Consider the following 144179-nt stretch of genomic DNA (forward strand, 5'->3'; position numbering starts at 1 on the left):
CGCCTGCCCATTGAAGTCTATGGCAGTTCGCGAACATTTGCGGAAGTTCGCGTTCGCCGTTCGCGAACCGAAAATTTTATGTTCACGACATCACTACTCACAAGTCGCCATCTTGCGGTTTACCTGTGTCTTCATAGTTCTGGCTCAGTCAGTCTGGTTCTGTTTACCTGACCACTCACGACCACTTCCTCCTCCAGCTTGCTCGGAGACTAACCCGGAAGTACTCATTTGAACCGTAAGTTAGGCCCAAACCGGCGTGCCTCAGTTGCTTTCGTTTGGCGTTGACACTAATTTGTATGGTTTCACACGTGTTCGCCAGTTTTCGTATAGAAACACATGTACGCATTACTCAGTTTGTCTGGTAGGGGCTTTCGGTTCGTTCAAACCCTCGAACAGGGACCCTCATTTGGCTCCATTTGCAAAGGCTAGCTGATGCATACTTGTGTTAAGCGTTCGTATGAAATTCATACAAACTGACTATTTGATATGTACTGGAAACGCACGGACACCTGTTTAAAGCATGGGATGTTCGCACAATTCCTCCCGATTATCTAAATCCAGCAACTACAGATACAAATTGAATGTATATTTGACTAATTTTAGGTTAAGGTGCCCTCTACTGGTTATGGACGATATTACAGTTTTAATTTAAAGTTTGCATATTGTAATTCGTGGATAAGAGGGGAAGTTTATTTTAAAATTTATACTAAAACCTGCTATTTGGTTAACATCTAGATGTCTTGTTAATGTTCTACCCGCAGGTTCGGTTCAGAACTGTTATTCAGGGGAATTGTTCCTGTTTGGCAAACACTTCGAGATTATCATTATAAGATGGCCATATCTGGCCAGCCTGTTTCAAATCACGAGGTGTTCATCAATGTGTGGCAGCATTTGCCATATTGCACTTTGTCTAGCAATCTGGGTAGGTTACTCCACAACTGACTGGTGTTATAAACTATGATGTTTATTACTAATTATGTGTTATCTAACCATTATGGCAATATTGCCCCGACCACAAATTTAAGGCTGGACCTGTAGTTGTGGGAGGGGCTTGGGTCCCCTTTTTAAGGGACTTCAATTCTCACATACCGTTATTGGTCTGGCGAGTTACCCCTCCCATCACTCCCTCTTTTCATATCACTCTCTAAAATGGGCCCTCTTTATTACAGGCCTACTTCAGTGTCTGTTCCAGCACACCACAACCGACTGGTGTTTTTAACTATGATGTTTATTCAGAGCCGGCGCTTCCTCTAGGCGACTTAGGCAGTTGACTGGGGCATGGATTTTAGAGCGTCTCTGGGGGACCAGCGGGGCGGTCTTCTTTTGGCGTTGGATGCAGAAAAGGCCTTTCACCACCTCAGCTGGTCCTGCCTGAGACAAGTATTGCAGGCCTACGGGTTCCCCCCCAGTTGATTACACACATTTTTGCCTTATATTTCTGCCCGTCTGCTCAAGTCATGCAAGCAGGTTTTTTGTCCAGCCCTTTCACTATCACCAACGGGACAAGACAAGGCTGCCTGCTGTCCCCTTTATTGCATGTCCTCACCTTGGAGCCCCTACTATGTGCCATTAGACAACAACCATCTATCCATGGTATAACAGTGAAAGGTACATAATATAACATTAGTGCATTTGCAGATGATATTCTGCTTTGTTATGGATCCCCTAGAAATCTTCCTTCCCTTATGGTTCAAATTAAGGAGTGTGGCCTACACTCGTATTACTCTCTAAAAACCATAAAGACACAGGCTTTAGGACCGGGGATCCCCTCCCCGGTGACAGCGACTTTGTGTTTTATATATGACTTTGAATGGATCAAAGACAATATAAAATAATTATGGTTACTATTCATGAAGAAAGCCACTGATCTATATACGGGCAACTATATTAGAGTTTTGGAGTGTATGTCAAACTATTTTGGAAAAAAAAAAAAGGGCTCCTTTTTCCTGACATGGACTTTGACTGACAGACGCTCACTCACTTTCAGACTCACACTCTCACTGACAGACACACTCACTGATTTGACACACTGATAGACAGACATACACTATTACTCGGACACACACACACTCAATGAAACACACACACTCACATTCACTGACACACACTCACTCACATTCACTGACACACACACATTTCACCCACTCACAATTATTATTTTTTTATTTAATTGAAATCCACCCAGCCTCCCTACTTTTGGGATAGCTGGGTGGATTTTTCACTTGGGGTCCAGTGGGGCTACTGGGCAGGGAGGCGGCCGGACGTGCAGGCGGGCAGTTGTTTCCCGGGTGGGCGGCCACACTAAGCTGTCAGCGAGGGAGCAGTTTCCCCTGAGCTCTCTGCTCAGCTCCCTCGCGTAACCCGTAGTGATGCCGGGAGCCGGAATATGACATCATATTCCGGCTCCCGGCATCACTAAGGGTTACGCAAGGGATCTGAGCAGAGAGCTCAGGGGAAAGTGCTCCCTCGCTGACAGCTTAGTGTGGCCGCCCGGTGGCCAGCCGGCCAGCTCTTGGGCTCTCATAAAACGAGGCAAACAAGGTATTTGCCTGGGCATTTAGGGGCTGTGTTTTTTGCCGACCCCTGGAAATTGCCACCCAAGGCAAATGCCTTGTTTGCCTCGCGGTAGACACATCCCTGGTTCTGGTGTCTATAACCTGTCCCTGTAGACTTCAGAGAAAAGACACCATGTGCAGCACTGGCGTTGGCTGATATGGCAGGTCATATGGGGGGGGGGCAAATATCCTTGCACCAGCCCTGTGTTTACTACGAATTATGTCTTATCTAACCATTACGGCAATTTTGCCCGACCACAACTTGCATATATGCACATTTGTACGGTAAAAGATTATCTTTTGTTTTTTTCCAGTGACCTGGTCCCCCCACCCCTTTTTTTACCCCCAGACTATGTAAAACATTGTCACTTCTAGAGAAATTGACTTTTCTCCCAAGACTTGGCTTTATTTGCTGCCAGTTTGGCAACCAAAAGCAGTGCTTCCTCATTGAATATTTTCTGAGGATGTTCTGTCCCATCACACACGATACTGTATTCAGCTAATGCTTTTCATAAAGCGGCATTGAACTGGCACATGATGACAATTGCTGCGCACGTGTTGGAGGCCCTCAATGCTTCTCAATCATTAAATTGGCCCAAAAATTAGAATTACTGATGATCTCAGAGGCAGAGTGGCTTCTGTGATGAGTCTGTTCTGTTACAGGTATATTTTTAAAAGCTTTTACATTTGTATAAAAAAATAAACACTGAAACTTGGATACCCTAACTATCCAAGAAAGTGAAACTAATGAAGGAGGAAAAACAGGTTGCGCCAAATAATAAATTACGTTGTAACCAACAGATATGCAAAACTAACAGCAAAAAAGTCTTGGTTGGCAGCAAGAGATCTTGATAAGGAAGGTAAATACAGGAGGTAGTGAAGTAGATTTCCCAATTTAGACCAGTTTCATGATATGCAATGACGGTAAACAACAAAAAGAACAAGATGGTGTGGTATTGTATGCAACAGAGACAAAGAATTGTTTGAAAATACACTCACAAAAACAAGGCGCAATCTATTAGCTCACCTGCATCAGTGTCATAGGAAAGCATTGGGAGACTCTTACGCATGCAAGGTAAAACGCCACACTGTGCCAATTTGCATATCCCTAAAGAATTGCATCTATGGGAAACATTAATTAACTCCATGCTGAATGCCCTGCACTGACCCACATCTGAATGACTGTCACTAGAAGTGTTCCTAGGCAGCAATAAAAATACTGCATTCTCTAAAGAAAGCATTTGCAATGCTCATCCTGTCTGGACAGGCTTCCCACTTTAATAACCAGGTCAGTGTTGCAAGTGACTTTGTATCTTTTGGATATTAAAATGGTATGAGATGGGGCAAGAATATCTCAGGTTTGATTCTGATATCTTTCCCAATGCAGTGGTAACCCCATGTATTTCCTGCCAGCATTTTATATATTTTCATGCGCCCCTGCCATAAATGTATCACTATTCTAAGCACTTCTTCACATCTCCAGCATTTCTCAAAATAGTTTTTAGAGATTTTATATAAGACTTAAGGTAAGGGATACCAGTAAGTTGTAAAGTTATAATTAAAATACTTGAAATTTGGAGCCCCAGGGGCATTGACAAAAACAAAATCTTAGTTAATTCAGTGTTTGTAAAAGATGGTTCAAATACCAAAGGTGTGACAAATCCAGTAGGCACTTTGCCAAGGGGTAACGGGAAGAAGGCAAAAATACTCCAGGTTAGTACATACGCCACCTTCAGCACAATCTTTAGGACATATTCTTGACTGAGGTACCCATTCCACTTTCCAGAGAAAGTTGAATTTCATCTGTTCCTGTATTCTAAGATGTCTGGATTACCCAGCAGTGCGGTTAATGGTCCGGGGCACAAGTGGGTTGAGTCTAAACAAGTAACAACTTAAGGTGGCTCTTAGGGGGATGATTGAGAAGATTAATTAAGGTCCTTCCTCCCTTATTTGCTTTCTTAATACACCGAAGGCTTCATTGTGCCAGTAGTTTGCCACTCTATAAATTGGAAGTGTTGTATAGCCTCGTAGTTTAACAATACATTGCAGCCAAATTTAAACAAGTGTTTAAATTGCAATCTTGTGCTGCCATCATTGTAAAGAAAGTTCCAGTAAAGATGTAACCATTCCTGGTTGTCGCGTTAATATAATGAAAAGGGGTGACCGTTCCATTTTAAACTTTTTTTTTTTTCATCCCAAAAATAAATAGTTTTGAATTCATTCTTTTTGTAACCCAATTATTCTTGCCTGTATCTAGCAGAAGCCTCAACACTGAAATATTCTGCTTAACCACTCTAGCTCTGCCTATACAAAGATGTAGCTTCCAATGCTTCTACAAAACATGAATAACCAAATAAGAGAATTAGCTCTGTGTTATAATGTTGCCCTTTACCATTAACTTGTTATCTGTGTGTGACTTAGTAAGTTATTTCCAAAATGAGGTAAATTAAATGGCCATATATAGACATGAAGATATGTTGATGCAATTAAAAATTGTCCTCAAGTAAGAAATAAAGTCCCAAGCAAAGAAGTGTTCTACATTATAAGCATGGTTGAGCACGGTTACAAAATTCCACTGAAAAATTAACACACTTTTTTGGCAAGTACAACATTTATTTTTCAAAATGCACACATACAGTTTGAACTATGACAAGGCATTTTACAAGGAAATGTATAGGATTTTGTATTATACATTTGTGTTTCTTCTGAAGATGTTGAGGAATCTTCATACTCCCTTATAATATTTGGGTAATTTCTTTTATCGTATATATACCCACTTGTGTTTATCCACTGGTACATTGTGTATAAGGTGTATACTTTTTTTGCTTATTTTACAAGGAAACTGTTTTATTATGTCATTTCCAAGTCAGGTTGCCAGGATTATATAACACAGTGCTAGTAAAGTGTCCCACGGGACTAAATTATGGATTTTGCATCCCGATTTTCAGTAAAATAGAAGGATATTCTTGGCAGTGTGCTTTTGGTCTGTTTCTGCATGCGGTTTCTCCAACAAAGTCTGAGGAAGGAGTAGTTCAGGCCAGAGCGGTCAGTTGCAGTCCGAGAAGCTGGTTAGCCGCTGTCACACGCACAGTGGCATTCAGGTAGCAGCGCAATGTGCGTTAGTCAGTGGCTCACCTACATCTGGAGATGATCTGGTCTTTTAACTGCATAAATACCATTGTATACTTACACATACGGATGACATGATGATTGATAAATCCACAGCAAATGAGTAACATGAACTGAATCATCCAAAAAAGAGTGTTTGCACAAGAGGACTCTGCAAAAAAAAAAAAAAAAAAAAAAAAAATCACCCTCTAATAAGGTTAAATCTTTAAGCAAACAATTGCAGGCCCATAAAATATTAAACTTTATTTATTGTTATTAACTCCGTTCAAAGAGGCTCAATCACCCCCTCTAAAAAAACAAGTATTTCATAAAGAAAATCTTTCACCGAAATTCCAAATCAGTCGAAAGATGCATGCAAGACAGTCAGTTTCCGCCACTTCACAAAAAGTTATAGTCAAGCCCACAGCTGAGGGGGAGAGGGAACAAAGGCTACTTATCTAATCCAAGACTGTTAAAGTAACAGAGGTAATGTGGTTTGCAAACTCATGTCTTTTACAAGCATTGGGCCACTTTGAGCCGGTTCCAGGAGCAGATCGAGCCATTGTTTATATAACTCAATACCAGGAATAAAGAAGAAGAATATATGATGGCCACTCCCATGAAGCAAAAGTAAGCCAGGAAATGCACAGAGCAGATGTGTTTCGGTATGTTTGTGCATTGGAAAAATAAAAACATTGTGTGTGTATATTATATTTTAGCTTTAAGGTTTTCCTTTACAAACTGCCAAATATGACTTGATGGAGCCAAACATTGCTTGGTACCCATTAGGAACTAGACCATACTAGAACTGGGAAGGGTCCCTCCTCTTCCTGGTGGTAACCCAAAGTGGATCGCTCTCACCCACCACTCCCTTAATTAACCCCTTAAGGACACATGACATGTGTGACATGTCATGATTCCCTTTTATTCCAGAAGTTTGGTCCTTAAGGGGTTAAGCTACAGACCATGTCTTAACATATGTTTCTATAAGACAGGAAAAATATAAAAGATTTGAACATCTACACAGTTCAAGAACCAAAAAAATAAATAAAAAAAAATTCCCAAACATCACAGGCTGCTCAAAAAATTAGACAGGATAAATAATACTTTTAGGATATATGGCTCACTGGCTGCTATCAACGGTCGAGTACAGTTCTAGATATGTGTGTGGAAATAATGTTATGCAAACCGTTGTCTTAAAATGGTATTTGGAAAATTGGGCTATCATTTAAACTGCTAGGAGAGGTTTTTATATTATGCATGTTTGATTACACCAAAGATGTATTTACATTTTCCTGTATATCATGATTAGTTTTCTATTTTTATCATACGCTGCACTGGAAAGCAAAGAGTGATGGCAGCAGTCCGGCAATCTATAAAGATGCACAAGAATAGAATTTTAAAATAAGCTCTAGATTATGCACTTCAATGTGGGTCACACCATGTAAGAATAAATATATATTATATATACACACACACACACACACACACACGATAAATTTAGAAATTACAGATGAGAGAAGAGCATAGATCATGATCAGTTCCTTACTTAGAGGCCTGGTAACTCATCTGATCTCTTATAGGCACAGGAAAACCGAAACTACCACTGCCCAGACCACCTGCCTCTTTTCCAGCCATTATTCAAACCTCTTATCGCATTAGGTCAATTTGTTTTCTCGATAAGAAAGAGGGCTCTACACACTGCCCAATTTACCAGGGTTTCACAACATTTTAGTGAATTCAAATTTTGCTTTACCCTAAAGATGACATGCCCATTAGTCTCCGGATACCTCCGATCCCCTATGAATTTAGTCAGATGTAAAACTGGAGTCAAACTCAAGGTTTCATTTGACGTGAAAAGATGGTTTATCCGTATAGTTATGTAGACACTGTGTACCATTACTTCTTGTATTGGCTCTTCTGAGTTTTAAAAATCACAGGCTGCTCATACTGTGTAATCGAAAACTGAGGTTAGCAAAGTTATACATTCAAAACCAAAGATCGATCTAAAACCAGATTTGAAAAAGCAATTAGCAAACATGGAAGGAGTCTCTGTGAGTACCATTACAAATACATTGAAAAGGAAAATCCCAAAAGCACTGCAACCTCTTTACCTGGGGTCTACTGATCGCAGCTCCTCCGCCTCGCTGTAGCCACCTGCTCTCTCTGAACCAAGCCCAGCTGTGCAGAGCTTACCTCAAGTGGACTAACAAAAGCTCCTATAGCAAGCCTTAGTCGTTATGGTGCTCAGATTGTACCTTTAAAGTGTGCCAGTCACAGTTAGACTGACGATCTATTGTATAAAAGAAAATTTACACTTAAAAATATAGTCCTTCCCCAAGTATCCAATCAGATTGTGGCATAGAGGTCTGCACTCAGGAATATGTGGCAACAGAGAGCAGGAGGACCGTCCTACAGGAGGTTCTCCTGCTCTCTCTTATAGATGGTAACTCCAAGCAAGCACTTGCCAGGAAGTTATAGGAACCATACTGTTGTTGCCAATATAGGAATGGAGAGACACTTATGGAAATTTGGTATTACAGAGGAGGATTAAACCGCTTGGAGATGCAACGGGAGATTGGACGGGGAGGGTTACAAGAGTGCAACACCCATGGATCTCCTTCTAGCGGTTAAATGTTATTATGGAACATATCCTAAGCCAAAATATATCATTGATCTTTATGGTTAATGCTAAACCTGTCGCAACATGTTAAAGTGTTTTTTTTTTTTCTTTTTCACAAGAAACTTGTAAATTCTTGAATGTGAAATAAAACTTTAGTGCAAAAAAAAAAAAAGTAATCTTTTCTCAAAAGACCCAACTCGGCCTTTTATCTTTTTTAAGGTCAAAAAGAAGATCTACGACTGAAATGAGTAATAAACATCTATATTCTATGAACTGTGTGGAAATGAGAGAGCATTTAAAATGCATCCTTCCTGGCAAAGGAAACCTCAATTGAAACCCAGAATAAACCAAGAGGTTAACCACCACACTGACTTTTGCTCGGTGTATTTGGGCAACAATTAGAGCATCTCTTTCCCCTCAATCTATATTTATTTTAAAAAGACAGAAAAATCTGCAGAAACTATGTTAAAGCAGCCCAGTCACAGTCTTGAGGATTCAGCTCCCAGTAGCCAATGTTAACACTGTAGTCTCATGGATGGGATCCTCCTTTGAAACAGCTTAAAGGGACACCATAGTCACGGGAACAACTACAGCGTCATGTAGTTGTTCTGGTGAGTATAATCATTCCCTGCAGGCATTGTCATGTAAACATTGCCTTTCCTGTGGCCACTGGAGGCGCTTCCTGGGGCAGTGCTGCACAGTGTGCAGCACTGCCGTTCAGCGTCTTCACGCGCTGCATGGAGATGCCGAGTTTTCCTCATAGAGATGCATTGATTCCGCCTCTGACCCCTTGACGATTTTAACCAATCCAGTGCTTTGTGTGTGGGAAAGCATTGAATTGGCTTTAAAAAAAAAAATTAAAAAATAATTATATATATATATATATATATATATATATTCATAAATTCTGATGTCAGCAAGGAGGCGTATCAGGGGCAGGGTCGGCCCGACGTTGGAAATAAGGGAGTTTTTTTTTTTTAATAGGGCTAAGGAGGGCAAACCTCCTAAATGGTGGTTTTAACACTATTGGGTAAAGAATATATGTTTGTGTGCCTTAAAATGTCTCTACAAAGGTCACTGGAGACGGCTGGGTAAACAAAATAAAAAATTGACAAGTTTGACAGTGGTAGCTCTGCCTTTTTGTTAAGCGTAGGAAAAAAAAATACTAAGATACAAGTAGTCCCTACTTTGTCTCAGTATTTCTTTTGAGTGGGTTGGAATTTTAGTAAAATTCCAACACAGCCAATCGGAGCATTTCATAAAGATTCAACCTCTATGAAATACTCATTGTGGAGGAGGGGTTACAAGAGCAGCTTTTAAAGGACCAAACTACACACAAAGCAATTCAGCTTGCTGACGTGCTTTCTGAGCGAGGAGCTTTATAGAAGTTCAAGTTAATTACTATGACAAATCTGCACTTTTATATAATTTTATTATTAAATAACACCCCCCCTTCCACAGAACTAACGGAAAACTGAAGTGGAGGGGTGCTGGAGCAAGGCTGCCTTCTCTAACAGAGGCCAGTGAGCGCGCATCCACATGGCTCCAAGATCTTACTTGTCCTTCTTGCTCCTACTTCCTCATCCGCAGCCACCTCCCTGGTCCTCTGTCAGATGTGCACTCGCGGAGTAGAATCAGACGCTTCTTAATGAGTCTATGCTGGGAGAAAAGAAAAGAAAAAAGACTGTATGTATAAGAATTGCAGCTTTGCAAGCTCTTTTTAGATATGCCCTCAATTAAATATGCATCACTAAATACACGCTTGCAATGGGGTTATATCTACTAAATATTTTATTTTAACAATTTTCCTGTGGAGTGCACCTTTAAAAGGATACTCTGATCACCAAAACTTCCCTTTTTTTTTTTTGCATAGATGCTGTCCCTTAAGTCTCTACTGACGGTCAGACTGAGAGCTACTTTGAAAGTCTTCACATTCAGCGTCATCCCCTCCAACATGAGGACGTTGAACACAGGTGATGCTTCCCACAGAGAAGCACTGCATTGGCAGAATTTAGCAATTGCTCTTTCTTCCCAGTGCATCCATATGTGAAGCACTGGACAGAGATAAATCAACCAATCATGATCTCACAGAAGGCAGAGGAGTCACGGGCCATGTTGAACATGCAACCTGCAGACTGGGGGACTCTTTACTGGACACAGTAAGGAATAAAGTGTGGGTGGCTACAAAGAACCCAAAGCTATTTTGCGCTCACAGACAAGTTTGAGACAGTGGTGTATCCTGGTTTTGTGCTGCCCTAGGCAGGACAAAACTCAGGCGCCCCCCCTCCCCCCGCGCCACCCCCACCCAACCTTTCCCCCCGCCCTGCATTCTAAATACACACACACACACACACATTCACTGACAGATACGCATACACTAGCTAACAGAAATACACACTCGCTAATAGACACAATCACACACTCACTCACTAGCCGACACAAACTAGCAGACACACACACTCACTAACAGACACAGACAGAAACACTAACAGACACAGACACAGACACACACTCGCCCACCCACATTAACACATTTTTTTTAATTTTTTTTTTTACAAAATTTTTTTTTTATTTAACACCCCCCCCCCCCCCACCCCAGCCTCCTTACCTTTGGGAATGCTGGGGAGGGGAGGGTGTCTCTTCCTCCCTGGTGGTCCAGTGGCTGCTGGGCGATCGGGCGGCACTGCCTGGCGGGCGGGCGGCGAGGGAGCACTTCCCCTGAGCTGTCTGCTCAGCTCCCTCGCCAGCCGCAGAGTGAGGCTGGGAGCCGGAATATGACGCCCCCCCTCCCCCCGCGCCACCCCCACCCAACCTTTCCCTCGCCCTGCATTCTAAATACACACACACACACACACACACATTCACTGACAGATACGCATACACTAGCTAACAGAAATACACACTCGCTAATAGACACAATCACACACTCACTCACTAGCCGACACAAACTAGCAGACACACACACTCACTAACAGACACAGACAGAAACACTAACAGACACAGACACAGACACACACTCGCCCACCCACATTAACACATTTTTTTTAATTTTTTTTTTTACAAAATTTTTTTTTATTTAACACCCCCCCCCCCCCCACCCCAGCCTCCTTACCTTTGGGAATGCTGGGGAGGGGAGGGTGTCTCTTCCTCCCTGGTGGTCCAGTGGCTGCTGGGCGATCGGGCGGCACTGCCTGGCGGGCGGCGAGGGAGCACTTCCCCTGAGCTGTCTGCTCAGCTCCCTCGCCAGCCGCAGAGTGAGGCTGGGAGCCGGAATATGACGTCATATTCCGGCTCCGCCTCCCAGCCTCACTCTGCAGCTGGCGAGGGAGCTGAGCAGACAGCTCAGGGGAAGTGCTCCCTCGCCGGCCGCCCGCCCGGCAGCGCCGCCCGATCGCCCAGCAGCCCGCCGGCATGTCTGTTAGCCGCAAGGCTAACAAGACATTTGCCTTGGGCATTTGGGGGCGGCTTTTTTTGCCGCCCCCTGGAAAATGCCGCCCAAGGCAAATGCCTTGTTTGCCTCGCGGCTAATACGCCCCTGGTTTGAGACACCCATTCACACGAAGTATGGATATCACTGGTTGCGTGTACATATGCAGACCCCAAATCCAGGTCCCCGCTAGTAATGTACAAGTAAGTAGTCCTCAGTATAGTGCTTCCCACTATATTAAACAAAAGCAGGTGTATGGTGCATGTGCACACATAAATGGCTCACATTGGAGATATTTCCTCAATAAGAACAGTTGAAAAAGCACTTAGCATACACATGTTACATCATATATACAAACACATCAGGGTAGTCTTTAAAGGAACACTATAGTCACCTAAATTACTTTAGCCAAATAAAGCAGTTTTAGTGTATAGATCATTAACCTGCAATTTCACTGCTCAATTCACTGTCATTTAGGAGTTAAATCACTTTGGTTCTGTTTATGCAGCCTTAGCCACACCTCCCCTGGCTATGATTGGCAGAGCCTGCATGAAAAAAAAACATGGTTTCACTTTCAAACAGATGTAATTTACCTTAAATAATTGTATCTCAATCTCTAAATTGAACTTTAATCACACACAGGAGGCTCTTGTAGGGTCTAGCAAGCTATTAACATAGGAGGGGATTAGAAAATCTTAATTAAACAGAACGTGCAATAAAGAAAGCCTAAATAGGGCTCTCTTTACAGGAAGCGTTTATGGAAGGCTGTGCAAGTCACATGCAGGGAGGTGTGACTAGGGTTCATAAACAAAGGGATTTAACTCCTAAATGGTAGAGGATTGAGCAGTGAGGCTCCAGGGGCATGTTCTATACACCACAACTGCTTCATTAAGCTAAAGTTGTTCAGGTGACTATAGTGTCCCTTTAATATTGATTGGACTCTGGGCAAGAATTTACTTGGGCCCCTGGATCCTGCCCTCCCACTCCCAGGCATGGCATCTCAACCTCAATCCAAACACACACTCAGTGACCCACAGATACACAACCTGGTACTGACACACACACACACACACTCAGTGACATTTTTTTATATTTGCAGTCACCCTTCTATTAGCATATATGTTGTCTTCAGGTGGGTGACTTTGCAAGAGCACACTAGAAAAGGCTTGGAGAATATTTCCTATTCAGCCTGCATTCGCAATTCCTTGATGAATTCTCAATTTAGCAAAAAACCAAAACTCACTGGTTTCAATTTCAATTCAGCTTACCAACTCCGACATCTGTTTTACCATGCGGCAGAAATCAAGCCATAAATCTAAAACTTGTTTTAACAGAATAATAACTTAAGACAGCTTACGTGACCATTTATAATGCAAGCCTATATAGAGGAGAATTGGAACTAAACAAGACATTTTTATGGCACTAAAGTACCCTTCTGGAGTTCAGCAGTAAACCAGGAATCTCTGAAAATCAAGGTAATGACACACTTTAGACAAGAAAGGAGTTGGCTATTTGGTTGTTTGTTTCCAGCTTACCTATTGTCAGTTCTACATAATGTCTGGATTAGTGAATAGTGAAATTTACGCAGTATCAGAAGGCACTACTACTCAAAAATTAAGTTTATACTATCCCTGAGGAAGTCATACCCTGACGAAACGCGTTGGATTCATATAGAGACTATTTTACTTCCAGGTTTGTGTTTTATTATTATTATTGTTTTTATATACCACTTTGCTGGATCCAACTACCACTCCACTTTGCACAGATGAACACACCACCTTGTTCCACTTGCTAGTGGAGATATGATAGCTGATTACAGCATTGATGTAAGTGTAATCAGTGTAAAAAATGTTGTTACCTTTTAACAGTACTACCCTGTCTGTCTTTTTTTTTTTTCTTATTTCCCCTCGAGGATTTATCTTACAAGAAGGATTCTAATCACCTCCTACGTACCCCAGAGGGGAGATAGGCGCAGAACATTTAGTCACCCTACTTTGCATACTTCACTATTTGTGATTTTATATTTCTAGATCTCCGATAGATCACCTCGTGTTGTACAGGTTGTATCCTCTATATCTTGTGTGCTACCCCATTCCTAGTTTATATTTCACTTCGGGGCTGTAAGTGAGGTACACTTTGGTGATAGCATTGTCTGTTTTGGTGTTACAATATAGTACATACTCTGTGTAAGTTTATACTATTGTCACCACCAATTCTATTCTAGCCATCGTTGGGAAAAAAAAATATCCCCCCAAAAAAATAAAAAAAATCAATTTGTTGATTTTTGGAAAACCTGAGAGTGCAAATCCTTTTCTTTGAGGAGATTATATATATATATATATATATATATATAGTAATCCATCATACAGATGGCTATGTACATGCAATGAGATCCCATGATAGAATATGAGAAGTCTTATTAGGGGAGTGTTCACAGCAAGATTGCAGATCTGGTCTGACACTGGATACTCACTGTAAGTGCTTTCGTTTCAATGCGCTCATCTGGAAGAGTATGCATTCCTCTGCATGGAGCTGGGCACGCACACCATGGATGGGCTGCTCAACATCTTCAGGATGAAAATCTATGTTTATCCAGCTTAAGGGGCCATGTCACATGGGAATTAAATTCCTTTCCCTATGTAGAATAATAGCTAGCTTTATAAGTACAGTATGTCACAACATGCATTTACATCTATTTATAAATAAGAGACATTATACAGAACCCCACCCTACAAACAAACAAACAAACAATTTCTACATATATCCCCACTACTCCAATATTTCACTGCTGACACCATATTAAAACCCACATGAAAACTGTGCATGCTGATTTTATCTTATAGGTGTATTGTCAATTTATCGATCAGATGTAATTCTAGCCTTGGGGTTCATATGGAAAAAGTAATACACATAATGATTTGCTAAAATGTGAAATTATCAGGGAATCATGGTACTTAAAGTGTCTGGTCAAAATTTAAAAAAAATTAATAGGGATCAAAAACACTGTGCCAGTTGAGTTATTTTACACTTTAATGTACAATTCCCTGGTGAATTCCTAAATATTAAAAAAAATCTAAAAATCTAAGCAATCCTTTGTGATTTTAGTAAAAAATTATTATATATTTTTCCCCATAAGCAAAAGCACATTAAAATAGTCTACAATCACAATATAAAAAAAAATATGTATATGATCCCCCATACATAAAGACACATATTTATTAAAAAAAATTCTAAAATCACAATATAAAAAAATATGTATATTATTGCCCCCCATACATAAAGATACATATTTATTAAAAATGTTCTAAAATCACAATATCTAAAATAAATACATATGTATATATTATTAATTTTTTTGCATGCACCCATAGAACACATACATACATTCTGACTTGCTACTCTTTCTATGTAGTTAATCTTTACAAATACATTGAATCACTCACCTCTTGGTCAGTATGCATTTGATTGATCCCTTGAAATAATTCAGTAGTTTTATACTGCATTGCATTAAACCAGAAAGTTTCCAAATAAAACGGACTGTATTAAAAAGACTGTAAGTTGCAGCTGGAGCAGCCCTGCCCACAACACCTGCCACCCTGAGCAACTTCATCCGCCCTCTTGACTCTCCACCTTAGAAACCAATCAAAACGTGCCATCCAGCAGAACGTTCCCGCCTCCAGGAAGTAACTCTCCAATTAAATCACGACCGGGCGTTTGACACCCACAAACGCCACGCCCACTCTGATGGTTGGGGTGCGGCGCGTTCATTTCTGCACGTCTTACTTTACAGATCATACCAAGTGTCACCCACACCGCAGGAGACATCTTATTAACTTCAAATGTAGTAAAAGTCACATATCAGCTCTTTCAAACACACAATTTACAAGCAGAGATTATTTTAACAGATGCATCAATTATATAGGTTAATCTAGAACGTGTAGGACTGCAGGGCGGGTAATGAGTGTAAATAGGAAAGTTGTACCCCCCCACGCGATCAGTGGTAGAGTCGGAGCCTGTGGTGAGAAATGTTTTGCCATGAGTCCTGTGTCAATGCGCACGTACCCCAGGAGCTGAGTGACGTAGGGGGGCGGGGATTTAAAGTTAAAGGCGTGGCTATAGAGCGCGCGAAAATGAGAAGGGAATTAAAAAAATAAATCATAGAATCCTCTCAGAGGGTAGATAGCATTTAAAGGGACACTACACTGCCCAAATACTAAATAAATAAAAATCACGGTGATACCGGAGAAACTGACGGAAGCCAAGTACAGAGAGATGGACACAGGTTTCTTCAGGAAGGAAGAGATTCTTTATTGGATCACCGATCGGGACTCAGAGGGACTAGCGTCACCAAAATACCACAAGTTCTGAGCCCCGGACAATAGTGCAGGCTCCTTATATAGGCATATAACTCCTCCCATATTAAGCTCCACCCGCACATTCTCTTAACCAATCAACACAATAAGAATTAACTTCCTGTTTGACCGCATGGCTTGTCCAGCACAATGGAGGAGGGGGAATACTATATCCTGTATTCTTGCACATGCTCCGTACACTACTGATCGTATCTTGCCTCGTGCAACCAACTGATCGATACGTCAGCATATGCACGTACACATGCCACGTGGTAATCTCGGCCTACTAAATTTATTTTTACCGAGATTCCACCACATTCCCCCCTTTGATGCCTCTTGATATTTTACAATTACTTGAGGCATCACATAACCTTAGTTTTGCTTACACCGCAAGTTACCTTGAACCAGACCAGACTTATCTTATGATGTGAATCTTCAACATTCATCTTCCTGCATTGGTTCTCCCTGATCTAGAGCCCTATATTTATATATCGCCATTATCTGTGCAGCAGCCTTCCTCTCTGCTATACTTCCTATCAGGCTTTGCACAGACCTAACTACTAAGGGGATAAGACACGGTAGGAGTAGACACAACAATAAGATCAATAGGACTCCACCTACCACTGCCTTAAGCCCTCCAAACCACTCATACCAGCTACCAAACCAACTACTTGGATTATACCCTTTCCATACCTGAGTAGGCACATGCGCTAGTTTAACCATATGGCTAGTAAGCTCAGCTATTGCTTGCCCTTCGTCGTCTATTTGAAGACAGCAATTGCTTAGGTTAAACTTCCCACATACACCTCCCTCTACTGCCAAAAGGTAATCCAAGGCTAATCTATTCTGGTATACTGCTGTCCTCATCCTGGTATTATGTTTCACTAGGAGATTGAGTGCTTGTGATGTTTCATTGGTGATAATCTCAACCACCGCCTGTAACCTTATAATGCGGTTGAGCATATAAATAGGGGTTCTATAACCAAAGGTACCATCTTCTGCCCACGTGGCTGGCCCATAATAATCTATGATACGCTGGGGAGGCCATTCATTATCTTCCCAGGTACCTATCTCTAGGGGTCCCCTTTTCTTCCTATGATTCACATCATACACTTTAACACCTAAAGTCTCACCTGTTTCAATCGGTAACAAGAAGAAGGATGGTTTGAGCATACCCAACACACATGCCCCTTCCCAGTCCTGTGGCAACTCCGAATAGGCTTTCTTACCACAGATCCAGTACAAATTTGCTGGGGCTCTCCAGGTAGATGTGATGGATAAATCAAACCACACATCCTTTAAATTGGCATATCTAGCAAACGGGTTAGATGGTTCTGAGACATTTGAAGCCGACCACCAAGTTGTATTTTTAGTATCATCATCATAAGCTTTTTGCCCTAGACAAGTTAATTCTCCTACAGAAGTATTATACATTATTCCTTTCCTTGCTATGCAAACATAACCTATGATGGAGGTCTTTAATCTCCACTCAGATTTACCTCTAACACTCAAATGATAATCGGCTTGTGCAGATATTAGTTGGTCAACTGCCTCAGAACCGGACATTACCTCCTTTGCTTCCCAAGGCCATTGGTCTCCCATGTTAGTACCTCCACACACATAGCAGTTGGTAACATTAAGACTACCGGCAATACTTTCGGCTAAATCTATGAACAGGTTCTTAGCGCTATGGGGGATCTTATTATCTATACTCATCTCTTCATAAAAGGAATGGTATACTTGATGAGTCTGGGAGGATACCGTATCAGTCTCTATTCCTATAAACAATAATGTCCCAGGATCTAAACCCGTCCCGTATATCTGAAACCCAAATAAATTTCCATACTTATCTAGGAACTTGTCGGGGTTATTTATAAGTATATGGACTGGGTTGCATTCCATAGACTTACAATATGGGCTAGTCGGCAACTTAGTCACTATCATGTCTTTATCTACTGTCTGTCCCCAAGTCGCCCACCCCACACAAGACCAATATGGGCAAAAGTTATAGTCTTTATTTGGGCATCTAGGACTCACATATTTATTTTTACTACTGGGACAAATATATTTATCGTTAGATCCATACGTCCTCTCCCATCTAAGATCCCCACATACATTCCACGGCTTTCTACCACTTGATATCGCCTTACATGCATCAAATAGCAGAACACCCGAAGAATATACGGATTCTAACACCGTCTTATTAATTAGGGTCCCCTGAGGATCTCCATTCCTGAGAGTCAACCAAATTGTACGAGGTTGATACTCCGGACTGAAGCACTTAGGTTCTCCTACTCCTAAATGGCACACACTATAGTCTATATTTAGGTATCTACATCTTGATACCTCTCCTTTACACTCGTATTGTGAATGCCAAATTAGGGTTTGGGAAATATGGTTACCTGTTCTCGTAGTCTTAATGCATACCTCACAGCTAGGAGTGTCGGTACCTCTACCTTCCTGAATATAAAAACACATGTAAATAAACACAATCAAAAGCACATCTTTCGCCGTCATCCTCAGTCTTCGTCCGTGCGATGGAACCTCAGCTTCCAGGATGTGAGGGCTGCAGGGAATGGAGTTCTGCTCGTCTTCACAGGTGTCTCTTCGAGACTTTCCTGGCTTATACACTATGTGATGGTAAGCGGACAGGCTTTATTATGGCCTTCTCACTCACACCTGTAACAATAAAATTTGTAATCCACAATAATTCCTCGTTACTCCGACTGAGTAGTGCGTTTCAACCGGATCTTGCAGGGATTCTCTGGATCTGCTGTAACTTGCCAAGAATCGACTGCTGCTGGTTTAACCCTGGAGTGATGTATCCACGGAGTCACTTCTGCTACTTTTATCGCTGTAGGGGTAGACAAAAGAACAACATAAGGACCTCTCCACTTGGGCCCTAACGGTACATTATTCCACTCTTTAATCCACACTTGGTCTCCTGGATGATAACTATGAACAGGGGGATAAATATTCACAGGTAATCTATCTTGTACCCATTTCTGTACCTCCTCCATAGTCTTACCCAACTCTACAACCTGCTGCCGGGTAATTCCTTCTCCCAACTGACTCAAATCCCCCCTTAAGTTACCAAGTACGGGAGGTGGTCGCCCATACATAATTTCAAAAGGAGAGAGGCCCATCCTTCTGGTAGGGGTACTGCGGATTCGCAATAGAGCTATGGGTAAGAGAACGTTCCACTTAAGTTGGGTTTCCTGACACATTTTAGCCAACTGGTTCTTAATAGTTCTATTCATTCTCTCTACCTTACCAGAACTCTGGGGTCGATATGCAGTATGAAGCCTCCACTTTATACCAAGCATATGAGTCAGTTGTTGTAGGCACTGGTGAACAAAAGCTGGACCATTGTCCGATCCTATAGAACAGGGTAGTCCATATCGGGGTATTATTTCTCGTAGCAGGAATCTCACAACTTCTCCTGCTTTCTCTGTACGAGTAGGATATGCTTCTACCCAGCCTGAATAGGTGCACACAATTACCAGCAGGTAACGATGTCCACCCGATTTAGGCATCACTGTAAAGTCTATTTGTAGATCGGACATGGGGAGTCCCCCCATAAACTGGACTCCTGGTGGCTTTACTGGTCCTTGTCTTGCATTATTTTTAGCACACGTTACACATCTACGTACAATGGCCTGAGTCAAGTTGGACAGTCTTGGTATGTAGAAATGTTTCCTGAGAGATTCTTCTGTACTGTCTCTCCCAGAATGTGTCCCGTTATGATAGTTCTGGACAATTTCTACTGCTAGTGATGCTGGTATAACTATTCTTCCATCTTCTAGCTGATACCACTTGTTCTCCAAATACTTTCCCGGTTCAGTCTTTAACCACTCCTCTTCTTGAGCTGTATAAACTGGAGTCCATTGAGACAGTGGGGTTGGTATTAGAGCAGCTATATGCCCCACATACTCCTGTCTTCCTGATTCGGCAGCACGCTTAGCTGCACTATCTGCCATCCGATTTCCCTTGGTTACATCACCATCTCCTCTCAGATGCGCTCGACAGTGAATAATACCGACTTCTTTCGGCTCCCACACTGCTTCCAATAGTTGTAGGATTTCAGCTGCGTACTTGATTTCTTTGCCTTCTGAATTCAGTAGTCCTCTTTCTTTATACAAAGCTCCGTGGGCATGAGTGGTTAAAAACGCATACTTAGAGTCCGTATAGATATTTACTCTTAAACCTTCAGCCAATTGTAACGCTCGTGTTAGTGCTATTAATTCTGCCTTTTGTGCTGATGTTCCTTTTGCCAGTGGCCGAGCTTCTATCACCTTGTCTATTGTTGTTACTGCATATCCTGCATAGCGGATCCCTTCTTTCACATAACTACTGCCGTCGGTGTAATATTGAACATCGGGGTTCTGGATGGGAAAATCACGAAGATCTGGTCTACTTGAGAATACTTCATCCATTACTTCCAAACAATCATGTTGACTTTCAGTAGGTTGTGGCAAAAGGGTAGCCGGATTTAAAGTGTTTACAGTCTCTAAATGCACTCTTGGGTTTTCGCACAACATTGCTTGATACTTGGTCATACGGCTATTACTAAACCAATGATTTCCTTTGTAATCCAACAACGTCTGTACTGCATGTGGAACTCGTACATAAAGTTCTTGACCCAGAGTGAGTTTATCGGCTTCAGCTACTAGCAGGGCGGCTGCAGCTACGGCTCTTAGACAAGGTGGAAGTCCGCTGGCCACTGCATCCAATTGCTTAGACATGTAGGCAACAGGTCTTTGCCATGATCCCAAGTACTGTGTCAATACTCCCACAGCCATTCTTCTTTGCTCATGTACGTATAAGTAGAATGGTCGTGTGTGATCAGGTAGACCTAATGCTGGGGCACTCATCAAAGCCTTCTTCACATCTTCAAATGCCGTTTGCTGTTCTTGGGTCCATAAGAAGGGGTCGTGCTCTGTACCTTTGATGGCTGCGTACAGAGGTTTTGCTAGTATCGCATAGCTGGGAATCCATATCCTACAGAAGCCTGCTGCCCCCAAGAATTCTCGCACTTGTCTTCTATTCTTGGGTATTGGTATTTGGCAGACAGCTTCTTTTCTCTCTGGCCCCATAATCCTTTGACCTTCAGAGATATGGAATCCCAGATACTTGACAGTTGGCAAACACAACTGAGCCTTCTTTCTAGACACCTTGTATCCTGCCTTCCAGAGAATGTGTAGTAGATCGTGCGTTGCTTGCTGACATTTTTCTTTGGTAACTGCTGCTATCAACAAGTCATCTACATACTGTAACAATACACACTCTCCTGGGATGGACTCGAAATCCAATAGATCTTGACTTAGGGCTGAACCAAATAGGGTAGGTGAATTTTTAAACCCTTGAGGCAGTCTTGTCCAAGTCATTTGGCGTTTTGAGCCCGTTACAGCATTCTCCCATTGGAAAGCGAAAATACATTGACTTTCTGCGGCAATTCGGAGGCAAAAGAAGGCATCTTTGAGATCTAAGACTGTGAAGTAAGTAGCCCCGCCCGGAATTAAAGCAAGCAGGTTATATGGATTGGGTACAACTGGATGTATGCTAACAACCGCATCATTGACTGCTCTTAAGTCCTGCACAGGTCGATACTCATCTGTACCGGGCTTCTGAACAGGCAGCAATGGGGTGTTCCAGGGGGAAGTACAGAATTTTAGGATACCATACCGTATGAATTTATCCAGATAGGATTGAATGTTCTTCTTAGCCTTCTGTGGGATGTGGTATTGTCGTAGGCTTACTGGATAAACCCCAAGTTTTAGTTCAATTTTTATGGGTGGAATATTGCGGGCCAGTCCTGGTGGGTTGAATAATGTCTCATCACTCCTAGGGTTTTGGCTAGTCAACACTGTATAAAGTCGCCACTCTTCTTCCTTTGGTACGGATAAAGTCATAATACCTGAAGGTCCATTAAACTTTAAGGATGTTGTTCCATTTGGTAGGAACGTAATCTGCGCTTGTAATTTTGATAGCATATCACGTCCCAGCAATTGGACTGGACATTCAGGCATATAAAGGAATTGGTGTTTCACTACGTGGCCTCCCAATGTACAGAGTCGACTTTTAAGAACCGGTTTTTCAGCACTTCTTCCAGTTGCTCCTATCACAGTAATAGTCCTTCTAGATGGAGGAGCAACTAGATTAGTCACCACTGAATGTTCAGCACCAGTGTCGATCATGAACGCACTCCTTTTCCCCCCTATTGATACATCGACCATAGGCTCCGCTCGACCAAGGGGGATGGAGCCCGGTCGGTATCAATAGTCCTCCATGACCGTGTCAGCCAATCCTACAAAGTCCCTACCTTCTCTATCGCGGGACCTCTGCGCTGCTGGAATATATCTATCTTCCCTAACACTTCCTCTGTTCCCATTACTCCCTCTATAACCATTACTCCCTCCGGGGCTTCCTCTACCTCTCGCTCTGCCTCTAAAGTTTCCGTAACCTGACCTAGGTCTGTCTCTCTCAGACTGTTCTCTTCGCGGACACTCATTTCTCCAATGCCCTTCTTCCCTACAGTAAGCGCACTGATTCCTACTTAGAGGTTCCTCATTCCACTTACTATCGCCTCTATCTGGGCCCCGTCTATCTACGCCTGCGATCGCTACCGCTAGCATATCAGCCTTTTTACGCATCTTGCGCTCTTCCTCTTTCTTATTTTCTGTATCCCTGTTCATATAGACCTTATTTGCTACCTCCATTAGTTGGGTGATTGACATACCTGCAAACCCTTCTAACTTTTGTAGCTTGCGCTTAATATCTCCGTATGCTTGGCTGACAAAGGCGGAGTTAACCATTCGGGAATTGTCTGCGTCTTCCGGATTAAAGGGGGTATACAAGCGGTATGCCTCCAATAATCGGTCATAAAAGACACTGGGCGCTTCATCGCTTTTCTGGATCACCTCAACTGTCTTCGACATGTTAATGGCTTTCTTTCCTCCTGCTTTCATGCCAGCAATTATAGCGTCTCTATAGGCTCTGAGTTGAACCATGTCAGCACCATTTACGTTCCAATCGGGATCGGTATTGGGATAGTGTGTTGCGGCCCATGCTGCTGGATTAGCTTGGTTCAAAGCACGGGCTCTATCCTCTAATGCTTTAATGGCTGCTTGATTTATTCTCGTTCTTTCCTCATTATTAAATAAAGTCATTAATAACTGCTGGCAATCAGCCCATGTCGGATTATGCGTCTGTACTATTGAGGTGAACAGATCAGTCATGGCTTGTGGTTTCTCAGTATACGAGGAATTATGGGTCTTCCAGTTTAAAAGGTCGGTTGTGGTAAATGGGACATATACGAAGACTGGGTCAGCGTGTGCCATTTGACCTGCGGCATCGATATAAGCTGACCCGGGATTTAGGCGAAGAGGCATCTGATAGTGCTTTAATTGTTGGGCACCAGTTAACTGTCGGGTTTGGATGGGGCTACGTAGAGAGGCGTCAGTCATGGGTTCCGGTCGGGGAGAGGTAGGGTATGGGGATGTGGGAGGTTGGTTTTGGGAAAAGGTCGTGAATAAAACACTTCGAGCCGAGCTAGATGAAGCTTGACCGGAAGTCTGAAGTGGCGCCAAATCAGGATATTCGTTTCTAATGGGGGTGGGTTCTGGTTCCGGAAGGGGAGATTTAGTACGAGGGGGGGTGGATCCTGTACTGGAGGAGGAAGCGGAAGTGGATGGGGGTAATGAGGGGAGGGGTGCAGGGCTTCCTGCGTTTGCGTCACTTCTTCTTAACGGAAAATAAGGGGGCGGCAAAGGGATCTCGGACTCAGGGGGCGTGTCCAAAATGGGCCTAACACCAGTCCTAGTGGACGAACAAGTCCTAGCTACCATGAGGCGACACTGCTCCTCGTGGCATGTCTGGAGCCATTTTGGCGAGTCATTTACGGCCTGTCTCCAACAGTCAATATAAGGAAACTGGCCGTAAAGTTCAGGCCTACCTGATACAGCCACGTGTAAGCGCTGTACCAGAGTTAGATCCAAACTGCCACGTGGCGGCCATGCCGCAACCAAAGTAGGCCACTCCCTAGTGCACAAAGTAACCAAACGTACAGGAGACATCTTAACCCCAAAATCACAAGTTTTAAATCCCTTTTTAAAATTCTTTACCATGCAACCTAAGGGATCCGGAATCGTTGACTGCGACGCACCCATACTTAACAATGGAACGTCGTCGACAACAAATACTATACACGCGTACTATTCAACAGTCACACCCGTTTCCTCTGGCAACAGCACCACGTGGTACGGTTACCAAGTGAAACGTACACAATAACAATAAACACTCAGGGAATTCCCGTACACACACAGCTGTTACACCAGTCACTAGATAATCAATATTATGCCCTTTGGCGTAACTATACAGTCACCCACGCTATAATTCTCTATATACGAATTACCCGTCTATAACACACCCCAGTAACATCGTCTTTTACAAATAGCGGTTACAGTACGGTTAGCATAGGTCAAAGTACAAGTTAAGGTCACAATACAATTATTAGTGGTTATGGTGTTAAACATGCAATGGACGACAATGATTAGTACTTATTATACAATGTCAGTAAATATACAGGGTTATGGTACCGTGCATTATAATACAGCAACACACTATTAACACTCTCGCTAGACGGCTGAGCTCGCGCTATCTAACAAGATATACACTTTACTAAACAATCGCTAACACATTTACAATTCCCAACTAAACTATTGGCCAGTACCTTGAATGGACTACCTAAAAACAATCTACATACGTTTTGGTTAGCCACACTGCCCAATCACCACATATATAGCGAGCTAGAGAACCGAATTTACACAGACGCCTCTTAGTCGCACTATACAACGAACTAGAGGACCGAATTTACACAGACGCCTCTTAGTCGTACTATCAAAAGTCTAGTGGGTTCCAAATTTACACGCCTTCCCACTTAGCCCAGATAGGATGAGAACTAGCGAACCGGATTTACACAGACGCCGCTTAGTCTCCCGGTCCCTCCGACCTAGCGAACAAAATATACACCCTAGAACGCTAGTCTAGACAAGACACCGGTGTCCGGCTAGGGCTATTTTACACCAGAGCGCCCCGCCTGACTAACCAAATCAAACGGTCTGACTAAAGAGCGTTCGATCGAGCGGTGCGCCTTCGCTCCTTCCCTCCGACAGAGGGGGCAGATACACAGATTCAAAACCCCTTTGGGCCTACCGCACAATCGGTATACCCCTAGTGGGTCCTGCCGTCTAAAACAGCAGTTGTCTTACCTCCTCGTTCCTGAACCTGAGTTCACACTCATCGACGGGGACACCCCAGCACTTCTCACGTAGAGGCCGATGATCTCCTGGACAACGGCCCAGTGGCGCCGAGACGAAGGGAGGTCCACGCAGAAGTTCAGGGGTGCAGCCGTAGAGAACGTGGGCAAAGATAGACCGTCTCACGCCTCTGCCTCTCAGCTACCGTTGAACGATGAGCTTCCCGGCCAATGCACCAAATGATACCGGAGAAACTGACGGAAGCCAAGTACAGAGAGATGGACACAGGTTTCTTCAGGAAGGAAGAGATTCTTTATTGGATCACCGATCGGGACTCAGAGGGACTAGCGTCACCAAAATACCACAAGTTCTGAGCCCCGGACAATAGTGCAGGCTCCTTATATAGGCATATAACTCCTCCCATATTAAGCTCCACCCGCACATTCTCTTAACCAATCAACACAATAAGAATTAACTTCCTGTTTGACCGCATGGCTTGTCCAGCACAATGGAGGAGGGGGAATACTATATCCTGTATTCTTGCACATGCTCCGTACACTACTGATCGTATCTTGCCTCGTGCAACCAACTGATCGATACGTCAGCATATGCACGTACACATGCCACGTGGTAATCTCGGCCTACTAAATTTATTTTTACCGAGATTCCACCACAACGGTTTAGTAGATATACTCCAAATGACTATCCATGAATTTAAATTATGCATGTTTTATTGGAGTTATATTTAAAAACAGCTTGTAAAAACGGCAGATCTCTTGTCTGTTGCCTTTGCATGCCCTCCCCTTCTAACTCCGCCCAGACTTTCTGTGACTGTCCAATCACAGACTTACCAATGCAACTCAATGAGAAGTCTTTGTAAGGCAGGTGATCTTGCTGCCTCTTGAGTTTAGCTCCACTGAGCTAACCAAACCAGGAAGTAATTGGACCTTTTGTTTTCTTAAGAGGGGGGGGGGGGGGTGCTTCACAGTCTTCACACGTAAAGCTTTCTTTTAGCAAGCTTTAGGGGTCTGGAGTGTTTTGTACCCTAATGCATGCACGAGAGTACAGCACTGACCTGGGCTCCTGGCAGATAGAAGAGGAGTCCAAAGATGACATGGCAGTGGCCGCTTTAAGATTCTATCTGTTCTAAATATATGAGGAGACAAAGGTATGGCATGGTATAGTTTGTATAAAAACTATATTCATCACAAAGTGAACTGATGTCAGCCTTCCCTGACTGGCCCTACTTAGAGGAAACAAGACTTGTGCAAAAGGGACTCTATAGTCACCATGACAACTATAGCTTAAAGGACCACTCTAGGCACCCAGACCACTTCAGCTTAATGAAGTGGTCTGGGTGCCAGGTCCTTCTAGGGTTAACCCATTTTTTCATAAACATAGCAGTTTCAGAGAAGCTGCTATGTTTGTGAATGGGTTAAGCCTTCCCCTATTTCCTCTAGTGGCTGTCTCATTGACAGCCACTAGAGGCGCTTGCGTGATTCTCACTGTGAAAATCACAGTGAGAGCACGCAAGCGTCCATAGGAAAGCATTATGAATGCTTTCCTATGTGACCGGCTGAATGCACGCGCAGCTCTTGCCGCGCGTGCGCATTCAGCCGACGGGGAGGAGAAGAGGAGGATCGGAGGAGAGCTCTCCGCCCACCGCTGGAAAAAGGTAAGTTTTAACCCCTTACCCCTTTCCAGAGCCGGGCGGGAGGGGGTCCCTGAGGGTGGGGGCACTCTCAGGGCACTCTAGTGCCAGGAAAACGAGTATGTTTTCCTGGCACTAGAGTGGTCCTTTAAAGTAGTTGTTGTGTTGTCTATAGTATGTCCCTGTAGGCATTTTAATGTAAACACAGCCTTTTCATAGAAAAAGGCAGTGTTTACATTACTGCCTAGTAACACCTCCAGTGGCAGTCATTCAGAAGGGCACTAGAGGTGCTTCCTGGGTTAGTGCAGCACAATGCGCAGTACTGTCGTACAGTATCTCCACGCTCAGCATGGGCGCTGAGTGTTCCTCATAGAGATGCATGGATTCAATGCATCTTCATGAGGAGATACTGATTGGCACAGAGCGGTGTTTTGACGTGCGTGTGCATTAGCCTCCAAATGCTTTCTTATTGGAAAGCACAGGATTGTCAATTATGATGCTCTTAGCTGAGGGGGCAGAGCCAGCAATGGCTGACCTACACTGCGCTGGAATAAGGTGAGTTTTAACCCCTTTTTTAAAGGGAAGCAAAAGGGGAGGCGGCCACTTAAATTGTGTTTTTAACACTATAGGGGTAGGAATATGTGTTTGTATTCCTAACCCTATAGTGTTTCTTTAATTTTGGACAGAGATTAATCCGAAATCCCTAATTGAATCACCATATGGATGAATCACAAAACACAGCAATAGACATATATATTTTGCAGTACACTAATAGGTGCATTTTCATGCCATTTTGGCTTGTCTGAATTATTTTTTCCAGAACAATCACATTTGACTAAATTGCCACATGGACAAAACCATGTCACCCAAAACTTTGTTTCAGAATAATCAATTTGCATAAACTTTTTTTTCACCATACAGGGCAAAACATGTACAGAGTGCTACTTGTCTTATACTCATGTTGCAGCTGGTGTGGACAATTCCCTGGAGTCAACAGATGCAAGGCACCAGGGAACCAAACAGTGGCGGATCTAATGCAGAGAGGGCCCTGGTTTAAGCACATATTTAGGCCCCCCTTGCAGGGCCAGATTAACATAGGAGATCATGGAGCAGCAGCTCCAGGCCCATGCCTATAGAATAGGCCCATTGATTAACAACAACAAAAAATATTTTTTTTACTACTCTTAACTTAAGAGGTATGTAGGGGAACAAAAATGGTGTGGGCTGGCTGACAATGAAATTAGTTAAGGTACTGAGTGTAGTGGTGTTGTGGAGACAGGCTCAGGCACCAAGTGTAGTGGTGTTGTAGAGACAAGCTCAGGCACCGAGTGTAGTGGTGTTGTGGAGACAGGCTCAGGCACCGAGTGTAGTGGTTTTGTAGAGACAGGCTCATGCACCGAGCAGGGCCAGATTAAGAGCACAGTGGGCCTGGTGATGACAATTACGATGGGGCCTAATTACAGAATCTTATCGACCAAAAACACTAAAACAGTCATACCTCTCAAGCGTCATGTATCTGATGGTGTTGGTGGGAAACTCAAAGGATGCAGCTATAAGAAAACACATACTCTATGCTAATCTCTCTCTAATTCATGCTTTCATCTTTCAAGTAAATCCATACCCCCTAACAGCAGTGTCCAGTGAAGCAGGAAGTCAATGGGCGGGGTAAAAGGGTGGGCCACTGACGCGAATCACGTGACCAGAACTGCCAAAAGGGGCGAACATGCCCCAAAGGGGGCATGTATGTCCAAAGAATTGGAAGGCCAGCCTGGCATCAGTGTCCATATATATCACAGTGTCAGTGTCCCTATGTCGCCCAGTCCCCTAGTCTCCCAGTGTCTGTGTCCCCATTTCTCCCGGTGTCCCCATGTCTCAGTGTGTTCTGTGTCACTAGGATACTAGGGGACACAGTGCGACATGGGGGCACTGAGACACTTGGGGACACTGGGAGACATGGGGGCACTTGTGGATACAGACATGGGGACACTGGGAGACATGGTGACACTGGGAGAAATGGGGTCAGACACTAGGGACACAGATACATGGGGACACAGACACTGGGAGACATGGGGACACAGACATTTGGTGAAACTAAGAGACATGGAAACACTGAGAGACATGGAAACACATACACTAGGGACACTGGCTGGGAGGCATGGGGACACAGGGAGAGATGGGAGCACTTGTGGACATAGACATGGGGACACTGGGAGACATGGGGACACTGAGACATTTGGTGACACTGGGAGACATGGGGACACTAGGGACACAGACACTGGGAGATATGGGGACACTGAGACACTAGGGACACTGGCTGAGAGACATGCGGACATTGGCAGACATGTGGACACAGACATTTGGGGACACAGAGACATGGAGACACACACTGGGACACTAGGGGACACTGGCTGGGAGACATAGGGATACTGTGTCCCTAGTGTCTTCGTGTCCCCATGTGTCTCAGTACCCCCATGTCTCAGTTTCCCCATGTTTCACAGTGTCTCCCAGTGTCCCCTAGTGTCTTGGTGTCCACATGTCTCCCTGCAGCCTTTCTCTCCCTCCTTCACATACCTGAGCTGTAGTCTGTCTCTGCAGGCTGGGAGCTGCTGTTTAGACTCTCTGTGCTGTGTTGCTGCTCCCCGCGGATCAGTGAGTAGAGAGAAGCAGGTAGATGCTGTAACTTCCTATCACTGCCTCTTTCCATACACAGTGACCCCTACTGGCCGGTGCTGGTATTGCAGAGTAATCTCCGTTTATACTGAGAAAAATATTTGCATTTGTATTGCCGGTATTACTGCAATACTGTCACGGCCAGGCAGCCTCAAATACTGGCTGTGCCTTAAAATACCAGTCAGGTGGCAGACCTAAGAGTAGTGTGTGTAAAAAATGGGCCTATTCCATGGGCCTGGGCCTGGAGCTGCAGCTCCATTAGCCCCTATGTTAATCCAGCCCTGGCACCGAGTGTAGTGGTGTTGCAGAGACAGGCTCAGGCACCGAGTGTAGGGGTGTTGTGGAGACAGGCTCAGGCACCGAGTGTAATGAAAATTACCCCCATGATGGCATACCATTTGCAATAGTAGACAACCCAGGGTATTGCAAATGGGGTATGTTCAGTCTTTTTTTTTTTTTTATTCTTTATTTTTGTTGTGCATGTAGTTACAAAAACATACTTGCAGAGCCACAACAGCTATAGCAAGCAATTCAAACGGCATAGTAGTACAAGTGTGTGGTACAGCGTTATTAATGCACATTTTTCACAATTATAGCAAGGAAAGAGACACAGTGCTTGGCGTTAAAACCAAAAATAGAGGAACCAAGTGAAGTATAAGCACTGAGTAGCTTAGCAACAACAGAATGTCGTTTCACCCTATAGGATGGTTGTTAAATGCAAAAGTAAAACCGGGCTAGTGCACAGATTGAAGAGTGAATATAAGAATAAAAATATGGAGTAGAAATAGAGCTTCTCACTGGTTGCTGATTTGTAGGCAAGTATAGTAAAACAAGTGCATAAAAACACAAAGAACATCAATTTTGAGTGCCTGGTAGCCCACTCCACCCCTACACTCGATAGCTTTAGAGGTCAGCCTGCAATGAATTGATCTATGAGGTCACTCCCCTGATAAGAAAGGATGGTGTGACAGCTTGGTAATAAAACAAGGTACTGGTATCTTACATTCAATCCCAGCATCAGAGTTAGGTTAAACACAGCTTAACTTTGCCTAATAAAACATAACATAAAAGATAAGCCCGGAATAGAAATAATTAAAGCAAAAAACCACTAGAGTTCCACAGAGTTGCAGAGCCCTCAGCCACCATGCGACCCAGTAAATGTTTGCAAAGAGCTTGTAAGTATATGAATGCTCCTCATCTTCCTCCAACCTCCTGTGAGTCTGTTTTGACTAATGGTATAGTTACAGCATGTGAACAAGGCCTGTTAGCTCCGCTCCACCAGTCTCATGGCGTTCTGTCACCCTCGGATCCGGACCCTCAGTGAGCCGTAATCGGTATCCGTGAAGTGGCCCTGGTGGCATTCCCGTTGCTGTTGGTTAGCCCTTCTGGGTGTAGGTCTGCGATGAGGAGTTCCTCTCCGCAGGGCCTGATTCCTGGGTAAGCGGCTGCGAGGCCGCGCCGTCCTGCAGGCTGAAAAACGTCCTGCAGGCGTTCGCGCCGTCCTGCAGGCTGAAAATTGTTGCTGGGTCCGGAGGGGCCTCTACGGCAGCCATCTTGTGTTTGAGTCGCTGGTGCACTTACAGCAGGCCTGCTGAGTATCGGTTGCTGGATTGACTCTGGGCCCTCCAGTGGGGACCGGGATAACCCCCACCAGTCCAAAGGGGGGGGGGAGAACAGGATCAGCAAGCTGGTAGAAGCCGATATGCAGCAAGTGGGCAGATGAGTAAAGCAGCAGCCGTCCACTTCACTCCCCACCCCTGTAGGCCGCAGTCTCAGCTTCCCCTCGGGAGCCATAAAACTCCGGATCTTGGGCCTGTCAGCAGCCCCAGCAGCTGCCTGCATCGTTGACTTCATGATTCTGGCTCAAGGTAAGTGGAACGGCAAGGTAGTCATCGAGTTGAAGCCAGAAGCCTCAGGAGCCCTTCTGACATGCGGCCATCCGCCATGGCGGCCCAGCCCCGCCCCCCCGTTCAGTCTTTTTTAGTAGCCACTTAGTCACAAACACTGGCCAAAATTGGCGTTGAAATTAGTTTTTGGGATTTTCAAATATTAACACTAACTTTGGCCAGTGTTTGTGACCAAGTGGCTACTAAAAAAGACTGGACATACCCCATTTACAATACCTTGGGTTGTCTACTTTTGCAAATGGTATGCCATCATGGGGGTAATTCTTATTCCTGGGCTACCATATGGTCTCAAAGGCAACGTAACCAATTTGGCGAATTTCAATGTGAAAAAAATGAAAAATTTAACACGCTATATTTGACCCTGTAACTTCCCAAAACACCATAAAACCTGTACATAGAGGGTACTGTTTTACACATGAGATATCGCTGAATACAAATATGTGTATTTTATTGCAGTAAAAGCAAACAGTATTTTGACATTCACAGTTAAAATGTCACGTAGAACTAAGAAAATTTTAAAAAATCTTATTTTCTCCCATTTTTTTTACATTTGATTCATATTAAATTATGTTCCATACCTAAATATTTGATGTTAAATGAAAGCCCTGTTTCCCCTGCATAAAATGATATATAATAAGCGTGGGTGCATTTAATATGAAAGAGGTGAATTACGGTTGGACAGACATATAGCGCAAATGCCAGGTTTTGTTTACGTTTTGTTTTGACACACAACTTGTACATTTGGCTGCGGTCTTAAGGGGGTAAGGTAGCTTTGACTGTTTGTCCACAATCTTATGTTTCTTTCCACGTCCTCCTCCTCTCTCTGCCTCCTGCGCGGCACTGTGCACACTGGACGAAAGTGACCTCACTTCCTCCCAGCACCGAACTGCAAATTGATCAGGTGCCCAGTCCGTTGCGCTTTTAACCCCTTAAGGACACATGACATGTGTGACACGTCATGATTCCCTTTTATTCTAGAAGTTTGGTCCTTAAGGGGTTAAAGGGCAGAGATGCCCAAACAGGCCCCCAATCAGAGAATATCATCAGGTGAAGGCCATCCAGCTCGCTGGCCCTGCTGAAGCTGTAGTTCCACCATTGAAACCAACTTTTGTATGGCAGGACAGGACTTGAAAATTCACAGTATTTGAGACTGCTGGGAGGTATGCTATAAGTTTACACATAACCAAGGTCACAGTTTTGAGTAAGAGACCTTTTCTACTTGTGAGTGAGGCGCATGCACGCTGCACACACAAGTTGTACATAATTGATATAAGGACCCCGAAACTGAAAATTCTGGCCTCATGACTGACAACTCAGGAAGTGGGTGTCTGTCTTATAGTTGCAGCAATTTTTACAAACTGACGCAACTATAAGCGACTCTCAGTACTGAAAGTGGATGCAAGATACTTTATCATAAACTTTACAATATTGGGACATTGTTATGGTGGTTTGAGTGACACTTCAAAAACCAACGATGGCCAGAGAACAGCAAATTGACCAAACATGTTTTTTTTTTGTTTTGGTTTTTCAACAGCGTTTAAAAAGGTTTATAAACTCAGAGAGATATGTGTTCTGTATGTATACTACAGGGAGTGCAGAATTATTAGGCAAATGAGTATTTTGACCACATCATCCTCTTTATGCATGTTGTCTTACTCCAAGCTGTATAGGCTTGAAAGCCTACTACCAATTAAGCATATTAGGTGATGTGCATCTCTGTAATGAGAAGGGGTGTGGTCTAATGACATCAACACCCTATATCAGGTGTGCATAATTATTAGGCAACTTCCTTTCCTTTGGCAAAATGGGTCAAAAGAAGGACTTGACAGGCTCAGAAAAGTCAAAAATAGTGAGATATCTTGCAGAGGGATGCAGCACTCTTACAATTGCAAAGCTTCTGAAGCGTGATCATCGAACAATCAAGCGTTTCATTCAAAATAGTCAACAGGGTCGCAAGAAGCATGTGGAGAAACCAAGGCGCAAAATAACTGCCCATGAACTGAGAAAAGTCAAGCGTGCAGCTGCCAAGATGCCACCAGTTTGGCCATATTTCAGAGCTGCAACATCACTGGAGTGCCCAAAAGCACAAGGTGTGCAATACTCAGAGACATGGCCAAGGTAAGAAAGGCTGAAAGACGACCACCACTGAACAAGACACACAAGCTGAAACGTCAAGACTGGGCCAAGAAATATCTCAAGACTGATTTTTCTAAGGTTTTATGGACTGATGAAATGAGAGTGAGTCTTGATGGGCCAGATGGATGGATTGGTAAAGGGCAGAGAGCTCCAGTCCGACTGAGACGCCAGCAAGGTGGAGGTGGAGTACTGGTTTGGGCTGGTATCATCAAAGATGAGCTTGTGGGGCCTTTTCGGGTTGAGGATGGAGTCAAGCTCAACTCCCAGTCCTACTGCCAGTTTCTGGAAGACACCTTCTTCAAGCAGTGGTACAGGAAGAAGTCTGCATCCTTCAAGAAAAAACATGATTTTCATGCAGGACAATGCTCCATCACACACGTCCAAGTACTCCACAGCGTGGCTGGCAAGAAAGGGTATAAAAGAAGAAAATCTAATGACATGGCCTCCTTGTTCACCTGATCTGAACCCCATTGAGAACCGGTGGTCCATCATCAAATGTGAGATTTACAAGGAGAGAAAACAGTACACCTCTCTGAACAGTGTCTGGGAGGCTGTGGTTGCTGCTGAACGCAATGTTGATGGTGAACAGATCAAAACACTGACAGAATCCATGGATGGCAGGCTTTTGAGTGTCCTTGCAAAGAAAGGTGGCTATATTGGTCACTGATTTGTTTTTGTTATGTTTTTGAATGTCAGAAATGTATATTTGTGAATGTTGAGATGTTATATTGGTTTCACTGGTAAAAATAAATAATTGAAATTGGTATATATTTGTTTTTTGTTAAGTTGCCTAATAATTATGCACAGTAATAGTCACCTGCACACGCAGATATCCCCCTAAAATAGCTATAACTAAAAACAAACTAAAAACTACTACCAAAAATATTCAGCTTTGATATTAATGAGTTTTTTGGGTTCATTGAGAACATGGTTGTTGTTCAATAATAAAATTAATCCTCAAAAATACAACTTGCCTAATAATTCTGCACTGCCTGTATATGCAGGATATTATGCATGCTGAATATTCATTATATATACATTTTACATTGGTGATCATAAGCACGTACAAGCTTTACATAGAGATCTGTCACATACCTCAGTGTCAGTTCCTGCCCTCTGTCGTCTGTTTTATAGAGGTCACATATGTAGAATTCCTCTGTATAATAATATGGTTATAAAAGAACAGTGTGACGCACACATGGGATTTCTTCAATCATATTACATGCACTGCCTGTGTTTGCATATCTAAATATAAAATCTTTCAAATGTGTTTTTATATATGTATATATATATATATATATATATATATATATATATATATATATATATATATATATATAAAGACATAGATAAACCAATAGCTATGGAGATTGAAAATCTCTTTCACCTGAAGTCAGTGAATAGTAAATACAAATTATTTATGGGTGGTTTGGAGTGTGAAAATCTGTATTTAACACTGTATTGACCAGTGGCGGAACTAAGGTATAGAGGGCCTTGGTGCAAGAAAGTTTTTCGGGCCCCCTTCTATAGCAAGTGTCCAAAAGGCAAGTGTCCAAAAGGTAGATCCCCCATCTGCTATACCAGCTGGGGATCTACCATTTGCCCATCCTTACAGAGTTGCTTTTGTGAACAGTGTTTGTGAGTTTGAATGAAAGCATATTTTTGTATAGAGTATATGTGTGCATGTAGGGGTGTATTTGTATGTACTCCAGCCATTGGAATGCAGTGGTTTACTTCTGTGTAGTGTATGTGTTTAAATGCAGGGGTGTGTATTTATGTAGTGTTGGCTTTTAAAAGTACCGTATATACTCGAGTATAAGCCGACCCGAATATAAGCCGAGGCCCCTAATTTTACCCCAAAAAACTGGGAAAACTTATTGACTCGAGTATAAGACTAGGGTGGGAAATGCAGCAGCTGCTGGTAAATTTCTAAATAAAATTAGATCCTTAAAAAATTATATTAATTGAATATTTATTTACAGTGTGTGTATATAATGAATGCAGTGTGTGTGTATGAGAATGCAGTGTGTGTGTATGAGAATGCAGTGTGTGTGTATGAGAATGCAGTGTGTGTGTATGAGAATGCAGTGTGTGTATGAGAATGCAGTGTGTGTGTATGAGAATGCAGTGTGTGTGTATGAGAATGCTGTGTGTATGAGAATGCTGTGTGTATGAGTGCTGTGTGTGTGTATGAATGCAGTGTGTATGAATGCAGTGTGTGTGCATGAATGCAGTGTGTGTGCGTGAGTGCAGTGTGTGTGCGTGAGTGCAGTGTGTGTGTATGAATGCAGTGTGTGTGTATGAATGCAGTGTGTGTATGAATGCAGTGTGTGTGTATGAGTACAGTGTGTGTGTGTATGAATGCAGTGTGTGTATGAATGCTGTGTGTGTGAGCTGTGTGTGAGAATGCTGTGTGTATGAGTGCAGTGTGTGTATGAGTGCAGTGTGTGTGTATGAATGCAGTGTGTGTGTATGAATGCAGTGTGTGTGTATGAATGCAGTGTGTGTGTATGAGTACAGTGTGTGTGTATGAATGCAGTGTGTGTATGAATGCTGTGTGTGTGAGTGCTGTGTGTGAGAATGCTGTGTGTATGAGTGCAGTGTGTGTATGAGTGCAGTGTGTGTGTATGAGTGCAGTGTGTGTGTATGTATGAGTGCAGTGTGTGTGTATGAGAATGCTGTGTGTATGAGTGCTGTGTGTGTGTATGAGTGCTGTGTGTGTGTATGAATGCAGTGTGTATGAATGCAGTGTGTGTGCATGAATGCAGTGTGTGTGCGTGAGTGCAGTGTGTGTGCGTGAGTGCAGTGTGTGTGTGTATGAATGCAGTGTGTGTGTATGAATGCAGTGTGTGTGTATGAGTACAGTGTGTGTGTATGAATGCAGTGTGTGTATGAATGCTGTGTGTGTGAGTGCTGTGTGTGAGAATGCTGTGTGTATGAGTGCAGTGTGTGTGTATGAGTGTAGTGTGTGTGTATGAGTGCAGTGTGTGTGTATGAGTGCAGTGTGTGTGTATGAGTGCAGTGTGTGTGTATGAATGCAGTGTGTGTGTATGAATGCAGTGTGTGTCTATGAATGCTGTGTGTGTGTGTGTATGAATGCTGTGTGTGTGTGTATGAATGCTGTGTGTATGAGTGCAGTGTGAGTGTATGAGAATGATGTGTGTATGAGTGCTGTGTGTGTATGAATGCAGTGTGTGTGCGTGAATGCAGTGTGTGTGCGTGAATGCAGTGTGTGTGCGTGAGTGCAGTGTGTGTGTATGAATGCAGTGTGTGTATGAATGCAGTGTGTGTGTATGAATGCAGTGTGTGTGTATGAGTACAGTGTGTGTGTATGAATGCAGTGTGTGTGTATGAGAATGCTGTGTGTATGAGTGCAGTGTGTGTGCATGAATGCAGTGTGTGTGCATGAATGCAGTGTGTGTGCATGAATGCAGTGTGTGTGTGTATGAGTGCAGTGTGTGTGTGTGTATGAGTGCAGTGTGTGTGTGTGTATGAGTGCAGTGTGTGTGTATGTGTGTGTGTAATGCAGAGTGTGATGCAGAGCCTTGGTGGGGGGTGGGCATTTTTATTTTGTAATTATTATTTTAATATTTTTTTTGTTTCATTACATGTTTTATTATTATTATTTTTTATTTAATTATTTTTTTTTTATTTTTTTTTATTATTATTAATATATATATGCATTTTTTCGTCCCCCCTCCCTGCTTGCTAGCTGGCCAGGGAGGGGGGCTCTCCTTCCCTGGTGGTCCAGTGGATGGGCACTGTGTAGGAGGGGGCTGTGGGGGCTGCAGAGAGATGTTACTTACCTTTCCTGCAGCTCCTGTCAGCTCTCTCTCCTCCTCTGCCGGTCCGTTCAGCACCTCGGTCAGCTCCCAGTGTAAATCTCGCGAGAGCCGCGGCTCTCGCGAGATTTACACTGTGAGCTGACAGAAGAGCTGAACGGACCGGCGGAGGAGGAGAGAGAGCTGACAGGAGCTGCAGGAGAGGTAAGTAACATCTCTCTGCAGCCCCCACAGCCCCCAGTCTGTATTATGGCAATGCATATTGCCATAATACAGACAATTGACTCGAGTATAAGCCGAGTTGGGGTTTTTCAGCACAAAAAACGTGCTGAAAAACTCGGCTTATACTCGAGTATATACGGTAGGTGTTCTTTTGTGTGTAGTGTTGATATTTGATTGAAGGGGTGCTTGAATATAATTTTGGTGTTTTAATACAGGGGTGTCCTTGTATGTAATGTTTGCGTTTGATTGCAGGGGTGTGTATGGATGCAATGTTGGCGCTCGGCGGCCTTCTGCCATGATGCCTAGGTTGTGCTGCATGTAGGTGCACGCAGGCCGCTGCGGACCCATGCAATTATAAAGCCCCATGTCCGTCCACCGTATAGACGATGCCGACGTGCCGGGCACGTCACGCAAAAGACGCACACGCACGTTTTGGGGTCAAGGGCTAGGTACAGCCAATCGGATCTGCAAGAGGGTTATTTAAACTCTCAAATTCCTTAGCTCATATCCCTGCCGCAGTTTCCCTTAGATGATTATCAGAGAGTTTGTTCTTGATTGTGTTTTTCGACTTTGGCTTCGTTTTGACTTTCTGGTTCCCTTAACTTTTGGCTTTTCCTTATTGCTGTGTCTTGTTCTGTGTCCCTGACCTCGGCTAGTTTTCTGACTATTCTCGGGTACGTTAATTCCGGCCATTCTAAGACCCGATAAGACGTTATCCTTAGTTCTAGGGTGTGATACTATTCTGCGTGCTAAATCAATATAATCCTGATAGAAGTATATAATTGTGGAGTTTGAATGCAGGGGTGTGTTTGCATGTACTGTTTGTGCATACAAACACATTATCACACAGATACATATATATAAACACACTGACAAACACACAAATTCATATACACACTGACACATGCACACACCTTGACACACACACACACAGATGCACACCCTGACACACAGATACATGCACACTGAAACACACATGCACACCTTAACACAGAAATGCACACACTGATATGTATACACACACACACACACATCCTGATGCACACCTTCAATTTCCAGGAGGTTTGCTTGCTGCTGCTGGCTGAAGGGGAGAGTGTAGTGGTTTTAAGTAGCTTCTGTCTCTCTCCCATCAGGCTGCCTGTGTGTGCCTCCTCTGCCACCAACTCCCTCTCTCTTCGCACGGCGCGCTCTTTATGTAGCTGGAAGGATGTGATCATCACTTCCTCCCTGCTGGCAGGTATTACCGGGGCCCGGTCGCGACCTTAAAGGGCCGCGGCACCCAACCCGGCTACTGTTAAGCGATAAAACAACCATACCCATCGAGTGGCCTTAAGTCCATAGCGTCTGTGCGGTAGTTCCGCCACTGGTATTGACTATCCACTGACTTCAGGTGGAAGGGGCTTTCAATCACTTTTTTCAATTTGTATTAAACAAAACAAAAACATTGATTAAATTACATGTTTAGTTTTCAACTGTAAGAAAGTCCCTGAAAGGCAATTATGAAACTCTGGTACTGGTTGTGGTCTGAAACTGAACTTGACAAGCATAGAATTGGGTTGCTTAAAAGTAAGTGGTACTGAAATAGGCTCTTTCAACACAGACCCCCTCCCAACATGTCTGACATGTCCTGCTGTTTCAATTTAGTACCCTGGTGTCCAGCAGGTGATATGCAGGAGCACTAGGAGACTGCAGAGAGCGCTACAGCACACGCTCTAGAAGGCTAGCCAGTTAAGCCCCTTCGGTGGTTGGGTCCGGACCCATTTTTGGTGTCACCATCGACACAACACCCCTTGTCCCAACTTGGTCAAACTAATTAAAAAATGTATTTCATTATGTGTCTGTCGGTCCATGTAAAAAAAAATATATATATATACGGTATGTGATATCCAAAACAATGCTTATTTTTGTCTGATTTAACAAAAAAAATAATCAAAATTGAAATTTTTTTTTTACTCCCCACAAGGAATCGAACCCTTCCAAAGTGTAACAGAACTCCAATACCAGCACTTCGTGTCCGCTTATAATGTGAACCTTATTCTCAGTACTATGTGTGCCTACTGAAGTAGCATGGGTGCGGTATTCCTGTCATTTAAGCACTGCAGCTGCGAACATTGCCGTTTCAGAGAAACGGCAATGTTTATATTGCAGGGTGTAGACTGCCTCTAGTGGTTGTCTACCAGACAGCCAGTAGAGGCACTTCCTGCAGTTTCATGAGGATGTCCAGCTTTGCATGAGGATGTCCAGCATCTTCTAAATCCCCATAAAAAAACATTGACTTAATGCTTTCCTATGAAGAAGGCCTGATGCGCACCGCTTGCCATGCATGTGCATTTGGTGTCCCCTGTTGACTGATGTTGGAGGATCTCAAAAACAGTTTTGTACTCATAACACTATAGAGTTCCTTTATAACAGCAATGTGTCCCCCAATCCCAGTGTGTGTCTATTAAAGAATACTCCCAGAGTATCCCAGGTACAACTTCATTATTGTATTTTCCTGTCATCATTGTTAAAAATGTTAGATTTTTCTGTGCTGACCATTGAGAAAATTTTAGACTTTAGAAAAGAGTAGCGGCAGTTGCTGTCTTGGTGTGTAACTCCCACTAAACACAGGTAGACTAGGACATGAATTCCCTTGGGTTGCTCAAACTCCAACTTCAAAATATCATGCCAAATGAAAGATATTTGAAGGACCACTTAAGTCACCCAGTCCACTTCATCTCAAGTTTTAACCCTGCAATGTAAAATACCGCAGCTTTGTAGAAATCATTCACAGCTTTATTGTGACACACAATTTAAAAACTCAGTAAAATGGGAGCTCTCAGCAGAGGGAACTCACGACAGGCGCTCATAAAGTGCTTTTTAAAAATTCTTGCTTCTCTCCTCTGTGCCTCCTAACGTTCTGCTCATGTGGAGTTTCTATGTCTGCCTTCTTCGCATTGTGACGCAGTTTGCCCACGTAGGCTTCCTGTGGACTTCCATGTTCACGCTGGTCTTCTAGGTGCTTCCGTTAGCTCTTCTGTAGTAAACCCTGCGGTGTAGGGCAAACTTATTTACTGAGAGCATCATTACATCACTCTCAGCCTATAACTTAGCTCAGAGAGAGTGAGCTCCAGGCTGTCGTAAAGGCACCGTTAGCAAATGGTCTGTCTACTTACAGTGGGGGAAAAGCCACAGCACTCCTGGCACCATGAGCACAAATGCTCTCTGTAGTGGTTATCGTGCTTGCAGTGTTATTTTAACACTGAATCATTTGCTGGGATTTGCAGGGAAATGGTTAAAAAAAATAAATGAATAAATAAAATAAACCCAACCTCCACCCCAAAACAAATAAATAAAAAAATCCTAAATAAACAAAATAAATTAAAAAAAAAAAAAAAATTATATATATATATATATATATATATATATATATATATATATATATATATATATATATATAAAATAAACCCAACCTCCACCCCAAAACAAATAAATTAAATACATTTTTTTTTAAAAAATCCAAAATAAATAAATAAAATAAATCCTTATTAGGTGATTGTATCAGCGTGGAATCCCATTTGTCTTAGTTACCAATAAACAAGTCTTCCTGCTCTGCCTCACTGTACCCTCCCCTAGCAACAGACCCCTAGCAACAGACCACGAGCCCAGCTCTCCCAGGCCTGTATCTCCATGACAACCAGGGAATCCTACCCTCGGCGTTACCATGTCCCCGCGAGGCGGGCCTTCCTGTCGGGAAAGGGGGGGGTGGAGGGTGACGTCACCACCCGCCGCCGTGACCCCGGAAGCAGTAAGCCCGTGCTGTTATTGGGCTTCCGGAACGCCGTTCGCTCCTGTCTGGCTGCGGCCTCGGTGTTTGTTTGTCCCCCCCCCCTCTGTTATTGTTTCGGTGTAGCGGTCCTGGGAGGTGAGTGACAGCTAGTTATAAGACCCCTCCCAGACGTCTGGAGTGTGACGTCAGAGCTCTCCTCTCCGGGTGACGTCAGAGATGTTAAAGCGTTCACCCCCTCATGCAGGCAGCTGTGTGTGAGGTCACTGGGGGCTCTGTCTCTCTGTGGCAGGGGTCCTCACTCCGGCCCCCCAGATGTGGCTGCACTACAACTCCCATGATTCTCTGGCTATCTCTGTAATTCAAAGAATAATGGGAGTTCTAGTTCAGCAACATCTGGGGGGGCCGGAGTTTGAGGACTCCTGCTCTATGGCTTGACTTGTGATTATTGTATATTAATTAGAAATGACGCAATGATGAGATTTCTCCCCATTTCCAAGTGCAGCAGAGAGCACATGCAAATACAATAATACCCTTATTATTATTATTTATAAGGCGCCAACAAATTCCCTAGCGCTGTACAATAGGTGGATTAACAGTCATGGATCTGCAAAAAGACAAGTTAGAACAAACAGGAAGGGAGGGCCCTGCTCATACAAGCTCTCATTCTAGAGGGAGTGGGGTGGAGTGGGGTAAAGTGGCACAAGAAGGAAGGGTAGGAGGTATTTAATGCACGGGAAAAAGTAGGTTATTAGAATAGTTTACAATGAAGGGTGAGTTGTTTTTTTTATGGATGACATAGCTGCAGCAGAGGAAGCAGGGTAGGATACCATGGTGCGGGGGAGGGAAAGCTGTTAACAGTTTTATACATATAACAGGAAACATGCCATTCAATTTATAAATGGCTTTTTGGGGGGTTATTATAAGTTTTTATTATATGATTTTTCATAGAAAGGATACATAGAGAAGGGATTTGGTCGGAGAAGTTCCCTGTCATTTCAGCAAGGTTCACATGGAATAGCGGTATTAAATATTCAACTCGATAAATTACAGTAACAGTTTCAGATATCATAGAGCAAATATGATAAGGTATTATTAGCACATGACTGGAAGCCATTACGTGTACGGGGTATCAACTACCGAAGATGCGGTCTGATGATATTTGACTGGCCTTCCACCCGTCTATCTGTGATTTGGTGTCCTTGTGCAGTATGGTAGAGCAGGGATGACATTCAGGGTTTTTACCAGTACCTCATCGTGGCACGGCCGGACTGCATAGTGGAGTTCCCCATCTCCTGCCCCGGTCGGTCTATGTATTGTGTAGATTTAGTCATCACAGTAAGTTCCATTCCCTCCAACCACCACTCCCTGTCAGTCCCTCAGCAGGTTTTGGTACTTATAAAAAGTATTTTTGATAATGCCGATTCCGAATATAGCGTTAGTTGAAATAGTTATAAATTGATTTTTATGGCTATTTGATTGAAGGGGGATGCAGTTGTTTTAAGGGATCTCAGGCTGGTAAGATTTAAATAATATTTTCAGGCAGGTAACTCCATGTATACACGTGGTTCTGTAGGAACAGTTTGCCCACTTTTGCTACCATTCAGTTCTAGAGGGATGTTTAGAACAACCAGAGTCATAATATGCTCATTTCACTTTAGGGACACCAGCCCTTTATAGTATTTCAGGTTGTTAAAGTTTGTTAGAGGTCCGCTATATTCTCACTCTGACCTATTTTACAAAAGTACATCTGAAATGAGATGGTTTCCTTCCTCGCTTGCTTTGAACTGTAGGTCAAAGCAGAAATGCTTTTCATGATTAAATAAATAAAATAAATCCTTTTGAACATTGTTGACAGATTACAGTGATTCCTGTGCAGGCACTGTGTTCCAATGCTTCTCTATGAGAAGCATCTTATTGGACACAAGCCATCTGATGATTTCACAGGAGGCGGACATGTCTGCCACAAGGAGACACTCCTAGTGCTAGCATAAAGATGGGTTTAAGAGGACCTGTCGTTTTTTTTTTTCTTTTCTTTGGATTTCTTTTCCTTATGTACTGTATTGTAATGATTATACTCCCATCCTTGCCACTTGCCTTTTGTTTATATTTAGTTTCTTTTTAGTGCTAGATCTCAATATCTGGTTGTAGCCATTTTATTTTCCTCTGTCCATCATGTCTGCAGTTTCCCTTCTTTGAGACTAATTTTACTGATGTATATTGGGTACATTTGTTTGGCAACTGAAACAGAACTTTGCTTTAAGCTCCACCTATTGGCAAGTTTTGTCAACCTGACTGTTAAAGGGACACTGTAGGAACCCAGACCACTTCGGCTAATTGAAGTGGCCTGGGTGCTGTGTCCCTTTTGCACTTATTGTTGCAATGTAAAACATTGCAGTTCCAAGTCTGCCCTCTGTGGCTGTCTAACAGACAGCCACTGGGGGCGCTTCCGGATTCGTAACAGACTTTTGGTCCATTATCTGACGCTGGATGTCCTCACGGACCTCCAGCGTCAGATTTTCCCCATAGGAAAGCATTATTCAATTGCCGCGCATGTGCATTAGGTCTCCCCCTGCTGGCTTGGGAGGAGCGTGGGCAGATTGGATTTAGGTAAGTTTTAACCCCTTCAGCGACGTGGGGCGGGAGGGAAGGGGGCACTCCAGGATTCTCCAATGCCAGGGAAACGGGTTTGTTTTACTGGCACTGGAGAATCCCTTTAAACATGAAGAAAAGTAGTCCCTACTTTATTTTATATATTTAAAGGGACACTATAGTCACCTGAACAACATTAGCTTAATAAAGCAGTTTTGGTGTATAGAACAAGCCCTTGCAGCCTCACTGCTCAATCCCCTGCCATTTAGGAGTTAAATCCCTTTGTTTATGAACCCTAGTCACACCTCCCTGCATGTGACTTGCACAGCTTTCCATAAACACTTCCTGTAAAGAGAGCCCTATTTAGGCTTTCTTTATTGCACGTTCTGTTTAATTAAGATTTTCTTATCCCCTGCTATGTTAATAGCTTGCTAGACCCTGCAAGAGCCTCCTGTGTGTGATTAAAGTTCAATTTAGAGATTGAGATACAATTATTTAAGGTAAATTACATCTGTTTGAAAGTGAAACCATGTTTTTTTTCATGCAGGCTCTGTCAATCATAGCCGGGGAGGTGTGGCTAGGGCTGCATAAACAGAAACAAAGTGATTTAACTCCTAAATGACAGTGAATTGAGCAGTGAAATTGCATGGGAATGATCTATACACTAAAACTACTTTATTTAGCTAAAGTAATTTAGGTGACTATAGTGTTCCTTTAATGAAAACTAGAGCATTTTGGAAATACAGAGGTTCAGACACAGGGAGCCATATAGATTAGATAAAGTTTAATTTTGGTGACAGAGCCGCTTTAATGCCTCAACAGGGGAGGTCGCCTGCAATCTAATGAGTTTAAGAAACACTTTATAAGTTAAAAAAACAAAAACTTATTTTTGTAATTAGTGTTCTTTCTTCAAAAAGATATACCTCTTACAACAACAAAACTTAATATGTTTTATCTCTTCATATATAATTTAATATTCTGGAATGAACTCCCTCTCCAGACATGATGGGCATATTCTCACCTCCCTTATAATTAGTTTTTACATACAACATGCTTCCTGGAGACTGTTCTTATCTTTGTGATTATATGCAGTACCCTAAAAGAGCAGATCTAAAGTGTGTAGAATTTGAATGCTACAACAGGTAAATTGATTAAGGTTGTTAACGTATAGATTTATTTTTTGTTTTCTTCAGCGCTTTACAATATTATGAAAAGGGGGAAATATTACAATAAATAAAGCAATTACACAGTGACACAGGAACAATAGGTAGATGAGCACACTGATCAAACAAACTTACAGTCTAGAGGAGTTGGGGTACAAAAACACGATAGGGAAGTAAGGGTGACAGCCACCAAACAAGGTGGAAAAGGAGCAGTATTTATCACGTATTGGACGTGATCAGTAAACGTAATGAGTATTTGGATACCCAGTGATATTGCCATCCTAAATATTAAGCCACAGTGTGTATATTTCAGGGATGTATACTTCCTACATGCCAAACACAGAGCAAGTGTATCTTGTGTTCTTCCCAACATCAACATTAGCTAATTAGTTTCAATCTCCTAATGATAGACTTCTCCTCTTGTCCATTCTTCTGGCACCTGATAGGTGCATTTGTGGCAATTGCTGCGCATGCGTTGATGGTCCATCAATGCATCTTTGTGTGAAGCATTTGATTGGACCTTGACCAGGAAAAAGATGACGCACGGTGACTGCAGAGGGCAATGGGTGGAGCGGATCAGGGAAGAACCTGTCCTGACAGTGAATTCAAGGTAATTATTTAGCTATTTTACAATTTAAAAAGACTAAACCAGTGAGTGAAAATAAGGCAAAAATATAAATATATTAGAGTAACCTTTTAAAGTTGCATTGTGAATTGGCTTCTCATATATAAATACAAGTGGTGGTAATCCATGAAGAGTAGATTAATTATATCTGCTAGGTAGGAGAATGAATGTCGTAGATAATGCATTAAAATATACCCAAAACAAGAAATTAAAAAAGAAAAAAAAACAAGGATACTCCCATGATACTCTCATTTGAAGATTATGAATGTTCTGTAAGTCAATGAGCCCTGCAGCTTAAATAACTGTGATTTTTATGGTAGTGAGTTCTCATTCTATTAGCCCAATAAAAAGAAATAAAAGAATTTCCTGGAATGAGGAAAGAAGCGGAAATAAGTGTGGAACACTATTAGCCCTAGCGCACTTCCATATCTAGGTGCAGCATTGTCCCACAATACTCTGGGTGATCTTAGATAAATGCTGAGAAAGTGACCTACAAGTGTACAGCACCATGGAAGTCAAGGTCATTTCCAACCTATGCCCTTACTGTGTTCTGAGAATGTGGCATATGATGCTTTTTGTAAAACAAAAGAGTTTGTTCTCATCAAACCGAGAAGTACCGTAACTCAGCCATTCATGATGCTTATTTATTTTCTACAATGTTTTAGGACACAACAATTCTTTTTCCTTGCTTTAACTTAACCTACGTCTTGCGCCAAATATTTGGCAAATATTTATTTCCCGATTTCCATAAATCGCAAGGAGCATTGGATTGACAGCTTCTGGGGTTTGCTACAGTTGCACTATGTGTCCATAGTTCTTCTCTACGAGAAGTATCTGATTGGGCAAAATTGATCAGTCTTGATAGAATAATGGTGTTTCATTGCTTTTTTTTTTTTTAATTAAGGAAAAAAAAAACACACAAAAAGAGCCCAATATTCAAAACATAAGGAGAACATCTAATAAAAAAATTTAAAAAATAAGATAATTAGTGTTTCATCAAAAGAGTACTCTAAACACCATACCCACAACAGTTATGAAGCCATTTACTTTTTATTTTAGGTTTGTTCGTGAATCATCAGATTTGTATTTTTACCATAAATTAAAGGAACATTTCAAGCACCTTAACCACTACAGTGTGCTGCTGTGGTTATGGTGCTTGTTGCTCCCCCTCCTCATTGTAAGTAGTCAAACCATTTAGTTTGAATAATTATCCAGGGTATATTTTCTGCCAGATTTTGGTCACTGCCTCTTCTATACCTGTATGGAGAGCCAAAAGCTCTTTCTAGGAGCTTCCTTTAGCTCTCCTAAACTAATCCATCCCTGCACCATTGGACTTAGCTCAAAGCACAGAGCTTCTGGCTCTCTATAGAGCCATTGACCATTGCCTGGCAGCCAGAGGTAAGAAGTCCCAACTTTTAGTAAACAGTTTGGTTACTTACATGAAAGGGTAGATGGTAGGGCACATCTCGGATCAAAACCATTATAGTGCACTTTATTATCAATAACTTTGATAATGTTTTTGTTCTAAATCTGACTAATAGAGAAACGTATTTGTTAGGCATAAATAAACCACTTGAGGGATTATTATTAAAGGGACACTATAGTCACCAGAACCATTACAGTTTAATGCCTTTCCCTGCAGGCTTTTTAATGTAAACGCTGCCTTTACAGAGAAAAGGCAGTGTTTACATTACTGTCAAGTAAAACCTTCAGTGGCAGTCACTCAGACGACCACTAGAGGTGCTTCTTATCTCAGTATGCAGCGCCTACAGTCAGCTTTTCCTCGCATTGCATGGAGGCACCGAACGTTCCCCATAGATGGTAAACTCTGTGAGGAGTTGCTGATTGGCGCATTTTGCCGTGCATGAACATTAGTCTCCCAATGCTTTCTAATGGGATGGAAAAAAGGTAACTTTTTGAATATCTTTTCACTGCAATCTGAGGAGTGCTGGTCCCCTAAACAGACACTCCAACACTATAGTGTTCCTTTAACTAATAGTAAAAAATGTAAGACCTGGCCAGTGGTTTAACTGTGAAGGTGATGCTCCTGCGCCCAGCACTTTCCTCTCTGCACTGCAGTATGAAGAGTGGTTAGCTGGTTTGCTGGTGATAGGCTGAGAACATCAACTGATGATGCTCTCGGCCAACTCTCGGCCTATTCTGTGCCCATTGAGAAAAATAGTACTTTTAAAAAATGTTTAATAATAATTTTTTGGGGTTCTTTGTACGTTGCATTTTTAAAGTGCTGTGTACATGTTTGTGTAAAATACATATATGGTACTAAGAATTGAAGCAATTTGAACTGTTTATTTTCTCTGACACTTACAATCGGCCAAATACATTCTTTGTTAATTTTATTTAAATTGGTGTAGGCCAAAATTTGTGTAAACACTCTTATCTAATGATGGTAAACTAGTTACAAAGGCATGCTTCCTGTATGGTACAGAATAGTCTAGTCAATTTCTTACTGATAAACTTATCTGAAAATAACTGTTAAACTAACATGTATATTTAACAGAATTTTCATTTGCATGCAGTGACAGCCAATTTGCACCAAAACCACTTTATTGCTTTAGCAGTTCTGGTGCAGAGAGTGTCCCTTTAAAAGATAGGTGCTAATTTGAATAAATAAAGTAGTTTCATATATTTTTTTACTAGACTATTAGGGTGTTGTTTGAGAAGATTTCATGGAAGCTGCACATTATATCATGTTAAGTGAAGATATTGCACAGGCATGTTGGCTTCATTGAAGTTAGGCTTTCTACATGTGTGAAGACGCTTTGCATATATGTATTAAAGATGCCATTTACTCAATAACTCAGAATACAGATTATCAGGTGGTATCTGAGTTCCATGCCTGCTCATAAATAACACTGTGCTCATTATGTGATAGTAGTGCTTGCTTAGACTTTATTTAGTGCTTTTCCCTTAGGCATCCATTAGTCATATTGTTTACCTTATGGAATAATTGAATTACTTACTGCCGTACTGTAAAATAGAGTGGTTTGTTTTGTTTAGCATACTGTGTTATAGCTTTAAATATAAATCTGGTAGAGAGCAGACGGAAACAATGAATTACATTAAATTGACTCTGTTTCTAATGAAACATAAATCACTTGGCAACAGTTTGTATTAAAAATGCTTGATTTATAATTTTCATGCTAATGACAATATGATATAAGTTAACCGCAAAGTGTACGTTTAAACTTGAACAGTTTTCATGTAACGTCTATGGTTTCCACGCAGAGATCGTTTTTCTGATGCAGCGCAATGGATGATGAAGAGAACCAGGATCAGCTAATTAACAGAAACTCCTCACAAGGAAAGAGCCGACGGCAAGTTTCCATCCTGGCCAGCGATGATGGTAATGCTTACTTTCCAATGCAAATCAAACTGTCATGGTTATTCACCCAAGTGGAACTGACACAGTGGTCGCAAGTTTTAAATAGTGGACTTAAATAGTGGACTATGAAAAAGTTGCCATTTCATGTATTTCGGCCTCTAATTTGGTTGCTAAGTTTTGTCAAGCCCTCAGCCTTCACTAGTGACAGCTGAGGAGAAAAAGGCTTTTTTTTCTGTGGAGGATTCTGTGGTCTCATGTGATCCTCCATAGATATCAGTGTTGTCCTCTCGCGCATTCGCGAGACTACAGCACTGACGTCAGCTCCTGGCAGCCAGGAGTTGAAGAGGATCCTGCAGAAGAAGATGGCGGCTACGAGGGACAGGTTCAGGTAAGTAAAGCTCACCCTTGCCTACAACCTTTGCAAAACATGCTTTGATCCCAGAAGGTGACAGAGATGCTTTAACCCCTTAAGGACCAAACTTCTGGAATAAAAGGGAATCATGACATGTCACACATGTCATGTGTCCTTAAGGGGTTAAAGCTGCACTGTTACTTATGATTTTGTTTTTATTAAGACACAGTCTTAATGACTACATAGGCATGTAAATTGAATTGCAATGCAATAAAAAGACTACCGTATATACTCGAGTATAAGTCGAGTTTTTCAGCACATTTTTTGTGCTGAAAACCCCAACTCGACTTATACTCAAGTCAATGTCTGTATTATGGCAATTTACATTGCCATAATACAGACAAGGGGCTGTGTAGGAGGGGGGCTGGCAGGAAGCGTTTACGTACCTCTCCTGCAGCTCCTGTCAGCTCCCTTCTCCTCCGCGCCGGTCCGGTCAGCTCCCTCTGTAAATCCCAGTGTAAGTCTCGCGAGAGCCGCGCTATGACCCCACGGCTCTCGCGAGACTTACACTGGGACTTACAGAGGGAGCTGACCGGACCAGTGCGGAGGAGAAGGGAGCTGACAGGAGCTGCAGGAGAGGTAAGCGCTCTCTGCCAGCCCCCTCCACTGAACTGCCAATGCCACTGGACCACCAGGGAGTGAGAGCCCCCCTCCCTGCCATGTATCAAGCAGGGAGGAGAGACGAAAAAAAAAAATATATATATATATATATATATATATATATATAATTATAATAAAATAAAATATGAATAATTAAAATAAATAAATAAAATATAACAAAAAAAAATTATTAAAATAATAATAATAAAAATGCCCACCCCCCACCAAGGCTCTGCAACACATACACAAACACACATTGCATTCATTATATACACACACTGTAAATAAATATTCAATTAAAATAATTTTTTTAGGATCTAATTTTATTTAGAAATTTACCAGTAGCTGCTGCATTTCCCACTCGAGTCAATAAGTTTTCCCAGTTTTTTGGGGTAAAATTAGGGGCCTCGGCTTATATTCGGGTCGGCTTATACTCAAGTATATACGGTACTTTATTTTATTTTTTCTTGAAAAATGTAGCAGAGGTGGAACTCTCCTGACCTTTGCCATCAGCTTATGACAGGTGGTGGTAGATGCAAGAGATGCCTAGGTGATCTCTTTGCTCATGTGCAAGATCATCACTGGAAGGTATTACAGGTCCTTCACTACACCCCTGTAATATAGACTAGCCCAAATTTCTTTCTGTACTGTATTGTATTCCTCTGCATCTCTATTTCCGCATTGGACCTGAGATTTTCTTTGATATTACCTCATTTGTTCATATATGTGCATTATACATTGACAGTGAGTAATCTAAATTGAGCTTCTTGTTGGTAATCAACACTTGAACATTTGTTTTTCATAACTCAATATACCTTTTATAGACTCCTCCACTCCCCAATCTGCAAACTAAACTTATTGCTGTGTCACAGTTAGACCTTCAATCTGTTCTGATTGCAGAATGTTTGTGTTTTTTGTGGCATGTCTGCTTTTTGTACTGTGTTATCAAACTTTACAGAGTATAGCATCCCCCAGCAAGTGAAAACCTCTGTCAATACAGTATATTAAATAATGCATTGGAAATGCAAAAATTAGATTCAATTTAAAAAAAATGCTAAGCTCTGAAGTTCCTGTGTTTGCAACGTCCAGCTTTGTGCACTTTTCAGGCTAGGATCCAGCTAATATTTGAAAGCCAATTCTGTGGTTGTTTTCAGTGGGAGTACTGAATGTATCCCATGTACCCCTGACCACTGGAGGATACTGGGATATCTAGTTAGTATATAGCAGCAGGCTTAGAAAGTGCAAATTAAACTTCCACGCAAGCTAACAAAAGCACATCCGATTATCTGTTCATGTTTGTTTTATGAGGGACCTGTGACATACATGGGGGTAGGGGTGATGGGCTTATAGATGCAGTGATTTTTTACGAATTTGTGTAGCTGTAAAAAAATAAAGAGATGAGGTTTCTTCATTGTGCCAAAACTTGTGTTGTGGGGTGTAGACAATTTTTTTAGTGCATCTTTTAAATGGGGGATTTTCTGTGGTTTCTGTGATTTAGCAGCATTGGCAGGTTCTCATTATTGGAATAACAGGTTTTGTAGTGCAGTATGATTGTTTGCTCACTGACAGTGTATATGGTATATTATGCCAAAATAGAGAAGCCAGTCAAAACAGATGTGTGACTATTCAAGGAGAGGCAGTTTAATGACATTGCCTATTGCCACTGCATATTTTGATAACTTAGCTTCTTTATCACTGGTTCCAGAAAAGAGGTATTAGTTAACCTTTGATTGAAAATCTTCCTTTTATGTTTATAATGTTTAGTTGTTTGGGGAATCATTTCACTCTATTTAGTCTTTACATTTCAAGTTGTACCCTACTGGTCAGGCTTTAAAAGTAATTTTTCATTGCAAGCCTGGAGGATTCATTGTAAGAGATGGGAAACCTGTGGATTATTTTTTTGTTGTTTTTTTTTTTGGAAAAGGAAAATGGAGAGCGGAGGCCTTTGGGGACATAAAATGCAGTGTGTATAAAAGTATTATTCTTATAATAAAAGTACAGCCTTTTCTGTAAATAGTAAAATAAGTTTGCTTTAAAAAAAAAAAAATTGTTACAAAGATTCTACATGGTCTGAATTTGTTAAATGGAGACTACAGTCATCCAGACCATTTCATCTAAAGTGGTGTGGATGCAATGTCCATGTCCCACTTAATCCTGCATTGTAAGTCATTGCCGTTTTTGAAAAACTGCAATAATTACATTGCAGGACTAAGACTCTAGGTCCCCTAGATGACAGATGAAAATACTTTGTGAAAAATATTTGTTAGTTTCCATTGCTGCCATTTACAGTAGTTTGCGTGATATACTCCAGGTGGAGAATAGACTGGTGCACAAATGCTTTTCATTCTATTATAATCATATCAAATTCCTTTTAATCTATGGCCGAATTAATTGATCCGTCCGGTGTTTATTTGTGGAGTCTTATTTGTTTACTTAGATCCAGATGTAAATCCTAGACGAATTGATTAGTTTGAGTGTGGAATAAAAGGATTTGTATTTGTTCGTACCATCTGAAAAGCTTTTGTGCACAGGTCGGATTTGGAATCAGACAACTATCATAAATAACATAATAATAATCATGAAAGTTAATTTTTCTCAAACCTCCGCACTCCTACTTAACTTCATGGTTGAATATGAAGTTATTTGTTATTATTCGTTATTTAGAAAGCTATACATTTTCCACATTGTGTTTAATTCTGTGATGCTCAACAGGCTTAAAGGGATTCCTGGCAATATAGGCTCTTGCAGTGTCCCCCACCCTAGCACCCCACCTCCCGTGGTGCTGAAAGGGTTAAAACCCCATCAGTCACTTACCTGAACCCAGCGCTGATGTTCCTCGGCACTGGGTCAGGCTCCGCCCACGCTCCTCCCCCTGCCGATGTCAGTCATCAGGGGAAACCTAATGAGCATGCGCGGCAATGGCCGCGCTTGCATTAAGATAATAATGCTTTCCTATGGGGGAAAAATTTTACGCTGGAGGTCCTCATGCAGAACGTGAGGACGTCCAGCGTCAGATAACGGACCAAAGGTCCTTTTCGATTCTAGAAGTTCCTATAGTGGCTGTCTGGTAGACAACCACTAGAGGAGGAGTTAACCCTCAGAGGTAATTACTGTAGTTTCTCAGAAACTGCAATAATTACCACTGTAGGGTTAAGGGACATGGGACATTGCACCCAGACCACTTCAATAAGCTGAAGTGGTCTGGGTGCCTACAGTGTCCCTTTAACTTGCTGTGTATGAAATATGTGGAATAAATTAGGGTGTGAAGCTCCTGATTATTGCTTGGGAGCTTCCAAAATTTCTGGCTATTGAATATCCTCTCTGGTATTGTGCAACGTGTCTGTAGAAGAGTTTTAAAGAGCAAATGGGTAACTTATTGTATCTGTGTTTTAATGGTTCTCTTCAGACCTTTGCCCTTTGCATTCCTCAGTGCTCAGTGGTGCATGCAGGACATCTTAAAGGCTGCCAGAATCTTACAGCAAACAGACACACCCCCATCATACTTCTTTAGGGAAGTTCATTAGTTGATGAATTTAACTTTCCACCTTGCATATATTGTCTTGCTTTGCCTGTCTTAATTCTGCTGTACATTTTAGCTTTTGTTTTTATTATTTATTAGAGCTGTGTGAGTGGGTTACTTTTTATCCTTTGTTTCTGCATAACTCCATTTTATTTTATCATTAAAGGGATACTATAGGCATCAAAACAACTGTAGCTTAATGTAGCAGTTTTGGTTTATAGATCATGCCCCTGCAGTCTCACTGCTCAATTCTCTGCCATTTAGGAGTTAAATCACGTTTGTTTCTGACCATGCAGCCCTAGCCACACCTCCCCTGGCTGTAACTGAGAGAGCCTACATGAATAAAATGGTTTCATATTCAATCAGATGTTAACTTACTTTAGAACTTGTTTTCTCCTGGTCTGTAAATTGTACTTCTATCACACCCAGGAGTCCCCTGCAGGGTTTCGGAGGCTATTAACAGAGCAGAAGATAAGAACTTCTAGATTGAACCGACTATGCAATAAAGGAACCTAAAATATCTAGGTTATTTTTCAGAAAGTAAGGCTTTGCAGGGAGGTGTGACTAGGACTGTATAAACAAAATGAGTTAACTCCTAAATGGCAGAGAATTGAACAGTGAGACTGCAGGGCCATGTTCTATACATCCAAACCGCTTTATTTAAGCTAAAATTGTTTTGGAGTCAAGAGTGTCCTTTTTGCTTTGTTACATATTTCCCTGCAGTAAGTACTTCAATACTTGGTTGAATATAATTTAAAAAAACAGGCAAATTAAATTCAAAACATCACATTTCAGGTTGCTTGGACAATAATGGGAAAAAGAAAAATTACACTCATTTGAAAATGTGTCTATGAACTTTTCATATTTTTTTGTTATTATTAGACAATGGTATATTTATTCTTTGTTTTCAGATGATGTTGAAGACTCTGAATCAGGGAGTGATGAGGAGGATGACCTGGAAGAAGGGGGTGAAGATGAAGATGGATCCAGTAAGCATCTAATAAGACAAAAGTATTGAATTATGTATAGTAGTATTAGAGAGAACACCGCTGTAGCTACATTTCTTTTAAAGGAACACTATAGGGTCAAGAACACAAACATGTATACCTGACCCTACTGTGCTAAAACCAACATCTAGCTCCCTTCCCTTCTCCCCCTTGCCTCTCTTAATATAGTAAAATCTTACTTGTATTCAAGCCTGCAGCTGCTGTCTCTGCCCCTGAAATGCCTCTGTCTGCTGACATCATCAGAAGTGGTGGTCTGAGCCAATCACAATGCTTCCCCATCGGACTGGCTGAGACTGTCAAGGAGGCAGATCAGGGGCAGAGCCAGCACAAGCCAAACACAGCACTGGCGAATCAGCAGCTCCCCATAGAGATTAATTGAATCAGTGCATCTCTATGTAGAAATTTAAGTGTCTGCATGTTGAGGGTGTAAACACTGAATGGCAGTGCTGCTCACTATGCAGCACTGCCTCAGAAAGCACCTCTTGTTGCCATCCGAGGAGTGGCCAGTGATGTTATCACTAGGCTGTAATGTAAACACTGCATTTTCTCTGAAAAGAGTGTTTCTGCAAAAAGGGAATGATTCTACTCACCAGAACAAATACAATAAGCTGTAGATGTTCTGGTGACTATAGTGGACTGTTAATCTTGGTTCAGCTAACTCTGGCTACAAAAAAAACACACTTTCTGTCACACTATTACTGGTGTGCGCAATGTCATGACCTAAGTTTGAGGTGGTGAGATGTTTACCTATCCACAGTAGAACATTGACAATTGAACTACAACCCCCAGAAACCTAAGCTATAACTTCAAAGCTAAGCTTATGGGATAAGCTCCATCAGTATTATTTATAGTAGGGTAAAGGGACACTGTATGCACTCTTACCACTTAATCTCAATGAAGTAGTCTATATGCTATGTCTCCCTTACTTTAACCCTGCAAGTGCAAACATTGCTGTCCTGCAGGAACAGAAATGTTTGAATTGCAGGGTTTAATTGCCTCTAGTGTCTGTCACTCTGAGGCCCTTCCTCTGAAATATCTGAATTTAACTCAGAGACTGATTGGCACAGCTCTGTGTTTTGCTGCGTATACGTACTAGCCTCCTAATGCTTTCCTATAGGAAAGCTTTTGGATTGACTGAGATCATCAAGATTGATGACCACAGCTAAGGAGGTGGGGTCATCAGTGGAGAGAGCAACATGGCAGGGGATAAAAGGTAAGTGATAACTTTTTAACCCTATCCAGGTGGGGACATCGCCTGAACGGTGACTAGGACCCTATAGCATTAAGAATACACATTTGAATTCCTAATGCTATAGTGTTCCTTTAAGTGAGGTCCCACAGTTGGCTAACCATGTCTTGATATACTAGATGCTACACAGCGTCTGGTTTTGCTACCAATGCAGAAATGTCAAATGTGAGCTTTTTATCTTTTTCTATGATTTTATCATTTGTTTTTTCAAGTTTTTAATGTATTATCAACCCAAGTCTTGAGTGTCATTTTAATAATGGCAAATTCTGTTGTGAAGAGAGGCCACTGTTTTAATTGTATTTAATACATACATATTGAAAGAGAATTGCCACTTTTTCTGGAATTTACATAATTACCGTATATACTCGAGTATAAGCCGAGTTTTTCAGCACATTTTTTGTGCTGAAAAACCCCAACTCGGCTTATACTCGAGTCAATAGTCTGTATTATGGCAATTTGCATTGCCATAATACAGACAGGGGGCTGTCAGAGCTGTACTTACCTTTCCTGCAGCTCCTGTCAGCTCTCTCCTCCTCCGCGCCGTCCGTTCAGCACCTCGGTCAGCTCCCAGTGTAAATCTTGCGAGAGCCGCGGGGTCATAGTGCGGCTCTCGCGAGACTTACACTGGGAGCTGACAGAGGGAGCTGCACAGACCGCGCGGAGGAGGAGGGAGCTGACAGGAGCTGCAGGAAAGGTAAGTACAGCTCTGACAGCCCCCCTCTCCCCCCCACTGAACTACCAATGACACTGGACCACCAGGGAAGGAGCCCCCCTCCCTGCCATGTATCAAGCAGGGAGGGGGGACGAAAAAATAAATATAAAAATAAATAAATTAATAATAATTAAATAATAAATAATAATACCAAAAAAAAATAATAATATAATAATAATGAACAATATATTAAATGCCCACCCCCGCCAACACATACACAAACACACACTGCATCTCACACACACTCACACTTCATTCATATACACACACTGCACTCACACACACTGCACTCACACACACTGCACTCACACACACTGCACTCACACACACTCACACTTCATTCATATACACACACTGCACTCACACACACTGCACTCACACACACTGCACTCACACACACTGCACTCACACACACTGCATTCATACACACACTGCATTCATACACACACTGCACTCATACACACTGCATTCATTATATACACACACTGGAAATAAATATTCAATTAATATATACGCACACACACTGCACTCATACACACACCTGCACTCATACGCGCACTGCACTCATACGCGCACTGCACTCATACGCGCACTGCACTCATACGCACACACTGCATTCATTATATACACACACTGTAAATAAATATTCAATTAATATAATTTTTTTAGGATCTAATTTTATTTAGAAATTTACCAGTAGCTGCTGCATTTCCCACCCTAGTCTTATACTCGAGTCAATAAGTTTTCCCAGTTTTTTGGGGTAAAATTAGGGGCCTCGGCTTATATTCGGGTCGGCTTATACTCGAGTATATACGGTAAGTGATACATGAATAAGGTGCTTACTGAGTACACAAGTGAAGACAGCCCCGTAGAGAATACATTATGAGAGTGTGTACATATAATTTAACTTTGTACTTTTAATATCAAGGTGGTCAAGCAGTGTTATTTTTATATCTGTTAGATTCTGAGGAGGAGGATGATGATGATGAAGATGAAGACGAGGACGACTTGGCAGTGTGTCACTCAGATAAAGCTCATTCCACAGAGGATTTGAATCCTGACCAAAGCTCAGATGAGGAGAGGGAGAATTGTCCAATTTGTCTAAATGGCTTCAGAGACCAGGTTGTGGGCACCCCTGAGAATTGTAACCATTACTTCTGCCTCGACTGCATTGCGGAGTGGTCAAAGGTTAGTATGCCCTGTAACATATCCAAAGACTGCAAAAGCATTGGGGTGGCATAGCATTCTCACACATAATTAAAGCATAACAAAAAATATAGCTTCAATACATGCAGTCAACATGTATCCACGTATAGAGAAATAGCACTAACCACAAAGTGTAAAAAAAACCACAGAGTGAGATTGTACCCTTCAAGCAAGATATAAATATAAAATAAATAAATAAATACTTATGCATATATATGAATGGCAGGGTAGTCATGAACAATACCTAAAAAACAATAACAGCAAAACATAGTGTATACTGACAAAAATATATAAGTGAGTGTAGATGAATAATATGTTCAACTCACAGATTCCAGAGCCCTACCAGGCTCTGTATAGAAAGCCCCAAGGTGCCTAAGGCTAAAACGAATGACCATGGACCACTGGAATCAGATGGATCACGGAGATATGAGGAGCCACAGCAGCAGATGGATAAATCAAATAATTAATTTATTCAGTAAAAAACAAAGTATAAAAAAAGCTCACAAAAGAGCAGAGAACAGACGCGTTTCGACTTAAATGTCTCTGTGTGTATCCTGTATGCTGCTGTTCAAATGCTGTCTGAAATTGCCGCATTGACAGCAATTAAACAGCAGCATACAGGATTCACACAGAGACATTGATAAAGACATTTAAGTCGAAACGCGTCTGTTCTCTGCTCTTTTGTGAGCTTTTTTTATACTTTGTGTTTTTTTTTGTTTTTTTTTACTCAATAGCAATAGCAAGTGCACATCAACTTACGGGCTTACGCAGAAGCCAACTTTGTCGACATTGTGGCATAATACAGTGTGACAATCGAAACATTATGAGCCCCAGCTCTCTTATCCAAACCGTTGGCGCCTGCCAGCCATTGAGGTATTTTGTAAATTTGACAACTTCACAGTACCCGTTTCTAGGATTTACATAATTTTACGATCGACTCAACAATTATACAATCGCTGTCGGGCTAATAAGGAGGCCAAGTAAATTACAAACCATCATACGGAAACCTTAGTCTTCGTAAACAGTGCAAACGTGGGTCATAATCTAAGTTTGGCGCTCGCCGTTTGTTGGGGAATCTTATGTGAGAGAAATTTACAGGCTAGTGGGCCAAAAGTAATTAGCTATCATATGTGCCAGTTAATCCCCTAACTGTGCTACCTTGTTCCTCCATTCGCTTGATCTAGCCTGAGAAAACGGTGTAAAACGAAGAGAGAAAAGAGAGAGAAGAAAGTGAGGGACAAAGATATAACGTAAAAAGTACATGGTCAGGGCAGGAAAAGGGAAAGGAGGGGACAGGGGGGGGGGAAGGTTGGCGGGTCTACTATCTCTCCATTAGCAGCGGAGCCCATTCCAGCGGGATAACATTTTGGTCCGTATCCGCAGAGGTACGCCTTCAATCACCTCTCAAGCCTATTACGCTATTGTCCCAAGGTTCCCAGAGTTTTTGGAATGATACGGTTGTCCCTCTCACCCTTGCCGTCAGATCATCCATAATTCTACATTCCTTAATTCTGGATATAACTCCAGTGAATTCTGGGCCCTCTGGAGTGAGCCATGCTGTCGCTATCGCTCGGCGTGCACATAAAGTAATCTTGTGTACCAATTTCTGTTCCTGTGTTGTCCATCCGTCCACAGATCTGTTTAATAAGTAGATCCATGGGTCTAATCTCAGAGGTCTATCAAATAACTGCTATAACAGGTCTTCTACAGACTTCCAGAATCCGTGTATCTTTGAGCATTCCCACCACATGTGTATATACGTACCTTGGGTTCCGCATCTCCTCCAGCAATCGTCATTCTCTAGTTTGTGCTTCCTATGTAATTGAATCGGGGTAGTATACCAGCGGAACATAGTTTTATACTTTGTTTTTTACTGAATAAATTCATTATTTGATTTATCCATCTGCTGCTGTGGCTCCTAATATCTCCGTGATCCATCTGATTCCAGTGGTCTATGGTCGTTTGTTTTAGCCTGCTTAGGCACCTTGGGGCTTTCTATACAGAGCCTGGTACGGCTCTGGAATCTGTGAGTTGAACATATTATTCATCTACACTCACTTATATATTTTTGGCAATATGCACTATGTTTTGCTGTTATTGTTTTTTAGGTATTGTTCATGACTACCCTGCCATTCATATATATGCATAAGTATTTATTTATTTATGTTATATTTATATCTTGCTTGAAGGGTACAATCTCACTCTGTGTTTTTTACACTTTGTGGTTGGTGCTATTTCTCTATTTGTATTAAAGTGTGGGGGCAACACCTTTTTTCGCCCTTCTCTGCAGAGATTTACTATCAAGTATTGAAGCGCCGACTTGTATTGGTTATTTATGTATCCACATATGTCTAACAATATTTAGAAAAAAAATCATTGTTGTATTTATCAAAATCTTTTAAATGTGTTAAGTTTGGTCTAAAATATGTGATCTGTAAGTTAATTCAAAATGCTGTAGTGGAGCAGGCTGACTTAGAAGTCATAAACAGAGCTGTGGAAGCTGTGTTTATACACTTCACAAATCCATAGATATACACAGAGACACAAGGGCTGAGCAAACTCATTCTATAAATCACAGCAAAAGCTTTTGTCTTGCTCTAATTCTCTGCAGTCTAGTAACTTAATAGGAATATGAAGACAAGGCATGTAGGGCTTTAGCAGTAGCTCATTACTAGCAGCTCATTATCTTCAACAAAATTGTAGGGGGGCTTCTTCTTGGAGCATCTAAGATTGTAGATGGGGTTATTCTTGGAGACTGTCTAGTGTTACGCTGTTGCATTCTTGGAAATGTTTGATGATATGTGTTTTGTATGGAGAGCCAACATATTTCACAGCACCTTACAATGGTTATAATGACAAGAGGTGGACAGTACTATATTAATTAGACACATTGGCACAAAAGGAAAGGAGATCCATGCCTGTAAGACAAAAATCCAAAGTGTGTGGCACTTTACTTTTATACAAAGTACAGATATAGATGGCCAGTGAAGAACATAAAGGGGAGTGGGACAAAAAATAAAAGCAGGAATTTATTTACATCTCCAGGTAATTTGAACATAATTGTTTTTATCTCGTTTAGAATGCAAACTCTTGTCCAGTGGATAGAATCACGTTTTCCTGTATTCACATACGAGCTCACTTTGGTGGTGAAATACTGAAGAAGGTGAGTGTAATAACTGGGTTAAAGAAACATTATAGTGCCAGGAAAACAAATTGTTTCCCTGGCTCTATAGCTCCCAATAGTCCCCCCAATTTTACCATTTAGTTTACACATTTAACCTTAAACATTTATAATTTTGACTAGTAACACATTTATGGAATATTCAAGGTCCCTGTATTAAAAAAAGCATCAGAAGTAGAAGAAGCCGATGAGGATCCCACAAATTGTGAGGTCTGTGGGCGCAGTGATCGTGAGGATCGTCTGCTGCTCTGTGACGGCTGTGATGCTGGGTAAGTCATTCTGTCACAATACTCTTGTTTCTATTAATAAACATAAAAAGTGGTATTTATTTTTTGTCATAATGTGTTTATATCTTGCAAAATGATAAAATGATACATGTATCAAAATATAAACAAAGAACACACTAGTTGAAAATGTCAAATATTCTACATTGATCAATGTAGCATTAAAGATTTGCTTGGACGGCCACTTTTTTAAACCAATTTAACCAATTTTTGGTTATAATATCAGTGCTTCAAATCATGAATGACACATTCTGACCACTTGCAAAATCCTGCACAATTTTTATAGCATCCTTTTTATATACACTTAACTTAACTGAAATAAAACTACATTTGTTGTCGGTTATGTGCCCAATTATGAGGGAGAATTATAGTCCCTTGTATTCCATAACTCCCTGCTTTAAAATTCAGGGGTGAGATCCTGAGATTGTCATGGCAAGACTGTAACATGTCATTTTAATACTGTGTTGTATGTTAGAAGTATTATTGATATATTTTACATACATTTTTTTTTTTTTTTTATATCTAGTTACCTGGGGATTGGTATGCCTTCCCATATTCAGTGAATAAAAATGCTTGCTAGACCCACTGATAACTCTGAGTTTTCAGAAATATGTATGCATACATCACATCAATGGGCATATATCATGTGCTATGTTGACTTTGGAAACTGGAAAGGATCTCTGTTAATTGTTTTGGTTCCTGCAGGTACCACATGGAATGCCTCACGCCGGCACTGAATGCTGTACCTGTGGATGAATGGTTCTGTCCGGAGTGCTCAGGGGCTAATGTTCCTCAGGAAGGTAATTGTCCTTCTGCTGTCCTATTGTCATTCTTAGTTTACTTTTATATTTCATATCACATTCTTATAATGAAAGTACACATATATGTTTTATATGATAAATGTGTATTTGTAGCTGACAAAGAATATACAGGAACTTCATAACTAGAGATTTCCACTAGCGTGGTATTCGTTATGGCCACAAGCTATGAGAGATCCATTCATTCTACTGTGCTACTATTTTGGGATCGGCCATGAGTTTGTGAGCCAAAACGATGCATGCTACACCACATGGAATTAATGGGAAAATATTGGTCTTGGTAGATATAGTAGGATTCTTTATTTTGATGAGGGATTGAAATAGTTTCCTAAAGTATATGTTTTGGGAATAAAAGAATCTTAAAAGGCTGTTTGACTCCAAGCATCATAACCACTACAATAGCTGTACTGGTCATGGTGTTTAGATTGTCCTATTCTTTTCATTATGGTGCTTGGAATGTTCTTTTCATTTAGGGTTGGATGGGAAATACTAATACTATAAGATGTCCATCTCTTAAATCGGTGAAGATGTCTTATAGGCTTTCTGTGCCTGTTGTTTGTTTATTACATATGCTAAACCTGGGTGTTATGAGCTCTTTATTCAATTACTTTTATTTGAAATGCCTTTTAATTTTACTTTGTTGTCAGTGATTTACTTATTAGGACATTATTTTTTTTGTGTTTATTATTTTGTTTAGTGCATACAGTTAGATAACATTGCAGGAAGACTGAGGTGTCATAAACATTTATAAACATTGTCATGGAGGAAATATATTTTCAAAGTGCAGCTTGTTTGTTTGTTGTGTTTTTTTCCTTCACTCTCTTTCTGTTTGTCTATTATTGATTTTGGTTATCCAGATGATGAACAAGTAAGTGAGGAGGAAGTGGCTGGCCTACTTGCTGATGTAATCCCAACCACCAGCCGTCTGCGCCCTAATGCAACACGGACGCGAGCAATTGCGCGCACAAGACAGAGCGAAAGAGTCAGGGCAAATGTGAATAGAAACCGCATCACCACAGCACGCAATATTCAGGTTAGTTTCACAAAAAGAACTGGCAAATTATTGTTCGGCTTATTAGAGTGCAAGGTGAGCTTGATTATAAGCAGAGCACAGTGTTTATTATTTCTCTATGCCAATGTTATCTTTCTTGGGATTTATTCAACACATATCATGATTTAGATAAATAGGAGATGCTTATAAAGCAATGATTTGTGGACCCAGGACATACTTGAAAACGAGAGAAATCTCAATGTATCTTTCCTGGTAAAATATTTTATAAATAAATAGCTGTTTTATTTTTTACCTTAGGAATAATTGGATAATTATTGCGAGTCTGCTGTTACCACAACTCGACTCACTGTTTAAGGAGCCCTATAGTCATGATGATGTTGTAATAATCAAGTTTAGAAATTTACATTATGTTACAGGCAGCATGGCTTTGAGTTATGGGAGTAAAATCACTGTCTTGAAGATGGGTATCCTTTAACACTATGTTCCTCTAAGCCTATTTGCCCATTGTGGGGTACACTGCTGTACCCTGTACACCATTTTCAATAAAAAAATATCTGGAGAAATTACAACCAAAAGGAGACTGGAATATTGAACCATACCGAGGTCTCCATGCCATCCTTTTTAATGGCGTAGATTTTTTTTTAATTTCTTCATGGTGCTGTCCTATTTGGCTCCTGGTTTCAGTTGCAAGGAGCCACATCCGTGCTGGAGTGTAACACTGAGGTCCTTGGAGGATCCCACGAGACCGCGTGATCCTTCATAGACCGAGCCTGAATCCCACTGATGACATTTGGGACAGGTGCTGGGATTGGATAAAAGTTGACTGGGGAGCTCTGCCTTTTGTCAATTTCATGCTTTACCGTAAAACAAAGTACTTCCTACTTTGTCTTATGTTTTTTTTTGGGGGGATTGAGTTGGAAAACAGTTTTGATCAGTATATTGGGGTTATTTACTAAAGTGAGAGAATTTAAAGTGAATTTCAAATTAAAGGCCAAAGTAGCCAAACTTGACGCGTAGCTGGTTTAAAGATTTTTTTTTTTTTCATTTCAGCTTCTTAAATTTGAAATTCACTTTGTACTCACCTTGAATTTTCACTTTACTAAATAATCTATTGTAGCTTTATGAAATACTGAAAAGTGACAGATCTGCTTTAAAGTAGTAACGAGTAGTGATGAGGCTTTGGTCTTTCTTTAGTGGTCATTTAATGACGTTTTAAAGGCACCCAGACCACTTCATCTCAGTGAAATAGTCTGGTTGCAGTAGTCCTTTAGTTTTAACCCTTTAAGCGTGGCGCTCTCACCAGGTGTGAATTTCTATTTGCCAGGGCAGAATTTGCACGGGAAAGTGGCTAATGGGAAAGTGGAAATTCTAAACCTTGCCTTAGACAGATTGCTGATGTTAAAACACAGTCTACAAGCCAATACCTGAACACTGGTTATGTGTCCTTATCTCTTGGTGAATAACTGGTGTTTCTGTATGTTAAATATAGGAGGTACCCAGATACTTGATGTCATCTCTCCTCGATGAAACCATTGAAACAGTCGTTGCTGGACTTAATACTGCTGTCTACCAGCGACCACTTGGACCTCGCTTGACTACAACCAAAAGGAAAAAGAGAGTTGGTATGTGTCAGTGTTTTATAGAGGAGCTATTATTCAACGAACTGAAATAACACATTTTTTTAAAAAAATATGAAGGTTGTCCATATATGAATTTTTTTTATTTTTTTTTTTATAATTGATAATTCTAGCAGACATCTTGTTTTTAGTCTCTTTTTGACAGTTCCTTAGTTAAAGGACTACTCTAATCCTTATTAATAATAATAATAAAAAAATAAAAATAATGTGGGGTTGCTTCCATGGTCATCCCTGCTGCAAGGTAAAATCGCTATAAAAATCATGTTAAAATACGTTTAGCTTATATTTATCCGGTGCTGAGCGAAGTTTCCAGTGCTTTTTTCAATGCCCCCACTAGTGTCATCGGCAATAAAGAAGCCTTTGATTGGACTATTTAGCTAGTTCAGAGCGCATGGAGGGTATAGGGAGGTGGGAGGTCTGTAGGGAGAGGACACACAATACTTCAGAGCTTGTGTTCTGGATTTTCACGAGGTAGGGGATTTTGATAGAACACCTACAAAGGAGAATCACATTATGTCTATTACCAACATGCACTGACAACAGACGTATTTTATGCATAGAATTGACATTGGCAGCCTGGAACAAAGTTACATTTATTTATTATAGTTGGTTTGTACACAAGAAAAGAATATTGTAATAAGAAAAAATGAAATTAAAACAATTGTGTAACATGCACAGGAATCCCTTTGTTTTTATTACTGTAACAAGATACCCAACATGTTGAACATTATACCTTTTTTTTCAGGAAAGAAGAAGACTAGTCAATCCAAGGGGGCAAGAGGTGTGGGAAAGAAGCGCCGGCGGAAATTCAGGAGGCGAAAAGGACGGAAGCAAACGGTGAGAAACTCAGTATTATCTTTCCGTACAGTAATGAAAACTGTACAGTACTTACCGTATATACTCGAGTATAAGCCGAGTTTTTTAGCACATTTTTTGTGCTAAAAAACCCCAACTCGGCTTATACTCGAGTCAATAGTCTGTATTATGGCAATTTACATTGCCATAATACAGACAGGGGCTGTGGGGGCTGTAAGAGAGTTTACTTACCTCTCCTGCAGCTCCTGTCAGCTCTCTCCTCCTCCGCGCCGTCCGTTCAGCACCTCGGTCAGCTCCCAGTGTAAGTCTCGCGAGAGCCGCGGCTCTCGCGAGACTTACAGTGGGAGCTGACAGAGGGAGCTGCACGGACGGCGCGGAGGAGGAGAGAGCTGACAGGAGCTGCAGGAGAGGTAAGTAAACTCTCTTACAGCCCCCACAGCCCCCCACTGAACTGCCAATGCTGGACCACCAGGGAAGGAGAGCCCCCCTCCCTGCCATGTATCAAGCAGGGAGGGGGGACGAAAAAAAAAAAATTAGTAGTAAAAAAAAAAAAAAAATTAAATAATAATACTAAAATAATACAAAATTAAATTAAATAAATAAAAATAATAAATAATAATAAAAAAAAATTGCCCATCCCCCACCAAGGCTCTGCAACACACACTGCACTCATACACACACACTGCATTCATACACACACACACTGCATTCATACACACACACGCTGCACTCATACGCTCATACACACGCTGCACTCATACACACACGCTGCACTCATACACACACGCTGCACTCATACACACACGCTGCACTCATACACACACGCTGCACTCATACACACACGCTGCACTCATACACACACGCTGCACTCATACACACACGCTGCACTCATACACACACGCTGCATTCATACACACACGCTGCACTCATACACACACGCTGCACTCATACACACACGCTGCACTCATACACACACGCTGCACTCATACACTCACACTGCATTCATACACTCACGCTGCATTCATACACTCACGCTGCATTCATACACACACGCTGCACTCATACACACACGCTGCACTCATACACACACGCTGCACTCATACACACACGCTGCACTCATACACACACGCTGCACTCATACACACACGCTGCACTCATACACACACGCTGCACTCATACACACACGCTGCACTCATACACACACGCTGCACTCATACACACACGCTGCACTCATACACACACGCTGCATTCATTATATACACACACTGTAAATAAATATTCAATTAATATATTTTTTTTAGGATCTAATTTTATTTAGAAATTTACCAGTAGCTGCTGCATTTCTCACCCTAGTCTTATACTCGAGTCAATAAGTTTTCCCAGTTTTTTGGGGTAAAATTAGGGGCCTCGGCTTATATTCGGGTCGGCTTATACTCGAGTATATACGGTACATGCTTTTTCATTGATATAGGATTTTTTTTCCTTGCACCCACATTTTCATAACAGAATAAAAGTTCCATGCTGCAAAACAAGTGTGTAAATAGCTCTACAAGTAAAATATTTCTTCCTCTTAAATGGGAGCAAAGGTAAACGTTAAAATACACTTGGAAACGTAAGCTTATAATACCCCTACCTGGTATTTAGCAGAGAGTTTCATTGTGAGGATCTATTTTGGATTTCTGCTATGAGTTGGTGTCAGTGAGAAAATCTTTCAGTGCATGAATAATAAACAAAACAAAAACATTGCTTTCTATTAATTGGTGGAACAATTAACTGCATAAAGTAAATCTCACTCACGTTCTGCAGAGCCTTATTCTGCTTTCGAATGAACATCATAATTATGTTTGGGGTGCAGTTTTCTAGTTTTCTACCAATGTATTTTATCTATTTACATGCAAGTTCTTTTTATTAAGTCACAATTACATTTAGCACTAGCTGCAGTTATAGTCCACAAAGTATTTATGAAACAGCAGCTCATTGGCCTGAAGATTGTGTTTCCCCCTCTCCACTGGTGTTTGTTTGCTTAGTAGTGTTCTGTTTACGTATGGTATATGTTTGTTTTAAGATGCAAGTACATGTGCACAAAATACATAAAACATTATTATTTAACGCTATTTGCTTTGCTACTCTTGAGACTTTTTCAATAAGATTATTTTAAGGGTATTTTTAAATTAAAGTCAGTTTAGTTAATTTATTTTTCTTTAAATCTGGTGCCAAATGATCATCAACATATGTTGGGTAGAAATTTTAAACTTCCATGGTGCAACAGAGTTGGATACTTTATCCAAATGGCTTTTATTTGCAAAGATCCCCGATTTTACTTACCTGGGGGATTGACACTTCTAGACTGCGGTAGCTCCGCCCAGTGTCTACAAGTGTTGGGCGGTGGAAATATACAGAGACAAAGTAGTCCCTACTTTGTCTCAGTATATCTCTTGACTGGGTTGGAATTTCAGTAATATTCCAACATAGTCAATATGAGTATGAAATACAATTTTTTTCAGTGGGGGGCTGGGGTAGCAGTGCTGCTTTAAATCCTTTTCTTGTTTTTTAATAAACACATTATGAAAGAACTGTAATTTCCCAGAATTTCTTTAATATTTAATTATCCCTACATTTAACAAATGTGTAATTATGAGGTGTGAACAATAAAGTTAAATGTAGAAGTAAACACCTTTTTAATTCTGCAATTTCCATTTTAGCTCCCTGTCAATTATTGTTATACGCTGTGTTGCCAACCAGAACAGAGTAAGCACAAAGAGTAGAGAAAGTAGCAAAGTGTTTATATTTAGCCTCTTCATTTGCAATGCTTGCCCTGGCTTTGTCTTGTCTGTCCTGGATTACGATGTCCTTTGCTAAATCTTGTCTTAATTTATCTTATAAAAATATACATTATTAAGAAAACTGAACCTCTTGTGGGGAAAAATGGTCGCACAAGTTATAGGTAATTTCCAATTTTTATTCAGTGGTGTAAATTCCAGAAGAGACGGTCCTTTTGTAGACTGTGGAATCTTTTAAAATTACTTTATAACTTGTCTCTCCAGGTGAGGAAAGCGCCTACCTCTCATAGTCGCATCGCTAAATCTTTGGGGCTCTGCGCACCATCTCGTGGCGCTACATTACCTCGTGTACATCGGCCCATGGAACTGACTTTGGGGTCAATGAGACAGGATATCGGTGCTGCCACCCTCTCAGTGTTTGGGAGCGCTAATGACTTGGATCCATTTGACGGGTAAAAATGTTGACTTGTTTGCTTAGTTAACTTTAAGACCGTGCATCAGTACTTATTGCACATTTAAATCACCAAAAAAGTTTGGTCAGTCACAGCCAGGGGTGGTGTGCCTGGGGCTGCATAAACAAACCAAATTAATTAACCCCTTAAGGACACATTACATGTATGACATGTCATGATTCCCTTTTATTCCAGAAGTTTGGTCCTTAAGGGGTTAAAGTCCTAAATGGCTGTGAATTGAGCAGTGAAACTTCAGAGGCATGATCAATACACAAAAACTGCTTTATTAAGTGAAAGTAGTTTTGATGACTATAGTGTCCCTTTAATAGAATAAATTTGTCAAGGATGTTATTTCATAGCGGCAGCTGATTGATTAGTTTTACATTGATAACACATGACTGCTGGATATCACTATTTCAAATACAGCAATAAGAAGTGTTTGTGTTTTCTGTCCTCTGATATCTGTATCCATTTTGACACTTTTACCTTGCAGCAGTGATGACCATGGAAGCAACCCCACATCTCCACTAAATGCCAAGCGCAGGATTCTATCACGATCTGCATTGAGATCTCACCAGCCGGTTGCTCGGCCCATCTCTTTGGGCCTGTCCCGGTATGTTTGCATGCTCTCTGATGTCCTGAAAGTTTCTAAACACAGGTTGCATGCAGCTTTTGTGCATGTGTATACATAATCATACATATACTCGTAATCGATTACAAAGAACAAAACCGTATTACATCATTGTAGAACAGCCTTTTGGCAGGGCTTTAATCTGAGCTTTTATATCTCATTGCGACAGGGATTGATACCCATATGCTAGTTAGTCTGCCAGTTCAGTGCTCACACAGAATGTTTATACTGGAGAAATAACAAACCAGTGTTACTCAACAGCCACTCACCCAGCATACAAGTATTGGGAATAATAATGGCAGGCACAAATAGAGAGGATGTTGCCTAGTCTTTTGTGTATAATTATTCCCTACATTGTATGGTGTCATTTGAGCCATGTATGATGCAGGCATTCCCCACCAGGCAGATCATGTAATATTTAGCATGATCGCAGAATATGCTTTTGTGATTCAGGCTTTTTGTTTTGTTTTTTTGTCATAATTCTCATTGGGTAGAAATTTTAAACTTGCACAGAGAAAGTAATCTAAAGATTCCAAGACACCAGTGATAAATTGTGGCATTTTTTGTTGTTGTTGCTCATGTGGCATATATCACATTTTGATTAAATCTTGAATTAATAATGCTTGGTTGTCTTATATAGCGGTGGCGTGGCTCCTCTTGTTCGTGACTCTGTGGCGGTTGCAGAACCTGTGCCTGATTTACTGGGAAGTATCTTGTCTGGGCAAAGCATGCTAATGATGAAGAGCTCAGACATTGTCATCAGTCGTGATGGTTCATTATCAACTAAGAAGAAAGGTATGTAAGCGCTACTTCATTAAATCCTTCTGCTCTTAACCTTGGTTGGCTTGCAGACATCTCTTTTTCTGTAGATGTCTGTTTAAAAAGAGCTTTCTTTTTATGTTCACATGACTAGGCAGTTTAAAGAAATAGCTTTAAAGCCCCTCCTGACGATGGACAGGCAGGAGTGTTCTGCCAGGAATTCCAAAGCAACTTCTAATTATCGGCTATAATAGCTTAATTAAAAACATAACTAACATGGAGATTGTTTTTCCATTTCAGCTATTTAGGCCTAAAATTTGGTTTCTTGAATAATCATACTTTTTTGAAGAAAAATGCAAGATGTTTTTTTAGATACACGTTGGTCCCAGGGGCGTATTAGCCGCGAGGCAAACAAGGCATTTGCCTTGGGCGGCATTTTCCAGGGGGCGGCAAAAAAAGCCGCCCCCCAAATGCCCAAGGCAAATGTCTTGTTAGCCTTACGGCTAACAGACATGCCGGCGGGCTGCTGGGCGATCGGGCGGCACTGCCTGGCGGATGGGCGGCCGGCGAGGGAGCACTTCCCCTGAGCTGTCTGCTCAGCTCCCTCGCCAGCCGCAGAGTGAGGCTGGGAGGCGGAGCCGGAATATGACGTCATATTCCGGCTCCCAGCCTCATTTTGAGGCGCGCGAGGGAGCTGAGCAGACAGCTCAGGAGAAGTGCTCCCTCGCCGTCCGCCCGTCCGCCAGGCAGTGCCGCCCGATCACCCAGCAGCCACTGGACCACCAGGGAGGAAGAGACACCCCCCTCCCCAGCATTCCCAAAGGTAAGGAGGCGGGGGGGGGGGGGGGTGTGTTAAATAAAAAAAAAATGTGTGAAAAATAAATTTAAAAAAAATGTGTGAAAAATAAATTTAAAAAAAATGTGTGAAAAATAAATTTAAAAAAAATGTGTGAAAAATAAATTTTAAAAAATGTGTGAAAAATAAATTTTAAAAAATGTGTGAAAAATAAATTTTAAAAAATGTGTGAAAAATAAATTAAAAAAAATGTGTTAATGTGGGTGGGTGAGTGTGTGTCTGTGTCTGTTAGTGTGTGTGTGTGTGTCTGTTAGTGTGTGTGTGTCTGTTAGTGTGTCTGTTAGTGTGTGTGTCTGTTAGTGTTTGTCTGTTAGTGTTTCTGTCTGTGTCTGTTAGTGTGTGTGTGTCTGTTAGTGTGTGTGTGTCTGACTGTGTGTGGCTGTTAGTGTGTGTGTGTGTCTGTTAGTGTGTGTTTGCCTGTGAGTGTGTGTGTATGTTAGTGAGTGTGTGTGTCTGCTAGTTTGTGTCTGCTAGTGAGTGAGTGTGTGTCAGTGTGTGTCTGTTAGTGAGTGTTTGTCTGTTACTGAGTGTGAGTGTGTCTGTTAGTGTGTGTGTGTTTCTGTTAGCGAGTGTGTGTTTCTGTTAGCTAGTGTATGCGTATCTGTCAGTGAATGTGTGTGTATTTAGAATGCGGGGCGGGGGGAAAGGTTGGGTGGGGGTGGCGCGGAGGGAGGGGGGGGCGCCTGAGTTTTGTCCTGCCTAGGGCAGCACAAAACCAGGATACACCACTGGTTGGTCCCCAAAGGAAAAACACCAACCCAATTTATCCTGTACACACAATTCTTTAAGAAATTCCTCTGAACGCTTTCCTTAAAATTTTACTCGTCTTCACCATTTCAAAATGTAATGGAACGAGATGAAACAAGGAGACATGGAGAGGTGAAAAGGTTGACTGTAAATATCTGTCTACACATATGCACCAGCCCTCCACACACACATGCCACCTAAACGCCACATATGTCTGCACTCATACACTTACTGGCCTTCCACACGGGCATCCTGGCATTCTCACACACTTTCTCTCTGATGCTACAAGCTATGGACCAAATGGTAATCAAAGACAAAATGTTCTTCATGTGCATTTTTTTTTTACATAAAAAGGCTTCATTCCAAAATTTGTGGGCCTAACTATAAGAACTTATTTTTTTACTTTTATTTACTCCAAGAGTTAACGCTGTAATAGCACCTTTGTGCCCCAAATGTTTAAATCATTTTAAGAAAACTACACAACCCAGCAAAAGCTAAGACGAACAGAACAAGTCCATGACAATTTTCTTCCCATCTTTAGAAGCAAACCATATGCCCAAAGCAAACTAAAGGCAGATTGAACTAATGCTGTTCTCTATCTGGACTCCAGCTTCTTCTGTGTCCGCTTCTGAAAACACAAAATTAAAAAAGCCACATGCCCAAAACAAATTCAAAGCAGATGGAACTAATATCATCTTCTGTCTTGGCTCCAGCTCCCTTTGCAACCACTTTGTCTCTTGTCTTTAGGAGATCCTCTAACAAAACACCAATCCACACTGACGGGCTGCCCTAAGAGATCCTGCCCGTTTAAACCTTCCATGGCAGCCAGGACTTCTTTATAGGTTTCATATTCTACCAGTGCGTATCCCCTAAGGTAGCAAGTTCTTCGATCCAGATGCACATCCTTTTTCTCTCCAAACTCTGCAAATTTATCATGAATGTCTGTCTTCCTCTGTGGCTTCTTCGTGGACACCATTCTAAATAGGATCTAGCCTTCTACAGATCTTTGTGGGCCTGGTTCATCTCCATCCTTTTCAACGCTGTAATAAAACTCTCTGATTCTGGCCCTTGAACCTTCCCCAGCACCAAATCCTCTTTTTTTTTTTCTTTTTTTTTTTTTTTTCTTGGCTTTCTCCTTTAATTTGTGAATGCTCTTATCGCCATCCTCATCCATGGCAAAGTCCTCCCCACTGTCAATGTGAACATCCAGAACGTCCGCCATAGTCTCTGAGCCGAATTACTCTTCATGTACATTTTTGATGACAAGTAGCTTTTATGTTTGACATGAAGGTTTACTACTTAACATTCTGAGTCCTGAGTATATTTTTTATATTCGCATTTACTTGCTTATAACAAACAAAAATATTTATTTTCCTTAAAATTTAAGCTTTTGGAAATTGTTAATAGGTCACTGCTACAAAAAACACATACTGCTGGAATTCTGCTTGAAAAACACATTGCGAATTGTAAGTTGAAGTTAGGCATCAAATGTACAGTATTTGTGTTTTGGGATCTTTTTTTTTTTGGTTAATAACAACCACATCATAGTGTACACAGTATATGCTTGGCTTCCATCCATATTCTCTGTATAGTAAAAGTTAGATGAAACATGGTATTTCAGCCTGTGATCTCATTTATCAAAAAGTAGAGTAATCCACCACCAGCAGAACACGTGGGTTTTAGCACTTCCAAATGTGGAAACAGCAAGCATGTTACAAATTAGAGACTAGCACGGGCCAAGGTTTACGTTTATGTGAGCCGCAAAAAGACAAAAACTTTAAATTTCATAGAAACGTAGGTTTATTTTGAAAAGTACAGTATAAAAAAAACAGCACACTCCTCTACTAAACCCCAGCACCCCTCTACTAAATCTCTGTCCCCCCCTCTACTAAATCCCAGGGCCCCCCCTCTAATGAATCTCTGTCCCTCCTCCTCTACTAAATCCCAGCACCCCTGCCTCTGTTCAAACATTTTTTTTTTTTAAATTTGCCAACAAGCAGATTCCACTCATATTTCCACTGGAGTCTGGCTTCTGCTATACCCCCAATGGCGCCGTCCGCACCCTGTACCAAAGTAGATCCTCTTGCTACTCCTTGAAACCCTGTGAAGGTGGAGCACGTTAATGTGGCGTTGCGTGCCTCCGTGCACCTCCAGGTCCTGCACTGACCAACACACACACTCACTCACTCACTCACTCATTGACATATACACACATTTACACATTCTTTCACACTCTCAAATAATTTTATTTATTGCTGATTTCTACCTACCTTTGGGAGCTGGTGTGGGGCCTCCCTCAGGTCAAAAGGGGATCTTCTCTCTGGAGATCTTCCTCACTGCTCCCTCAGGCGTACAGTTTAGTGATGCCAGGCCGGAATGATGTCATATTCCGGCACCCAGCTGTAACATATTCACCCCCCCCCCTATCTGACTCATGCAGCTTGTTGGTGGACGCCGGCCGCCGCGGATCCACACCAATTTGTAACCCCATGTCCGCCCACGGTATTGACAATGTTGACGTGCGTGTGACGTCACGGAAAGGACGCGCACGCACGTTGTGGGGTCAAAGACAGGGTCCGGCCAATCGGATCTGAAGGAGGCTTATTTAAACTCCTTTTTTCCTTTTCCTCATTGCCCTGTCGTGGTTTCCTTTAGTGGTTGACTGAGAGTGTGTTCCTGAGTGTTTATTTCTGGTTCTTGACTTTGGCTTTGTTTTGACTTCCCTGTATTCTGGTATCCCTGACTTTTGACTTTCCCTCATTTGTCTCATTCTGTGTCCCCGACCTCGGCAAGTATTCTGTCTATTCTCTGGTACGTTAAGTCCAGCCATTCTAAGGCCCGGTAAGACGTTACCTTTAGTGCTAGGTGTGATACAGTTCTGCGTGCTGGATCAACTAGTAATCCTGACACCGACTGCACCACGGAGGGCGCGCGTGAGGAACAGGAAGAACAGACTGCGCTTTCTGCCACCAGCTTCCTGCTTCCTCTCCACCCGGCCTGGTAAATTTTAACAGAGTAGGCACTTGCAATGTGGTGAGAGCAGGTGCTTACTCTGCCTTAACAGCAAGCATGTACTCACTCTGCCTTAACAGCAAGCATGTACTCACGGCTCGGTGGGGCCGCAAAGAAACACATTGTGGGCCACAAATTTGACATGCTTGGGATTTAGTGACTGTGGTAATTACAGTTAGTTGCATAGGCTGAAAAGAGACATGTGTTCACCAAGTTCAGCCTTTCTCACATTTACTTTTGCTGTTGATTTAAAATAAGGCAAGAACCCAGTTTGAAACACTTCCAATTAAGCAACAAACTAGGAAAAAAAAAATCATTCTGACCTCAGATTGGCAAGCAGATTATTCTTGGATAAAGACGTTGTTACCCCACAAATTGCTTCTAGTTGTTGTTTAAACAGCCGTTCAAACTCTGATCAAACCACTTCTTCAGGCAAAGAATTCCTAATCCTTATTGTTCTTACTGTAAAAAAAAAAAAAGTCCTTTGAATTTGAGTAAATCTCATTTCTTCCAGTCTAAATGCGTGACCTCAGGCCTATACATAGTCCTAAAGAAAAACAAGTTACCTGCGCTCTCTCCTTAATCCCTATGTATTTTTAAACAAATGGAGTTTTTTTAGTTACCTCCAATGGCCATGAGAGGACTAGCCCACCTGCCAACGTCAAGGCAGACCCTCCCTAGGTGGGTCCTAACTCTAACCATTCACCTTGCTTCCTTGAGCCTCTGGCAAAAATCTCTGAGACAGAAAGGGGTATTTTTTTTATATACACCCCTATATATTATTAACCCTTAATAGGGAACACATGGGATGGGCGGCTGCATTGTAACATATATACATAGTCCTGTTTATGAATAGATTTCCAGACAATGGTTTGTATTGTCCCTTGAATATATTTGTATAATGCAATCATATCCCTTCTGAGGCCCCGTTTTTCTAAATTAAAAAGATTTACATTTGTTACCCTTTCTTCATAACTAAAATGTTCCATTCCTTTTATTAATTTTGTAGCCCACTTTTTCAAGTACCATAATATCCTTGTTTAGGAAAAAATACCCACACGTGCACAGCATATTCAAGATGTGGTCTTACCAGTGATTTATAAAGAGGCGAAATTATATTCTCTTTTCTTTTTATATGTGACAATACCTTACTGATCTTAGCCACTGCTGATTGGGAATTGTTATAGGCAGCAATGTCAAATCCTTCTTGTGTGCTGTTATCCCTAAGTCACTACCATTTATGTGTAAGTTGCTTATACGCTCTTTACCCTGAAGTGCATCATTTTGCATTTTTTTCTACATTAAATTTCATCTGCCATTTGAGTGCCCAGTAACCCAGTCTATCTAAATCTCTCTGCAGCAATGTAAAATCTTGCTCTCATCGTATTTGCAGAATTATGTCGTTTGTAAACACTGAAGCATGGCTTTTAATGCCTATTTCAAGATCATTTTCTAAATGTTAAATAGAAGCAGTCCCTGAACAGGACCCTGAGGGACACCACTTACCACTTTTGTTCATATTGATTACCATTTACCATTAATGACAATTCTCTGTACTCTATTTTTAAGCCAATGTTTTACCCAAGAACAAGAATTTTCATCTAGACCAATTTCTTTTAGTTTGAATATTAACCTTTTCTGTGGAACCGTTTCAAACGCCCTGGAAAAATCTAAGATGATCACATGACTGCAGCACCCTGATCTATACTCCTACTTACTTCCTTGTAGAATGCAATTAAGTTAGAGTAAATGAAAAACATTATTTGTTACTATCTTTTAAAAATATATTGTTGGCCATCATAATCGTGCTTCATTATTCAGTTTCCTGTCCAATATAATTGTGGTGCTCTAAAGCACATAAAACACTTTGTCTTGTAATGTGCCTGCTCGGAATATAGAAAAGGTATAACCTGGTAATTCCCATTCTATGTAACATTTGCAATCTTTAATTATAAAATCCTAATTATTTTACCTGATAAAGGCTTTAAGAGTATTTTGTCAGCCTAAAATGAGCACTGCAGTCTATTTTATTGTATTGAGACATTTTTACAGGGTGAGCCAAAATGTAGAGTAGGGTTTCATGTTACATACAATGAATGCTTAATAAAACAAATACAAAAATTAGATAAAGAGGCAGCAAATCTTACAAGGATTCCCCAATCTTGTGACAATATAGAGATCAAACAATAAATAGACTGCACCTTAAAAACGAATAACCTCTAGATGTGATCACACGGCAAAAAAGGTAAATAAATAAATGTGGAGAGACACTAAGACAGTGTGCAAATACCAGGAGCTGACATAAAAATAATATTATGCAAAAATAATAATAAAATAATAGTCCAAAGTCCTACAATAAGTCCGAAGTGGTAAGTTCCACAAAGTATGGAGGATGCTTGAGGATGATGTCAGTCTTTACGCCTATGCACTTGTAGTTCGGTGATGATATGTGAAGATAAAAGCAGGAAAACAAAAATCCCAATGGTACAGTATGTCAGCAAGATGAAAGGGGATAAAATATTGATAATATAAATTACTCACAATTTTCAGAGCTAAAATCCAGCTCTGATATTATATGCGTGAAGTGGAATGATCCCCACTCAAGGATATATAGGGTGATGCTGGTCAGCAAGTAGTGCAGGTGAAAAGTCCAGCGATGATCCGGCTCGGCCGATAATAAGAGAAAATAAAATATAGTGCTCTCTGTATGGCAGATAAAAATGCAAGAAGAAAATAAAAATATACTCACAGTATATAGAGCAGGCTGAACTGCTCGGTCTAAGCGTATGGGTGGTATAATCCCCACCTATGGATTCTTTGCGCTATTGCGTGGGTTTATAAATTATAAGTAAGGTCAGGTTAAAAAAGGTTAAAAAAAAAAAAAAAAAGGATATTTAAAGGAATATGGCAAACAAGATATTTTGGTGCCAAAAATTCCTTTATTACAAATATAAAATATAAAATGTATAATATCTAGACGCGTTTCACCTAAAGAGGCTTCTTCAAGTAGATAATATCTAGACGCGTTTCACCTAAAGAGGCTTCTTCAAGTAGATAATAAAATTTCTATTATCTACTTGAAGAAGCCTCTTTAGGTGAAACGCGTCTAGATATTATACATTTTATATTTTATATTTGTAATAAAGGAATTTTTGGCACCAAAATATCTTGTTTGCCATATTCCTTTAAATATCCTTTTTTTTTTTTTTTTAACCTTTTTTAACCTGACCTTACTTATAATTTATAAACCCACGCAATAGCGCAAAGAATCCATAGGTGGGGATTATACCACCCATACGCTTACACCGAGCAGTTCAGCCTGCTCTATATACTGTGAGTATATTTTTATTTTCTTCTAGCATTTTCATCTGCCATACAGAGAGCACTATATTTTATTTTCTCTTATTATCGGCCGAGCCGGATCATCGCTGGACTTTTCACCTGCACTACTTGCTGACCAGCGTCACCCTATATATCCTTGAGTGGGGATCATTCCACTTCACGCATATAATATCAGAGCTGGATTTTAGCTCTGAAAATTGTGAGTAATTTTCATTATCACTATTTTATCCCCTTTCACCTTGCTGACATACTGTACCATTGGGATTTTTGTTTTCCTGCTTTTATCTTCACATATCATCACCGAGCTACAAGTGCATAGGCGTAAAGACTGACATCATCCTCAAGCATCCTCCATACTTTGTGGAACTTACCACTTCGGACTTATTGTAGGACTTTGGACTATTATTTTATTATTTTATTTTTATGTAAGTTAGGCGCACCCTTTTCATTTCTGTTTTCGTGTTTTATGTTACTTATATAAGGGGATTAGGGGAACTCCCCTTTTAAGGTGTGCAGCCGTTCTAAACTATATTTCTCTGTGGCTACTAGCGCTGACTCTTCACCCCATTCCTTTTTATAAATACCAGGAGCTGGCCTAGAATATGGCTACAATGTATAGAGATATAGGTGCATAAGAGGATATGTATACAGTGGTACTGTGCCTTTAAAAAGAATGTGGAAACAAGATGAATGTATAAAATAAATAGTATAGATGGAAAAATAAGTTGATAAAAGACAAATGTCTTATAAATACTACATTAACAGATAAATAAATAGATACGTAAATGAATAAATAAATGAATAAATAGCTTGAAGCAATATGTGCAGTGCAAGTGCCTCTATTACTGCTATAGAACAGAATAACTGGCACTTGTTCCAAATTATTTACTTTGTATCTTAAAAAGATGCAAAAATGAAATAATGTAATGCTATAGCAATACAGTATATGGAACTGTAGGCTAAGATGTTACATACTGTAACAATGATTGGTAGAAAGCAATGGTCTCTAAACAGTTGTCTCAGGAGGTCCATTGCATGGGCAGTAGCCCCATCCTGTTGAAAACACATTTCAGGATGATTTTCCACTACAGGACGTAAACACTTTTCAATCATATCCCGATATCTCACACTAATAAAATTGTTTGGATCCAATTGTACAAATTTAGGTTTAGTTTAGATAAATTTTTAGGTTTTTTTTAATATTCAATAAAAGTGAAGTTGTAGTTATCGTTTCACATGTGTTCATTCTCTACTGCTATTGTAGTGTTTGTGTTTATGCCCCTTTTTTTCTCGGTGGTAGAGCTATCCGAACATAAGTAGTGGTAGCTCTTACTCCATAGATTGTTCAGTCTAGATTAGGTCTCCATTTATAAAAGTCAAAACTGCTGTATACTTAGTTGATCTAAAATCTGTAAATGTAAAGTCAATGTAAAACACTACTGAAGCTTTTTTTTTAAATTCATTTTATTTATCTTCTTCTGTAGCTGAAGCAAAAATGCAAAGAAATTCTTCAAAGCAAGAAGATACAATGGAAGGCCAGAAAGAAATGACCCCTTCTCACTCAGGATCATCTACCACTTCCTCATCAGATACTTGGAAGCCCATTGAACAGCATCCACAGTTAAAGTTGACTTCATCTGGTCTTTATTCCTTGTCTCCATCACCTTCCCCTCCTCCAGCATCATCTGCCATTGGTCTAGAAAGAGTACCTCTGCCCTCTTCTTCATTGCCTGGGACATCTGCATTCAGACTTAAGAATGCCTTTACTCCAAGAGTTGTGCAGGTGCAGTCTTCTGCTGCTCGTTTGGCTTCAAAGCATGTAGAACCTATCCGTTTCAATGGAGCTGTACATAAGACTGAGCCTCCCAGTCCCAGTGATCATTTGCCACTAAAAAGGCTAGATATCAAATTTTCAATAAAGTCACCTGCAAAGAGGTTGGAGATTTCAGAACTTCCCAGGATACCAAAGATCAAAAAAGAGACAGGCAGTAGTTCCCATGAAGAAGATAGCAAGCATATGCTGTCCTCAGAAAGCACAAGCTCAAATTTTAGCCTTCCCAGTTCTTGTGTCAATCAGTTAACGGGTCGAGGGGACAATAATCAGTTGGGAAGACTCAACACTACAGAAAGCAAAATGAAAAGCTCTAGACAAGAGACACATGAACAGCCTCAAAAACAAAGTGGTGAAGTATCTTCTAGCCATACAAGTTCAACCAGTAGCTCAAGAAGTGTGGGATCGGTTGAGGTGGGAGGAGGTGGTCTCCGGATAACAATCAGTCGTAGCTCGAGCAACACCTGTAGACAGTTCAGTCCTAGTTCACGGGCTCCCTTCCGTTCCACTGATGGTAAAATAGAACAAAAAAATACACCCCATCAATCAGCAACCTCTTCAAAAAGGGATAAACCAGTTAAGAATGAAATTTATGACCCTTTCGATCCAACAGGCTCAGATTCAGGTTCAAAAGACAGTAGCCCAGAACGACCAGGGCCTTCTTCTGTGCCATCTTCTGTGCCATCTAATATGCCAACCTCTACATCATCATCCACATCACCAGTGACTCAAAATACTGCACCGTCCAGTGGTGTCAAAGTAGGTGCATTTCGAAGCTTCAGATTCCTTACCACCCACTCAAACAAAATTAGTGTCTCTAAACTTGGTCCTGCCTTCTCTGATATGTCTCCCAGCAGCAAAGAGCATAGTGTACCTGAAAAAGCCGGGGACTTGAGTCCTGTGTTGCCTTCTTATATAAAGGTGGAAAAAGAGATCAAACAGGAAATTGATGAAGAAGAAAACAATGAGAAGATACCTTTCAAAATCTCTTGCCCACTTTCTGGTTTGAAAATTACTTCTGATCTGAAACCTGGTGGTGTTCGTGGTTTTCACTTTGATTCAAAAGAGGAGAACCGTGTTTCTATAAAACCTGATCCCGAACCTCTGCCGAGCAGAGTTATTCATCAGAGTAACAGAGTGGTTTGGGAATTGGAATCTCCCACACGTTCCCTCTCTTTGTCCACTGGTCATAATATAGATCTATTGAAAATGAAAACCACTATTAAGGAAGAGCCAATAGATTGTTTAAGGTCTAGATCTGGAACACGGTCTCAAGACCGAGAATCAAGATCAGCCTCTTGGTCCTCCGAGGAGGAAAGAAGAGAAAAATCCAAATCAAAAACACACAAAGGAAAAAGAGCACGTAGTGATAGGTCCAGCTCAGGCAGCTGTGAGCGTTCCAAGAAAAAGCGTCAAAAGGAGAAAAAAAAGGAGAAGAAAAGAAAAAACTCTGAATCCAAGGAGAGGAAGCGGTCAAGGTCAAGCAGTCGAAGCAGTTCTTCACACAGAGCTTACAACAGTAAGAAAAAGAAGAAAAAGAAGCGCGAGTCCAGAGGTCAATCTGTTAGCCCTGAAAGGGATAAGAAGAGGAAGCACAAGGGTGAGAAGAACTACTACAACAAAGAAGGGGGCTTCAGGGTAAAGGAAAAAAAGAAACCCAAGGAAGAAAGAGGGAAGCAAAGATCAAAGTCGCCACAGATGGCAAAGGAGCACAAGGCTCATCGATCAAAAGACAAAAAACATTTAAAAGAAAGGGAGTCTTATGAAGAAACTTTTCTGGCCCCAGATGGAGATGAAAGGCCTATCACTTGTACTGTTACTGTAAAAACAGAATTCCACACAGACAAGGAAGAGACAAGGAAAACTACAATAGTTTCACCCAAAGAGGATGTAGAAAGAGACTTCTATCCTGTTTTTGAAAAAGAGGTATCAGTTGATATTCCCGTAGTGAAAGAGGAAAAAGATGTTGAGTTTTCTAGTAATGATGATGTAGACAAGATAGAAACAAGTAGCCCACCATGGTCGCCATCTCTCCTGGATTCCATATTTCCTGAAGGCAAAAGGGGTGATGCCCAAGAGACACAAATGAAAGAGGAAATTCCTCTCTTAAATGAGTTGCCACTTAAGGCGGAGGTTATTAGTCCACAAGCCTCTCCATTATCATCAGACAGTGAACCTCCAGTTCCTAAACCCCACAGCCCTCATTCCAGCCTGGAAACCATCCAGCTAGTTAGCCAACCCCCTGTCAAAACAGAGCCTGATGATATGCAGTGGTCACCATCTCACTTGGATGATTTTCTACTTACTGAGCTTTCAGATGACGTGTGCTCAGCAGGAGCAGCTAGCCCAGATGATGTGGACCTTGAAGAAGCCATCTTGATGAAACGAGAAGGCGACTATAAGGTAAATGATTTGACAAAGCAACGATGTAAGGCAGAAGCGCTAGTGTAAGAGAGGTTGTGATTGTATATGCAGTTTTTGTGTTTGTACTGTTGCTCCCCATAAACAAATGTAATAGCAGTGTTTAACATACAGTTTAGGGAATTGCATTTACGTTTTTCGGGAAGATAATACATTTAGATAGAGCTCCACTTTAAGTTTTTCTACGGGCACAATAACCACTATGGCCTACTATAGTGGTTATAATTTCTGGAGTACCCTGGCATGGTTTACCAGTAAGCATGCAAACCGTTTTGTAACCGTTTGCCTCTTACCTGGATACCACTCGGTCTCAGCCTCTTGTTCCTATTGAACCTGCCATTCATTCATTGGCTGGGAGCTCCTACTGAGTGCCCTCAGCTAATGAGAGGAACCTATGTGCAAAGAATATCCTCCAGCGGCAATACAAAATATCTCCATGTGTACAGTGTTTCGTACTGAAAAGCTGCACATACAGGGTCATTGTGCCATGACCACTCCAAAACACTGAAGTGGTCATGATGCTTGGAGTAACTCGTTAAATGATTGCAGCCTTACACAATGTATACCTTTCTGACATTCCAGCACAACATGATGTGGATATTCTATCTGTCACAGATCATATTTAGAGGGTCAAGGATTTTGTTCCCCTAGATATTGATAGATTAATGAGATAATGTTCATGAGCATAAACTTCTAGAGTTAAGTTCTTGGATTTTGATGTGCAGTCTATATTCCTGAACATTTTCTTTTTCTTTTTCTTTTAGGAAACTCCCTTAGTAAGTTTTTCCAAAAAGCAAGTGATCCCCTTCTTACAGGATGAAGGAGCTTCTGGCGATGAAGAGGCAGGAAATCACATTAATGAGGCCACCACAACAAATAGTTTTCCACAAACAGGAGCAAACAAAGGTCTGAGCCCATCCAAAACAGACATTGAGACACTTTTGGGTAAATCCAAAACTCAGATCAAGAGAGTCTCGTGGAACCTTCATAGTAAAGATGCAGTGAGTTGCACAAAAGAAACGTCCTCAAGTAAGTATAAATGCATTCATAGTTTGCTGTATTCCAAACTGTTAACATAGAGCAAAGTTACAAATCTCTATTAATCAACACGTTCATGGCTGCCAATAAGCTGGTAAGAATGTTGATGCTGCCATAACCTTACTGTTACATTTACCATTTTCATATCAGTCAATGTAAGCTATGCTTTATGCTAAATACTCACATGATTATTCACTAAAGTTTGATTTTTTGTGAATTACATTTGGATGGAAAAAACTGAAGCAAAAACGGATTATCTGGGAAAAAGATTTCCAACTCCGCTGTGGTCACAACTTGACTATTTTTGAGTAAGGTTTTTTTCCACGCAGAATTAATTTTCAAAAACTCAAAGTTTAGTAACCGTCACAAATTTAAGATTACAATACTGCTGGAAAGGAGTTAAGACACTTTAATGTTACTATTTAAAAATTTGGCAAATTCAACATCTCAGATGACTTGGAAACATGTTTCGTACAAATAAACGATATATCAAAACATTTTGCAGTGTTGAACACCTCCCCTGACTTGATGACACGCACAGGTAATATTTAGATGAATTAAGAGTAGGTGTGATAAATAAGGTTATCAATTTTGCCATGTTCTAGTGTAGTTACAGTGTTTATGTCCTTTTTAATTAACATTAAAAAAGGAAAATAAACTCTTTAAGTACAATATAACATAGCAAAATTGATAACTTAAAGGGAAACTCCAGTGCCAGGAAAACAATCAGTTTTCCTGGCACTGCCACTCCCCTCTCCCTCCCACCCCCCAATCCCCTGTTGCTGAAGGGGTAAAAACCCCTTCAGTAACTTACCTGAGACAGCGACGATGTCCCACGTCGCTGCTTCACCCTCCGCCGCTGCTCCTCCTCTGCATTGCGTCGGCTGGTGGGCGATACTGATCCCGCCCACTGACCAGGGAGACCTCATGCGCATTAGCGCTCCCCATAGGAAAGCATTGAAAATGCATTTCAATGCTTTCCTATGGGGAATTGAGCGACGCTGGAGGTCCTCACACAGCGTGAGGACGTCCAGCGACGCTCTAGCACAGGTTTCCTGTGCTATGATCCAGGAAGTTCCTCTTTAGTGGATGTCTAGTAGACAGCCACTAGAGGTGGAGTTAACCCTGCAAGGTAATTATTGCAGTTTATAAAAAAACTGCAATAATTACACTTGCAGGGTTAAGAGTAGGGGGAGTTGGCACCCAGACCATTCCAATGAGCAGAAGTGATCTGGGTGCCTGGAGTGTCCCTAATAATTGCCCATGTGGATAATACCTGAAATGTCTGTTTAGAGGTAATGTAATGAAACACACGCATTTCATCCTGTGATGTAGTTGATGTAACTTGCAATGCATGTTTTATTAATCTCACAATATGGCTCAACATAGTAGGATTAATTATGAAATCTTGGTTTTGGTCTGATTTTTAAGATAAGAAAGTTTTCTGACTTTGGTACTACTGGCAAAAAAAAATGGGTTGTGAAATTTGAATGTTAAATAGATTGATTGAAGTCTTGCTTAAAATCACTGTCACCTATGCCAGATTGTATTGTATGCCCTAATGTTTAATCTTGACCTATGTGATGATAAAGCACATGCAATGACTGCTGTTTCAGTAAATACGACTTTATAAAATTGTGTTATTCTGATCATGTGAGGTGAGCATTTTGTATCTGAACAGAAAATGAGCCTGTCTGCACTAAGCTTTTAAAGGCACCCACACCATTTCAGTTCATTGAAGTGGTCTGGGTTCAGTGTCCCAGGTCCCTTAATCCTGTAAAGCTAATTATTGCAGTTTTTAAGAAACTGCAATAATTACTTTGCAGAATTAACCCCACATCTATTGGCTGTCTACCAGGAACTTCTGTGATGTTAGGTGACAGACACTGGCCGTCCTCACGCTATGCATGGAAAAGACCAGCGTTACCCAAAACCCCATAGGCAAGCATTGTATAATGCTTGCCTATGGGGGAAATCCTAATGTGAGCGCAACCATTGCCGCGCATGTGCATTAGGTCTCACGTGCTGGCTGACGGTGGAGGAGCGAAGGCGGACCCAAGCGCACTGGACCCAGGTAAGTGACAGAAGGGAGCGCATTTGTTTTCCTGGCATTATAGTTTCCCTTTAAGCATTAATTGTGTGGCCAAAGGTAAAAAAAAATTAGCACATGACTCCCTTTCCCGGGATATATATGCCCTCTGGGCCTCCTATACTAATGTAGAAACACCTGTGACATTGTACATGTGCATATTTTTACATGAGTTTAAGTGCATTGTATGCATTGTACTTGTAAACTAGTCCAACAATATGTATAGTTAATTGGTACACTCCATAAAGCTAAATTTTGATTCACAACAACAAAATTTTTACTGTACTATATACAGGGTTATTCAATAAAATGAGAGTTAAAAGTAAATTTAACATTTACGGCCAGAGTAACCGAACTGAAGGCATAGCTGAGAATTTTTCCAATTCAGCTATTTTGACTTTCAATTTGAAACTCATCTAGGATTATTTACTTAAGTAAGAATACAAACCGTGTTTCCAATTAGACTATGATTTAACTTTTAGATTGTAAGCTTGTTTTAGCCCCTACTGTTACAGTATACGTTGAGCACTTAACACAACCCAATTTATTATGTGGATGATTCTAAAAATAGTTTGTCTTTTTCTGTGTAAGGTGTTCTACTCCTTAAGCCTGAGCACATAAAAGAGGAGCCAAGACCTGATTCACCCAAACAAACTGAAACCGGGTCTGCATTTTCAGCAGATTCCCCATCTGATATTTTCAATACTCGTCCGTGGAATCTCCCAGACACTTCCATCCGGGATTGCCTGCAACAGGTGTCCAATCAAATTTCATGGAATTCTGTGAACAAACCTGTCAAAGAGACCAGTCGATTGCCTTGGATTGCAACAGAGACTCCTGTTCAGGTGCTGTAGCTTTTTAGCCTTGAATGACTGATTAAACTTATGAATACATAAAGAAGCACGTCTTATTTTGCGTTGAATTGTGCACACAGTCATTAGGCCATTCTGCTCTTCCTGTAAACAACATACATTCCGCTGCCTACCTAATAATCACAATGGCAGAAGTGTAGCCTATGCATTTATCTTTAAAATGTAACTACCCTATGCTACTGAAGGGGCATGATCTATACACCAAAACTACTCCATCAAGCTAAAGTTGTTTTGCTGACTATAGTGTCCCTTTAAGTACCTTTTTCCAAAAGGTTACATCTGAGTTCCTTATGTACTTTTATCAGAATTTTAATTAAATACTGCAAGCTCTCCTGTGACATCTAAACTCTTAGAGAGTTTTATTATATCATTTATTGTATCATTTATAATAGATTTATTTGGTACAACAGCTTCCACTTCTTAGTTGCAGGTTGTGTTATGAAGCAAGATGCCAGCTAGGATTCATACCATAAAATGCTCACACACATGTGCATGTTTTTTTCTACACCCTATGCACAGGCTTTCCCACAGACTCTGCCTCCGTTACCTCTCCCGCCAATCTTTCCTCCCTATGCCCCTGTCAGTGAGCCGACCATACCAAGCATCATGCTGAGCAGTGGAGCAATGCTAAGCCAGACCCCAAAGCCTGGCAGCCTTGCTACAGCTAATGAACCGAAGATGCAAGTTGCAAGTACAGGTGGGTACAGATTCCCTTTACTTCTGATGTTGAAAATACCAATATAAAATAGACGATTATCTACAAAGCACCCTATTAAGATGCAGATCTGCACCTTCTGCCGGCAGCAGTTAGAGGAAGGGATTATTCAGCTTCCCATTAATCTTAAAGATAATGCTGTGTACATTCCATAGGACCCTGTGTGGGAGGTATTTAGTGGATATGTATTCTAGTTCTAGTAGTTTCAGAAATGTAAAAATGATATTGTTTGCAACACATGCCACCTATTTCGGTACTAGGTTTCTCATAGAAAACTTTGTGGAATCCTTTACATATTACTTAGGATTTTACATTTCAGTAAATGCTAGCAGAATGCTCGGTTGTATAGGGAGAGGTATTAGCAGTAGAAAGAGGGAAGTGCTCATGCCATTGTACAGAACACTAGTGAGACCTCACTTGGAGTATTGTACACAGTACTGGAGACCGTATCTCCAGAAGGATATTGATACTTTAGAGAGAGTTCAGAGAAGGGCTACTAAACTGTTTCATGGATTGCAGGACAAAACTTACCAGGAAAGGTTAAAGGATCTTAACATGTATAGCTTGGAGGAAAGATGAGACAGGGGGGATATGATAGAAACATTTAAATACATAAAGGGAATCAACACAGTAAGGGAGGAGACTATATTTAAAAGAAGAAAAACTATCACAACAAGAGGACATAGTCTTAAATTAGAGGGACAAAGGTTTAAAAATAATATCAGGAAGTATTACTTTACTGAGAGGGTAGTGGATGCATGGAATAGCCTTCCAGCTGAAGTGGTAGAGGTTAACACAGTAAAGGAGTTTAAGCATGCGTGGGATAGGCATAAGGCTATCCTAACTATAAGATAAGGCCAGAGGCTAATGAAAGTATTTAGAAAATTGGGCAGACTAGATGTGCTGAATGGTACTTATCTGCTGTCACATTCTATGTTTCTATCGAACAGAGTGTTTTGCAACATTTTGATCAATTTTGTATGTGAGGAATTCTGTGATCAATTATTTTAGTTGTTTTTTTAAAATCATGTTTGTGATTTAATCAGTTATCCTCACAAAAACACTAGTATAGAGAGTCTTTTTGTCAGAGTTATTGCTTAAATCACTTTGTCACATTTTCCCATCATTTAACTGTAACAACCTTGATTGGAAGTTAAAGATTTTAGATGTAGAGTAGCCACTTTTAGCTAGGAGAACTTTGTTATAGTTTTACTTTTCTTGCTTTTTTGTTTTCCCACAGGTGAAGGGAAGGCGAAATCAAAATCATCTTTAAAAGGAGAGAAGGTTAAGAATGACGAGGTATGAAGGAATATGTTTAAACTTACTTTAAACTCATCCTCTTGTAGACGTCAGGCCATGTAGTTGTGATAACATTTAATATAATCTCACACATGGCTATGTTCTTTTCTTGTTATGTTATTACGTAATTGTATATTGCACTGTTTTACTTGTTTCTGCTAAGCTATGCATTGAAAGTTTTCACAGAATTAATGTTTTCGATGTCTATAGCAGGATCTTATGGAAAAGTGTCTCTTGTCTGTCTTTCTTCTGATATATTGTACATGGTCTTTTTTTCTAGTATATGAAAAAGCTGCATATGCAGGAACGTGCAGTTGAGGAGGTGAAATTGGCTATCAAGCCATTCTACCAGAAGCGAGAGATCACAAAGGACGAATACAAAGAAATCCTTCGCAAAGCTGTGCAAAAGGTAGTGGCTGCGCATTGTGTACAAAGATTTCATAAATCCTCTAATACACTCAATTTGCAGGCCCAGATGCTTTTTGGTAGAGGCAATAAAAAAGACAAACTAAAATATAGCCAAACTCTTTACTTGCTCAAAATATTCTCTTTGTGTTCTTAAAGAAATCACTTGTTTTCTGAGCCAAAAACTAGAACATAAATTATTATTGATCGGAACATTTGCTCTCCTGTTAAAGATGGAGTAAAATGCATTCAGGTGTAAAAATAAAATGGACTCATATGTAAAAATGACAGAATACACAAATAACTGTGACAATTTAAAGAGCCAAGAACAGTTCTCAATCACTGATTGTAAAATCTGATACATATCACCAGTGGTGGATCTTCAGCGAGGCATAAAAGGCAATCGCCTTGGGCGGCACATTCCAAGGGAGCAGCAAAAAACAGGGGGTGACAAGCTGTCATCCTCAGGCTGGTATTTGTATTCCCAAGCAGAGCTCGGAAAGGGAGGGAGATTGGGAGCATTTGCAGCAGGATAAGCTGTCTCTCTCCTAGACAGCAGCAGCAGTCAGTCAGCATGCACACCCCTCCAGATCATCAGCTAGTGGAGCCTTCCAGTTCCGACTTGACATACTCCCTGACAGACCATGCGGTTGCTCTCTATGGCAGCCTCTCCTCCTGGGTCATGCTAAGTAATCTGTTGGAAGAAGTCTGGGAAGGCAGGATCATAATAGGTGAGCAGGATTAAATTGGTGACAGATGCAAAGAGCTGTGCTGCTTGTACACGTAACATATTGTCCCAGTGCTGCCCTGACTTTAGGGACCCTGGAACTGCACATAATGTCAGTTTAGAGATATATATAAACAAAAATAGATGAGAGGTGCACTCACAGGTCTTGATTCAAAGGTTCGTGATCAACGTTTCGACCCCTATATAGGGTCTTTTTCAAGATCAATTATACAGTGTAAGAGGTAAGTATATATAAGCAAATAATAATTACACCAACAATAACTTACCAAATCAGTGCGTGAGACAACCGCCTGCCGTCCGAAACCCGGAAGTGCACCAAAAGACCACGTGACAAAGTTGGGAGCCATTTATTTTTAGAAAAAGCTCATATTTACATATGCACAGACTATAATGCTGTTTTCTATACATAAAAGCTTCCCATCTATATATACATAGACTATAGTGAGTTAATACTGTCACACTCCTACCTATACACACACAAAATGTCTCTCTCAATAAGTAAAATGCTCATATATATATATATATATATATATATATATATATATATATGTATGTACATGCACACTCCAACCTATAAACGCCCAGACTATATGTCTGTTACCTATACGTAAAAGGCTCCCATATACATGGTATATATGGCTTTTATGGTCTATGGCTGAATTATGCAATTCAGTTAGGTAATAAAGCTTGCACTTTAATGTATTTCAGTCATAGTGCAATCTTTATTGCTTATCTTACTTTCATTAGAGTGCAAGCTTTATTAGCTATCTGAATTACATTAGGATGTGAGCTTTATTGTCCAAAATAGGTGCTGTCTCTCCTAAAGAGGGATGCTTGAGAATTCTGTCATATTGTGTCGGTAACATTGCTCCTGGAAACTGATGTGTTCTGAAAGCTAGACATAACACTTCTACTTTTCCATGTCCAGCCTGAATAACAAGTTAGTTGCTTAATACACCTTTGTTTGTAAAATTATCGAAATGTGTAGGAGTCAAGTGTTTCCCTTACTTCTAACTGTTGGTCTGTGCTAACCATATCCTATCCTGGAATTATAAATAAACTGAATAATTGCACTATTGCACTAAGGATTCTGTATGGTCTGGTAATGGAGGATATTCAGGGGGTGACGACGTGAGTTACTGCACAGAGTGACACCAACCATAGTGACACCACTGACCCCCATTTGCCCCCCCGCACCCCCCCCCCCATTTGTTTTACCTTGTTGTATGAGTATTCATGTGGTTTTATTCTATTTATCTAGACGTTCTGGGAATTTGACTGAAATTTTATAAGGGAAATATTTAGTGTGTATATATATATATATATATATATATATATATATATTTGTTTTGTTCTTGTTTTGCCTTGTTTGCATTCTGCATAATCTAGATATGTGAGGTGTTTGACTTCATTTATCAGCTTAACCTTTATTTTTTTTCCCCTACGACAGATCTGCCACAGCAAAAGTGGAGAAATCAATCCAGTGAAAGTAGTCAACTTGGTAAAAGCATATGTGGACAGATACAAACACCTGCGCAAACACAAGAAGTTGGAATCCGAAGATGATCTGTTCACAGGGCGCGAGTCGCCATTATGAAGAGTCTTTGTGTGTGGAGGTAGATGAACTTGGAACTGTGCAGGCTCAGAGATCCAACCACAGGGTTATTCTGCATGGGAAACAACCCACTGCAGTCGTGTATGAGGACTAATAATGTGTACAAGAAGATGATCTTCTTTCAAGACACACAATATTTTCGTTTTCACCAATTCTCTCATGTTGTTTTTTTGTTTTTGTTTTTTTTTCAACCCTTCTGATACATATTGCACGCCCAAACACAAAAGAAAGATTAATTTTACCTCTTCACAAAGTTTTTGCACACTTGCAAAGGCATTACATATGTGAAAGGTAGGCAGGAAAAAATGTTATTTCACATCCAAACTGAGATAAAGCAGGGACTTTGTGCTATCCCCCTCCGAGGTCTCAGTCTTACCAATGCCACCGAAGAAGGATGACTAAATAAATTTGTATAGAAGGCGCCTGTTGCTGTGTGTCTCATTGTTGCCAATGGATGTGAATAGGAGAATGGAACATCATAATCGGAGCAATGAAAGAACGTTTCCTGGAGGAAAGATTCCGTCATTCAACACTGAAATATGTTTGAAGAATGACAAATTCCATCTGATGTTGTAAAGCAATTTTCAAGTTTTTTTTAGTTTTTTTTTTTAATTATGTTTTAATTTATGAAATTAATTTCTACGCCAGGTTATTAGTTTAAGAGTCAGTCCCATGTTAGGACTAAAGAGATGGGGTCAATCGGCTTGAGAAATAAAGTCATATATTAACTGATGTTTTAATGTTTAAGCAAGACTTCACAATTACAAACTTTACAGACACATAACTTTGCAGGTTTTACGGCATATACAAAGGGTGAGACCTATCCCGATTAACCCCAGACCGTTTTTCAGTTTTCTTACCGTTGAGGACCAGGGCTCTTTTTACATTTCTGCGGTGTTTGTGTTTAGCTGTAATTTTCCCTCACATATTATATACAGTTTGTCTTGCCATTAAATGGTCTTTCTAAAAATACAATTATTTTCATCATATCATATAATTTACTATAAACATTTTTATAAAATATGATGAGAATTTTTTTTAAAAATCACTTTTTCTAACTCTGACCCCCAAAATCTGTTACGCATCTACTACTGCCAAAAAACACTGATGCTAAAAAGTTTCTAAATTTTGTCCTGAGTTTAGAAATACCCAATGTTAGCACAAGTAGCACTTTGCTATTTCCAAACCATTTTCAAAACTAACACAAGTTACATTGCAACACTGTAATCCTTTAATAACCCTTCACATGTATATATTTCTTAAAAGAAAACAACCCAAGGTATTACCGTTTTACCACCAATCTATGCCAAATTAAAAAAAAAAAGTTGTTTTTTGACACACATAGCAATTTAAGAATACATGTACTGAGAACTTTAAGGGTTACTGCCAAAGAACACCCCAATATGTGTTAAGCAACATCTCCTGAATACAGTGATACCACCAATGTACACGTGTGTCTGGTTCTCTGGGGGCTAAAAGACCTTATTTGGTGGGTACGCATTCCAGTTTTCCAACTTGGAATTTTCCCAGCTGGTCATCATGCACCCATGTCCTTTTTGGGACATTTTTGAAGCCGGCCGGCCAATTTACCCATATCAAACCATTTGGGAAAAGTAAACACCCCAGGGTATTACAAATGGTGGTATTTTTTATTTTTTTTTTAAATTCTTTTTCTTTTAAATTCTTAAATTCTTATATTTTTATAGTGCATAACGTAGAATACAAGCTGCTCAGGTATGCCACAACAGCATAAACAGGCAATATTTGGTACAGGATGATACAGTGATGTAGCATTGTTAACTCTGCACATTTTTTTTGTTAGTAGATGATTTGTCGAACGCTTAAGGTTAAGTTTAATAAAGTTACCACAGGCTAGGTACAATTCGCTAGTTGCTAAAGTATGTGTTATAGAGTATTACGAGATGGAGTCTATGAGAAGTGACACATATTGATTTATGAGTTAAGTATTTCCCCACACTACTGATGATTGACCACCAGGGGGTAGCGGGTCTCTGAGCTAGCCAGGTTTGGCTTTCTTGGAGGCTTGAGCAAGTTTAAATGCTAGCTATGCATGTTAATAGTAAAACCACCGATTGTATTGTAATCAAGGTTAACAATAATAAGATGAGGGTATGTTAGACTAGATAATATACTGTGCTTTGCAATAATGTTAGGTACACACATATATATGTATATTTACAGCCGCATAGTTACTCCTTCAGCAGATGGGATTACACTTGTGAGTACACTTTTGATTGGCAATTAGTGGTCGCCTGCCAGGGGACCCCTCTAAAGATAAATCAAAGGGACTGCTGTGGTAGTTATAGTCCCGCTGTGTGTCATGGTCATATGGTGGCAGTCCCTGTATGGGCGATCCAGGCGAGTGCCTGTCTTGGGCGGGAAGAGAGTCCCTGTTGCCGTGCTGGTCATCGTGTACAATATGGTGGCTGTAGTTGGTCAATCCGCATTCGTCAGCCCGCAAGCGGTATGTTAGGTAAGGCTGTGTTGTTGTAGTGGTGTCTCACTCTGCAGTTAGGCTGGTGGGGTATGAGGATGTGCTCGCCTGATCCCGCTTGGCGTACCTCGGCAGCCCGTCCGTGAGAGGTTAGAAGGGAGGGTGTACCAGTCAGCCCTCGAGCATGGATGGCTGGGCATGCAATCTCCGCCATTTTAAAGGTGGTCTCTGCGTCCTGGGTTCCCTTGCGAAGGTGCCGCCTCTTGCCGGTGCTGCCCGCAAGTTCATTCCGTTCAGGGGGAGCGGTGTGGGCCGCTGCTGGGCCTCACTGCCGTTTTTGGCGCCAGCATCTTTGGTCTCCGCCATCTTGACTGCTGCGCCTTGGTGTTGGATCCGGGCGGCCTTGTTGCTGCTCCCAGGATGGTCGGGGTAAGCGGGGGTGGGGACCGGGATCACCCCCCCGGTCCATGGGGGGGGGGGGACGGGGCCACGTCTCCACAGGTCTGGCTCCAGTCTGAGCACCGATGGGCAGGACAGCGGGGCAGCGGCTGTCTGCCCCACTCACCGCCGGATTAGGCCTCGTTGGCGCCAGTGAGGATTCATCCCCCAGGGGACTGAAACCGGTCGGGCCAGCCTCACCCTGGGGCCGGTACTCTCCACCCGGTGAGTTTTACCGATGTTTATCAGCTTTTTATGCCAAGTTTCTTGTTTTCCCTGTTATAAGTTTCGTGAGCTGGTCTGGCATGCGACCATCTCACTCGGCGGCCTGGCCCCGCCCCCCCACAAATGGTGGTATTTTAACACTTTCCATGCACGTATTCTACCACCAGTCTTTGCCAAACTTTTGGGTAGTCATTTTTTTGTTATACTTCTCTCACATTGTACTTTGGGCATCGATTCTTAGTTCCTGTTATGTGTTACTGACAAAGAACACCCCAATATGTGTTCAACAACATCTCCTGAGTACAGTGATACCACCTATGCATAGGTTTGTTTGGGGGGTTTGACACATCTTCTTTGCCTATCTACATATCCCAATTTATTTTCTTGCCATGAACGTGCAAATATTTGAAAAGTTGACACCCCAAGGTATTTTATATGTAGTGTTTTTGATGCAACCGTTTTAGCCACACAAAAAAAGAGAAAAAATCTGGTAGTAATTTTTAAATTTTCATTTTTACACACACATTTGTGTCTGATTTAGGGGAGCCTGTTTGTTATTGCACGAAAACACTTTAGCTTGTTTTCTGCAAGGCCTCCTGAGTACACTCATGCCTCCATGCATACATTGAACTTTATCCTAAAAATAGTCTGGCGCAGTAAAAGTAAAAAAAACAGACAAACTCAGGAACAGTAAATATAACCCTAAAAAAACTGAACGGCAAAAAAAAAAAAAAAAAAAGTAAAACGGACCAGTGTGATATCGCTTGAAGCAGTCCCCAATGCAGAGTCCAGGCTGTCCAGGGCAGTCAGGACAGTAAACGATGTTGTCCTTTCTCTGCCCCCTCTTGAAAATCTTTTTTGAGAATTCTGCTTTGCTGCAGTACGGGGGATTTTTAAAATAGAGTGGGTAGTTCCAACTCTGTTCTCTTCCATCACCGCCCGGGGAGCAGGTGCATCTTAGTACAAAATTCACTAAACGATCTGGAGCTGAAACTGTAAAAAAGTCAGTTGAATTCCGGGGTTTGCTCTTTTGAACAACAAAAAAAGTGTCGTGGGTTGCAATCTGCATTAAGTAAATTGCAACCTTTTGTACCAGGCCCTTGTCTTCCGTATAATTAGGTAAGGCTGCAGCAGCTGACCTACCAGATCAACCCCACCCATATACCGGTTCAATGCCTTGATGCACACTGGCTTCCTTGTGCTCTCAGCTTGGCCACGTACAGAGACCTACACAATCCTCAGTGTGGATGGTGGTAAGAAGGTACACATCCTTCTTGTCTCTGTACTAAACTGCCAACAGCTCCTCTTGGCGCAGAGCTGAGGTCTCCCCCCTTTGTAGCTGGGTGCGTGCAAGTTGTCCTGGGTGTGATTCATTCTGATTGTATCACAAGCTACTGTATTAAAACAGTACAGTAGCTTGAACAAAGGGACACTTGTATAAAAATTGTCTTTATACAAGTATTACCCTTTGTTCATCAGGGGGAATATCAGGTCCCAGACAACCTTGCCACTGTTCCCCATATGTTCTGGGCAACCTGGAGGGTCAAGGTGGCAGTCCTTCCGGGTGTACAAGGGAAAGGATAGAGTATACCCAGTCTTGCTCTCACAGAGCTTATATACCTAGAGCGCTTGGAAGGAATATGCTGCTTGAATCCAAGCCTTCCCTTATACTTCATCAGGGATTCATCCATGCATAAATTCCTTCCAGGTGTATAAGCCTCTGCAAACCTGGCAGTGAAGGGGGTAATCAGGGGGCGGATTTTATACAGCCTGTCAAACTGGGGATGCACAGGCTGTTGTCGCTGAAGTGCATGAAATGTAGAATCATTTCATACCTCTTCCTCGACATACACTGGAAGTAAATGGGGGTAGAGCAGATGGGGCTACTGCTCCAGTAGTTGTGGATGGAGGGCTTCTTTATGATGCCCATCAGCATAGTCAATGCCCAGAATTTTTTTAATTCTGGCACATCGATGGGAGCTCATTGCTGCTTTGCCAAAAAAAAAAAATCAGGCTTTGAAGCACGGAACTGATGGGCATATACATTCGTTTGGGCGACAATGTTCCCCAAAACATCATCGCCCAGAAACACCTTCATAAATTGTTGGGGGCTAAATTCTGCGAAATCCACATTGATGCCAGGATTTGTGGTGCAGCGCTACCCACTCCTCCGCATCACTGGCAGCTGGTGCAACACGTCTCCTGGCAGGGGGTCTTGCAGCCACTGTATTTAGTGATGCATCTGAGCACCTGGCAGGGTCAAAATCCGGGTTGGAGTCAGACTCTAACGCAAGGATGACATATGCCTCCTTAGCGATATATAACCTATGTGACATGATCACAATCACTTGTGATCTGTCACCAAAAAAAAAAAAAAATCCCACACAAAAATATTAACCCCTAAAAAAAGAAAAGCACAGACAGCAAAATAAGTGCTGCTGTGCAAGAGCCATTGATTTATAGTGATCACTGGCAAGTGAAAAGAGCCTTTGGGTCTCACAATTTTACAAATCCCTTCCTAAATCTCTCTACCTAAACACATCTCTCGCTTTCTCTAAAACACACTGAGGGATTTGATTTGAGAGGGAGATCCACACTGATCAGAGTCAATATTTTCTAATAGTGACCTGACCAAACAAATGGAGATCATGGTTATAATAAATACTATAGGGGCAAGCTCTGATTGGATGACCGTAGCCTACCTCTATGATGAGGCAAGCCAGGGACACCCCCAGAAGCTCCATGAAAGGCAGCGCCATATTGGAGGCCACATGGCGGTGCGGGGGGAGGGGGGCGATGGAAGATTAATACATTTATTTTATTTGTTTTTTTTAAATTGATTTTATTTAAGTCTTCCCTGAGTGCCTCCAGGCACTCCGCACACAGGCAGAGCATCGGAAGCCTGTCCAATGGCTTTCAATGCTCTGCTACACTGCCGGGCACCCTGGCATTTAGGAGAGGTATTGCAGGATGCTTCGACATCAAGGCATCGCTGCAATACCCTTAAGAGCAGCTGGAAGCGCTCATGTTTGCCGTGGACATACTAGGAACATCAACTACACTAAAACCGGCCCGCATGCTGTTGGGGCCTATCAGGTGTTTCTCACTTACGGACACTCAAAGGGCATCTCTGATCAGGAGCCCGGCCTGGCAATGCGGCCCATTAACAACGCAACCGCTCCCTGTCATATGGCACTGGGAAAGAGTTATTTCAGATCATCAGTTACCATAGAGAGCCACAAGGAGAGGGCTGGGAGAATGCTGCGGAGCAGGCTTTTTTCAACACCAGTATTCCATCAGCTTCAGTCAGCAGGACCCGCTGGACCACAGGGAAGCCACTTTCTTCCTATTTGTGATATTGTGGGGATATTTATGAGATAATAATTGTAACAGATGAGAATTGCCCACGATTTTCAATTCTCAGATCCCAAAGATCGTTATCGTTATAAGTGAAATGTATATCATATCAATTACTTCACAAATTGTTATAAAAATAGATAATTTATTGTGACATTTTAAAATATAATATTAAGTAACATGCGTGATAATAATCAATGGAATTTCAGTACAACATGAATATGCAATACAAAGTGGCAATACATTTCCTGGTTAATACAGTCTTATCTATAGCATTAGCTGTCAAGACAGGATTTACGACCCTTTCACAGAGACAAAGAAAGTTTCAAGGAGAGAACAGAATTCCTGAGAATGCAGTGTGAAGTTGTAAAAAAAAAAAACTTTAACTGACAGAATAACCCTTTCAATGCTGGCTAGACCTCTTCTAGGGATTTAAGATCTACTCCTATGTAATTTAAATAAAATAATATTTAAACAGTCAGTAATCACTTCCTTGATCCATCCAATGAGAAATCTTACTATGTTATCTAAGCTGATATTTTAATTAATTTGTCTAACAGATATTTTATCTTATTTTAGAGCAAATCAATACAGCTGGATAAATGTCACAATATACTAACTTGTGATATGTCACAGAAATAAACACTTATCCCAATTTCATCTGCAGTATGAAATGGTTATAAATATATATTTCTTAGTTAATTAAGATTTCTAAATATTGAAATCTAATCATGATTTATCCAGTCATATATCATGCTATTAATTTTAATTAATTAATTAAATGCCAGTATATTTACCAGTTAAGTAGATATTTTCTCATCAGATATTCTCAGGTAGCTAAGTGTCAAGGAATGTTTCTCTCTTGCATGGAGTGTCTTGATTTTCTTGATTACTCTGATCGCCCGATTCTGCCTCTCTCTTCCCTTGTCTTAACTTTTTAAAGGGAAAATTCCTTAAAGTGAGAACCAATAGGAAACTAGGGGTGTGGTTCCTTCTAGGTAACCATTTTAGTATTTGGACTCAAGATGGCAGTCTTGTCCCACTAAACATACCTATCCAGGAAAGAGTTAACTTTTCCTGGTGGCTATTTTGACGTCATTTTGGCCTATCTTTATTTTTACTATATTTCAATTTTGCTCGTCAGATCAAAGGGTCTTTCTCAGTTTTATCCAGACTATGCGTCTCCATTTTCTGTAGTAATTCCTAATATGACAGTTTGTAATACTACAAATGACCCCTAAATACAATGGGAATCTGTTAGATATAGAAAGTAAAATAATTATTTAATCTTCTCTGTCACCTATGTCTGGGTTTAGAATTTATTTAATTCCATTAGCATTTAGACAGTCTCTTATCACTTGGTTTGTTTATACAAGACATTCTTAGCTCTGGCTCAGTAGTTAGTGTAACAGAAAGGATAGAAATCTTGTGTCTCTTTGTTGACTTGAAACAAAATGGAGTCTGGTATGTCCAGATTACTTCAGAATATACGCTTTGTATTTCTATCATAGCACAAAATGTCTGCTGATATAAATACCCTGACATAACCCCCTTTAGTGCCTGTCATAGCCAAATAATTTAGCTTATGAATAGGCACTATGGAAGTCACAAGACATATTGTGCACTCACATCATTTCTAACATAGGCTCATGCGTGGAATGAACATGTTCGTATGTTTTTGTACCTGTAAGTGTTTTAAACTTTACGCTTGGTACAATCAACCATAATCTCATCATTATCATAACACACCCAATAACAATCTTAACATGGATGAACCAGTCAACACGATCAATAAGGTCAGTATCTAACTCAGAGTATTTAAATGTGTCCACAGAAATGTTGTCTTTCTTGATTGACATTTGGATAGTATGGTTGGGCTTATGGTCCAGCAAGAACTTTAGATTAGGATCTAGAGGGATATCTAGATTCTGGAAGGGATCCACCATCTCAATAGCACTTTCAAGGACGTCAGTGTACACTGGGTATAGCGTAACGTCACCGATGGTGATACGAGAGTCGTGGGGTACCTTGATCAGTGATACAGGTGCTGGTAAGGCAATTACTTTATTAGTCACCTGGTCCCTGCGAAAAACACTCATGTTTTTAAGACACGTGCTTACCAACCATTTATCTTTTACTAAGATAGCATGTACTAACGCATTACTGTCGGTTTTTGACATAGTCACTTGACATGTTTCAGAGCCATGTTTAAGATACTCGATCCCACACAAAGCATTGGTAGAATCGTACACAAAAGGTTTTCCATCACATTGGAAATTATTGTCTTTGAATTTTTCACAGTCATTCAAAATGGGTATTGAATACCAATCTGGTATCCACGGTTGAAAAGCCAAAACGTCTGGGGTTTGGACTTTTACATGGATATTTTCCTTCCATGTACCAACGTTGTAAATTGTTTTCATTTGAAAAATGTTTTTGGGAGTTACATATGGTATGGCCAATAAAAAGCAAATCTCCATACGTTCCGGGTCAATGAAGAGAGGTATAGCGCTCCCCATCTCAAAGGCCAGATTTAATTGCATAGGCTCAATTGTTTCTCCATCCACATTGGCAAGCATCGCATGAACAATATCCTTGGATACAAAATACAGAGGTATGCGTCCCCCTGCCAATTCGATCATTCCAGTTTGCACTTCGTCGAGAAAAGCAAGTGTGTGGAACAATATTGGGTCATGCAGAAATAGAAGTTCACGCTTAAATAAGTCATGACTTTGGTGCAATTCAGTGGATTTGGCAATTAACTCCGAATGCAAATTTGTTGTAACAACTGTGTCTTGCACAATAGTTAACACGTCTTGGAGAAGTGTTCTTTGCTGTTTTATCACCTGATGAATATCGTTAATGTGTTGCTTTAGCGCATAGATTTCCATATCCAGCTTTTGGACAGTAATAGAGTTGGCTGCAGACATTCCAGTTGCGACAACTGCACCGACAGTGGCACAAACTAATGCAACAATTGTAGCGGTGAGGAACCTTTTGGGTCGGTTGCTCATCGAAATAGAACTGGATACAAATGGTTTCCGGGCTTGCTCCAAGATGTTTCGCACACGGTCCTGTGCTCTTTGGAGGTGCATCTGGTACCAAGTCTGTAACTCAGGAAGCTGCATCAATGAAATGTTGTACGCCTTCTCGATGGAAATCTTGGGGTCCAAGCTGACGAACACACGTCGGGTAAGGATCCTCTTCTCTGTTAAGATGAACCCTGGTGTCTCTTGAACCAGGATGCCGGAGGATGGTCCCATCTCTGCGATCGGGTCGGTCCGTAGCTCTTGGCACAGGAGCAGTACGATCCAGAAACACGCCACATCCTTCTTGGACATCTTTCGACAGTCACGAATCAGGAACTCGTTTCAGACTTATCTAGTAATGATTCAAGGTTTGTTAAGTATACAAACTTATAACGGTGTGACATCACTTGGCCTAGGACAACACATTATTACGATTCATCAACAAATGTATTCTCTCTAATTCTATTTTTATAACTTCATACCTCACTACATTTATTACTGACTCCTCAGCAATATGCCTATAGCAGTTAAACAAACTAGTAACCTACTTAGAAATGTAGTTATTGGATGGCAAGGAAATGGTTAATGACATGAACGTACATGAGATCATGGCACATCACAACATTTCACATCATACAATACCACGTGAATCAAGCATTCATCCAGGTTAGTCGTTCACCCTTCTGCATCCGAATCCACACCTATAATCCTTAATTGAGATTTAGGATGACAAGCACGCAACTGGTTAATGTGAACCCACTTTTCAATAAAATCACCATCCTTAGGAATTTTTATTTTGTACGCTACTGGGGAAATTTTGTCAATGATGACATATGGCCCTTTCCAAGAAGGTAAAAATGTATTTTCCTTGACTTGATTTCGCGCAAAGTTATACAGATAGACTTGATCTGTTATCTCATATTCCTTTTTCGTGGTTTTTAAATCGTAATAGGTCTTAACCCCTGTCGCTGCTTTTTCTAGATTCTTTTGGGCAAAAGCAAACGCATGCTGTAAATGCTTGCGCAAATCTTCGATATACTGATGCGTAGTGGCAGCATTGATCAAATTATGATCCGAAGTACGATATAGTAAATGCTGTGGTAAAACCATCTTTCTTCCTGTCATCAATTCAAAAGGTGACACTTTGGTAGCAGTGCTAGGTGTAGCTCTAATCGCCATTAAAACTAGGGGCAATTTAATGTCTGTCAGGGTATTTATATCGGCAGACATTTTGTGCTATGATAGAAATGCAAAGTGTATATTCTGAAGTCATTGCTAAACAGACCAGACTCCATTTTGTATCTCAAGTTAACAAAGAGACACAAAAATTCTATCTTTTCTCTAAAAACTGACTGCTTTGCCCAAGCTGAATGGAATGTGTATATAAACAACAAAGAGATAAGACATTGAGAACGGGGGATGGACAGACTGTATAAATTCTATTCCCAGACTTAGGTGACAGAGGAGATTAAACAATTAAATTTTACTTTCGATATTGTACAACGTCCCATTATAGTTTAAGGTGAAACTTAGTTCACAAACTATCAATTTTAGGAATTATAGCAGAATTTGCAGACACATAGTCTGGACAAAACTGAGAAAAACTGTGTGATCTGACAGATAAAATAAGTTATTGGATACATAAAGATAACGTAAATGACGTCAAAAATAGCCACCAGGAAAAGTTAACTCTTTCCTGGATAGGTATGTCTAGTGGAACAAGGCTGCCCTCTTGAGTTCGAATATTAAAATGATTACCTAGAAGGCAACCACACCCCACATTTGTGATTGGCTATCACCTAAGGAATTTTTCCCTTTAAAAGTTAAGACAAGGGAAGAGAGGGAGGGTCGGAGATTCAAAGATTGAAGAGAGAGACATTACGACACTCTGGGGATTCAGAGAGATCCAGGCAGAATCGGGCGACCAGAGTAACCAAGAAACTCTCACACTCCATGCAGAGGAAGAGATCTATGACATTTAGCTACCTGAGGATATCTGATGAGAAAATATCTACTTAACTGGTAAATATACGGACATTTAATTAATTAATTTAAATTAATTTAAATTAATAGCATGATATATGACTGGATAAATCATGTTTGATTTCATATTTAGAAATCTTAATTATTAAAGAATATATATATATGGTTATAGCATCCCATCTGCAGCTGGGATTAATATAGCCATTAATGTATTTGTGTGATTAATATCACGTTAGCATATCACGACCATTTATCCAGCTGTATTGATTGGCTCTAAGATAAGATAAAATATCTATTTAGACAAATTAATTAAAATATCAGCTTATGTAACATGTAGATTTCTCATTGGATGGATCAAGGAGTGGTTACTGACTATTTAAATATTATTTTTATTTAATATTACATAGGAGTAAATCTTAACTACTTAGGAGGTCTAACCAGCATTGAAAGGGTTACTTCTGCCAGAAAGTTTTACTGCAGCTCTAAGGAATGCTCCGTCTCCTTAAAACTTTGTTTCCTTAGCTGTAAAGAAAGGGTCGTAAATCAGTCTTGACAGCTAATGGAGTCTATGCTGTACTAACCAGGAAGTAAATTGCCTATTGTATTGCATATTGTTTTTATACTGCATATTAATTATTATTGCCATATTGTATTACATATTCATGTTATACTCGAATTCCATTGATTATTATCATGCATGTTACTCATCATTATTATTTAAATTGTTAAGAAATAAATATCTATTTTTGTAACAATTTGTGATTTTTAATTACCGGTATATGGTTATACATTTCATTTAACACGATAACGATTAAGGATCTGAGAATTGAAATCGTGGGCAATTCTCTCTGTTTACAATTATTATCCCATAAATATCCCCACAAATTGGAGGCACTGTCGCTGAGATCGTTTAAGTTGAAATTATATTCCATACAATAATAATATTTGTGTAATTCATGCAATTAATCTTAATATAGAAAAGAGTTTTGTATTGAGATTACCGTATATACTCGTGTATAAGTCGATCTCATGTATAAGTCGAGTGCAGTTTTGTGACCAACAATTGTGAAATATGCTATGCCTCGTGGATAAGTCGAGGGTAAAACTTGGGGCTATGAAATTCTGTGATTTTTATAATTATATACATACACACTCATACAAACACACACTCTGCATTATATACACACACACTCATACAAACACACACACACTCTGCATTATATATACACACACTCATACAAACACACACTCTGCATTATATAAGCACACTCTGTGTGTTTGTGTGAATGCAGAGTGTGTGTTTGTATGAGTGTGTGTGTATATAATGCAGAGTGTGTGTGTGTGTGTAGTGTGTGGGGGTGGGGCATTTTTATTATTTGAATTTTTTTTATTTAAATATTCTAATTTTTTATTTTAATATTATAATTATTTTTTATTTTAATATTTTTTTATTACATTTTTCCATTTTATTTTATTATTATTTTTTTATTATTTTTTTTTTTTTTTTGTCCCTGGTGGTCCAGTGATGTGTACTGTGCAGGAGGGGGGCTGTCAGGAAGCGTTTACTTATCTTTCCTGCAGCTCCTGTCAGCTCCCTTCTCCTGCGTTCCGGTCAGCTCCCCTGTAAGTCTCGCGGTCTGCGTGCCGCGCGGAGCGTTGCCACGGTAACCTGTGGGAACGCTCTGACTCCGCGGCTCTTGCGAGATTTACAGGGGAGCTGACCAGAATGCAGGAGAATGGAGCTGCAGGAAAGGTTGTAAATGCTTCCTGCCAGCCCCCAACAGGACCGCCGGGCTTGTAATGAGCCCGGCGGTCCTAGTCTGTATTATGGCAATGTAAGTTGCCATAATACAGACATTGACTCAAGTATAAGTCGAGTGGGGTTTTTTCAGCACAAAAAATGTGCGGAAAAACTAGACTTATACTCGAGTATATATGGTAAATCATTGTATAAAATATGGCCAGCGATACATCTGTAACAGATAATACTGAAATAATTGAAGACTTAAGAAAAAATGCTCTAATCAATATTCATAAACATATGAAAATTGATTTAAGCTATGACGTTTGGTTAAAGAGCGTAGAATGGGATGCTAAACGGACGCTTATGACTGATGAACACATACTGAAACAACTTAAAGTAATTGCTGAACAAAAGAACATAGAGAAAAAGATGGGGTACATAATACACTCCTGGCCTTTCTTTATGACAGCACTTCTTAAGGCGTTAGATGAAAACAAGGTATTGAATACCAAACTGGCCACGTACAGTGAACAATTTGGCATTCAAGATGGGAAATACCAAGATTTACTTGCTGAGCATAAAACTCGTCAGGCTGATCATGAAAAAGAAATGACAGCTTTGATGGATAAATATGCACAGGAAATAAATCAGCTCAAAATGCAATTGGATAAATATGAAGAGGAGAGTCTGAAATCAGGCAGTGAGGTTGATAGCCATCATTCTGTGCCAAAAAGTTGCACAAAAATGAAAGAAAAGACTATCTATAAATCCCCTCCTTGTTATGATTTTCCCACACTAGACCAGGTTTTCATAAAACAGTCTCTAAGTAAAAATGTGAGTAATTATGAGAAAACACCTGTAGATTCTTGGCAATCTTGGGCAGAACAGTTTGAAAAGACTGTCCTGGCCAAACTTGACAAAGGGAATCAGATTCAAGGTGATAGGAATGAAAACAGACATGGTTCTGTACACTGGCAGGATTCTGATGCTGATCAGAATTGTGACAGTGAACAAGAAGCTCAGAGTGATGGGAGTGAAAGTGATTGCACTGTCCACTCTGAAGGCCATGTGACTGATATGCCATCTGCACTGTTGTACGGGTCTAATTCCTCTTCAGCAGACAGATCGCATAGACGTTTAAAAAGAAACAGAAGTCGCAAATTAACGACGCCTGTTTATGAATCGCCAAAGGTTGTTAAGTTCCTTAGAGAGACTGTCCCACAATTTTCTAGAGGTTCAGGGAACATATCTGAACATCTGGAAAATTATGATAGAGCCATGAATTCATTGGGCATGTATGATGACATTCAAAAGAAATGGTTCATTACATGGACCTTTGATTCAATGTGCCGTGTTCATCTTGAAAGTCTTCAAGCTATGCAGTTAATGTCCTGGTCCAAGATGAAATATGAAATAATCATGGAATATGGTAAGTATAAAACCGTTGCTTCTGCAAAGAAGGCGCTTTATAACTTAAAGTGCCGTCCAGATCAAAGTCCCAGAGAATTTTTAGTAATTCTTAAGAATGCATACTCCGTGGCCCAAAGAAAACCCAGGTATGAAAGCACAGATTTCAAAGATCTGTATTTTCATGCCATGCCGGTAAGTATACAAATGAATCTAGCAAGAGATTATGATTGTAAGCTACCATTAGAATGGCTAGTCAGTCAGTGCATGAAATTGTATACCATACAACATGCACATGTCGAAAATCAGCCAAAGGTTAAGAAACCTGGTGATAAAATGGTATCAGAGACTAAAATTCAGTTAGGTTTAGAAACCCAACAGAAAAAGAGGACCTATTCTGAGGTTTTGAAAACACCAAAGCCTCAGAAACAGGAAAACGCCAGAAGCAATTCTGCAAACTCCTCTGACAATAACTCTGAAAAATCCAATTCCAATGGGAATAAACGCCCCTGGGTTAATAAAAACCAAGGCAATTCCCAATGGAGAAGGAATCCTCAGGGAAATAGGAGATATGGAGACAGAAACAACCAATCTGCTTCCAATAACTCCCAACAGTCTCAGCCATCCCAGCCAAATTCTAATGGGCAAAGACAAAACGGCAATGGGGGAAATAATTTGCGTCGTCAGGTTGGTCAATTGACAGATCAGATGGGCAAATTAATGGAGCAAATGACAAAGATCAACCAAGTCTTTGCTATCAATCCTTTTTTAGGGACAGCTCAAATTGCAGAGACACCTGTGCAATTGCAGCAACAACAACAAGTGCCGCAGCAAATATAGCTACAGTGACTAAACAGGATAGGTTATCAGTAGATGTAATACCTAACCCTGTTTCCTTTCCAGGTACTAACAGTCAAATAAACGATAGTTGTGTTAGGAAACCTATTGCCAATCCCGTCACTTCACTTCCGGGTGAAGGAGGCGCAACGTGTTCCTCTGTTTTTTCATTTCAGCCAAAGGCTAAAATAGCCCCAGCAGCCACTAGTTTCCAGGATCCAGCCCTGAAAGGGTTAACTGATGAGATGCCGACCACTAGTTCCCGCTTGACAGTTCAAGATAATCCTAAAAAGGATGGGCCTGTGGGTAAGACTGAGCATTCCTCAGTACAGGTAGAAACTACTGCTGTGACCGGTAATGTATGGAAAACAAGTAATATGTTGACACATTCTAAATTCTTATGTGAATTAGAAGAACATGAAGGAAGGTACTACATGTCTGTAGAAATACAGGATTCGCTACCCCAGCCTTTCAAAGGGTTAATAGATACTGGTTCACAAGCCACGATCTTATCCAATACCTACTTCCAGCAGGTAATGGACTTAGCAACGGATAAGCCGAAGCTAAGAAATTTCCCCAATGCTCTGTTGAGTGTTGGAGGAAATGCACTTCATGTTATTGGCAATACTTGGTTAAAGTTTAAAATAGGTAACAAAACCTTTAGACACCCGGTGATAGTGGTAGATCTCCCCTATAACCGACTGATTCTGGGTATAGACATACTCAGAAGACTTAACACAATTATTGACTGTGTAAATGGAATTGTATGGTCGCAAGCTAAGTTTCCTATAACCTATGAGAAATCACATGTACAATCTGATCGTAACTGCCATGTAATAGAGGAAAGACCTGACTCGATAGAGGTACATTTTAGGAATAGTCAGTCACCTGACGTGACTATCCTGCAGGTGAATGATGCAATCGCACCTGTAGATGAGCATTCCGTAAGAATTGCTCCAGAGAGGATCCAGAATGTCTCTCTGGAAGGTGATGTTTTAACCATTTCTCTCCACAGGGACTATGTTGAATCTGTAGATCTGGCAGGTCATGCTCAATTCCTTGCCAGAATTGAAAGGGTTAATAATAACTTATTCTTTCCTATTCAGATAAATGACTTAGGAAGAAATAGGAATGCAAAGCTGGTCTTACAGAGTGAGAACAGCTATATTAGCAGAAGTCTATTAAAGCAGATCGCTAATCCTAAAATGATCAGGTACGCTTCCCCACATGACAGGTGGATCCAGAACCTGGATGGCGAATCAGAGAGTCACAATGTGATAGCAAAATGTTTACTATCTATTTCCATCGGAAATAAGACAGTTAAACATTTATTCCTAGTGATAGACGAACCTCGCTATCAGGTTTACATTGGCAATGATGTCATACATCGCTTTGCCATACACCTTGACCTGATTAATTCCAACTTGTGGACAAGGTTAAAAGGTAATCCTTGGGGGCGTGGTTTGCAGCCGAGCGAGCTGGACGTGTCCATGTAGAGCTCTGCTGCGACCGCGGTGCCAACAGCCTATGAAAGCGGAGATAAATCGATTAAATTGCTCATCTAGGTCGGGGAGGCACTATGGATAGAAGGGCCCCGAGAAAACAAACTAAAAAAGCGGCTGAACCGGGAGTTACCTTGTCCGACATGTTCGCGGCCTCTCGTACGGCGCGATCGAGCGCTCAAGATGGCGGACGGGATGGCCGAGGTACTCCCCACTCTCCCTCAAGCCCAGCGAACAGCGGAGCCACGGGCTCTCCGGTCTCAGATGCCAGCCAGATCCTGGCTAAATTGGCAGAGGTCCGCACCTACCTGGCCACAGAGATCGCCCGCAACACCGCAGAAGTGAAGGCGGAAATCCAGGCCCTGGGGGTAAGGACGGCGGCGTTGGAGCAGCGGGTGGAGTCCACGGTCGTGGCCCACAATGAAGCAGCCGCCCAAATCAACCACCTTACCACTCAACTAACAACAGCGGAGTTGGCGATTGACGATCTGGGAAACAGGTCGAGGCGCAATAATGTTCGCCTCCGGGGCTTTCCTGAACAGGAGGGGGAGGGGTCCCTGAGCGAAGCAGTCCTTGGGATTTTTAAACCTTTGCTCCCCGACATCCCCGACCACTTGTGGCATATAGAAAGGGCACATAGGGCACTCCGGGCGAGAAGGGCGGACGACCGACGGCCCAGGGATGTTATAATAAAATTCCTTTCCTTCCAAACTAAGGAGGCCCTGATGAGACGGGGCAGAGAGCGCCCGATCACCCACAACGGGGTCGAACTCGCTCTATATCAAGACTTGACCCCACTAACTTTGCAGAGAAGGCGAGAATGGCGCCCCATCACGGAGCTCCTGCAACATCATTCCATCAAATATGCATGGGGGCACCCTTTTCGGCTGATGGCCTTCAAAGAGGGCCGCACAAGGCTTCTTTTCCCGGACGGCGATCCGGTGCAATTCTTGAACGCGCTGGGGATTCAACCGCCAGCTGATTTTGCTGTATCGGTGGCCCAGGTGGAGGTCCTCCCTGCTCTCCCCCGCGAATGGTATGCTGCGGACGAATGAGGATGGCGATCCCCAGTTGCAGCCCCAGGTCGGGAGGCTGCTGTCCCGGTGGGTAAGGCCTCACGGGGGGGGTTAACGTTGTTTGGGAGGGGGGTGCCGGTGCCTCGCTCCCGGGGTTTTTTCTGTTTTTTTTTTTTTTCTGCCATTTTGAGGCCCTGGCCATGGGGATCCGCTGTGAGGCCTCCATGAGATAGCGGGTTCCCCCCTCGTGGGTGGGCTCCCTCTTGTTTGGGGTGGGCTAGGGCTGCTCACTGTCCTTTGCCACAGAGTCACCCCTGTGCGGCTTCTCGGCGGCCCCCCTTCCCCGCAGAAGCACCTGGTTATGGGGTCTGGCGACAGGCGCTGCATATAGGCTCGACGGTACCCATTATCCTCCAACATCATTTGTCTATCATTGTTACCGGTTCTCTCAGGTTTAGCGGGTCCCTTGAGACCGGGACTGGGGTAATGTGTGATATGCTTATGTTATTCCAGGGGTTCGGGTCTGTGAGGGGCGGCGGGCGGCGGGCTTGATTATTCCATTACGCCCGGCATCTTTCTGCGGCATGTATGTATAGTTATGTTCCGGGGTGTTGTATTTTTCTCCTTTTGTCCATTTTTTGTATTTTGTATTTTATTATTTCAATTTTCTGTGCCCCCTACCCGCAGCCCTACCTTGCGTTTTGGGGTCTTATGACGGGCGCCGTGTACCGGCCCCTTGCCCCCCAACCCCCATTTTTTCCACGAACCATCAGGCCCTTTGGGAGAGGGAGTTATTATGCATTTTTATGTACATGTATGCTCGGGTGGGGGCTCGGGTCCGGTGTGGGGCGGCGGGCGGCGGTCTCTGTAACATACCCTTCGCATGTATACAGTGGGTTTATATGTGCGAGACTGTGGGGTTTGATATTTCCTGCTTCTTGTCAGGCGGGGGGTAGTTGGCCTATGGGGATTGGGACACACTGTAGGCGCTCATACTACATGGGGGATGTGTTCCCCCCACCGTTAGGCTCCTGTATAGTTGGCCGTGGGCGTGAGTTATGTACGCTCCCCCAACCCCTGGTGGGCCGCATTCCGAATGGTCAGGTTCCCACATAGATGGACACGATAGGTAGCTATCAGACTCCGTGGGGCTCCGAGTTAGCTTCATGCTTACAGTCCCCGTACTAAACGCCTTGAGACGCATATACCATTGCCCATAAATACACAGTGTGTATAGAGGTCCTCGTTCCCTGTATTGAGGCGAGCGAGGGGGATGTTTACTTCAGGGCGTGGTATACTGATATTACTGGGCGCCCTGCTTCCCACCAGCCCTCCTCTTGCACTCATTGATCATATGTGACCCCCCCAACCCTGGTTAATTCTGAGTTACGACCCTTATATACAGTTTGCATTCAGTCTCCCGCCATTGGCCTCGCGCAGTTGCCCGCCAGCGTGTTATGGGGGGGACAGGTTGAGAATTGCTCGTTGTTTCCACTGACGCCCGCTCCGACACCTTCCTAAGGGGGTCCGCAGGCCAGGGCCCGAGCTATATGCAGCCCAATTGCTTCCCCTACCTTTGTACACTCTAGATGTTTATTTTTTATCTCTTTTATCTCCAATAAGGTTCAGTTTGGCACCCTTGGGGTGCTTCCAGTGGTTGGTCTATGTTCATGACTCTCTGGAGCCCTTTCAGTGCTCTGGGGAGGCTTCGACATATACCCCAGTTAGTCCTGGCAATAGGTAAGACCAGGCATTTATTTTTCTTATCTTTTTTTTCACAATCTTTTCTTTCAATTTCTCTACTCTGCTCCCCTGTCTCTCCGTTCCCCCCCTCCTTCCCATCTTCTCCCGCCTTATCCCCCTTGGGAGGGGAGGGCCTTGTGTCCACCTTGAGTAAGAGTCATAACCCTGGTTTGCTGAGGTTGGGCAGGGGCTTTAGGCCTGCGCAAGCGACGATGCCGTATTTGCGCCGCTCCCCGGGTGCTCAAGTTATCAGGACAAGCTTCACCTTTCACCCACTGCCATGCCGTTAAAAATATTATCCCTGAATGTTAAGGGCCTAAACGCCCCAAGCAAAAGACGCCTTATGTTTAGGGAACTTAAACGCTTGAGTCCAGACATAGCGTTCCTACAGGAGACGCATATCTCCACGCATGCGAAGTTCACTTTGAAGGACCACACATTCAGAGTCGTACGTGAGGCTAGAGCTTTAAACAAAAGGAACGGCGTCGCTATACTCGTACACCATAGATGCCCTTTTCGGATTGGGAATGTGATAACAGACCCGGCGGGACGCTATGTATTGATGTCGGGGAGTTTGTATTCCCATACGATCCACTTCCTTAATATTTACGCCCCTAATGTCCCGTCCGCTGAGTTCTGGGACCACATGACCCAAACAGTGAATGCTTTGCCACATGGCATGATTGTTGTAGGTGGGGATCTCAATGCTGCCCCATGCCCAGCCGTGGATAGGAGCCACGGTGGCGGGTTGCCGAGATCTCATGGACGGGGGAGCCAGGACAGGCTACTCCGCATGTTTATCCAGCATACAGGTCTCTTGGACATCTGGAGGGCTCACCATCCAGAGGACCGAGACTATACGTTTTACTCTGCACCCCATGGAACTTATTCCAGAATCGACATGTTTCTGGTAAACTCACAATCCGCGTCAAGGACCTCGACTTCCACGATCGGTTCTATAACTTGGTCGGATCACGCGGAAGTCACGTTGACTTTAGACAACTTGTGTACAGCGTCCCCGTGGTCCTGGAAATTGAATACCTCCCTGCTACAAGATCCGGTCGTGGTGGAGTCAGTCCGTCGGGAATTATCCGACTATTTCCTTCGAAACACGGCGCCTGATCTTAGCCCGGCCACAGTATGGGCCGCTCATAAGGCGGTTATACGTGGCATATTTATCCGTGAAGCCACCCTAAAAAAGAAACGCAAAACACGATTACTGTCGTCCCTCCTGGAGGCCCTAGGGAAAGCGGAAGAGAAACACAAAGCTGCTCCGTCCCCCACCACATTGGTGAACGTACAAACGCAACGCGCGTCGGTACGCGAGGCGCTCCTGGATGACACAGCTAGGGCCGTGGTGTGGTCCAAACGGACGTACTACGAAAAGTCCAACAAAATGGATACGCTGTTGGCTAGATCTCTCCGCCCGAGACAAGGCCACTCTCACATCACGAGAATTAAGAATGCCGAGGGCAACTATTGCACGGATCCCACCGAAATAGCGAAAGTTTTTACTGATTACTACACTAAATTATATAATCATTCCGGGAGGGGGGACAGCGATCACCAACAGTGTGAGATAGACAAAACGAGGGATTTTTTGGCTCCACTGTCTCTGCCAAAACTGAGCGGAGGGGACGCAGCCATCTTGGGAGCACATATCACGGCTGACGAAATAGACGCTGCGATCTCGACATTGAAAGGTAATAAGGCCCCGGGCCCGGACGGTTTCGAGGGCGGGTATTACAAGATCTTCCGCGAAGAACTCGCTCCACATCTGGAAGCGTTATTTAACGATCTTATGGAGGGGGGTACACCTGACAGGGACATGTCGCTGGCCGACGTGATTCTCTTGCCAAAACCGGGCAGGGACGATACGGTCCCTGAAAATTTTCGCCCGATATCGCTAATAAATCACGACTCCAAGATTTTTGCTAAAATTTTGGCGGCCCGCCTGAACCCCTTCTTATCGAGATTGATACACCCTGACCAGGTGGGTTTTATACCCGGCAGACAACTCTACGAGAATACCCGGCGCAATATTGACCTGATTTGGAGGCAGGCGACTAGGGGGATACCAACAATGATCCTGTCGCTTGACGCAGAAAAGGCTTTCGATAGGGTTAAGTGGCCCTATCTGTTCGAAGTTCTCCGACACTTTGGCCTACCTAATGCTTACACCACCGCTATCAGGGCAATGTATACGGATGTACAGGCGCGGGTTCGAATAGCGGGATCACGGGCTTTACCCTTTACCCTGGGCAACGGGACTAGACAGGGCTGCCCTTTGTCACCTCTGCTTTTCGCCTTGTCGCTTGAACCCCTGTTACAGAAAATACGCTGTACCCAGGAGATTCAGGGGATAATAGTGGGAGACCGGAGATATGTTGTGTCAGCATTCGCGGATGATATACTGCTGACTCTGACGGACCCGTTCAGGTCCATGGAGGCCCTGGCAACGGTGCTGGAATCTTATGGCGACTTAGCTGGCTATAAGGTGAACCTTCCTAAATCGAGCGCGCTCCCTGTTTGTATGCGAGACTCTGACATCATTTGCGTTGGGTCCGCGCACAATATTCGCATTGCAAGACACCAAATAAAGTATTTGGGGGTCCTACTGACGGCGGACCCCGCCCAGCTCTTCCAACAAAACTACTCCCCCTTGATTCGCACTCTGATTACGGATATGGAAAAATGGCAGGATAAACCGATCTCGTGGATCGGAAGGATCCACTCAGTCAAAATGAATGTGCTACCCAGAATTTTATTCTTATTTCAAGCTCTCCCGGTTCGACTGACTAGGTCGGATCTGGGAACACTCCAGCAGGCAGTAGGGAAATTCATATGGCAGAATAAGAGACAAAGGGTCTCCCGCAATATCTTGTACAGGGCGAAATCGAGGGGGGGCCTGGGTTTACCCAATTTCTACTTCTATTATTTGGCAGCCCAGCTATCACAAATAGCGCATTGGCACTCTCCCCCGGACGAAAGGAGATGGGTGGATTTAGAGTCGTCCCTTATGGGACCTGACATCCCCCAGTTCGCCATGTGGGTCCCCCGGGACCACAGGCCGGCTGCACGTGTCGAATGTCCAGCCATAGCAAACTCGATCAAAATATGGGACGTAGCGTCAATCAAATATGGGCTATCCTCCAAACTGTCTCCGTTAACTCCTTATTTGAGGAACAAAACGTTCACACCGGGATTAGACGTAAAGGATTTCAAGGGCATAGAAAGCACGGGTGTCCAACGCTTATGCCACTTGTATGAAGGCGGCTCAATCCTTCAATTTGAAGAATTAAAAACTAGGGCTGCTCTACGCCCTTCGGATTTCTTTAGATATCTCCAGCTCAGAGATTACGCACTAGCCCCGGGGATTAGAACCAGCGCGACTCAGCCGCTCACTTTTTTCGAAAATATGTGCCTTAATGAACAATTTCCAAGGGGCCTCATAACGGCTTTATATGCACACATCTCTAACTCCACCTCCGAATGGGGAGAGCTCACCTACACAGCTCAATGGGAAGCCGATCTAGGTGAGGAGCTGGAAGGGGTCGAATGGCAGGAGATATGGGAGGCTGCCGCGACCTCTTCCATATGTGTATCCATGCAGGAACAAGCGTATAAGACCATGTTCCGGTGGTACACCACCCCGGTGAAACTTTTTAGGATGCATAGAACGACTACTGACTTGTGCTGGAGAGGGTGCGGACATAAAGGGACTTATTTGCATATGTGGTGGGAATGTCCTGAGGCCCAAAAGTACTGGAGACTAGTGTCGGACTTGCTGAAGGATATCTTTGGTAGGGAGATTGGGCTGGACCCGTGGGTGTTCCTTCTGGCCAGAGCTCTAGAGGACTGGACCAGAACCGAACAGCAGCTGGTGCACAAGGTGAATCTCGCAGCAAGGAGGGCTCTAGCACAGGTATGGCTTCAGCCTTCCACACCCCCGCTTGGCATAGTGATACAAAAAATTAAAGACACTTTCCTTATGGACAAACTCACAGCAAAGGTCAGAGGCACGACCTCGAAGTTCGATAAAGTATGGGCGCCGTGGATAGATAGTGGCGTTGGAGACTAAAGACGCAGGGTTCGCGCGCTCCCTACCTGGTACTCTCTGAAGATGAGCCCCTCCTTGACTTGTCCCCTTGCAAAGGTTAGCCGGGGTTTTTAATGAGAGGCATCAAGAATGAGGCTGGCCGGTTGGGGACTGCGCTAATCTTCACTAGATACTATCTCGAGAAGCCTCCCGTCAGTAGGTTGTCTTATAGGGCACTGAGGGGCGACACAAGCGAAATCCCCCCCCTCCCTCATCCCCCCCCCCATGACTCCTTTTTCTCTACCCTTATTCCAGTTCTTTTTCTTTCCTCTGAACCCCTCTTTCTTGCCTATATTTCTTATCTAACCCTTTTTCTCTCTTGGCTACTAATATTTTGAATGGCTCCATATTCCTGTCCGTTTTTACGTTGGCCATGCCCGCGCCCTGATGGGTGAGGGGCGCTAACGCCTGGAGGCCTCGATTGAACGTATGCTCTCACAATACTGGGTGCCCCCACCATGGGATTATGACTAGGTTCTTATTACACAAGTAAGCTATGTGAATATGTAGCCCTAGTTACGGACACAATGTATTTTAAGTGCTATGGCCGTTCTTTATTGTTTGGCTTCGATTTTATTATCTTAAAAAATCGGGTGGACACCATGCATCATTATGGACATTTCATGGACAGCACGCTTTAGATATCAGCAAAGGGGCCACGGCGATTGAACTCCTCATCTGCACGGTTCGAGACACATGTATTTGTTCATGATTCTGTCCATGTTGTTATACGTATGCCACGGTATTTTATGTCATTGGTGTTTAACCTTGTTATAAATAAAGAATTTAAAAAAAAAAAAAAGGTAATCCTTGTGGATACCTACACGAGGAAAACGCCCTGAAATCAGGACAAATACTCCCATATGCGGTAAGTATCCAAGTACCTGATGACATAACCATTCCACAAGGGACAAGTAATTTTCTTTTACCCCTACAGGTCAAGAAGGGTCAGAGATTAGAAAACTCTGATGCCCTAATCTGTTTATCCAATAGGATACAACAACTAGGGATGGTGGTAACACATACACCAATGGTAAGTATTGGTAAGAATCCCACCTGTATAATGGTCAACAATGTTACACCCAATGGTGTTACTTTACCAAAAGGAACATTATTGGGTTTAGCATTGGATACTGAGTACTATACATTTGGTTTCCAAAACCAAATTATAGGCCTCATCCCTGAAGAATACTTAATGGAGGACGAAATTGTCGATCAAATATTCCATTCCTCCCCAGAAGGATTATTCACTATCCTATCTGTATATCCCTTCAACGTCGAAGACGGCTCGTGTAAAATCTAAGAAGCATCAATCACCTTCGATCATCCGCTCAATGAGCAGGAATCACAAGAGTATCACGACCAAAGAGAAAAGGTATGTCAACACCGAACTGACCTAACTTCTAGGCTTGAAGAAGCTTATGAGATAGGCCAGCCTGAAATCTTTCCAGGATTTCAGGAAAGGCTAGAAGAGCAAATATCTTTAGCTGACGGTTGCTCCAACGATGCTGAGCGACAGCAGCTAAAGGGAATCCTTTTGGAATTCCAAGATATTTTTGCCAAAGATTCCTACGACTGTGGGTTAACTAACCTCCACGTAGCCAGAATACAAACTGATCCAAATTTACCACCTGTATTTATCAAACAATATAGACTCCCATTAGCGTCATACGATGGTCTACAAGACATCATTCAGAATTTAAAGGAAAGGGGCATTATACGTCCAGTGCACAGTTCGTATATTAATCCGATCTTGGGGATTCTGAAACCTAATGGACAATGGCGTTTATGCGCTGACTTACGACAGCTAAATAAACACGTCTATATGTCTGGTTGGCCAGTGCCATACATAGACCAATGTTTGGTACAAATGCAGGGATCCAAAATATTCACTGCCATTGACTGTGCGCAGGGATATTGGACTGTACCAGTCCATAATGAAGACCAATACAAATTGGCCTTCACATTTGGAAAGCAGCAATATACCTGGACCCGTATGCCTTTCGGTTACATAAACTCTGGTCATGAATTCGCTGTGTTCATGCATAAAGCTATGCCTGATGCACTCGAGAGAGGAACATTATCATATGTCGACGATGTCTTGCTGAAAAGCACTTCCTTTGATAAGCATATCATAGAGATTAGACATGTTCTCACTCAGTTAAGAGAGGCAGGGATTAAACTGTCTTTACATAAGGCGCAATGGTGTCGCACCCATGTCAATTTCCTCGGACATGAGGTAACCTCTGAAGGATTAAATCCCCAGAGGAAGAAGGTTGAAGCCGTACTAAAGGCTAAAACACCTTCAAATATCAGGGAATTAAGATCGTTCCTTGGTATGACTAACTACTCCCGTAAGTTTATAGATAACTATGCAGAAATAACGAAACCACTCTTACACCTGCTTAAAAAGGAAACTACCTGGAACTGGGGGGAGCCTCAGGACCTAGCGGTAAGTGAACTGAGGAGGAAGCTCACTCAGGCACCCTGTTTAGCATACCCAGAGGGGGGTAAACCCTTCTATCTGGAGACAGGTTATACCGATTTAAGCATCAGTGCTGTTCTGTACCAGAAGCAGGACAGTTTAAACAAAGTTATTGCATATGCTAGCAAGACTTTGTCACCTGTTGAAGTTAAATTCAACACGTGTGAGAAGGCGTTATTGTCGACTCTCTGGGCACTACAAAATTTTCGTAGCTATATCCAAGGTGAGAAAATAATTGTAGAAACAGCTCACCAACCTCTACAGTATCTGCAGAGTGAAAGAATTAGAGACGGTAATCTCTCTAACAGTCGAATTACTGCATGGACTCTATCCTTACAGGGATGGCCGTTAGAAGTCCGTTATAAACATAATAAGAGAAGCCCAGTTGCCCAAGGTTTAGCAGAATTACATGACTGTACTGCTCCATCTCTGGATGATAATGACACCGGAGATGACTTCCTAGAAGAGCAATTGCTTTCCCCTTATAAAGTTTATGACGAGGAATACTGTCGACCACTACCGTGGGTATACATTGACGGTTGTTCATATCATCACGTCGCTGGTGCTGAACGGAAGTTAGTTGCAGGTATCGGAATCGCCTGGATAGGTGATTATCCCAATGTATCTATAGGATACAATATTGGTCCCAAAAGCAGTCAGATAGCCGAACTCTGTGCAGTATATAAGACCATTCAAATTGCAATAGAATATAGTATCAAAGAATTTGTTATCATAACTGATTCCAACTATGTTCGTAACAGTTTCGTCGAATATCTGCCTAGCTGGAAACGTAACCAAATGCTTAAAAGCAATAACAAACCTGTTAAACATGGGAAATTGTTTTGTAAAATCGATGAGTTGGTTAAGGAACATGGTTTAACCATATATTGGAAGAAAACCAAAGGCCATTCTAAGATAGAAGGTATTGACAAGGATGGTAATGACTTAGCCGATTCACTGGCAAAACAAGCAGCCATCAATGGTGAAACCCTAAACATTGATGATCTCATGGGTTCAATTCACATTGAAGCCATAACTAGACGACAGGCTAGAGATAATGCCGACTTAAATGTCGTGCAATGGAGTCAAGAAGCTCCTAGTGAGGACCTGATTACCAGTCAGAAGAACGATCCTGTCATAGGTATATTCTATAAACATATAGAAGACCCTACTGCCAATCCCATCAGAGATGAGGATTGCAAAGATAATGAAGATTTACGAATCTTGATGAGATATAAAGTCCAATTTAGTATCATGGATGGGTTGCTGGTCAGAACTTCTAAACATGGTATTCAACAATGGGTAGTCCCAACTGTATACCGAGGGTTAATGCTCCAACACGCACATGATGCACCTACATCTGGGCATCGTGGTGATAAGATCACATATGAGATATTGCGTGATTATGCATATTGGCCACACATGTTAAGAGATGTTAAGACATACTGTCAGGGATGCTTGATTTGTCCGCAATATCAACCCCATGGTCCAACCCATCGTGCACCACTTCAGAAGAGGGGGGTGTCATTACCCTGGTCTGATATTCAAATTGACTTTATAGGTCCTGTAACAAGATTTTCAAGAGGTAACAAATACATGTTAACAGTTACATGTATGTACACAAAGTGGATAGAATGTTTGCCTTGTAAAGAGAACACGAGTACCGTGTGCGCCACTTTGTTGATTAACCATGTCTTTTCCAGGTTCGGTCTGCCTCAAAGAATTGAGTCAGACAGAGGTAGTCATTTTACCAGCGAAGTAATGGCTAAGATGTGGAACATTCTAGGTGTTAAACGAAAGCTACATATTGCATACCGCGCTGCGTCTAGCGGGGGGGTAGAGCGATATAACCAGTCTATCGTTAATATTCTGAAGAAGTATGTTAAGGAGTCTGGTAAAGACTGGGACATTAAATTGCCCCTAGTTTTAATGGCGATTAGAGCTACACCTAGCACTGCAACCAAATTGTCACCTTTTGAATTGATGACAGGAAGAAAGATGGTTTTACCACAGCATTTGCTATATCGTACTTCAGATCATAATTTGATCAATGCTGCCACTACGCATCAGTATATTGAAGATTTGCGCAAGCATTTACAACATGCGTTTGCTTTTGCCCAAAAGAATCTAGAGAAAGCAGCAACAGGGGTTAAGACCTATTATGATTTAAAAACCACGAAAAAGGAATATGAGATAACAGATCAAGTCTATCTGTATAATTTTGCGCGAAATCAAGTCAAGGAAAAGACATTTTTACCTTCTTGGAAAGGGCCATATGTCATCATTGACAAAATTTCCCCAGTAGCGTACAAAATAAAAATTCCTAAGGATGGTGATTTTATTGAAAAGTGGGTTCACATTAACCAGTTGCGTGCTTGTCATCCTAAATCTCAATTAAGGATTATAGGTGTGGATTCGGATGCAGAAGGGTGAACGACTAACCTGGATGAATGCTTGATTCACGGGGTATAGTATGATGTGAAATGTTGTGATGTGTCATGATCTCATGTACGTTCATGTCATTAACCATTTCCTTGCCATCCAATAACTACATTTTCTAAGCAGGTTACTAGCTTGTTTAGTTGCTATAGGCATATTGCTGAGGAGTCAGTAATAAATGTAGTGAGGGATGAAGTTATAAAAATTGAATTAGAGAGAATACATATGTTGATGAATCGTAATAATGCGTTGTCCTAGGCCAAGTGATGTCACACTGTTATAAGTTTGTATACTTAACAAACCTTGAATCATTAGTAGATAAGTCTGAAACGAGTTCCTGATCCGTGACTGTCGAAAGATGTCCAAGAAGGATGTGGCGTGTTTCTGGATCGTACTGCTCCTGTGCCAAGAGCTACGGACCGACCCGATCGCAGAGATGGGACCATCCTCCGGCATCCTGATTCAAGAGACACCAGGGTTCATCTTGACAGAGAAGAGGATCCTTACCCGACGTGTGTTCGTCAGCTTGGACCCCAAGATTTCCATCGAGAAGGCGTACAACATTTCATCGATGCAGCTTCCTGAGTTACAGACTTGGTACCAGATGCACCTCCAAAGAGCACAGGACCGTGTGCGAAACATCTTGGAGCAAGCCCGGAAACCATTTGTATCCAGTTCTATTTCGATGAGTAACCGACCCAAAAGGTTCCTCACCGCTATAATTGTTGCATTAGTTTGTGCCACTGTTGGTGCAGTTGTCGCAACTGGAATGTCTGCAGCCAACTCTATTACTGTCCAAAAGCTGGATATGGAAATCTATGCGCTAAAACAACACATTAACGATATTCATCAGGTGATAAAAGAGCAAAGAACACTTCTCCAAGACGTGTTAACTATTGTGGAAGACACAGTTGTTACAAGAAATTTGCATTCGGAGTTAATTGCCAAATCCACTGAATTGCACCAAAGTCATGACTTATTTAAGCGTGAACTTCTATTTCTGCATGACCCGATATTGTTCCACACACTTGCTTTTCTCGACGAAGTGCAAACTGGAATGATCGAATTGGCAGGGGGACGCATACCTCTGTATTTTGTATCCAAGGATATTGTTCATGCGATGCTTGCCAATATGGATGGAGAAACAATTGAGCCTATGCAATTAAATCTGGCCTTTGAGATGGGAGCGCTATACCTCTATTAATTGATCCGGAACGTATGGAGATTTGCTTTTTATTGGCCATACCATATGTAACTCCCAAAAAAAAACATTTTTCAAATGAAAACAATTTATAACGTTGGTACATGGAAGGAAAATATCCATGTAAAAGTCCAAACCCCAGATGTTTTGGCTTTTCAACCGTGGATACCAGATTGGTATTCAATACCCATTTTGAATGACTGTGAAAAATTCAAAGACAATAATTTCCAGTGTGATGGAAAACCTTTTGTGTACGATTCTACCAATGCTTTGTGTGGGATCGAGTACCTTAAACATGGCTCTTAAACATGTCAAGTGACTATGTCAAAAACCGACAGTAATGCGTTAGTACATGCTCTCTTAGTAAAAGATAAATGGTTGGTAAGCACGTGTCTTAAAAACATGAGTGTTTTTCGCAGGGACCAGGTGACTAATAAAGTAATTGCCTTACCAGCACCTGTATCATTGATCAAGGTACCCCACGACTCTCGTATCACCATCGGTGACGTTACGCTATACCCAGTGTACACTGACGTCCTCGAAAGTGCTATTGAGATGGTGGATCCCTTCCAGAATCTAGATATCCCTCTAGATCCTAATCTAAAGTTCTTGCTGGACCACAAGCCCAACCACACTATCCAAATGTCAATCAAGAAAGACAACATTTCTGTGGACACATTTAAATACTCTGAGTTAGATACTGACCTTATTGATCGTGTTGACTGGTTCATCCATGTTAAGATTGTTATTGGGTGTGTTATGATAATAATATTATGGTTGATTGTACTAAGCGTAAAGTTCAAAACACTTACAGGTACAAAAATATACAAAGATGTTCATTCCACGCATGAGCCTATGTTAGAAATGATGTGAGTGCACAATATGTCTTGTGACTTCCATAGTGCCTACTCATAAGCTAAATTACTTGGCTATGATATCCACTAAAGGGGGGTTATGTCAGGGTATTTATATCGGCAGACATTTTGTGCTATGATAGAAATACAAAGTGTATATTCTGAAGTCATTGCTAAACAGACCAGACTCCATTTTGTGTCTCAAGTTAACAAAGAGACACAAAAATTCTATCTTTTCTCTAAAAACTGACTGCTTTGCCCAAGCTGAATGGAATGTGTATATAAACAACAAAGAGATAAGACATTGAGAACGGGGGATGGACAGACTGTATAAATTCTATTCCCAGACTTAGGTGACAGAGGAGATTAAACAATTAAATTTTACTTTCGATATTGTACAACGTCCCATTATAGTTTAAGGTGAAACTTAGTTCACAAACTATCAATTTTAGGAATTATAGCAGAATTTGCAGACACATAGTCTGGACAAAACTGAGAAAAACTGTGTGATCTGACAGATAAAATAAGTTATTGGATACATAAAGATAACGTAAATGACGTCAAAAATAGCCACCAGGAAAAGTTAACTCTTTCCTGGATAGGTATGTCTAGTGGAACAAGGCTGCCCTCTTGAGTTCGAATATTAAAATGATTACCTAGAAGGCAACCACACCCCACATTTGTGATTGGCTATCACCTAAGGAATTTTTCCCTTTAAAAGTTAAGACAAGGGAAGAGAGGGAGGGTCGGAGATTCAAAGATTGAAGAGAGAGACATTACGACACTCTGGGGATTCAGAGAGATCCAGGCAGAATCGGGCGACCAGAGTAACCAAGAAACTCTCACACTCCATGCAGAGGAAGAGATCTATGACATTTAGCTACCTGAGGATATCTGATGAGAAAATATCTACTTAACTGGTAAATATACGGACATTTAATTAATTAATTTAAATTAATTTAAATTAATAGCATGATATATGACTGGATAAATCATGTTTGATTTCATATTTAGAAATCTTAATTATTAAAGAATATATATATATGGTTATAGCATCCCATCTGCAGCTGGGATTAATATAGCCATTAATGTATTTGTGTGATTAATATCACGTTAGCATATCACGACCATTTATCCAGCTGTATTGATTGGCTCTAAGATAAGATAAAATATCTATTTAGACAAATTAATTAAAATATCAGCTTATGTAACATGTAGATTTCTCATTGGATGGATCAAGGAGTGGTTACTGACTATTTAAATATTATTTTTATTTAATATTACATAGGAGTAAATCTTAACTACTTAGGAGGTCTAACCAGCATTGAAAGGGTTACTTCTGCCAGAAAGTTTTACTGCAGCTCTAAGGAATGCTCCGTCTCCTTAAAACTTTGTTTCCTTAGCTGTAAAGAAAGGGTCGTAAATCAGTCTTGACAGCTAATGGAGTCTATGCTGTACTAACCAGGAAGTAAATTGCCTATTGTATTGCATATTGTTTTTATACTGCATATTAATTATTATTGCCATATTGTATTACATATTCATGTTATACTCGAATTCCATTGATTATTATCATGCATGTTACTCATCATTATTATTTAAATTGTTAAGAAATAAATATCTATTTTTATAACAATTTGTGATTTTTAATTACCGGTATATGGTTATACATTTCATTTAACACGATAACGATTAAGGATCTGAGAATTGAAATCGTGGGCAATTCTCTCTGTTTACAATTATTATCCCATAAATATCCCCACATGTCCCAGTCTTTACCAGACTCCTTAACGTACTTCTTCAGAATATTAACGATAGACTGGTTATATCGCTCTATCCCCCCCGCTAGACGCAGCGCGGAATGCAATATGTAGCTTTCGTTTAACACCTAGAATGTTCCACATCTTAGCCATTACTTCGCTGGTAAAATTACTACCTCTGTCTGACTCAATTCTTTGAGGCAGACCGAACCTGGAAAAGACATGGTTAATCAACAAAGTGGCGCACACGGTACTCGTGTTCTCTTTACAAGGCAAACATTCTATCCACTTTGTGTACATACATGTAACGGTTAACATGTATTTGTTACCTCTTGAAGATCTTGTTACAGGACCTATAAAGTCTATTTGGACATCAGACCAGGGTAATGACACCCCCCTCTTCTGAAGTGGTGCACGATGGGTTGGACCATGGAGTTGATATTGCGGACAAATCAAGCATCCCTGACAGTATGTCTTAACATCTCTTAACATGTGTGGCCAATATGCATAATCACGCAATATCTCATATGTGATCTTATCACCACGATGCCCAGATGTAGGTGCATCATGTGCGTGTTGAAGTATTAACCCTCGGTATACAGTTGGGACTACCCATTGTTGAATACCATGTTTAGAAGTTCTGACCAGCAACCCGTCCATGATACTAAATTGGACTTTATATCTCATCAAGATTCGTAAATCTTCATTATCTTTGCAATCCTCATCTGTGATGGGATTGGCAGTAGGGTCTTCTATATGTTTATAGAATATGCCTATGACAGGATTGTTCTTCTGACTGGTAATCAGATCCTCACTAGGAGCTTCATGACTCCATTGCACGACATTTAAGTCGGCATTATCTCTAGCCTGTCGTCAAGTTATGGTTTCAACATGAATTGAACCCATAAGAATATCAATGTTTAGGGTTTCACCATTGATGGCTGCTTGTTTTGCCAGTGAATCGGCTAAGTCATTACCATCCTTGTCAATACCTTCTATCTTAGAATGGCCTTTGGTTTTCTTCCAATATATGGTTAAACCGTGTTCCTTAACCAACTCATCGATTTTACAAAACAATTTCCCATGTTTAACAGGTTTGTTATTGCTTTTCAGCATTTGGTTACGTTTCCAGCTAGGCAGATATTCGACGAAACTGTTGCGAAGATAGTTGGAATCAGTTATGGTAACAAATTCTTTGATACTATATTCTATTGCCATTTGAATGGTCTTATATACTGCACAGAGTTCGGCTATCTGACTGCTTTTGGGACCAATACTGTATCCTATAGATACATTGGGATAATCACCTATCCAGGCGATTCCGATACCTGCTACTAACTTCCGTTCAGCACCAGCGACGTGGTGATATGAACAACCATCAATGTATACCCACGGTAGTGGTCGACAGTATTCCTCGTCATAAACTTTATAAGGGGATAGCAATTGCTCTTCTAGGAAGTCATCTCCGGTGTCATTATCATCCAGAGATGGAGCAGTACAGTCATGTAATTCTGCTAAACCTTGGGCAACTGGGCTTCTCTTATTATGTGTATAACGGACTTCTAACAGCCATCCCTGTAAGGATAGAGTCCATGCAGTAATCCGACTGTTAGAGAGATTACCGTCTCTAATCCTTTCACTCTGCAGATACTGTAGAGGTTGGTGAGCTGTTTCTACAATTATTTTCTCACCTTGGATATAGCTACGAAAATTTTGTAGTGCCCAGAGAGTCGACAATAACGCTTTCTCACATGTGTTGAATTTAACTTCAACAGGTGACAAAGTCTTGCTAGCATATGCAATAACTTTGTTTAAACTGTCCTGCTTCTGATACAGAACAGCACTTATGCTTAAATCGGTGTAACCTGTCTCCAGATAGAAGGGTTTACCCCCCTCTGGGTATGCTAAACAGGGTGCCTGAGTGAGCTTCCTCCTCAATTCACTTACCACTAGGTCCTGAGGCTCCCCCCAGTTCCAGGTAGTTTCCTTTTTAAGCAGGTGTAAGAGTGGCTTCGTTATTTCTGCATAGTTATCTATAAACTTACGGGAGTAGTTAGTCATACCAAGGAACGATCTTAATTCCCTGATGTTTGAAGGTGTTTTAGCCTTTAGTACGGCTTCAACCTTCTTCCTCTGGGGACTTAATCCTTCAGAGGTTACCTCATGTCCGAGGAAATTGACATGGGTGCGACACCATTGCGCCTTTTGTAAAGACAGTTTAATCCCTGCCTCTCTTAACTGAGTGAGAACATGTCTAATCTCTATGATATGCTTATCAAAGGAAGTGCTTTTCAGCAAGACATCGTCTACATATGATAACGTTCCTCTCTCGAGTCCTTCAGGCATAGCTTTATGCATGAACACAGCGAATTCATGACCAGAGTTTATGTAACCGAAAGGCATATGTGTCCAGGTATACTGCTGCTTTCCAAATGTGAAGGCCAATTTGTATTGGTCTTCATTATGGACTGGTACAGTCCAATATCCCTGCGCACAGTCAATGGCAGTGAATATTTTGGATCCCTGCATTTGTACCAAACATTGGTCTATGTATGGCACTGACCAACCAGACATATAGATGCGTTTATTTAGCTGTCGTAAGTCAGCGCATAAACGCCATTGTCCATTAGGTTTCAGAATCCCCAAGATCGGATTATTATACGAACTGTGCACTGGACGTATAATGCCCCTTTCCTTTAAATTCTGAATGATGTCTTGTAGACCATCATATGACGCTAATGGGAGTCTATATTGTTTGATAAATACAGGTGGTAGATTTGGATCAGTTTGTATTCTGGCTACGTGGAGGTTAGTTAACCCACAGTCGTAGGAATCTTTGGCAAAAATATCTTGGAATTCCAATAGGATTTCCTTTAGCTGTTGTCGCTCAGCATCGTTGGAGCAACTGTCAGCTAAAGATATTTGCTCTTCTAGCCTTTCCTGAAATCCTGGAAAGATTTCAGGCTGGCCTATCTCATAAGCTTCTTCAAGCCTAGAAGTTAGGTCAGTTCGGTGTTGACTTACCTTTTCTCTTTGGTCGTGATACTCTTGTGATTCCTGCTCATTGAGCGGATGATCGAAGGTGATCGACGCTTCTTCGATTTTACTCAAGCCGTCTTCGACGTTGAAGGGATACACCGATAGGATAGTGAATAATCCTTCTGGGGAGGAATGGAATATTTGATCGACAATTTCGTCCTCAGTTAAGTATTCTTCAGGGATGAGGCCTATAATTTGGTTTTGGAAACCAAATGTATAGTACTCAGCATCCAATGCTAGACCTAATAATGTTCCTTTTGGTAAAGTAACAATATTGGGTGTAACATTGTTGACCATTATATAGGTGGGAGTCTTACCAATACTTACCATTGGTGTATGTGTTACCACCATCCCTAATTGTTGTATCCTGTTGGATAAACAGATTAGGGCATCAGAGTTTTCTAATCTCTGACCCTCCTTGACCTGTAGGGGTAAAAGAAAATTACTTGTCCCTTGTGGAATGGTTATGTCATCAGGTACTTGGATACTTACCGCATATGGTAGTATTTGGCCTGATTTCAGGGCGTTTTCCTCGTGTAGGTAACCACAAGGATTACCTTTTAACCTTGTCCACAAGTTGGAATTAATCAGGTCAAGGTGTATGGCAAAGCGATGTATGACATCATTGCCAATGTAAACCTGATAGCGAGGTTCGTCTATCACTAGGAATAAATGTTTAACTGTCTTATTTCCAATAGAAATAGATAGTAAACATTTTGCTATCACATTGTGATTTTCTGATTCGCCATCCAGGTTCTGGATCCACCATCCATGTTCTGGATCCACCTGTCATGTGGGGAAGCGTACCTGATCATTTTAGCATTAGCGATCTGCTTCTCACTCTGTAAGTACAGCTTTGCATTCCTACTTCTTCCCAAGTCATTTAATTGCATAGGAAAGAATAAGTTGTCATTAACCCTTTCAATTCTGGCAAGGAATTGAGCATGACCTGCCAGATCTACAGATTCAACATAGTCCCTGTGGAGAGAAATGGTTAAAACATCACCTTCCAGAGAGACATTCTGGATCCTCTCTGGAGCAATTCTTACGGAATGCTCATCTACAGGTGCGATTGCGTCAATCACCTGCAGGATAGTCACGTCAGGTGACTGACTATTCCTAAAATGTACCTCTATCGAGTCAGGTCTTTCCTCTATTACATGGCAGTTACGATCAGATTGTACATGTGATTTCTCATAGGTTATAGGAACCTTAGCTTGCGACCATACAATTCCATTTACACAGTCAATAATTGTGTTAAGTCTTCTGAGTATGTCTATACCCAGAATTAGTCGGTTATAGGGGAGATCTACCACTATCACCGGGTGTCTAAAGGTTTTGTTACCTATTTTTAACTTTAACCAAGTATTGGCAATAACATGAAGTGCATTTCCTCCTACACTCAACAGAGCATTGGGGAAATCTCTTAGCTTCGGCTTATCCGTTGCTAAGTCCATTACCTGCTGGAAGTAGGTATTGGATAAGATCGTGGCTTGTGAACCAGTATCTATTAACCCTTTGAAAGGCTGGGGTAGTGAATCCTGTATTTCTACAGACATGTAGTACCTTCCTTCATGTTCTTCTAATTCACATAAGAATTTAGAATGTGTCAACATATTACTTGTTTTCCATACATTACTGGTCACAGCAGTAGTTTCTACCTGTACTGAGGAATGCTCAGTCTTACCCACAGGCCCATCCTTTTTAGGAATATCTTGAACTGTCAAGCGGGAACTAGTGGTCGGCATCTCATCAGTTAACCCTTTCAGGGCTGGATCCTGGAAACTAGTGGTTGCTGGGGCTATTTTAGCCTTTGGCTGAAATGAAAAAACAGAGGAACACGTTGCGCCTCCTTCACCCGGAAGTGAAGTGACGGGATAGGCAATAGGTTTCCTAACACAACTATTGTTTATTTGACTGTTAGTACCTGGAAAGGAAACAGGGTCAGGTATTACATCTACTGACAACCTATCCTGTTTAGTCACTGTAGCTATATTTGCTGCGGCACTTGTTGTTGCTGCTGCAATTGCACAGGTGGCTCTGCAATTGGAGCTGTCCCTAAAAAAGGATTGATAGCAAAGGCTTGGTTAATCTTTGTTATTTCCTCCATTAATTTGCCCATCTGGTCAGTCAATTGACCAACCTGACGACGCAAATTATTTCCCCCATTGCCGTTTTGTCTTTGCCCATTAGAATTTGGCTGGGATGGCTGAGACTGTTGGGAGTTATTGGAAGCAGATTGGTTGTTCCTGTTTCCATATCTCCTATTTCCCTGAGGATTCCTTCTCCATTGGGGGTTGCCTTGGTTTTTATTAACCCAGGGGCGTTTATTCCCATTGGCATTGGATTTTTCAGAGTTACTGTCAGAGGAGTTTGCAGAATTGCTTCCGGCGTTTTCCTGTTTCTGAGGCTTTGGTGTTTTCAAAACCTCAGAATAGGTCCTCTTTTTCTGTTGGGTTTCTAAACCTAACTGAATTTTAGTCTCTGACACCATTTTATCACCAGGTTTCTTAACCTTTGGCTGATTTTCGTCAGTGCATGAAATTGTATACTATACACCATGCACATGACTGACTAGCCATTCTAACGGTAACTTGCAATCATAATCTCTTGCGAGATTCATTTGTATGTTTACTGGCATGGCATGAAAATACAGATCTTTGAAGTATGTGCTTTCATACCTGGGTTTTCTTTGGGCCACGGAGTATGCATTTTTAAGAATTATTACAAATTATCTGGGGCTTTGATCTGGACGGCACTTTAAGTTATAAAGCGCCTTCTTTGCAGAAGCAACGGTTTTATACTTACCATATTCCATGATTATTTCATATTTCATCTTGGACCAGGACATTAACTGCATAGCTTGAAGACTTTCAAGATAAACACGGCACATTGAATCAAAGGTCCATGTAATGAACCATTTCTTATGAATGTCTCTGTGAAAGGGTCGTAAATCCTGTCCTGACGGCCTAATGCTATAGATAATGAATTCATTGCTCTATCATAATTTTCCAGATGTTCAGATATGTTTCCTGAACCTCTAGAAAATTGTGGGACAGTCTCTCTAAGGAATTTAATAACCTTTGGCGATTCATAAACAGGCGTCGTTGATTTACGATTTCTGTTTGTTTCCCTGCGATGGGGTAAACGTCTATGCGATCTGTCTGCTGAAGAGGAATTAGACCCATACAACAGTGCAGATGGCATATCAGTCACATGGCCTTCAGAGTGGACAGTGCAATCACTTTCACTCCCATCACTCTGAGCTTCTTGTTCACTGTCACAATTCTGATCGGCATCAGAATCCTGCCAGTGTCTGTTTTCATTCCTATCAACCTAAGTCTGATTCCCTCTGTCAAGTTTGGCCAGGACAGTCTTTTCAAACTGTTCTGCCCAAGATTGCCAAGAATCTACAGGTGTTTTCTTAGAATTACTCACATCTTTACTTAGAGACTGTTTTATGAAAACCTGGTTTAGTATGGGAAAATCATAACAAGGAGGGGATTTATAGATAGTCTTTTCTTGCATTTTTGTGCAACTTTTTGGCACAGAATGATGGCTGCTAACTTCACTGTCTGATTTCTGACTCTCCTCTTCATACTCATCTAATAGCATTTTAAGCTGATTTATTTCCTGTGCATATTTATCTGTCAGAGCTTTCATTTCTTTTTCATGATCAGCCTGACGAGTGTTATGCTCAGCAAGTAAATCTTGGTATTTCCCATCTTGAATGCCAAATTGTTCACTGTACGTGTCCAGTTTGGTATTCAATACCTTGTTTTCATCTAACACCTTAAGAAGTGCTGTCATAAAGAAAGGCCAAGAGTATTATGAACCCCATTTTTTTCTCTATGTTCTTTTGTTCAGCAATTACTTTAAGGTGTGTTAGTATGTGTTCATCAGATATCAGCGTGCGTTTAGCATCCCATTCAATACTTTTCAACCAAACATCATAGCTTAAATCATTTTTCATATGTTTATGAATATTGATTAGAGCATTTTTTCTTAGGTCTTCAATTATTTCACAATTATCTGTTACAGATTTATCCATTTATCCATTTTCTGTCCATTTTTTATACAATGATTTAATCTCAATACAAAACTCTTTTCTATATCAAGATTAATATTGCATTGTGACAGACCCATCCGTCTGGACTAAACCTATTGGGTTCGTCTGGTTTGCCCAGTACTTATAGTCTCTGAGAGATAATGTGAAGGGTTGTTACCTTTTGCAAGTGACACTTCAAATACAGTCGAAGCTATCGAAGTGCCAAAGTTACCGAAGACCTCGAGGTAGCCGGCATCGGACAAAGGACCACGTGGCGGCGGCCATTTTAACTTCGAACCCGCCGACCCGTACTATCGACGGCACTTCGACACTTCGACGAAAGTCGAAGTACCGACCCACTTCGAACAGGACTTAGCCATTTTTATGCCAGAAAGTGACCGACCGCTCATCCCGAATCCAGGGAACTGTTTTGGGCAAGAAAAGGTACCTGCGGTCGGTCATAAAAGGACTTTCGAGTAACTTTTTATTCACTGAAGGGATTGGTGTGATTTTTGAGAATGTTTATGTTTAAAGTACGCTGAATCCGAATATGTGCTTCTTATGTGAATATGATGGATGGGTTTAAAGTTATGAAAGATGTATAAAAGTATATTTCAAACTGTATGTATAATGGGATTATGTGTCACACCAAGGGGAGGGAATGTGTGGGATGTAACATCGATGCCAGTGGTTATTTTATGCCTCCCCCTTGGTGTGGCCTGTGTGTGTGGAATGGAAATAAAAGGCAGGCTGGATGATCCAGTCCTCAGTTCATGTTTTTACCCTCATAATGGAGCTTGGTCTCGTTATTGGGGGAACCGGGATTACAAGTGACTAAAGACTGCGTATGGGGCTCGGAAGGCGGTACTGTAACAACTGGTGGCAAGCGACGGGATGATCCTCAGCGCCCAAAGAGACCACTACGACCAGGAGTAAATGGAACTACAATACCAAAACCTGAGAAGAGCTACCCTAAAAGACTTATTGGAACAAAGGGGCGGACAGGCCAGTAACCTCAAGAAGAGGGACATTATTGCTCTATTGCTGGAAATGGATGGAGTGCCAGCGGCAGAGGGAACCAATGGACCCAGCCCAGACGACAGAACCTCCGAGGAGGCAAGATTTGACCGGGCGGTAAGAATTAAGCTGGCCCATTATGGCCCCAACCCCTCCGCAGAGATTATCACCCAGGTTCAAGCCGCTGTGGAGGCCCACCTGCTACGCCAAAACGGTGCCGCAGCAGCCCCAGTCACAGCAAACCCGGGGGACACAAAGAAAGTGCCATTTGCAGCCTTCAAAGCCTTCAGTGAGACAGAAGGAGAGATTGATGGGTACCTTGCTGATTTTGAGCGGCAATGTGCCCTGCACAAGGTACCCCTGGAAGACTGGGTTGCTATACTGTCCGGCAAGTTATCCGGCCGGGCCAACGACGCTTTTCGGGCCATTCCGGATGAGGAGATCGGGGATTATGTGACCGTCAGGGAAGCTTTACTTGCCCGGTATGCCGTTACACCCGAGGCATACCGGAGGAGGTTCCGAGACACTGTGAAAACAACTGGGGACTCATACGTTGAATGGGCATGTAAGGTACATCGCACAGCTGCCCACTGGATGGCAGGGTGCCAGGCGGTGTCAGGGGAAGAGGTGCTGCAGATGTTTTTATTGGAACATTGCTTCGATAAATTGCCAACAGGGGTCAGAGAGTGGGTAAGGGACCGTAAACCTTCCACTCTACATGAGGCGGCTCGCTTGGCAGATGAGTATACCGATGCCTGCAGACTGGACAATTCCATCAGCAAGGCTCCCGCCAGAGCGGAATACCAACCGGCAGCTACCACTTATCAGCCTCCCATGAACAGACCATCCGCACCCCCTCCGTCTGCCCAGTACCAACGTCCACCCCGGTTTAACGCCCGAGAGTACTCCGAACCCATTCGGTGCTACCTATGCAATCAGCTAGGGCACAAGCGACAGGAGTGCCCGATGAACCGTGCCAACCGGAACCAGTCCTGGAGGAAACCCGCAGGGGCCCCTCCCCGAACACCTCTTCCAGCAGCCCACTGTGTAGAGGAAGAGGAATGCTGGGGCATCTTACATGAGGCAGATCCCATTCAGGCTGCCCACCAGGACAATCGACAACACCACCGACAGAGTGTAAAGGTCGACGGAAGGGAGGTCAGTGGGCCACGAGACACTGGTGCAACCCTGACTTTGCTCCAGAAGCACCTAGTGTCCGACGCTCAACATACCGGGGATACCGTGGCAGTACGAGTAGCCGGGGGTGCAGTATTCCGCCTACCCGTGGCCCGGGTACATTTGGATTGGGGAGTGGGCGCTAGACACGTGAATGTGGGGGTCATTAAGGATTTACCCGCTGATGTTCTCCTTGGCAACGACTTGGCTCCCCTTGTTTCAGCCTTCGCTCCCATGGGTCCCGCTGCCGTGGACGCTGTCACGACCCGTGCCCAGACCCGTGCCGCCGAGGCCGGCCCACCTGCTGCTGAGACCCAGGTAAGACTCTCTACCCCGACTTGTACCTTAGACCAGGCCCCGTTAGGCTGGGATACCCCAGAGATGTACGGGAAAGAAACTAGGGAAGACCCAACGTTAGCAAAGTACAGGGCCAGGGCCGACGCTGGGGAAGAAGGAGTAGGTGGAGAACACTACGAGTGGGTGGGGGATAGGCTGTACAGGATCCCGAAACCTTCCCAGAAACCGAATGCCCCTCCGCAGAAACGACAACTAGTAGTACCTGCAAAGTATCGGCAGGAGATTCTGCGGATTGGGCATGACGTGCCGTTGGCAGGTCATCTAGGTTCCCACCGCACAGCTCATAGAATCACCCAAAACTTTTTCTGGCCCAATTTTAACCGAGATGTGCGGATGTATTGTAGCACGTGCGACACGTGTCAACGGGTAGGTAAGCGGGGAGATCACCCAAAAGCTAGGCTGCAGCCGATGCCTATCATTGGAGAGCCCTTTTCCCGCATAGCCGTTGACATTGTGGGTCCACTGGCCAGGGCTAGTCCATCCGGTAAGAAATATATTCTTACTGTGGTAGACTACGCCACCCGTTACCCAGAGGCAGTAGCGCTGTCTAATATAGAGGCAGAGACGGTTGCTGATGCCCTGGTTAAAATCTTTACTAGGGTCGGGTTCCCTCAGGAGATCCTCTCTGATCAGGGAACTCAGTTTACCGCTGTGCTCACCCAGCAGCTGTGGAAGGTGTGCGGCATCAACCCGCTACTTAGTTCACCATATCATCCACAGACTAACGGTCTCTGCGAGTGATTTAATGGCACCCTCAAACAGATGCTGAGGACCTTTACTGACACTTGCAGAGACTGGGAGCGATTCCTGCCTCATCTGCTATTTGCATACAGAGAGGTGCCCCAGGAATCTACTGGGTTCTCCCCCTTTGAGTTACTCTATGGGAGAAGGGTTCGCGGACCCCTAGATCTCATTAGAGGACACTGGGAGGGGGAGACGGAGCAAGAAGGGACCCCTATAGTGCCATATGTTCTGGAACTCCGGGACCGCATGGAGAAACTGTCCCTGATGGTAAGGGAAAATCTCCGGGCGGCCCAGGGGAGACAGAAGCGATGGTACGATCGGGGTGCTCGACAGCGGGTCTTCCAGGTTGGGCAGAAGGTTCTAGTGCTCAAACCTGTGAAGGCAAACAAGATGCAAGCATCTTGGCAGGGCCCGTACAAGGTGTTAGCTCAGGTATGCGATACTACCTATCTTATAGCCAGCTGTTCGGATGAAAGGGTACAACGATCCTTTCATGTGAACATGCTCAAGGAGTATCAGGAACGACCTGAGGATGTTGCGGCAGTTTGTGCCCCAGCTACTGACGACCCGGAGAACTTACCCTTACCTGACCTGTTAGAAAGGGATCCCCAGACCGACCTTACTAGCCTCGTACAGCTAGGTGACCGACTAAACCCGGCCGAGAAAACACAGGCAAGACAGCTTCTGTGGGAGAAGCAGGCGACGTTCTCCCAAGAACCCGGGTACACCACCCTAGCTGTGCACAAGGTCGAGACACCCGGACAGAACCCCCTACGACAACCCCCATACCGTATCCCGGAAGCAGTCCGAGAAGGAATGCGGAAGGAGATACAGGAGATGACCCGGCTGGGGGTTATTGAGCACTCAGATAGTCCGTGGGCTTCGCCCGTAGTCCTAGTACCCAAGAAAGATGGGACCACCCGGTTCTGTGTGGATTACAGGCGGCTCAACGAGCGGACTACCACTGACGCCTACCCGATGCCCCGGATAGACGAGTTATTAGACCGCATTGCCAGGGGGCGCTATCTGACCACCATTGACCTATGTAAAGGGTACTGGCAGATCCCCCTGGCCGAGGATGCTATCCCCAAGTCGGCATTCGTCACCCCGTTTGGCCTATACCAGTTTAAGGTTATGCCATTCGGAATGAAGAATGCTCCGGCTACCTTCCAGCGTATGGTGGATAGGTTCCTCGATGGCTTCCAGGGATTTGCATGTGCATACCTGGACGACATCGCGGTCTACAGTGAGTCCTGGGAAGACCACCTAGTACACGTGGGGGTAGTGCTGGACAAGATTCGGGCCGCCGGCCTGACTCTGAAACCAGACAAGTGCCATTTAGGCATGGCAGAAGTACAGTACTTGGGTCACAGGGTGGGTTGTGGGAGCCAGAGACCAGAACCTGCTAAGGTAGAGGCAGTAGCTAACTGGCCCACACCTATCACCAAGACCCAAGTGCTAGCCTTCCTAGGGACGGCGGGGTATTATCGACGTTTTGTCCCCGACTACAGCACGATTGCCAAGCCCCTGACTGACCTGACTAAAAAGAACCTACCTAGGCAGGTCCTGTGGTCTCCAGCTTGTGAAGCCGCGTTTCAGGCCCTGAAGCAGGCTCTTGTGAATGCCCCTGTCCTGGCTGCCCCAGTCCCTAACAGACGTTTTCTTGTCCACACAGACGCTTCCATGTATGGACTGGGGGCTGTGCTGAGCCAGGTCGGGGAGGATGGAGGAGAGCACCCTGTCGCATATCTCAGCAGAAAGTTACTACCTCGAGAAGTGAGTTATGCGGCAGTAGAGAAAGAGTGTTTAGCCCTGGTCTGGGCACTGAAGAAACTGAGCCCTTACTTATACGGACAGGAATTTTCTCTCGTAACAGACCACAACCCCCTTGTCTGGCTTAACCGGGTCTCCGGAGACAATGGCAGGCTGCTGAGGTGGAGTTTGGCATTGCAGCCTTATAATTTCACTATCAGCTACCGACCCGGTAAGCAGAATGGGAATGCGGATGGGTTATCCCGGCAAACAGACGTCCCTATTTTCTCTAAGTCCGGTCATCCCCAAGTTGACCCGCCACAGGGTCAAGCCGGGTCTGCCGGAGTGTTCCACAAGGAGGGAGCCATGTGACAGACCCATCCGTCTGGACTAAACCTATTGGGTTCGTCTGGTTTGCCCAGTACTTATAGTCTCTGAGAGATAATGTGAAGGGTTGTTACCTTTTGCAAGTGACACTTCAAATACAGTCGAAGCTATCGAAGTGCCAAAGTTACCGAAGACCTCGAGGTAGCCGGCATCGGACAAAGGACCACGTGGCGGCGGCCATTTTAACTTCGAACCCGCCGACCCGTACTATCGACGGCACTTCGACACTTCGACGAAAGTCGAAGTACCGACCCACTTCGAACAGGACTTAGCCATTTTTATGCCAGAAAGTGACCGACCGCTCATCCCGAATCCAGGGAACTGTTTTGGGCAAGAAAAGGTACCTGCGGTCGGTCATAAAAGGACTTTCGAGTAACTTTTTATTCACTGAAGGGATTGGTGTGATTTTTGAGAATGTTTATGTTTAAAGTACGCTGAATCCGAATATGTGCTTATTATGTGAATATGATGGATGGGTTTAAAGTTATGAAAGATGTATAAAAGTATATTTCAAACTGTATGTATAATGGGATTATGTGTCACACCAAGGGGAGGGAATGTGTGGGATGTAACATCGATGCCAGTGGTTATTTTATGCCTCCCCCTTGGTGTGGCCTGTGTGTGTGGAATGGAAATAAAAGGCAGGCTGGATGATCCAGTCCTCAGTTCATGTTTTTACCCTCATAATGAAGCTTGGTCTCGTTATTGGGGGAACCGGGATTACAAGTGACTAAAGACTGCGTATGGGGCTCGGAAGGCGGTACTGTAACATGCATGAATTACAAATATTATTGTATATGGAATATAATTTCAACTTAAACGATCTCAGCAGCGTGCCTCCAATTTGTGGGGATATTTATGGGATAATAATAGTAAACAGATGAGAATTGCCCACGATTTTCAATTCTCAGATCCCAAAGTCGTTATCGTTATAAGTGAAATGTATATCGTATAATAAATCACAATTGTTATAAAAATAGATAATTTATTGTGAAGTTGTAAAAAAAAAACTTTAACTGACAGAATAACCCTTTCAATGCTGGCTAGACCTCTTCTAGGGATTTAAGATCTACTCCTATGTAATTTAAATAAAATAATATTTAAACAGTCAGTAATCACTTCCTTGATCCATCCAATGAGAAATCTTACTATGTTATCTAAGCTGATATTTTAATTAATTTGTCTAACAGATATTTTATCTTATTTTAGAGCAAATCAATACAGCTGGATAAATGTCACAATATACTAACTTGTGATATGTCACAGAAATAAACACTTATCCCAATTTCATCTGCAGTATGAAATGGTTATAAATATATATTTCTTAGTTAATTAAGATTTCTAAATATTGAAATCTAATCATGATTTATCCAGTCATATATCATGCTATTAATTTTAATTAATTAATTAAATGCCAGTATATTTACCAGTTAAGTAGATATTTTCTCATCAGATATTCTCAGGTAACTGTCAGGGTCTTACCTGAGTTGGGAGTCTGTAGCGCAGATATGACGCTCACCCTTGCAGATAGCCACAGGCCGAGGTGGTCAGGTAAGAATTCACCTGGCCTGTGGGTCTGTGCACGGGGGCTGTGCAGGATGCAGTACCAAATTCGCAGGACAGGCAAGGACAGAACCAGCAGGATAGTCGAGGGATAGCCGAGGTCAAAGGATGCCAGAGGTAGAATAAACGTAGTCACAAGCCGAGGTCAAATACACGAAGCAGAATAAACAGGAACACTGGTACGACACAGGAACAAAGATCAAAGACTTGACAATGAGTGCAGGGCGAGGCTGGGTTTAAATACCCTGCTGATGAAGATCAGAGTCAGGTGAGAAGCAGACAAGTCAAGGTGCAGCCCCCGGTGTAGTAGCCAAGCCAGGGTGAACAAGACCGGAATCAGAAGTCTCTGGTAAAGCTGCTGTGGCTCAGAGGTAGAGAGCAGGACTGGGATAGATAAGTACCCCGGTTCAAGTCCCCTGTTGGGAATTCCAGGAGCGACCACGTCTGGCCGTCTGTCTCACAGGTGAGTACCCTGACAGTACCTCCCCCTTCAAAAACGACCTCTGGGCGTAGGTAGGCTCCTCATTGAAATAATCCGTCTCTCCAGAGTCACTCTCAGAATCCGTCGAGTCCCCATAGTGAAAGTCCTCAGTATGGGATCCCTGATTAGCTCGGGATTTCCCAGTACCAGCTTCTGGTACAGCTGACGATCGGTCTAGGTTCCGGGTAGGGGTGACAAAAACTTCCACAACCTCGGGAGGGACAGTGCTCGCAGCTAGCAGTGCTTTTTCGAACACTTCCAGGTCTTTTTTACAGACCGTAGTGCCATTAGAAGCAATGACACAATCCTTAGGTAAATCCTTTTCAAGTGGGCAGGAAGTAGTGGTGGTAATACAGGAAGCAACTTTGGTAGTAAAGGCAGACGACTCTGGAGCAGGAGGTCTAGGAGGGCGAACAGGACAAAGCGTGATGAAGTGTCCACCTTCTCCGCAGTAAAAACACAGACCATGGCTTCTCCTTCGGTCCCTCTCTCCCGGTGTGACTTTGCAGTGGACACGTCCAATTTGCATAGGTTCCTCAGGATCAAGTTGAACACAGGATACCTCTGGAGTTCTCCTGGGAACTGGATCATAAGAGGGTATCACTGGGGTGTGGTGACGTAGACTCCGCGATTTTTTAGTAGTTGGAGCTGGCTTGGGCTTAGTGATCCTGCACTGTGAGTCCAAAGCAATAAGAAAGGACTCCCAGCTGACAAGGACAGGACTCTTCCTCTGCAACATTTGGTAAGACCAAGCTTTAATGCGTCCAGACAACAGGTTGATAGCCGCTCTGACCCTGATGAAATCCGTGGCGTAAGTTCGAGGCTTTAAAGAGAACAATACCTCGCAATCCATCCTGAATGACTGGAAGGACGTGTAGTTACCATCAAATCTGTCGGGCATGATGACAAAGGGTTCCGGAGCTGGATGTACTGCGCCTTTAAGAGATAAAAGTTCCTGCTGCAACTCCGAAACAATCTGGGCCAGGCTGGACACTTGCTGGAGTGAGGGTGAGCACATTTCTGCGGACTCCATATTGGTCAAGTCTTTTGTCAGGGTCTTACCTGAGTTGGGAGTCTGTAGCGCAGATATGACGCTCACCCTTGCAGATAGCCACAGGCCGAGGTGGTCAGGTAAGAATTCACCTGGCCTGTGGGTCTGTGCACGGGGGCTGTGCAGGATGCAGTACCAAATTCGCAGGACAGGCAAGGACAGAACCAGCAGGATAGTCGAGGGATAGCCGAGGTCAAAGGATGCCAGAGGTAGAATAAACGTAGTCACAAGCCGAGGTCAAATACACGAAGCAGAATAAACAGGAACACTGGTACGACACAGGAACAAAGATCAAAGACTTGACAATGAGTGCAGGGCGAGGCTGGGTTTAAATACCCTGCTGATGAAGATCAGAGTCAGGTGAGAAGCAGACAAGTCAAGGTGCAGCCCCCGGTGTAGTAGCCAAGCCAGGGTGAACAAGACCGGAATCAGAAGTCTCTGGTAAAGCTGCTGTGGCTCAGAGGTAGAGAGCAGGACTGGGATAGATAAGTACCCCGGTTCAAGTCCCCTGTTGGGAATTCCAGGAGCGACCACGTCTGGCCGTCTGTCTCACAGGTGAGTACCCTGACAGTAACTAAGTGTCAAGGAATGTTTCTCTCTTGCATGGAGTGTCTTGATTTTCTTGATTACTCTGATCGCCCGATTCTGCCTCTCTCTTCCCTTGTCTTAACTTTTTAAAGGGAAAATTCCTTAAAGTGAGAACCAATAGGAAACTAGGGGTGTGGTTCCCTTCTAGGTAACCATTTTAGTATTTGGACTCAAGATGGCAGTCTTGTCCCACTAAACATACCTATCCAGGAAAGAGTTAACTTTTCCTGGTGGCTATTTTGACGTCATTTTGGCCTATCTTTATTTTTACTATATTTCAATTTTGCTTGTCAGATCAAAGGGTCTTTCTCAGTTTTATCCAGACTATGCGTCTCCATTTTCTGTAGTAATTCCTAATATGACAGTTTGTAATACTACAAATGACCCCTAAATACAATGGGAATCTGTTAGGTATAGAAAGTAAAATAATTATTTAATCTTCTCTGTCACCTTTGTCTGGGTTTAGAATTTATTTAATTCCATTAGCATTTAGACAGTCTCTTATCACTTGGTTTGTTTATACAAGACATTCTTAGCTCTGGCTCAGTAGTTAGTGTAACAGAAAGGATAGAAATCGTGTGTCTCTTTGTTAACTTGAAACAAAATGGAGTCTGGTATGTCCAGATTACTTCAGAATATACGCTTTGTATTTCTATCATAGCACAAAATGTCTGCCGATATAAATACCCAGACAATATATGGAAATAATGACGTGTGTGTGTGTGTATCTGTATGTGCATCTGTGCCAGTATAGGTGTGTATGTTTCAGTGTGTATGCGTTTCTGTCAGTATGGGTGTGTGTCAGTGTGTATGCCAGTATATTTCTGTATCGGTGTCACTATGTTTGGCAGTGTATGTGTAAATGTACATACATCCCAGCATTCAAACACCAACATTATACACAAATATATACCTGCATTCAAACGCCAACACTACACACAAACGCTCACCTACATTAAAATGCACAACAGCATTTGAATGCCAACGCTACATACAAACACACTGCATTCAAATGGCAACAGTACATAAAAATACACTACTACATTCATATATACTTCATACAAAAACATGCTTACATTCAAACCCACACTGCTCACAAATACAACTCTGCATTGTGGGAATAACACGACAGTTAAGAATCTAACTTTTGGCCATCCTTGAGCTAGAGGGGACCCTAACAAATATCATGCACAAAGTCCCACCAGTGATTTTTAAGTGGAGTAAGCATTTATGACTTTAGTATTATCTAAAACCTGATGGTGCACTTTGCACTTTTTCAAATGTTCAAGTTGTCCAAACACACTTTATTCTTCCATGATTGGTGGGCAGACTGGTCATTGTTTTTGCCAACATTTTACCCCAAAAAACGATTTAAACAGATACATAGATGTCCTGCTTCAAGCATTATTTTCACACCCTTAAGTGTATTTGTCATACAAATATTAGTTTCACTCTACATCTAAATAGACAAACCTGTATTTTCTGGAATAACTCCTTAAAGATCTGAGGCCATCTTGGAATTGTGTTATCAAACCCTCAATAATTTGGAAGTAGGCAGAAGACTGCATATAATATGCCAGGTCAAGTAGATATATTTATTTATTTTTAAAACACAAAGAAAAAGCTGAGGATAAAAGATAATAAAAGCAAGTAATAGGCATAACTATATTATGTTGTATGTAACATTTGTTTTTTTAGGAGCACTTTAAAAATGGTGTTGCTATTACGTTAATGCGCTTATGGGTTAATATATTTCACCTTCTTCTAAGATGTGTTCTTGTTCTCCATAGCCAATAAAATAATAACCTTCACTCTGCTGCGACCATTAAGCCACAAGAGTATTAAAGTAACACTATAGCTTTGGAAATACAAATCTTGTTCCTACTTGTAGGCAGGTTTCCTCCTACCCCTGGTGCCAATTTATTTAAAAATAAATAAAAACAAACTTTTACTCACCTTGTTTACCTCTCCTCTTCCAGCAGGGCCTGCTCTGTGATGGGTCAATATAATGCTCCTCATTGGAGACCTAATGCTCAAGCCACATGTGTGTATTCAAATTTTCTCATGGGAATTCTGCGTCACGTGACAGTTTTACTCAGTGCAGCAGATGTTCCTCGAGTGACTGTCACAGTGACAGCCACTAGAGGAGGACTTAACCCTCCACTGTAAACATTGCAAATTCTCAAAAAATGAAATGTTTTCAAACAGATGTAGTTTACCTTAAATAATTGTATCTCACTCTCTAAATTGAACTTTAATCATACTTTAATCATATTCAGGAGGCTCTTGCAGGGTCTAGCAAGCTATTAACATAGCAGGGGATAAGAAAATCTTAATTCAACAGGACTTGCAATAAAGAAAGCCTAAATAGGGCTCTCTTTACAGGAAGCGTTTATGGAAGGCTGTGCAAGTCACATGCAGGGAGGTGTGACTAGGGTTCATAAACAAAGGGATTTAACTCGTAAATGGCAGAGGATTGAGCAGTGAGGCTGCAGGGGCATGTTCCGTACACCAAAACGGCTTCATTAAGCTAAAGTTGTTCAGGTGACTATAGTGTCCCTTTAAGAGGACAAGGACGCTGCATCCAGACCACTTCATTGAGACAAAGTGGCCTGGATGAATTAAATAGGCTAGACACATGTTGGCTAATTAGGCTAGCCGCCAAACTCACACTGGACATTCTAGTTAATCACACACATTTTCAGTGGTTGATTAGGGCTCTGTGTAAGTTAAAGGTCTTTCACATCAATTTGAACAAAGTTTCTATATGACATGATATGCAAACAGGATGTTGCCTCCATACACTGTTGACACAAAATGTGTCTTAAATAGAATGTTATGCCCCTGCACTCTCACTCCTCAATTCTCAGCCATTAAGGAGTTAAATCACTTTGTTAATGCAGCCCTTGTCACGCCTCACTGCAAGTACCATGTACTGCCTTTCTAAACACTTCCTGTAAAGTGAGATCTAATGTTTACAGTACCTTTAGCACAAATTATGTTTAATTTAGATACAAAAAAATAAAATTAAGAGCGCAAAATAAACAGTATTGATCAAATAAACTATAATAATAATAGCAGCTTTCCCAGGTTTTTGCATACATACAATTTGCCAAACGAAAGTGTAAGCGCTTAGTTGATATATCCCTAGAGAAATGCTTTCAAGGGTACAACAAATAAAATCAAAGTTCCTATATAAGGTAAAGTTAGCTTGTCCAAGTGCTTATGAACTGTATCCACTTCTGAGTTGCTTCAATGTTATGATGTCATTTCATTCCAAATGAACCACTATAACATCTGGTTCAGAAAAACAGTATACACTGCAATATATTCAATAATCATCACCATTGCACCATGCAGCCTGTCCAACAATTTTTTAAAAAAATTTTTATAAACCGTAGTCCTGTCCAAACCAAGATTTTCACCAAATGTTCGCTCATGCTGCCTCTTCTGGGTCCAAAATACCAATTAATTACCAAATAACCAAGGCAATCTATGGCTTCTTATTACCTAGCAAGATATAAAATATTAATATATATAACCAATTGCATTGCACACTTTTAGAGCTTTAAATAAACTTTCTTTTTTTTTTTTGTCAATCTTTGTTTTATTAAGGCATATATGAAGGGTACAGAATAAAGATAGGGAAATGCAAAAATATTCCACAAAAGATGAGGGTTAATACAGCTGTAACAATGCTATTTACATCTCCGAGATAAACATGCCTCATTTTATATTTTTATATGGCATTGAATCGAAGCGTATACTCAACAAGTTTTGTAAAGAAACAAACTAAAACAACGATTATGTGAATCACGTTAAAAGGATAAACATCACTAACTGTGAGGTTGCCTAAGTTAGTGTTAAAGTTAGGTTACATGCATGGCGGGGTTCGACTGTGAGTATTTGTGTCAATTCTGCTTAAGTACGCGCTGGGTATCACACAGTAGGCCCCTGGGGAAAGTTACATTAACTTTACAAGCTAGGTACACGCTATAGTTACAGTTATTATAATAAATTGCTTATGTGGGTGATGGCAGTCGCTGAAGGTTACTATACATTTGGTTCAGTGTTAAGAGCACCAGTATACATATACATGCTGTAGTTACAGGCTATGGTGAGTAACTGTTGATTCGTGGTTAAACGTCGCTTATGAC

General features: G+C 41.9%; 1 protein-coding gene, 1 long non-coding RNA gene and 1 pseudogene across 5 annotated transcripts; 1 reads left to right on the forward strand and 2 right to left on the reverse strand.

Annotated features, from left to right (window-relative positions):
- Window positions 1-9863: 9863 nt before the first annotated feature.
- Window positions 9864-15309, reverse strand: LOC134578803 (uncharacterized). The gene is made up of 3 exons (XR_010086132.1): window positions 15157-15309; window positions 14187-14348; window positions 9864-9945 (listed from the first exon to the last, which is right to left on the reverse strand). It is a non-coding gene; the product is annotated as an uncharacterized LOC134578803 (long non-coding RNA).
- On the forward strand, window positions 13168-91977 carry PHRF1 (PHD and ring finger domains 1). Of its 4 annotated transcripts, none has more exons than XM_063437846.1 (20): window positions 13168-13188; window positions 49083-49200; window positions 54623-54700; window positions 57641-57867; window positions 60965-61048; window positions 61214-61335; window positions 62056-62150; window positions 63026-63201; window positions 64670-64802; window positions 65563-65654; window positions 68678-68865; window positions 69359-69478; window positions 70137-70291; window positions 79697-82446; window positions 83229-83493; window positions 86183-86436; window positions 86983-87160; window positions 88419-88477; window positions 88758-88886; window positions 91081-91977. In XM_063437846.1, exons 2-20 carry the CDS (start codon window positions 49107-49109, stop codon window positions 91225-91227), a joined length of 5346 nt encoding a protein of 1781 aa, XP_063293916.1. In that variant the 5' UTR covers window positions 13168-13188; window positions 49083-49106; the 3' UTR covers window positions 91228-91977. The 4 variants fall into 4 exon arrangements, with proteins under 4 accessions (XP_063293916.1, XP_063293915.1, XP_063293918.1 ...); XM_063437845.1 differs by lacking the exon at window positions 13168-13188 and adding an exon at window positions 41482-41594; XM_063437848.1 differs by lacking the exon at window positions 13168-13188 and adding an exon at window positions 41482-41594 and having other exon boundaries at window positions 86995-87160.
- Window positions 72550-73080, reverse strand: LOC134578802 (RNA-binding protein 8A-like; annotated as a pseudogene).
- Window positions 91978-144179: the final 52202 nt, after the last annotated feature.

The sequence above is a fragment of the Pelobates fuscus genome, chromosome 12, assembly GCF_036172605.1.
Source record: "Pelobates fuscus isolate aPelFus1 chromosome 12, aPelFus1.pri, whole genome shotgun sequence".
Taxonomy (NCBI): domain Eukaryota; kingdom Metazoa; phylum Chordata; class Amphibia; order Anura; family Pelobatidae; genus Pelobates; species Pelobates fuscus.

Excerpts from the sequence above, each read along its gene's own strand:
- PHRF1 (XM_063437846.1), top strand. The coding sequence starts at position 49,107 with ATGGATGATGAAGAGAACCAGGATCAGCTAATTAACAGAAACTCCTCA. Across the intron at positions 83,494-86,182 it reads CACAAAAGAAACGTCCTCAA|GTGTTCTACTCCTTAAGCCT; the intron begins GTAAGTATAAAT and ends TTTCTGTGTAAG. Across the intron at positions 88,887-91,080 it reads TTCGCAAAGCTGTGCAAAAG|ATCTGCCACAGCAAAAGTGG; the intron begins GTAGTGGCTGCG and ends CCCCTACGACAG.